The following is a 141,130-nucleotide window of genomic DNA, read 5'->3' as shown; positions in this document are numbered from 1 at the left end:
TATCTTATTATTGTCCAAGTGCTAGAACGCCATTCCAGTCCATAATCCGCAAATCAATAGCATTTATTCATTTGCGGTTACATACAGTGCAGCAAACACAAATCTGGACAACTGGAAATGTTGGGAAAGCTGTTTCAAATTAATTAATCGGAATGATTTTTTCAACTAAATACATGAATCTGTATCTGTATTCCAAAGATTTACGAATCCTTGATCTCTAAGGAACTTTTTCTTTGACTTCTTCTTCTTTACGCAGGACTGACTCTCCGGCTACGGTGAAATAAAGTCACAGAAATCTAGGAATGGCAAGCCCGGACCTCTTGAGGTTGTTGTTGCCAATAAAGAAGAAGAAGAAGTAATTTTTCGGCTGTGACCCCCTCCCTTTGCAAAATCATTATTTCCTTTAGGACCTCCAAAGGGCCCTGCTGCGTCATTGCTCTGAGGATTCATTAATCTTTGGCGAGTCGATTCCTGAGGTGAATGACTCCTCGCTAAACATTTATGCCTTATTTAAAGTGCCTCTTCTCATTAAGCTCAAATCATTAGGCACAATACTAATCAATTGTTGATCGTTGTGGTCTATTCTATACATTTCAATAAAAAAAGTTCAATTTTTATATATATAATTTTATATTTGATTGAGATAATAATCTTCACAAGTTGTTCATAGAATCCAGCAATCTCTTATCTTGCCTAAACTGTCCACTGTGATATTTGTTACCTACACAATTGCTAACTTTTAAAAATATTCTATTGTAGACAGGATCATATACCGGAGCTTTTGAATTAAATTTCTTTGTTTGTCGCGTCCTTTTTTTACATTTTCATAAAGAATCTACTTCCAGTTCTCTTTCGTTTCCATTTCGCAAACATTATTTCAATCATGTAGAAGATTTTCTGCTGTTTGCATAGAAAGATAAGGCAAATTTTTCAATAAGTCATACCATACCAAACAGGGAAATAGTATCTTCTGAGTCATGTTTGGAGAAAAGTACAAACGGTTCACCCTTTTCCTGGCGAAGAACTGATTTTCGAAGCACTTACGTCTGCTTCAATTATTAAACAAAACGAATGTTGATCATGCTTTTTTAGCTTGTTAAAGCATAGTTCTTCTTCTTCTTCTTCTTCTTTGGTCCGTTCTTGGTGTTGAGCACGTCGTGCTGACATGGCCTGGTCACCAATACGTCTCCAGGAGACTCGATCCAGGGCTGCCGCTTTCCATCCTTTGCTGCACCCCATCTCCGACAGGTTCCGACAGGTTAAAGCATAGTTGGAAGATTTAAATAAAATAAATTGTAAACCAAAATCATATGTGAACGAATCCAAGCCCGTAAAAGTCGTTCACCACCACGAGATCGTTTTTGTAGATGTCAAATTCTGGGTATCCAGATTTGCACCCGTAGCACTGTAAAGGCCGGTAGATTGAAACACAACAGTCCGTCACCTGTCGTTAAAAGTGTTTACGACAATGAATAATGCTGTTAGTGTAATGTGCATTTATTTCCGAAAAGAAAACATTACTCGCCCCGCTTAATGGTCGCATAACCGTCCGTGATTGATGGTGCATTACTGTGTTATCTTACCGTCTCTCTTTTTCGTTCCTTGTTTGATGCGTTCGTAACGCCAATTTATTCGTTTCTTTTTTATTGTTAATTGTTCTTAGAGATTGTTTGTTTTGCGTTTCTTATTTTTGGTATTTTTGTTTTGTTGCCTTTGCATTTGCTATTATGATGCCACCAGGTTGTAGTGAGCAAAGGTTTCGCTCATAAATACGCCATTTAAAAAAAATGGTACTACGATGTGCTGAATATCGTATTGAGAAATTCATGGAAAACATGCGCTAGACCACCAGAACCAGGAATCCACTGGTGCTGTCTGGCGGGTCAGGAGAAGGTTTGAATCCGTTAAGCCGATGTCACTGGTTCACGGCTGTTCTTAGCTGATGGGTTGCTCCAGCGAAAGCAGCAGATCCGGGTTCCACAGCAATGCGTCCAGTTCGTTCGGTTGGCTGGAAAACTCCGGCATCATTTCGTCCGACAAACCGTCCGGCGTGGCATCGGCTTGCTGTTCCTCGGCAAGCGTATTGCCCGGTCCGATCAGCAAGTCCTCCGTCAATGGTAGCAGTCTTTTGCCGCGCGACGAAAAGAACGTATCCTTGTGCTCGTTGGCAAGGTTTTCCAGCAAATTTCGCCGCCACCGGCTGGCCAGTGGCTGTTGAAGTTGCTGTAGGTTCGGTACGGTGTTCAGCTGGCCGTCGAACGGTGTAACGGCCCGGGCCGGAACCGATCTTCCGGGCGAGGAGTCGTACGTCAACCAGTACTGCTTTTTGCCCCGGTTCGGAAAGAAGTACTCGTCCGGCGAACCACCCAGCAGTACATCAAACGTGCCCTTCTTGATCGCCTCGCCCGTGGGCGTGGGTGCCTTTTTGCCGCGGTTCGGCACGAAGTAGTCACCCTTCTCCAGCATCTGTTCAATGGTGATCTGTCGCTTTTCGGCTGGTATTTCGAAGCCACCGAAACGGCGACCACGCGCAGGCATAAAGACCAGCGGCGAGGGAAGGCTTCGAATTTTCGGTTCCATCCGACGGCGCCTTATTTGGGTGGCCTTGGTACTGGTGCTGTGGGTTGTGTCACTGGTCGAAGCTGGTCGGGTAAGCTGAATTGTTTCCCTGCACGGCGTATAAACGAGAGAAATGTGTTATTTGACGAATGTCCCTTATGTTCACATAACTAGAATTCTAAAAAACAAATCAATCGACAGCTTGGGACGGCTGTATTACTATTTAATTCTCCAGTACACTAGTACATTCCAAGGGTGCCTGTGTGCCTGTGCGTAACAGTTCGAATCTTATCTGGGAGATTCTCTCATCTGGGCGGTCTCTTTGAGGTTTCATTCAAGCTTAGCAAATCTTTCAGTTTTATTCTTCACTAGTAGTGCAAGTTCATTTTTTTTACTAACAAAAGTCAGGTCAGCTGTTGTGTTGGGTAAAATCCTATTTTCTCCGGAGTACTGCAGTTCTCCGCCACATGCTGGAGTAAGCTCTAGATCAATCCTTTAGAACAAGAACCTTTACAGCAAAAATCCTCTTATACCTTTGAAATCCTACACTTGCAGCCCGTAATAAAACAGTGAAAACACAAGACTTCGCTGACAAAATCATTGCTGGTGGACTGTAACAAACTGCAAGAAAACTGAGGTCAACACCAAATAACAATGCTGAAATATCAATGGAAAGCTTTTAGAATCCTTTGGGGAAGCCAAAAGAGCTCCAAAATGTTAAATTAAAAAAAAAAAACAAAAGGAAATTACTTAACAATTTGTGGAAAATTTGATGGAAAGCACATCTTCAATAGTGCCTCGCGGATTTTCGAACAGCCTTCCTCAGATTGTACCACTTTTTGTTAATTAAGTTTTGTACGTTAATGGCAAAATGCGACACAATGTCCTCACAAATTTTGTTTGAATTCCCGTGGAGCACGGCTGAAGATATCCGGTGATCCGGCGTTGACTTCAGCGTTCATTAATTCGAACACTCCCAAGTTAACCCTCCGGAGTCAGCATTGGAGTTGCCTTCCGGTATTAACTCCGGAGTATTCCGGACTTAGACCTCGGGAGTGCTCTGGAGTCAAATCTGGAGTGTACTCCGGAATAATCCGTAGTCAAATCTGGAGTAAACTCCGGAGTATTCCGGAATTGACTTCAGAGAACCAATTTTTTATCTTCGGAGTCGGAGTTGCCTACATGCATAAAAGATGTTCCAGTTATCAAAATGGTTGTTTCGATTGTTTCACCCACTCTTAGCGCGGGTTTTTGTTTTGCGTTGTTAACCACAAGATAGTAATTGAAACTCAGCACACAAAATGACAACTCATCCCTGATAAAGTCTCATTCGTACGCCGTATCGCTTCGATTAAGTCATCGGTATGATTTCGTACGGGCAAACAACGGCGCAGATCGCTTCCCTACACAGCCAGACATGCCTCTTACCTCGTATTTCGATGCCGTTCATTTGCGATCGCTTTCGGAGCGGGCGTGAGCGGTGTTGTCATGCCTGCCAGACCCAACGTGTCCGGTGCATCGACCGGGGACGAAAAGGTTCCCGGATGCACCGCGACATACTTTCGCGAACCTGCACCGGTCTCACTGTGGGTGGCAGATTCACGCGCCACCACCGATAGGGACAGTACGCCGCAACAAACTGCCATTACGCCCACCGAGATCCGTGGCCGTTTCGGTGCCATTGTACCGTGGGGGCCACTTTAATTTGCCAAAAATGGTTGACGGATTTGCTTGGATGCGTTGGCCGCTTTCTGTTTGTACGCCTGCCAACGACAACACGGTCCAAAGTTACACGCGCGACACTTTTGTTTTTCGGCCCGGGTTTAATTACGCTGACTGTAGTCCTGTCTGTCCGTGTCCAATATTTACACTGCCCTTGCACGAGTCGTCCTTTGGAAGAAAACCTAGCTTTGGAGCTGATTTTCCACCTAACTACCGACAAGGTGCATCTTTGCCGTTGTACTGACGATCGTGTTAGGAAGTGGTGCGACTTAAATAGTTTTGTTCCGTCCTTCCTTAACCTGTGCCAATGCTCGGGAACAGAAAGGTGGGTGACGGCGGTATAAGCCAAGACAAAAAAAATCGTGATCCCATTAAGAAAATATCACCTTAGACCGAAAGCAAACGAGATGCTAAGGAATAAGGACATTTCGGAATGTGTGCGTGGTGTGTTGGTGTTCCTCAGTAGCGTGAGAGTTCCTACGCAAAAGCCGGGGACCATATTATGCCCCAACCAGTACGGTCAAGACGACGGCCCGGTCACCCATGGGGTGTAATCTGTTTTGTCATATTAAATTGTCTTGGGACGCTCGACGTGTCGTGCCGTGCCGGGGAACGAGCTCCGATTATTTGCTTATTTGCCAATGTCCTTATCGTGTTGGTTTATGCCTTTTTTTTCTTTGTTGTTGTACCAGTCGTTCAAAGTCACACAGAGTGGGAATTGAATTGTACATCGCATTGTTACGATGGCGGACTATGCGGTTCGAGATTAATCATGTTTTGATTTGTCCGGTTGCGATTAGAGCGTGTACCTAATTCTGTCCCATTGCTAATCGGAATCGTTTCGGGATTTCTGGGTTTGGGTGTTTTTGTTGTCTTGTTGTTGCTTCCCTAGCGAACCATAGCTCATAGTTTTCTTCTCTACCGAGCAGTTTGATAGAGTTCCAGCTAAGACATAACATTTTGGACCTGAGAATAATTGGAAAAAAACCGTTCCAGATTTCCTAAAGTTGAAATTTAAAAAAGGAATGTATAGAAATATTACTTTTAATATTGAAATTTTTAATCAACTGGTATCTTTATCTTAAATATCCATAAATAATTAATGGCATATTAATATACCCTATTCAAATTAAAGAGAATCGGAGAATCGAGTATCGAGTCGTACATTATTCAAAGAGATCCATTTTCCGACTCATGATTCTCTGTAGTGTTGGGTAAATTTGATTCAGATTCATGAATCAGAATGAATCAGAATCAGAATGACTCTGAATCTTTATCTCAAAGATTCACCTTTCAGAATCCTGGAAGATTCATTTATCATCCAAGATTTATGACTTTCGAGGAACTTGCCCATCAGATCCCCCTTCCACGTTGATTATCTTTCGTCAAAAAGGTACCAACCAAAGGACTTCATCCGCCACTGTTTTCATGAAGTTTTAAAGATTCGACTCATGGTTTGAATGTCTACTCACATGAATTGAAAGGAATGACTCTTCCAAATAGATTCATTAAGCACGACACTAATTCTCTTAACAAATATATCTTTTGTGACACATAAATCCTTGGAGATTCGTCTATCTTTAGAGAAAATTATTGTAGTTTCATCAACCGCTTAAGATACTACTTTTAGTCCTGATTAATTATTTTGTGAGTCGAAAGGTCGAAGGGAGTATTTAATTGCTTCCAAACTTTGAGCCTATAGATCTTCTTCTGCTTGACAGTATAACTTCAGAAGGTCTAAAATTTTACCATTTTTGGAAATTCTAGCATTAGTTTTGATCGTTTAACGGTTATATAATCTAAGAACTATGGCATGGTCCATATGGGATCGGTGTACCAGTCCTGTCGTGTGAAGATCTCCCCGCTTCAGAAGAAACGCTCGGCAGTCGTCCAATTTATGTGCAAAGAAGATTCGTGAAGAATTAAAACCCACAAACGCACAAACGCTTAAACCAATTGCCCAACCTGGAAGCAGTATAGTTCGCTTCCTCTCATTAAACTATCAACATTCTGACATTATCGCATTAAGCAAACATGATTTCATTCTACAGCTCCTAAACACATTCACCCAACATCGTTAGATGCGGCCACTGAATGAGCTCCGTTGTTCTTTTTTTTACCATTGTTATTTACGTTTGCTCTTCTCCGTTTTTTCCTTTCCTGTGTTTTAGGCGGAAATATCGGAAATGTTTGAACAAACCATGCAGAAGGAAAATGTAACCACCGTTGTGACCGGCAGCGGGACAGGAAGCGACAAAAAGCGGAAAAACGACTTGAAGGTAAGCGAATGATTGGCCATTTCCGGTGTGTTTGTGTACGCGGCGTCGTGGCTTTGTTGGGAATAAGTTACCTTTCTTTCCCTCGCCCGTTTTGCTCTTTAATTCACCGCTTCTTTTGGGGCGAAGAAAGCAAAACTCCATCCGAGAAGCTTAGAGCAATCGTTTCCCGTCGGTACGGCGGGCGAAGGTACGATCACGAATTGATACAAATACTGTGTTTTTTTCTATTGTAGGCCAATCATGACGAGAGGTGTGAATATGGAAGCTCAACGAAGGCCGGTCCACATCTACAAAAACATCACCAACAGCAGCAGAACGCTAGTCATCACGTGAAGTATGCCACCATACCGCACGCAACTGTTACCCAGCAGAGAAGTGCCGATCACGGTGCACTTGCAGCGAATTTTGGACGCAACAATCACCCGGCAACGATCGACAGTAACGCAAAACGCACCCGTAATGCGTACGACCATCGGTACCGATCGCATGATCGAATGGAGATGGTTTGCTCGACAACGGTACCGTCGACGTCGGCGACACTACCCAAGCCCAGTACACGATCGCAGTCGGCGGGCGAAACCATGTCCTCGAGCGGATATAGCAGCTACGGGCGGTACACGGAGCGGTCCGACAGTTTGTCCGATGACATGAGCCTGCTGGACGTCGCTGCACCTTCGTGTGACGAAAGCCATGAAGGTGCCGGCGACGATACGACTTCGGACGAGCGAGAAACCATCGTCAGCGGTGGTGTTCGTAAGCGTCATCAGCAAAAGAAATGTTCGGTGCTATCGGGTGCCACCACCACGACGGTACCGGCGGGTAATGGTGGCCATTACTACAACAACATCGATCAACAGCTGCTCTCGAACGATCGGGGGCTTAAAACGAGCACAAACAGTTTACCGTCCGTGGCGGCGTCCGGCGGCCATCGGAATATGGCTCTGCATCTAAAGTTTAAATCGCACCAGAGCACGATCGACGCGAAACGGAAACAGTTTTTCCTCACGCTCGATCAGGAACCGTTTCAACCGCTCAAATCTAACATGGCTGATTTGCCATCGCCGAGCAGCACTTCGCTGCACAGTGGACATAACCATTTGATTGCCGAAGAGCTCGGCTCTAAATCGAGTTCTGCTCCGGTGTTGCTCAAGGACGAAGAGAATGTACTCACGGTGGCAAGGGTAGGTGGACTTTTGTATATGGATTTGTTGGGGATGTTGATTAAGTTTCTAATTGGGTATTTTCATTTCTTGTTAATTTCAGGCAAATCTGCGCTATTCCAGGTCACAAAGTGATCGACATTTGGCGGGTAAGTAGCTCAGATGAAAAGGTGGATTCAGGATTCGAGAGATCTGTCTTCTTCTTTATCGGCACAACATCCTCAAGAGGCCTGGGCCTGCTATTTCTGGCTTTCTTTGACTTTATTTTCCCGTAGCTGGATATTTTTTCCAGCCTCCAGCGTGAATGCTTTAAATTTGTTAAATTCAGAATATGCCAAAAACTGAATCTATGTACCCAAAAAGAGATTCTTTCCACCGTACTATGCAGTTCGTAGTAAAAAAATCCCATCCCATCCACCAGGAATAAAAAAAGTCATTTTTAAGAACACTCTTTATAGCAACTCTTCATACGAATCCTCGCTCTTTCACACTAGTGTCCGTTGAGCAATCAGTGCTGATAACCTTCCGTTCGCGATAATAACGCTTCGTACTTCGGTTGCAAGGGTTCCCGGAGCACCTATTCGAAGCGCACTACAGCGATGCGTGTTGTTTCGCCATTGTTGTCCCGTGGGACTCGACCGCTTCACCGCAAAACGCGAACGAGAATAATTAAAATACGAACAAGTGCTCATATAAATGCCAAACCTCGAACCGTGTTGGGCAGAGATGTGCACTGTAAATTAGAAAAAAAGCGCACTTTAAACGGCATTGCTACACTTGATGTTCAATTAACGTTTGGTTTTTCATTTTAGCATATTGGCATTGCGCTATGCACATGCAGTGTGCGCTTCGGCTGTTAAAGAGCAACAATTGGGTCTGAACGTTCCACCTGCGGACGAACAAACAAACCATCAACAATCCAATCGATGCTGCACGGTTTCAAGTTTTCCGGAAATTAATTGTGGCTCAGAATGACTGGCTGGCTGGCTGGCATCGTCATGCTCAGATCAGTTCGATTTGATAGCTTCACGTTACGGTGTTGCACTAGCCAGCAGGATAGCATTTCCTGTTGGGAACATAATTAGAAAATGGAAACCTCCCTGCTCTGCACTCTACTGCTAGTGATGTGAAGCAATCGATACAGTTTTTCGGTTAAGGATTTGGACACTGTGATGTTAAGCGAAGTTGATTTCAATTTCATTCATAGTATCATTGCTGTACAGTCAACAGTGTTACAGCGTCCCGCTGATTGGTACCAGCATCTTTTGCTTATTTTGCGCCTCAAACATTGACCGCTCGGGGAAACGCAACAAACAGCCGAACATAGGGTAGCACATTTTAACGAGCTTTTTGTTTTGGAGGTTTTTTTTTTTTTCAAAAACGAGGTTAAAGGTTGGATGACATTAAAAACTGTGCGTAGCTCGCGCAGATTGCGTTTCTGCGTTTGTGCTGGCCTGAATTTGTGTGGCTAGTGTGTGTGTTTGTTTTTTTATGTACACGGCACACGGCGATACGCACATAAACACGAGCGAGGCGGAGGGATAGGCTTGCGACGCGCGTACATAACGCACAATCAGAACAAAAAGACCCAGGACCCCACCAGCTTTCGGAACGCCCTTCGGCAGTTCCTGTCCCATCGTGCAGAGCATGTTCACGAAGACAACGGTGAGCAAAAGCTGGAAACACGTTGAGAGTAGGCGAGAAGCGATGCTAGAGCAGTATCCTGTATCCTGTGTGCTTGCGAGAATCTGAGCATGATGGAAAACGTTCTCTTGAATTTCCCAATCTTCCTGCCCCCTCCCTCCCCCCGTCCCCGTCATCCCCGTACGAGGAGATGCCAAAAGGCAATGCCGCGCTCACACAATTTTCCTTGCATCCTTTTGCTGATGCCAGTTCAACTTGTGGCAGGTGCGATATCCTCGCTCGTCGCTCATTGTTAGTTGGTCAGTCCTGCTGGTGGCTGGTGTTTTGTAGTGGCCGGAATTTAATTGTTATTTCTTGCTTCGCTTGCTATTAGCTTGTGCTGCTTGTACTTCTGTGGCTAGTTCGTTTGCTTTACGTTTAGTGGTTTTAGTTGCGTTTCGAAACGCGAGTGCCAGTTGCTCCAATGCCCAACGCATTGAGACACCATTCTTAGCTCTATTTCTTTGTTTCTGTTCCTGCCAAATGTTTTTTTTTCTCCCTTTTTTAAACAATTTGCTAGTGGCGCGTGTGTGAGTGAAAATTGTTTCGCGCAATGTTCAACATTTGTTTTCGCGAAAATCGTTTAAACATTTATTGACGCTTGCAATCGTTTGATTTTCGCATGTAAAAGGTGCTTGTTTTGCTCACAAGTAGCTCACGATCTGCACAAAGCTGTAAGCACCCATCGCACTGTGTGCTGCTCCCTCACAACAACAACCGTCACCGAACAAAAGGGGGAAGCATCGGCCGACGAAAGGACCAAACAATGCACCGCAGGATGTCCAGCATTCGGGAGTACAAGTTTTTTCGCAGCTTTTCCGCCAAGATCGAGAACTGGCACATTCGCAAAGCGGAATCGCTGTGGAAGAAGATGCGGGAAAGGAAAATCGCAGGTAAAACCCCCGTTTCCCGAGGCGGCATCATCAACAGAGCGGTTGAAATGGGTGGAAGAATGTGGACGCATTGTGTGACGGGTCGGGGAAATTGGTTTGGCGCGCGTGGGTGGCACAAACCTCCCTGGTCCTTGGCAGTCCTTCTCCTAGTTGCGGCAGAAGACACTGTGGAAGGATTACTGCGGTGTGTGGCTTCCGAAACCTGGCTAGAACAAAACGAAACGGAAGACAACAAAAAATCATCTGTTGCTCTTCATTGAGTGAGAGCACCGGATGCCGTACGATGCACGCTGCCACTGGCTGGTGTGTGTGTGTCTGTGTATATATACCTTGGTTGGTGAGGCTGTGAGATACTAGAGGGGTGAGCAGAACATTGTAAAGCTTCCACACCACGACGGATGCGAACCATAAGCGAACGAGATAAAGTAGCAAGTGGAATTGAATATCAGTTAATTAGAGTGAGGGAGCACGAGCCGAGACAAAACCAACGAGAGAAAGAGATAAGAAATCACAGCACACACAGAATCACAATTCCGTACATATTACGCTTGGAGCTTGGAGCGTATGCACAGAAGGGTGAGCTTTAGCATGGATGGGAGGACATTGTGTGTTTCCTTCTCCTGTGCGCCAGTGGCTATTTTTAAACTCGTCCTTCGTCCTTGTATATTGATAAATTGATTGATGAATAGGTATGCAAAATTACAGAAAAAAGGCAACAAGCAAGAAAGAAAAAAACGCCACACACAGGGCTCACACATTCCGTGCCTATAACGGGCCTCAATGCTGATGGTGGCAAAATGGGGCCATTTGGATGAGCGTTTGTAGCTGTCGTCTGGTGGATGCTGTTCAGTTGGATGCTCCGCTGTGGCCTAAGCCAAGAAGATGGATGAAGGGGAGTGATGAGAGGGGGCGAAGGGACTATAGGTTAGGCAAGAAGGATGGGTTTAAATATTGACGATCGGTATTCACTAGACGCGAGGAAAAGCTTCCACCCCCCCGCTGCTTGCCTCCGCCAATGTGTGCAAGGGAGTTAGAAGGGATTGTATGCCCTGCACACAACATAAGCATAAAGAGAGAAAAAGAAACTTAAAAACAATACAAAACGAACCTATTTTCCTCAGTAACACACGGTGCTCACGGTAGACATGTTTTACAGGTCGTTTCTTTTTTGCATTCGATACACGAACGTCATTCCGGACAACCACATTGAAGCGCGTTGGGTCTCGTGATCGGCTATGGGCTTCTGTTATCTGGCCTTTGGGTGCCCGATACCAGATAGCTTTGCTAGATAAGTTCATTGAATTTAGGCAAAGTTCATCAATCGCACTTGTTGCAGAGCGTCAATGGGGCGACGAGACTGCCACGGAATGAAATTGAAATGATTGCATTTAGTTGATTGCTATTGAGAGAGTCACATCGAGACAACGCGATAGGCGCTTGGGGTGATTGTGGACACTTCTTTTTTCAAGAATGTTTTTGCTTCCTTAGCTCAGTTTTGCGTACTGGAAAAACCGTTTGGATGAGTTTTAACACCGAGCATGTCATATGAGGACTACCCCGCCATTTCGATTAATGAGAAATTCAAGAACTTGTGACATGTACATTTATGTTATTTGAAGAATTTTAAGTACGTCAACTAAGCGAATTTTTTGTTTATCGCCGCAACAACCTCAAGCAGTCTAGAGGCCTACCATTTCTGGCTTTTTTCGACTTTATTTCCCCGTAGCCGGACAGTCAGTCCTGAGTACGGTGGATTGGTTCGGATGGGATTTTGGACCGGTCCTGCCGCTACTAATACACCACCCGGGCCGCTCCATTAGTCCTTTGCAGTACTAAAACGATAACCAATCAATATGTGAAGGCTAAAAACATGGTCACTTCTGATATTTAATAGTTTGTGGAGTCTCCCTCACTGAAGATCTCTGCGTTGGAAGCTTTTATTCCATGATGGAACCAATCTTACCTACAGAACAGTTAAATCGAAGTTAAAATTCTTTCATTATGGTATTTTTTTTTATATATTCCATGCGTGTACGAAAAGAAGCTAAAAAGAAATAAAATGGTAAAACAACCAAAGATGGTAATTCTCCCGCGATGGATGGCAAGCCACTTAACAGGTTGGCTGATAAGTCCCCCGTCTAACAAAGAAAAACACATTTTTTTTGTCAAAATTCGTTTTTATTATTCAACATAGTTCCCTTCAAGAGCAATACAACGATTATAACGACCTTCCAATTTTTTGATACCATTTTGGTAGTACTCCTTCGGTTTTGCCTCAAAATAGGCCTCAGTTTCGGCGACCACCTCTTCATTGCAGCCAAATTTTTTCCCTGCGAGCATCCTTTTGAGGTCTAAGAACAAGAAAAAGTCGCTGGGGGCCAGATCTGGAGAATACGGTGGGTGGGGAAGCAATTCGAAGCCCAATTCATGAATTTTTGCCATCGTTCTCAGTGACTTGTGGCACGGTGCGTTGTCTTGGTGGAACAACCATTTTTTTCACAATAACAAAAGTTGCTTGACAAAAGACGCTCTGTCTCACAAACTAATTGACATACAGACGTCAAATTTTGACACGAATCATTTGAAGGTTGATACTATATAAAAATAATATGCATTTAATACTAGCGGCGCCATCTATGTGTCAGACCGGGGACTTATCAGCCAACCTGTTAGGACCATGAAGTCTATGTGTTAAAAAGTATTTGTGTTGGGTGAATCTGATTCTATTTGAAACTTCTTGAAACTCTCTATGAAACTCTATTTCGAAGAGCCCCCTCTAGGACTGGATTAACAATAACCCCCAGGTCATCAGTTGGTTAGGTCTCCAAGGGGGCATGATCCGCCACTGCTCTGAGGGATTCATGAATCTTTTGAGCGTCAATTCCTGCTTTGAATGACTCCTCACTAATGATCCTTCTGCAAAGATACATTAACCGCAACACTAAAAAATACAACTGAATTGAATCACAATTACCATTTTATTCTGAAAAGATCAACTAATATAGGCGCCACATCAACCACTTGAATTGGGCTTTACGACAGCTTGTATGTAACAACCCGCACGAAACCTTTTCCATAAACCTATCATTTCACGGCACATGGTTAGTACTGTAAGATATTGTTGATCATCTACGGATACTTGCTGGATATTGACGACTTTGCGAGGCGTTCCTTATCAATTTGGTTGAGCAGGGAATAAAAAGAGAACAACACCGTCACGCTGTTACATGTTCGGTGTATTTTTATTGAAAAACAAAGTTTCGGTTCCCCCGTCCCGTCGTTCGTGACTGCTCAATTCAAACCCCTGCCGGGAAGAACCCGTGGTTAAGCTGATGTCACCTGGTTTGGTTCTCGCCACTAGTGCCATTTGCCGCTGCACGTTCAGTGTCTCAGCAACGCACCGGACGAGAAGTGGTACCCTAGCGCGCAATAGTGGTCCCGTGACCTACCGCAAATCCCGTTGAGGCCGCTTGTCAGACGGTAGTGTGCTTTGGGCGTTGCGTAAAGTGTGTGTGTGTTCCCGGTAGTTGCATCCGACGCACGATGGCGGAAGAACATTACGCATCGAAAAAGTATCCGATTGCAGCGAGAACACGCAAATCGAAGCTCAATTTTCTCGCCGGCATTCGGAGTCACTATGAGAAAAAGCAAAAGGATGCCACGGTCGGCAGGGAACCACGCATCAACCTCTCGGTACCGGGTACGCCGGTTTGTTCGCGCTATCTTGCGCGGAAACATTCTCGCCAACTGACAGGGGCAGGTGATGCGAATGACAACGATGCGAGCCAGAATGGTCCGGCAGTGAACGAGCTCATCATCAGCGGCATTGTGCTGGATAAGTTCCTGAAGGATATGCATACGCTGTCGGTGGATAAGGAAAATTCGGAACCTCCGTCGGAGAAGCCCAAACCGGGCAGCAACCATGCAACACCCGAGGAGTTCTTCGCCAAGTCGGACGAACGGAAGGCCTACCATCGCACATTTTCCGAAGCGGTCGGTACCGTTGGGAACGCACCGGTAATCGAGAAAAACCCGGTGGTGAAGAAGTATTTCGAGGAGTCAGCCAGCCAGCAAACGTATCGGCGAGACTTTTCCGAGGCGTACGGCGAACTGGTCGAGCCGGATCCGATCGTTCCGGATGATAAGAAACCCAAGGCGAAGAAGAAGCCAAAGAAGACCAGCGCAAAGATAACGAAGCCCGGTGATACGCGCCCACCGAAACTCATCAGCGACTCCTCGGACGACGAGCGGTCGGAGGAGGATAGAAGCGCTTTCGTGCAGGAATTGGAACAGCTGAAGGAATCTAAAAAACGCCTCGAGGCAAAGTTACACGCCTTCCAGGCGAAGACGGTGACGGATGTGGCGCAGGAAGCGTTGATTGCTTCGAAACCCAACAGCACCCAACAGTTCTTTGAAGAATCGGAACAGACCAGAACGTACCAGCGGACATTCTCGCAGGCAGTGCAAACACTGCCCACGGCAGCGGATGTGCGCGATCCGGCGTTGCTGCAGTACTTCAACGAATCCGCCTCACGGCAAACATACAAACGAGAATTTTCCGAAGTGTACAACGAGTACGAACCGGTTCCGGTGACATCGCCCATCGTGAAGCTAACGGTTCCGGGCACTCCGATCAGCTCGAGGCAGTTGCACAAATTAAAACCAACCGTCGACACAGCTTCGACCACCGCCGAGCAACAGCAACGCTCGGCGGCTGAAAAATCCTCCGCAGCCCTGGCGGAGCAGTTGGAGGCGTTCAACCGAGAGCTGGAAACCCTGCGGCAAAACAAACCGCCGGCTACCGTACCGCCTGCGGAGAAAACCCTTCCGGTCGCGCCGGAATTCTGCGTGGACAGCTACCTCAACACGTCCAGCCAGAAGCAAACGTACAGCCGGTCCTTCTCCGAGGCGGCCCAATCGTTTGCCCAGTCGGATGTGAAAAGTCCGGCCGTGCGTTCGTTTTTCGAAGACTCTTCCCGCAAGGGCACGCTGCGTCGGGATTTCTCCGAAGCGTACCAGGAGGTGGAGGTGCTGGACGCTTCCGCCCGCGAAGCTGACGTAACAGTGCAAACCCAGCCAACCGATACATCATATGACCGGGATCAAGATAACAGGTCCATTTCACGCCCCGCCGGCGTTGATGATAACCCGCCGAACAGTGCCCCAGCGGGCACCGGTACCATTTCCATCCCGGGCACACCGATCAGCACGAAGCGGTTGGCCGCGTTCCGGCGTAGCGCCAGCGTGGAACCGGCGCGCAAAACAAATGAAGTAACGGCCACGGTAGCGGCGCCCAAGGGAGACGTTCCGGTGCTGGCTAGAGTTCCGCTGACGCCGCAGCTTGATGGTAGGAAAAAATTTAGCACAGAAAAATATTTTGCCACGAAATTCTTCAAACGGGCGCGTAGTTTCAGTGCCCAGCCAGCCGACCACGGCGATGACGACAATCCAGGAAGCGTGATCCGACGGTCTACACCTGTTGCAGCGACGGGTCATGCAAAGGACGAAACGGTTGCCAAGAAGGAGCCGGAAAAGTTGCAGGGTGCAGAGGAATCGGTAGAGCTGGACTGAGAGTTCCGGAAGAGGTTTGGCACCGGACAGGATTAACGGATAAACACACAAACGGCGTCGCAGATAAGCAGATTAACGAACCTAGTTTAGTCTATAGTGCACAAGTATTACAATAAACGAATTATCGCAATCGTTGTTGGGTTAGTTTTGGAGCTTTTCTTTTTAAGAACTGTGTATTCTGTGTATTATAAATATGTTAAGTTTTCACCTTTTTTGACAAAATCAGCAACGAAGGATTAGCTATTTTTCGGTTCAGTTTTGACTTTTATTAACTTTTGCTTCATTTTTTACTTCTTGCGTCTCAACTTTCATATTTTCATCATTTTTTTAGTTTTAAATAATAATTTAAAAAATTCTGCTTTCCCTGGAACGTTTCATTACTGCTGAACAAATAATAATTTAATCTAAAAATAAAATTGCAAATTATAAAATGAGTTACTTTCGTGTATACTTCACGTATAAGTATAGCTTATGAATAAAAAAACTCTTTATATTCCTTGAATTATCTAGATAATAAATACAAATTCAAGCTGTATAAAAACAAAGAGATACGAAAAGAGCTCACCGTAAACAGTAAATAATTTTAATTCCAATTTAACACGTGTTTGTTTTGCTATTTGTTTCCTATCTTTACAGAAATCGAAGCGATTGAAGCATGTCGATGGTTGCGTGCCGCCGGATTCCCACAGTACGCCCAGATGTACGAAGGTACGCATACGTTTAAACAGTCTTCCCGTTCGTTGTTTAAGATGCGTTTGTTTTTCAACCACCACCAATTTTCTTATCCCCTACTGCAGATCACCAGTTTCCCATCATCGTGGAGGATGTAGCGAAGGATCATCCATTCCTGGAACCGGATCCTCTACAGTCGCTGTTTCGGCGACTCCACACACTCAACCGTTGCGCAAACATGCATATCGATGCTCATCAGCATACACCAAAACCTTCGGTAAGACCCCTTTCGGTAAACCCGCTTCCACGAACGTATGGTGCTGGATTGGTCTGACGCATATCTTTGCTTTCATTGTAGCACCGGGATGACTCGGACGACGATAGCTGCGCGCTGAGTGAGGCGTGGACATTCCAACACAACAGCCGACGCTGGTCGCGGGTGGATGATGCGATCGGGTTGGTCAGCGTGATAAACAACAAGCAGCAGCAGCGCAACGCGCAGAAGGACGGTGCCCACACCAAAGGGACCGGTGGCGATTCGGCTGGACACGGTTCGCATCAGCAGCGGCGGCACAACAACACCACGCTGCTCCGTGCGGAAGATCACGAAAAGCTGTGGCTCGAAACGGGCGGTAAAATTACGATCGGCGTACCGTCCGATACGGACTCGCAGGATGACTGCGGTACGGACGGGCGCAGTGGCGTACACCTCAGGCGTACCGGTAGCGAACGGTTGAAGGACGGTGCAAAGGCAATACTGCGCCGCGTAGAATCGATCAAATCAAGGCGCAGGAAAAAACAGAACCGTGACGGTCTGATCATACTAGCGCCACCGGCGGGACACTCGAGCGCACACCTTTCCCCACACCATCGCCCGTCCGGCGACGGCAGCGAGGGGTATGGTGGGTCCGGATACGATATCATGTCCTATTCCAACCCTACCTCACCGAGACCGTCGGCCGAACTGCTCGCATTTGACGATGCGCTCGATGCGGCCGGCAATCGGAAGAAGGATCTGTTTGTGAACGATCTGCTCGGACGCAGGAATCTGCTACTATCGCCCAACGTATCCGCACCGGCAACTGCCTGGTCACCGTTGCTTGGTGGTGAAGGCAAACGTTTCACGGACCGTTCATCCCCCGGCGGCACATTACCGTTTCGGCAGCAGGTACAACTGCAGCAGGAATCTCGATCCGGCGATGATTCATCGTCGCTATGCAGCGAAGACAGTGGAGGTGGCCCGGGGACTGACTTTAGTGCCGGAAATCGGTCAGAAAAATCAACCGCACGCAAATACCCCCGGGCGAAAAAAGCGTTGCGCAGCAAGGTAATATCGAGCACGGTGGCGGATGATCAGTCCGGTGGTGGTGCGCTTTCCGATTCCGAATGTCACGCCAAACAGCGCCGTTCCAAAATTAAGGTAGAGCTCGATTGTGATCTATCCGGGGCGAACGATGCGGTTTCTACGACAACAGCGGACATTAAGGGTAGCGCCGGCGGGAGAACCGGTGGAAATACATTGGCCGCACCGGATGTGAATGCTTCCCCCTCGAAACTGCACCGCGGAGGTTCACTAAACCTTGGCAAAGCTTCCAAACGTTACCGGGACGCGTTTAGCAACCGTTCGGTGCGGCACAGCGCTAAAGTGACGGACGAGAGCGGCGAGGGTGTTGTGCGCTCCACAAGCAAACGATCGACCGTGGCCCGTTGGCACAGCTTCCAGCAGCCGAAGGTATCGCCGATCGATCTGCAGCAAACCGATCAGCTGGCCATCGGGTCGAAAGATGAGCGAAAAATCGGCATTTTGCAGCGCGGTACCACTATCGCGCAACTGGTCAGCAGCACCACCCACAGCAATGTTATGACAATCACCTCCACCACCTCCATTACCACTACCACCAGCACCGCCATACCCGGGAAAGCCCACAAACCGGCCAGTCTTACCGTGGACGGTAGCCAAAGTACGGCGGGAGCGATCACGGACCCGTCCGGTGCGGGATTGCGCATGTCGGAGATGTCTTGCGGACAGTTGCTGGTGGTGCGCAAGCTTGGACTGGCCAACCTGACTGGCTACATGGAGCGGTACTGTCCGACGCACCGGTCCGGATGGAACTGGGAACTGCCAAAGTTTATCAAGCGCATCAAATCGCCCGACTACAAGGATCGCAAGGTGTTCGGGATGCCGCTGGTGTTGAATCTGCAAAAGTACGGCAGCACGGTACCGTATACGATACGGTTAGCGTTCGCCTGGCTCGAAAAGCACGCGCTCGATCAGGTCGGCTTGTTCCGAAAGCCGGGCGTAAAGTCACGCATCGCCAAGCTGAAATCGGTCATCGAGGCGAGCAATGATGTGGGCTGGCGAAGCGAAATGTTCGACGAGTATCACGCGTACGACGTTGCGGATCTGGTGAAGCAATACTTTCGCGAGCTGCCCGATCCACTGCTGACGGTCAAACTGTCCGAGACGTTTATCGCTATATTCCAGTGTGAGTAATCCGTGTTTGCGTCTCGCGGGGCGCACAGTTATGTTGACGCTTTTTTTTTCCTTAATTTGTAGATCTTCCAGCGGAGGTGCGTGCGGAAGCGGTGCAATCGGCTATTCTGCTGCTGCCGGACGAACATCGGGAAGTGCTCCATCTGCTGTTAACATTCCTCGAAAAGGTAGTGCAAAACTCGAGCCTAAATCAAATGACCGCCAACAATCTGGCCGTCTGTTTTGCACCTTCGCTGTTCTATCTGCTGTCCGGGAATAGGTAGGTGTACGAGAGCTTTATTGCTTGTTTGTGCGTATGTATTAAACCATGCACATTTTATGGATGATATCAGGTCTAGTCTTATACTCTCGTGTTTTTGAGGCGATTCTGGAGCGACTGTAGACGAGTGTGGAAGTCAAAGAGATGTCACATTTCTCCCCTTGCAGATACACGGCAGCATCACCAAGAAGGAAGAAAACTGGCACCGGATCCGGACAACCGGATGAGAAGGAACTGTTCGAAGCGAAAGCATCGCACGAATGTTTGGCGTACATGATCGAACGCTTTCAGAGCCTCTGGACGATCAGCAGCGATCAGATGCGCCGCTGTAACTTCAACTACATGGACGAATCGAAACCGGTGCCACTGTCGTCCCTCGGTACGGAAATGCACGTCCAGAACTGGCGCGGCTATCTGTCCGAGTCGATCAACGAGTGTTTACGGGAGGGTCGAGAACGGTAAAGCTACCTGTGGTATGGTGCTCTGACTGTGTATTAACAATTTTCCATTTGTGCCCATTCCTCCCCCTAGACCGCGTGGTTGGGTGTCACTAAGCTCGACCGATCCATCGGTGACCGCATTCTTCAAAAAGGTGGGCGATGGTCATCCGCTACGTTTGTGGAAGTGTGTCACGGAGGTGGAAGCTCCACCGATGGAGGTGATACAGCACATCGTCAAGGAGCGGCCGCTCTGGGATGCGTATCTGCTAAAGTGGCGCACAATCGAGCAGCTCGATCAGGACACGGATGTGTTCCAGTATGCATGCGGCCAACCCGTCACCGAGTATTGTGTCGTGCGGTAAGTTGTGCGTGTACAGGCGATGAGATGCGATGTAATGTAAACGACTGTGATTGTTTTGCTATACACAGACAATGGAAAAACGATCTGTCCCGTGGTGCCTGTGTGATAGTGGAGGTGTCGATTTCGCACGAGAATGCCACATCGCTGCTGGGCGGTGTGAATGGCGTTGTGCTCGCCTCGCGCTATCTAATCGAACCGTGTGGCAGTGGGAAGTGCAAACTGATGCACCTATCGCGCGTCGATATGAAGTAAGTCTCGGTCGCAGTCCGTTCCTTCGCACACGACGCATGTGACTAATCCATTCTTCTTTTCTTCCTTTGTTTTATGGTAGAGGCCGCACACCCGACTGGTACAACAAAAACTATGGACACATTTGTCAGCAATATCTTTCTAAGATCAAAAAATTCTTTGAACACTGCACCGAGGGACCTGAAACTAAAGTATAATAGCATCATCACATTGGTTGGAGTTCGAGGAGTTGTCGAACCCGACAGATATTACACACACCCTTTTAGTCGGGGAACGATTACCCTTACAAAAGTAAATAATGCGACAACAGCAACAACAAAACCAAGGAGAAAGTAATCTCATACGGCCGAGATTGAAGGAAAAACGGAAGTTCAGTTTTATTTACTATAAACTTCACCACTACTTTGTTGATGAAGACAAACCGTATAGAATGTTTTTGCTGCCAAGGATGCCGGCAAAACAAAAGAAAAGCGATAATAGCTTATATCTACAAGCAGAACCAGTTGTTTTCCCTGTAACATTCCAGAATTTCATTACCAAGTGCCTAATGATAAAAAAAAAACAAGCAAACAAACAAAAAGAAACACACACAAAACAGAAATAAGATTTAAGGCGTCGTCTAGCGAGAAAGAGAGGCCAAGAACAAGCAAACGCATGCCACAGCAGCATTAAACGATACCAATTGTTATAGAATGCACATGTTCAGGGCTCGGACATAATGCCAATAGTCTCTGTTTCCTTGTCTTTCCGTTCCCCTTCACTCCGTTACAAATTTTCTTACATAAGGTGCAGTATATATACATATATACTTATAGTAATACAGGATTAAAGGAAGAACGGAAGAAGGATCAAAGATATATCATTATATATCACAAACACACACACACCCATACACCCACGCACACGTACACAAACTAAAACTAGTCCAAACACACACAAAACTTAACCAATATTGTAGCAAAACCTGTTTTTGTTATATAAAAGATAGATTTTTTTTTGTATTAATTAATTTTCTTTTTGTACATTTGCACAATTTCCGCAATCACACGCCCACACACATGCACACTCCACAGCAACTAAGAAGATGATGAAACAGGTGTATAATTGTGTTGAGCATCCAGTAAGGTTTTTTGTTTTATTTTTTTGTTATCGTCTCTAAGTAGCGTTAAGGTTATTAATTTGTAAATAGTATTGTTTTACTAGATTGTTAAGCTGTTTTTGGTGTGGCGGCAGAGAGCATAGTAAATGTATGTGGTATGTGCATGTGAAACATTACATATAGCAGAAGAAGAAACAAGAGTCACTCACAAACACACACCTATTTACCGTGCGGAAGATGAATAACAATAGAGGACGAAAAGAAAAATCATAATAAAGACCAAGAAAAAGGAAAAGACAGCAAATAAGAGATTCGGGCAAGTGAAACATAGCAAACAGACACGCAAGACTATTGTACCGATCACTCCAACAAATTCCACATCGTGGGACCAAGCAGACATGGAATCAAATATTTCGGATTCGGTTCATTCCCAAGGGGAGGAGGGCGACCACCAGACTGTGGTGTCCGCTCTTAGCTTTTGTTACCGTACCAAACGCTCATACTGAAAGATGGTGGCACAAAACCAAGCGGCAAACCCAATAAGGAAAGGAACTAATTAACTACAAAAAAAACCCAGGTCAGTCAGCAAAGATCGTTAATGTTTAGGCAGTAAAACGGTGGGATGCAGTGTAATATTACAAAAACAAGTTGGTGCATTGAAATGTAACGCGAAAGTGCGAAAACGATGCGTAAACGGGCGTCGATGCGCGCGCGCATCGCGATTAATCGAGAGTAAAATAAAAGAAAAGAAAAAGCAAATTTATGCAAAAAAAAAGGAACGCAAACGGACACAAGCATTTCCGTGTGTGTAATACAAAAAAAAAACAAAAAGGTTGTTTTTGTTTTGCTTTACAATCGACACGCTATAAAAGTCATCTTTTTACTTTATTTCCATACTGGTTTTTGCTACCGTGATCTTAGCATATACGTCCGTGTGTGTGTTTTTTGCTGTTTCCCTTATCAATTTGTATCTTTCATTACGCAATCTGTGTTCCTGCTAGTTGTCCTTTTGCTTCTAACTACCCTGAATCTCACTAAACGCTCGCCATTAATTCGCGAACCAAGCACACACACGCGCACACTACCATTCTACCTATGCATTTTCCCGTTTTGGGCGAAGAAAAAAAAAACAGCGCCCCCTCGTGGAAAATATTGGGCTGAGTGTGTGAGTCGACACCTTCCCCTCGAAGAAATGGCACAGTATTTTAAAGACTAATATCATTCACAAATGGGACTGGGCGTGACACCCCCGATGGGTGATGCGTGGAACGATCGTCGGGGATATGGTGTATTCATTGTGGATGTGTTGTTGGATAACACCTGGAATCTCTAGGTGAAACCTTCCACCCGACAATAAACACACTCGACACACACCGCACAAACATCATCAACCATCAGCAGTACGCGTTCCTTTACTATTTACCACGCTTTGGACGTCATGCCGATTGCGCCATCTGTGGGTGGGTGTGCTCAACAGGGGTGCTATTGCTTCGGCTACTGCTATTGCTGCTGCTGTTGCTACGACGCTCGATGCTACCAGCCGCCACCGCTAGGTGGCGCTCGAGCTGTTTGCTCGCACCGCGTCTCTGCTGTTCGCTCCCGGCGGAGCCCTTTTTTACAGCGGTACCGCCAGCGGTTTTTGGGTACGGACGTGATTTTATTGACGGCAGCGGTGGCGCTGGTTGCTGCTGCTCCTGCAAACTTTCCAGCTCGCTTATCCACGGTGATTTGGTTGGCTGTTCCGTGGCGGTTGATTTGGTACCAACGTTCGCGATCCGTCCACCACCGGCTTTGGCAACATCCTTTGGCGTATGGGACGTATGGGAGGTGGAGGAGATGACGGTGGCAGTTGGTACGTCCCCAGTACCGGTGGTAGCACCGACTACTCCTCCACCCGCACTATCCTGCTTTTTCCACTTGGTGCGACGGTTTTGAAACCATATTTTAACCTGCGAACGAAATCAAAAACACAATCCGAGAAAAAAAAACAACGAAACAAATTAGTCTCTCATTAATAAAGTACCGGGGAGGGGTGATGATACAAACAAAAAAAAAAGCAGGAAGCGTGACGCTAAGTAATCACCATGGCGACCCACAGGATCAACACATTCAGGGGGCCCCCACCCCCATTTTTCTTCGACATAAGCTCTTGAGTAAATCTTCCTTTTCCGCCTGCAGCACAGAGCCGTGCTGAGCGATTAATTATCTCGCCCATTTCGTTCGGGGTTGTTGATACTTCATCCAAACGACCAATTCCTCACGCACAAACGTATGACAAACATCCCAGCCATCGAATGCGGCGTACGTGAAGGTGTGTGCGATGGTGATGGTCCGGGGGCAGATTTTGAGAAAATATTGTTGTCAAAATCATTTGAATGACACAAATGAGCCCCTCACGCGACGATGATCGTGTCGTTGGGCGTGTGTGTGTGTGTGTGTGCGGTCTCCGGGTGTCGATCTTCCCCTCCCTCCCGGCATGGTGGTACACAGCGACACTACTTCTTTAAGAGGAGCCGGATGATGGATTGTACTAAAAATAACACATTACACTCAAATTTTCTTTTTATAACTGTCGCGTTTTTATGATTGTTGGAGCCGTTAAAACCATCACGCGGCGAAACATCATCGCCTGCTTCGAAACGTTGATAAAGCGAGACACACACACACACATCACTTTGGAGGGAGTCCATCAAATTCAACGAGCGAAGGGGGCGGGGAGGTGGGGGTGGTTGTTTTGGGGGGAGGTGGAATAGAAAATAAACATTTCATTTTTAATTTTATATCCTGTACGTTCCCGTAATATGTCTTCGTCAGCTGGGGACGCCAGCGCGCGAGGACGTAAACGGTGGTTCATTCTGTGTATAGGTGTACGCGCGGTGTGATCTTCGTGCGCGGTAGCTTAAGGCACTTCGCCGACTGTAACCATATATATGCAGTCCATCAAACACAGTAGCCCATGATATTCTACGACTGACAGCGACGATAATGACAATCGTGTTACCGTCCACTCACTCAACGACCAGCAGCATCAGCCGGATCAAACCATCGTTTTTTGTTTTCCACCACACACACACACCCATCACCAAGGCAACCGGATGCTGAAACGGGGACGCATGGTACTGTGTTCCTATCGGTTCCGTTCGGATACGGCGCGGGATGCGCCAAACAAATGGTGTTTGTCCCGGTAACGGTCGAACGCGCCTGAAGCTAAATCATTCCCCGGGTAGCGTCGGGACCATTTTCCCTGCCAGCACGCGAACGGCGAACGATCATAAATGCGTTCCCCAGGCAGTGTCTCGTTTCATGTTTGCCGACCCATGCGACGCCGACTGCACGGTGTGGATCAGGCGTTAACGGTGATCTCCACGGTGCGATGTGTCCCGTAACCTCAACACACACACACACACCCGAAACAACAACCCCCTTCGCACGCTGCCATCGGGGCAGAAGAAGTTGTCAATCAGTTTTACGAGGCGGAATAGAATAAATAAAACAAATTAAGCCGCCGAGCGTTCGTAGCGTCGGACCGGCGATATTAACTAATGAGCGAAGGGAGGATTAACGCAACCTCAAAGGACCAAAAAAACCCCCACAAGAGACGGAAATATCTTATGGTTTTCCGGATGGTCGGGGCTGTGATTTTGAGTAAATCCTTACTCACCGCGACCAGACGTTGGGGAAAGTGTGTTTATTTGTTGGAATTACTGCTACTTAATGGACTCGTTACATAGGGGTGGATCTCAGCGGTGTGTTTCTGCACAATGTTGTGAATCGATTTTGGGATGCGCCTTGAATTGGTTTGGCAAAATTAATGTCTAAACTAGTTTGGAGTGAATCTGATTCAGAATTCGAATTCTTCTCACTGAATTAATGGAGCTGAATCTCTATTCCAAAGATTTATGAACTCTCTAAGAATTATGAATCACCCAAGATGAATGACCTCCAAGGAGCTTGTCCAAGGAGTTATGGACATCCAGTCATCGGTTTCCAAACTACCATTTTGCTCAGGGCCTCCAAAGAGTTCTGGCACTGCTCAAAGAACTCTTGAATCTTTTAAAAGTCGATTCCAGATTTTACTCTTTTACTCCTCACTAAAGAATGATTCTTCTCAGAGAATTCACCACTAGTCTAAATGCATTGTTTTTTATCTAATTAATATTTCTGATCGAGATTATTGAGAAGAAATGAAAGAATTTACTAATATCTACCAATATCTTTGATCCAATACCCATTCAAAACCTTAAGGAAATCCTGAGAGTATATCCATAATGAAAGATTAGTACTCTGAAGTTCAGACAAAGGGTATAGAGAACTACACCTCATACAATGCACTAGGAGCATCTTTATGAGAAAGAATCGCGTTTTCACTAAGTCTTTCCGTCTTCACTCAGCTCAGACTTTCAAAAATATCTTATCGGGTCGATATCAACTCGATGTCTAGAAAGTCCCCGAGATACACGGTACCTTATGTCTTCTTATGTAAATGTCTTCCTTCAAAGATTCGCCCAAAAAGTTAAACGAATTACGAACATACAAGTGCCAAGACGTTCGTTCGACATATGCGGATCTCCACGGTACCAATGAATACACAGTCGAAAGAGATTGAATCGATTCTTTCAAAAGTTCTTGAAATGATTGAACGATACTATAATATTGAAAGAATCCTCTCCAATATCTAAGGTGAAAATAGACTTGGTCCTCGAACTTCTAAGGAATTCGCATCAATTTGAGGGAATTGTTCGTAATAAGGAGTTAATAATGATTACTTAACAGTACGCGAGACTTAACAGTTCTTTTAACAACTTCCACCCAACATTGTAGTATATATATATTGCATAAAATACCCCATTCGACCCCATTCGACCCCAACAAAGTTACCTGTGTTTCCGTGACGTTCAACAGCTTCGCCATCTCCGTCCGCTCGTTAGACGACAAATACTTCTTAACCTCAAACTGTTTCTCCAGCTCGAAAATCTGACGCCCCGTGAACGTGGTGCGTGCCTTTTTCTTGCGCCTGTGGTGACTAGCGATACTGGCCGATTCCTCCTCGCCCAGTGCCGCCCCCGTTCCACCACCGTTCACGGGGCCGGTTGATCCACCGGCCGGTTTGGGAAGTGAAAAAAGCGTCGACATGGTCATGGTGGCCGAGGCAACAGTATCACTGACCGCGCTAAAGTGACCGTCGGCAGTGGAGGAGTCATCGTTCGACATGCAGATGTCTGAGTCTGCGTCGCTCGAGTGCGCTAACGCTGGCAGGGGTGCAACACTGCGCGGGCGTTGCTGATGGGTGGCGACAGAAAGTGCTGTCGTGTGTCGCTGATGATAATGCACCGAGGAGGACCGTGTTGACTCTTGGGTGGAATCTGCAAATAAATGTAGCAAATGGAGTTGTTCAACTGGAAGTCGCCAACAGCATCTCCTGGCACAGTAATATTACCTTCCTCGGATGTGATTTTCCGCTCGTGCAGTCGATCCAACGAACTGCGACCCACACTGGGCGTGTTCCTTCCCACAGAAATCGCTACGTCCGTTGATGCTAGTGCTGCCACACTGAACTCCACCGGTGGTTTTGATATGCACAGATTGAGCGGTTCATCGTTAGGGCTCATCGGTCGCGAACGATCAACATTCATTCCCTTTCCCTCTATCTCCTCCTCGCTGTCCTCGTCCCGATCCACCGTAATATCCTCGTCCTCTACCACCTGCCGCTTCTCCACATCAGTCGGCCGGTAGTAAAACGAAGAAACGTCATGACCGCCAGCATCATCCTTCGTTGACGCCTCGTCAAAAACACTGCCGTAAGGTTTGGTGTGATTTTCCTGCAGAACACCGCCAGCCTGCGGACTACCCTCGGCACTACACTTCGCCCGCGCCGTCCCTTTCCATCCCAGGATGTCCATTATAGAGTGCGGCGTCGGCGGCTGTTTCGGTGGGTTTGCGTACACGTGCGGGTGCCACTGGGTCTGTTTGGTCGCGTCGCCACTGGCGCGGATGAAAGAGGCACCGTCGGTGGTAACATGGCCGGCCGCATTATCGGCGTGTTCACCGTTTGTTACCGCGATCTTCTCCGATCGTACCGGGTGGTTGTGATTGTTCGACTCGTTGTTGGTCGGTGGCTGATGCTCTTTTTCGCCGTGGTTCGGCGGGTGCTGCTCGTCCGGTACGTTGCTGTGGTAGAGATTCTTCACCTCCAGAACCTCTTCCGCCTGGGTCATTTTTGTACAGCGTATTCTGCAGCCGTACTCAACTTTAAGCTCGTTATACGTTCAAATCACATTAATTCTTTGTGTTGTCCCTTTGCTTTATCATCGGCTTTGGTCGCAATTATGTTGCGTGTTGTTTTCGGCTTTCTGCAATATAAAAAAGAAATACATAAATTAACTACTAATAAGAACCATGATAATAGTTTTACAACACCAACACGCAATACACACTAATTAAACACAACAAAGTCTACGTTTATATCAGTAGATGCATTCCTATAGTTGGTGACTTCAACGGTATCGCAAGATAGGAACCAAGTGGAAAAGAATAAATTAACGAAAATTGTACACTAAAATAGTATTTTCAGATCCTTAAAAATGGAATAACACAAGTATTTTAAAATAAATTACTTAGTTTACATTTGTCTGTTAGCATTTAATCAATTTCGTCTTGATTAATTCCTTGCTCTATTCGTCATTCTACTAAACTAAACTTTAATATGTTGATGGGAAAGCAAATTTCTACACCTTAACACAGCAAACCATTTTCAACTGATATTAATGCTACCAATAACGAGATAAACTCGGCGTGCCGTCCGTAAAACAACCCCTCAGCTGCAGACTCATGTCCACCGAGGCCGGAGTGATGAAATCTGAAATGTTTCTATTAATACCCACTTGATGGCACTATAAATATGACAGGAAAGTCAAATACATGGTGTAAAATTATTCCATCTGCTTCAACTCTTCCCATTCGGCTGAATAAATTTCATGCGGCCAAGGAAAAAAACGTTTTTGCTCGCTTTATTACCCATCAACGCCACGGTGTTATTGCGATTCATTAGGACCATTATGCAACGCGGGACCGCTCAGGTACGGGTGGAAGTATGGACGGTGTGTTTAGTATGCTTAAAAACTGTTATTAATTAATTGTTGTTAATACATTAGCGCACCCTGATGAACTGTCAAACTGCCAACTAAAATGTTTAATATGAGATGCCTTTTTCAACCTGATATTTCATAAATTCTTAGTTAACGACCTTAGTTCTTTTTGGGGTAACGACCTACTAGGTCTTATTTTACTAGACTACTACTAGGTCTAGACTTAGTTTACCACGGGAGCCGGATAATCAAAACCTTGCTGCAGCGGATTGGTCCGGATGGGATTTTGGACCGATCCGTCCGTGTGAAGACTGGCGCAGCTACAAATACACCACCGGACCGCCCCGAAAGCACTTAATTACTCTGCCTTCAGTTTCGGGCATATGAAGACATCAATGGATTGATTCGAGGAGAGCGTCAACAGAAGAAGACTTCGATAGTTTACTCTGCACTAACTACTTTCGTCCCTTACGTCCCTTCCTTGATCTTGATCCTTTTTGGGCTTATCGATCAACTCCTTCCGCCTTTGTTTCCCTGGGTGTCGCGATCCTTGGTGTCTTGATACTCTTAATGAATCAATGATCCATCTGCAATCACCTTTTATTTTCTTATAATAAAGTAAAATTTTCATCAACAAACAGCGAGGAATTAGCAGCAGTAATAGTCCTAATATGTTATAAAAAAAAATCAAATAAATTCATCAAATATTTTGGACGGCTCCATGTGCAGCAACGGAATGAAGCATTTTGTTTCACTTGAGGTCGTTATTTCTGTCATTCCAAGTACTAAAATCCCTCAAAACGTAACTTCCATTTTTGCCATAATTTTTAGAATGATATAATTTTCCGTCGTAATTGAAAAACAGAACAGAAAGATCGATTCTATAATTTTGGTAAACACTTGAAACATAACTTAAGTAAATATTTACGTAACATTTTTAAGTAAAATATTCCGCTTAAACTACTCAATTATTCTCATAACTATTTAAACGCACGAATGCGCCCATAATTATTACTAAATTGAAGCATTCAAAACCAACTTCCAGAAGGTAACTCGCTACACATTCTGCCTTTTAAGTGGCCAATAATTTATGTTTGGCTTTGCACACAACGATTCAAACCGTAAACTACCGCCGTGAAGCATTCATTGACACGCCAAGTTGACAAGTGTCCACACACACACACACAGCGGCTAATAAAGTTGTGTTTGGCGAACATATCATCGGCTCCGGTTTGCTGTGTCTTCCCCCCCCCCCCCCCCCCCCCCCTTTTTGCTAGCTGTTCACTCACCCGGCTCTAACCACCCAAATCGAAAGCCCTCCCCCTTAATGGGGTGATCTTTGAGCTACTCCACCACGGATCAATAATTTCGTCCGGATTTCCAATACCTCCCTGCAGCCGTCTGTAGCACGGCCCAAGTGTCCAGGTTGTATCAAAACAAACCGAACTCCATTTTGCAACCGCCAGCAAAATGGGGTATATGATGGAAGGTACGGTCGTTTGCCGTATCCCGTTTGGCTGGCATGCTTCATCGGAACTTAACATTCCTTCGCTGCGTATCGTTCGCATCGTCCCACACACGATCTCGCTGCTAGAATCGGGGCTAGAAAGTTGCGGGGGCTAATGCACAACATCCCCTTGGGGCGCTTATCGTTCGAACGCAAAATTTATTCAATTATTAATAAACAGAAATGGAGCCGAACGCTCCGGAGCCTATCCGGCCATTCTGGCCATATCAAGCTCCCCGTCCCCTTGCCTTCGTCGTCTCCGAGCCGAGATCGAAATTATCCGTGTGTTGCCGGCCTGCCTGCTCCGTGCTGTGTGTGTGTGTGTGTGTGCGTGCCCCTGGTCAGTGTTAAATTTGCAACAGCAGATTGTTCGCATATCGATTTAATTGTCTTATGTATCTTTTATTCATGCTCATATCTGTCACAATGTCTCACCACATTCTCCGCACACCGTGTGCATGTCACCATCATTGATTATCCCCATCGTCATCACCATCGTTGCCGGAAGAGCGCATCACGGTGCTGCACCCCTTCACCGCGGGGCCGTGCCCCAAACTGCACCCTCATAATCGTCAATAACAATTTCATTAAGCAGCACTCGTCCTATCCTCCGCTGGCATCCTCCGGATGGAACTCTCGAACGCTTCACTCTAAACCCGCGGGCGCCCGTGTAGCCAAGTGGACGGGTGATGCACTCGCTTCCGCGCGTTCTCGTCGTCGTTGCCGAGCAGTTTAAGCATGCTTCCCTTCGAGATGCTTTACTTCCCATTTACTTTCAAGAATGTCAGAAACAAAATGTCCTTCTTCGGCCCGGGGGGGATGATACGGCATACGGTAGGGCTGTATTCTTCTCCCTTTGCTGCAACCGCAATGGAATATAACGAGAAATCATTCCAATCTAGTTGCGCTGCGTGCGAGTGTTCGTGTGAACGAGGGGTCAGCTAGATGTATCTCATCTTCACCACCCATCATCATCATCATCATCAATTTTCTTCGAACATTTGAAACGTACGTTTTCGATTGCGTTTTTGAAATGTCAGTCCCGCTTTGCATGCTGCTTGCCCGAATGCTTCGCCCGGGTTGGGGAAGAGACGAACCATCAACCTCTCCTCCATCTTCACCTTCCTTTCCCACGCTAGTGGACGAGGTGGTGGAGGGATGGGGGGAGGATGCATCACAGCAGGCAAAATTATTCGAATGATTCGGTCGGAATGATATATACGTATATACGCTGTATAAACGCTCTCTTTCACTCTCTCTCTCACTCACCCACACACGTGCACAAGCAATCTGTGGGGTGTGTGCGTGCGTGTTTGCTACGAAATGAGTCAATTACCATTTAACATCGGCGCACCCTATGATGTTAATTGATGGCTTGTGAAGTATCTTTCTTTCCCTTCTACCGCCCCTTTCTCCTGCTCCGCCATTGCCAACCACCTTCCCCCCCCCCCCCCGCCTACCCTACCTTCCCTGTGAGCGGATCCCAAAAACAACAGGACAATATCCGGAAGCAGCATCGTTTATCGTTTCGTACGATGGATGGTTCTCCGTGGTATAGTGAGTGTGTGTGTATGTTTTTTTTTCTCCTCGAGCTGGAACCAGAGGGGGAAAAGGGAACGAGGTGGATGAAGTAGGTGAGGAAGGATGCTGCGCTCGCGTGCATCGCTGCTGCTGCTGTACCACAACTCTACGGCACACACCGAGCTCAGTAAATACAGTCACCTATACAGTGGCCGTACGGGACAAGTGCGCGCACACACGCTCCGCCTGTTGGTGCGACAGAGACGGATGAAATGATAAGTTCGTATCCGCTTCGTTATAAATCATTGATGAGGTACATTTTCGACGAGAGCGTTTAAAAAAATATTTCAAACTCACTTGCTTAGAAAAGTTACTTCATATAACTGATTTTTTTTTTCTACATTTAATGGCAAACTAAAATATGTTCAACCGCTTTATAAAAACTTGCTTGGACAAAGGAGAAAAAAAACGTACACACGTAGAACGTTGTAGTACTCCCCTCCTCGACTAGGCAGGTTATTAAGGAGTGAAATTACAACTCGTCGGCTAGATCTAGTAGGCCTGGAGTCGGAAGCCGATAGGCGCAAGAAAACATAAGCAACTCCAACCCGTCGATGCAGCGAGTTCGTGTCGAACTTACTGAACTTGTTTTGATTTTTATACAGCTCTTGCAGCTACCGAAATCGTTGCACTATCTGAATATATGTAGAGCCAACCAGAATTAGCTGCACTTACGGGTCGACTGAACGAGTTGATTCCAACTCCGGTCGAACGAGTTGGAATCGATTCCGATGGCCTCTATTTAATATTGCCGTGAACGGCCAATAAAACCAATAAACAGATCAATAAAAATAGACTTTTCAGCAGAAAATAGACAATAAACATCATATATCAATTGAAACAAATGAATTGAATTCACTTCCTACAAAAATATGCGTTCAAATGAAATTAGTAAAAGCGATCCTTCGGCATCAAAAAAAGGCTTTGATTTGATTTGAAGCAAAGAATCATATAATTACGCAAACTACGCAAATCGTGCCAGAGAATTTTGCGTAAATTGTTTCAATAATATTATTTTGTAATATTTAGTTTAGTATTCAGTGATCGATTCCATCATTTCACGTTACGAAGAATATTGTTAATTGATATTTTTACTTTTATTTCGATAATAAGAGTAAATTTTTACCAAAACTAATTGTTATAACATTACAAAATAACGAAATTTGACAATTTTGACAATTACAATTTGACGAAATTTGGAAATTTGACGAAAAAAAATTCAATTCCACATTCAAAATTACACGAACTGTCAAAGTTTTTAGATTCGTGTATCTCGAATTACCGTAAATCGAGTGTCGCGTAACTCGGGAAATGACTGTAGATTAGATCTTTGTTCACACATCGCAGTACATACAAAATGCAACAACATAACAACAGCAACAACAGCCAAAGAAAATAATTATTGCACCCTCTGCTGCAGCATCGCCAACGTTTTGGTAAGTAAATATGACACCACATTGGATTTTGCACCGAAAAGGGAACTTATCAATCCGTTCCGCACCTTTATAAACGATGCGCCAGAAAGCCGGAACGGAGGGAGGCAATAATATTTCGATGATAAATCATAGCAGCAAATAAGTTCACCATTAATAGGCTGCCGCGAACGGAAGATGAAACAAGCAAGACAGAGAAAGTGAGAGCGAGAGCGCGAGAGCGCGGAATGAAAGTGAGAGATAAATAGCTGAAGAGTGTGAGTGTGGAGAGAGAGAGAGTGAGAGAGCGAGACAGTGAGAATGATGTACCAAATCCGCTAGCCAAGGGGCGCCGACCGACGGGGGAAACCGATCGGCGGTACGTTAAAACGTTAAATGTGCAATAACGACCATTTGGCTAATTGTTTTAGCAAGCATAATACATTCACTGCGCGGCTCTGGGAGTTAATTAGCGACATGACGCCGGGAACCCTTCCCCTTCCGCCTGGCTGTTGGGGGTAGGGTAGAATGGGAGAACAAACAATCTACCTTGCCTCTCGCGTGCTCTGCCCCACGCTTCGTTGCTGTACTGCTTGCAATCCAGCGTCTGTCGTGGATACATTCCACATTCAAAAGCCGCCTGCGGACGTGTGTGCGTTTTACTGCGCGTCTCCACATGTATCGCGTCATTCGGAAGATGGTTTTCCGATGGGGAGGGTGGGACGGTGGGGGGAGGCGCCGATTTATGCCAATGAAATAAGTCAAGCCCCATCGTCACACTAGCGAGCACCACACCATATTGATTGTTTGGTGGATTGTTTACTAATGGGTTTTGGACACGTTCCAAAAACTGTTATACTCTTTTGCCGATGATAATTGTTCGCCCGAAGTGGGGGGGGGGGGAAGAAAAAAGTGTTTTGTTGACCTGATTAAATCCCTAAATTAGTGCTTTTTCGTGTCGTTCGCTTCGGAGCGGGCCTTTTTAAAATTCTCACCTTTAATAGCCATCACGGGCACACGCGTGACAGGACAATTAAGAACATTTCCTACCGAATCCATCGCCCGAATCGCCCCTGCATTGCTGCACCAAACACCTCGTTTATGTGCGCAGCAAACATTGCAACTATTCGGTCGCAAAACGGTGGCCGAACGTTATTACACAGACGGCAACCCGGAGCCCAACAACATATTCCACCCCGAATGCACACTTTACACGGCGCGGCATACGTTTCGCATCAATTTATCAATCCACACGTTGGTGACGTCGCAGCGCTCATCGCGGAATGCTATTAAAGTGCGCGCGGCAGGTTCGCTGGCGTTTCTGGCCCGGTGTTTCTTCTCCCGTACGGCGACCCACGGGACCGGGCACAAAAGGACGAAATAATTGAGTAATGCTCACACAACAGCGCGTCCTCCACCTTCTTCCCAATCCCTCACCCTTCTACGCCTCCCCCTCCCCCTCCTCCTCCTCCTCCTCCTTACCAAACACAAATATCTACCCCTCCATCGTGTACTATGCACATGCACATGCAATTACATTCGCATTACGCTCGTTCGCATAACACCCCCTCCCCGATCCTCCCCCTTTTGCCCCTTTACACCGCCAGTGAGGGTGACCTGTAAGCATTAAGAAGGGCACAATGAAACCGTTCTCTTCTCGGGCATAAGTGGTTTCTCTCCCCTCTTCCCCCCATTCCCATTCAACCCCGTCCACGACTGGGATCGTCAAAAACTGTTCCACATCCCGGAACAGCATCCCAGCATTTTCCCCCCCATCAACAACGGTCTCTTTCACGGTATCTATGTGGTTGTCGTGGTCTTTCCGTGCTGTTCCCGCAGCGCATATATTTTATGTGTGCCGTTTTGCGCATCTAGCAAAGCAACCCGAGGGAGAGAGCGAACAAAAGAGAGAGCGCGCGCCTGCACACACAGTCGCGGATCTTCATCGTTCGTTGGTAAAATTGTAGATTTATCATTTAAGTGGTGTCTTGTTTTGCTCTCGTCGCACCACCAGAGTTCGTCGAATTACTCCCCCCCACCCACTCCCCACCTCACCCCATCGCAAGATGTGTGTGCCCTCTCCAACCGATTGCTGGCGAAGGTTGCCAATGGCTACCTTACTGCCTTCCGTTGATGGTTTTTGGGTGAATTGCTGTTTCGTTTTTCGATTGCGGTTTAGTTTTGTTTTAGCAGTTGTCGTTTGTTTTTTCGGCTAGAGATACATTGCATATGTTTATTTTAGCATGCCCGAACTCTTTCCCCAACCCAACCTCATCTGTATCTGTTCCTCCATCATATTCGCTCATTCGCTCCGTTAATTGTGGACTTTGCAGGGTTTCACGTTGGATACGATAGAGGAAACTACAGTGGAACGCTCATCGGGACTCGACCCTAACGAGATAAGCGTATAACACGGATAATGGGGAGCATCATACGTATGTTATAAATATTACTGTATAAATGTATGTTCTTACTTATCCTCCGCAAAACGGTCACGGACGAGCCTCGTCGTCTATCAAACTAATATCACTTTCTGGTGGACACATCAATGTCATCACTCCTTCTTAATTAGGACCTACCACGCCTACACTGTTCATGTGGACGATCCAAAAGGACTTTACGGGCTGGGTCGTTCGGTGTTATTCTCATGACGTGATTAGCCCTCCGGAACTTGGCGAGTCTAAGGCGCTGTACAGTAGTGAGTTCATCGAACAGCTCGTAGTCCTTCCACAGATACGAGGTCAACTATGCTTCTTCTTCTCTAAAGTGACTTAGGGTGTTTTGCCTACTTTGGACATGTCCAAGGCTCATGTCTCAGAGACGTATGTGAGTAACTGAGCTATGCCAGTTTCATATAGTTCCAGCTCATAAACGCCTTTTGAGACATGGACTTTGTCCAAAACTGACGAAACCCTCTTAGCCGCGTTCGACAGGAAGTTCGAGTGGAAGGACAATGGAGGAGTCGCTACAATGCATTTCCTGCAACGGTATGCTCCAACCCAACGACACTCTGGACAACTTTGCAAACTCAGGATACTCTCAGGATCTCTACGTGGGGGCGTACTGAGTAGGACGAGGCATGAGCACTCCGTGTGACATTTTGCTGTTTACCAACAAGAATTCCACGTTCCTCCGGCCCGATGATATTTTCTCTTATTGGTCCATCGAGCAGCGGTAGTCCACCACAGTACATTTGCAAAATCCATCACCGACCGGATATCGTGCATATAGCGCCACGAAGCTCGCAAATCATATTGATGACCAGAATCTAGCTCTCGGCTGCATCTAGCTACAACATGATCAAGTTGTTCCTTGAAAGACAGCCTCGAGCCCAGAAGGACGCCTAATGCCTTGACACATTGTTAACATGCAAATTTGGGATTCTTTAAGGAATCTTCCTCAAACATTGCCGATTGAAGACCCTCAATGATTGCCGATTCTCAAAGATTGATGCACGTTCAAATATTTATGAATCTCCAGGGAATTATGTTTTGAATCTATGAGAACTCATAAATCCTTGAATTGTCATCTTTTGCGAGTCGATTCATAATTTAACTCCTCCTCGACTTCTCTTAGAAAATTCATGTTGTTTGCTATTTTTATAGAGACTTCCAGCATGGGTGCTTCGTTCGCCTCCTTCCGAACATTCACGTCGTCGACTCCCTTCCCAAACGATTCATGTAGCACAACGCTGGCTCGCTGCAGCCGATCCACCGCGGAAACCCTGCAACAGTCAATTGCAGTCGCTCGTGTGTAGCAGTCTATTTAACTGTAATTAACATTTGCCTTCGCATCATGACTTTTTCGCATCAGCATTCAATTTTCTGTGACGGGTTTTTAAAATGCATGTTTCGCATCCGTTCGTCTCTCCCGGTCTCGCTCTCTCTCTCGTTCACACCACTTCGTTCCATTTCGATCTGTTCGCTGGCAATCTGTGCGAACGCCAGCACTGCATGGCGATGGATCGGTGGATGTGCCGGATGATGCTTGCAGACGGTTCGAAACCGACACTTACAGCGAGCGCAACACGGCACGCAGATTGCATTGGATGCAATTTGCCAACTCGGCCGCTGCTCTCCCACATTGCCCCACCGTACAGCGTGTGCCGCAGACGACGCGGACCGGGGGGGCAGGCATCTTTCTGTTCGCCAACCGGTCGCCCCATTCGCTGGTCGTTTGATTAGGGCAATGTTGAATTCTACCAGCCACATGCCGGCCACGGCGAACGATTTTCCACCAAGTGCATCTGCGGCGGTAACGTCATCATCATCCACACACTGCCAACGGCTTTCGAATGGGTTTGTCATTTATTTTATTAGCCACCGCCGACACCGTGCCGCAAAGTTGACCGCGCAGGAAATCGTTTGAACATGTGGCAGAAGACATTGGCAGCACAGTTCTACACACTGTACTACGGGCGTCGGCAATCCTTATAAATATCCGACGGTGGGACCGCACTTTTCGGAACTATTAGTGACCGACAGCGATCTTTTAAGTGAAACACCAACAACACGCACCGAATATGTCAATCGCACTTGAGATAAACGTCATAAACTTGGTGCTACTTGGTGCGCACTCGACTGGTTACACGTTTTCTTTCGCTTTCTCGCTCTCTCTCGCTCTCTCTCCCGCTTTTAGAAGCTGGCTCAATTTTAATAGCCCATCACACACGTCAATTAAAATATGGCACCTGATCAACCAACGATATCCCGGGCGAGGGGAAAGGAAGGGCGGATGTCGATAAGCAGGACGACAGGGCGTGCGAAAATAAAACACTCGAGTTGTGTGAAATGTGATGAAAATAACTTAACTTGCAAATAAAAACAACAACAAAAACGAAACCTTCATCAAATGCACTTACCCGTCGCCGTGTGGATGTGGTAAGAAACGTTTAATATTTTAACGACCGAACACGCTAAACGCCATCTTCCATATCTCTACACGCACACACGCACACACACACGCATACAGTGATGTTGTTATACTGATGCTTTACTTCTTTTGCTGTTGCTGCCTATTTAGTCACTCAGATTGACACTTTATTCTGTAACGCTTCTTCTTCGCTTTCTTCTTCACCGGTAGCACTACACTGCGCCCGCCATGCGTTAGCCACTGGTGAGCAATAAAACTTCTTCGCCGTATTGTTGACTGGAATGTTGCGCGTGTTTTTTTTTTGCAAGAAAAAAAAATAAAAACAAATCGTTAGCAATAATCTATAATGCACACTTAAACGACTTGATGGTGTGGGTCCCTGGTCCGAAAGTGCGAAACGAAAGCGAAGAAACGGCGGGAAGGATGCTATTGATACAGCAGCCACTTGAAAAACTCAACACACCATCGCACTGATTCAAATTGCCCAATAACTGTCACTCGCAGCAGGCGCGCACGGGCGTGAGGGATTCAATCGCCGTTGGCCCGAAACCCGAAAACGGTGGATTGCGCCACGATTGCCCGTCCGCTTCCAACTGCAACCGCGGGACCGCGGGTAAATTGGTTCATTCATCTTCCGCACACACTTTTCTTCCAGGAAAACAGCGAACCACGCGCGATGAGCCGGTGTATCTTCACCGCACAAAGAGCCAACACATACAAACACACGCACACGGAGCGTTCGGAGCGCGGGTAACTATTTCGTGGCCGTGTAACGACACGACGGATCAAAAACGCAACCCGCGTGAGGTGTGTGTTTTTTTTGTTGTTGTATTCGTCAGAGGAATTATTATTCAATTTACTCCACGCGTACGGCCGCAACTGGAGTGAACGAAACGGAATCCGTTTACCGTTTAGCAAGCGAACACACACACCCCGAACGCCCGGTCGCTCACGCTCGCTCTCTCTTTCTCTTGCTGCGCGTTGCGTTTTGCAGCGGCTCACACTGCGTCGTAGCAGCTAACGGGGGTTGCTGTCGTTATTCCTAGAATAAACTCGGTCGCCTTCCACGGGGCTGTCTGGCCTTCTCCTTCGCCTAAAGACTTACCGTCCCATTCGGTGCGATTAGTTGGGAACTTGCGGTGCAAGTAGGCTTTCCCGAATGTGAACCTGCGGTTTTCCTGCCAGGGGAGTTTTTCTTCCATTCCCCCACACACGTGAAGGATTTTTGTGTAGGTTATGGATGAAGAAATGTGGCCAGATCTAATTTGATGTAATGTGGCACACACGGTGGACACGAAATGGTGAAGGCGAAGGTAGATTCCAAGAAGAGTTCTGGAAGAACCTTCTCCACTAGCGTTGGGTGGGTGCTGATTCAGCTTGATGAATCTGATTGAATCATGGAACTGAACCAATAAATCTGATTCTCTGTTCCAAAGAGTGAATCTTCTAAGAATCTTGAGTCATCCAAGATGAATGACCACCGTCACTGCTCTGAGGATTCCTGAATGTTTTGAGAGTCGATTCCTCTTCATGACTCCACGCAAACGATTCATATAAATGGCGCTTCTGAAAAGATGCATCGAGTACAACACTATTCACCACCCTCAAGAAAACCAATGCCCTTGAAAGAGTGGAAGTTTAACATGGACATCGATTGACAAACAATAAATCACATTAGCAACACGTTTCTATGGTATCTTACGTTCAAACCGATCCCCAACTCAGTAAGCCGTGACTGTCGAAACAATTATGCTGAACAAATAACAAAACGACGAACGAATTTGACGTGCGAAAATCTAACACAAAGACATTAATTACACCGCGTAATTATTGCAGAATGCGAAGTTCGGGAAAAAAAATTCAACCGAAAGCAACAACTGACAACAAGCGCGCGCGGGAAATGCGACCACAGCGACTGCTGCTGCTCACTAAATGGAGCAGATAAATACTGAAGTGCCGCGCAAAGGAACCCGAAAACCAGACCCCCGGGAACACGGGATACAATCCATCACGAACGCAAAACCAAACGGATTTCAATAATTAGGATGACAAAAGGAAAATATCAGATGAAGCGGATGATGCTGATGATGACAAACGCGTCGCGCTGCTTTCTCGCTTGCACGCACGGGCAAAGTGAGATGGGTGGTGAGATGGTACTCGGGTTGATGGGGTTTTCGGGGGGGGAGAGTGGAGCGAGGGACGTGGAGGAAGCTGGAGCGGTTACTTCATTATTGCTACCCACGTTACCAAGTCAAAAAGATGTGAGCGAGGGTGGGCGATGCGAGCAGCGGAGGCAAGCAGGCGAGAACCTCTTGGAAAAACGCTTAAACGGTGCCCTTAATTGAAACAAACAGTGACACAAGCGCGAAACGATCCAGAACACCGCCCGAGCGGGACAGAGATGAACGACACGATGGCAATAATAACAAGCGGAGTACTAATGGCAGTAGCAGCAGCAGCAGCAACACGCCATCAAACAACGGCAGCAAAACAGTAAAGCGCGCCTCGTAACCGACACCCGAAAAAAAAACGAACCTTTCTGTTTCCTTCTTTTGCTCCTGCTGTCCCCTCCCTTAACCGCGTTTAGCTTATTTTCCCTGCTCCGGCGGAAGCCCACCACTGCCACCACTACGTTCTGGGAAAATTCAACCCGTAATGTGCACACAAACCGAACGCCGAATACACTGCGTACGAGCCGACCAACCGAATAGCCGCTGCAAAACGCTTGCACCCGCACTGCTCCGTGTCAATTTATCGACTATTAACACACAAAAACTCCGAATGTCAATTTACAACTGAAACCATTTGTCTGATTTGTGAAACAAACACATCAGGAAAGCAGTAAAAGATAATCGACTCCCCGCGCGCACTAATGGAGCATAGAATTACATTCATATTCATCGCACACAACACCATCATCATTCCCGTATATTATTACTGCTGCGCCACCCGTCGCATCCGGCCGGCCGTCTCCTTTCCCACCGTGCGCTTGTTCGGCACGGTTGTGTATTTCACGTCACAGACACTCGGCCGGCTCGGGTCGTTCCGAGAGAGCGAGAGAGCGCGGGCTGTGGTTGTGTGAGTTGTTGCCGGTGCGAGCGTGTGTATGGGAGCGCGCGAGAGCAGGTTGGTTGTGCAAGTTGAAGCGGGATGGCACGAACGGTAGCTGTAGCACACAAGCAAACACAACCCGTGCCTGCATGTGGCTGTGGTAGTAGTTAGTGCTTTATTGCGCTTGTTAAACGATACGAAACGTTGGTACGCTCGCGCGGGGAACGGGTCGCACAAGTGGTGCCGGGGTGGGGGAGAGAAATTGGAAAAACGATTCTGATTTGAATGTCCCTACTCATATGTATATAATTTTCGCTTTATTCTCTTGTGCCTTCTCTTTCTGCCCGCCCGTACCCGCTTCCTGCACCAACACCACGCTGTCATCGTTTAACAAGAAGGATGTGTGCGAGTGCCGGTAGGAGAAAGGCAGGGAGGAACGATACAAGTGTATCATCTTCGTTATCTTGGAGCGGTGAGTGCGAGTAAGTGCGCCCTCGCGTGCCTATCGCATCGAAACTGTACGCACCGCTGCAACATGTGAAACACAGCGGCACAGCATCCGTAGCAGATCGCAAGTAGGCAGGAAAAGTAATGCGTCGCCTTCGTTTAAGCTGCTCGTTCGACGCTTTAATTCGCACTTGTCCGCAGGTCGCTCTATCTCTACCACCTCGCGAGAAAGCATGAGAACAACAGTCCGTGCACTTGATTGATGTACTGCGAACGTTTTATTAGCTGCGACGATGAGAAACGATATTAGATCAACTTACCGGTTGGACAATTGGTGTTGCCACGGTACTTGACCGCACTGCAGGGAGGCGGTTTGCGATGAAATATTGCCGAGTCCTGGTTCGCATTCATTCCGCCCATCTCACACAACCATCGTTAATCGATTGAAGATATTTAGTCTATTGGATACACTTATCTAAACAACGAAAGGGAATTAGCATGAGTTATGTATTGTGTGTAACTAATTCTTTCGAATAATTGTATAAAATACTGTAAATGGTTAATACAAGCGTCGATTCATACTTGCTTTCATTCAATTCCACATGTTTAGTGACAAATTCAGGATGTAAATCGTTGTTTTGATACTAAAGAATGAAAGAACGATAAGCAATTAGATGCTCGTTGTAAACCCGCTACACCGTTATTAAGGCTATGAACGTTATTAAGGCTGATTGCCGCTTGGGAACATCAAACGACTGTTCATGCTTGTTGGACACTATTAAAAAAACATGATGACGAATGTAGACTTTCGATGCGCGTTAGTTTTGTTGTCTTATTTGGTATATTGAGGAGGTTTTTTTTATTTTAACTATTTTTTTGTGTTTGTTAACTTGAGTGAAAATTTTGATAATGTTTCGCTTTGGGGACGTCTGAACGGCGCTTAACATTACGGCTGCGATGTTTTCCGTTGTGTTGCGCTCATCTGTCAGTGCTTTGTTTATGTGCCATCCTGCTGTCAGTGGAGTCAACCCTTGGTTCAGCAGCCAAATTATTCGCATATCTCGAACCGAATATCGCCTGTATTCCATTTAGATAAACATTCCTGTGTAGTTTTCAACTCGGAACTGAAATACATTAATCGAAATGTACGAATCATGGCACGTTTGCAAAATTTCCAAACTTTCAACGAGCTTGTATGGTTTCGGCCACCAACATCAGGGTTAATAAAACCGGTGTTATCAAATTGAAAAAAAGTAAACAACTGTTTAATCAGCGTATGAAACACGTTCCTTCCGGCAATTTGGTATGAACAGTGCAACTGAACGGTAGTATTAACACGTAGCGCAAACACCATGAAGCAGGTTTTTATTGGTCAGATAGTTCACTCCAAATCGCTGGATGAGCTGGAGATTTTGGAGGACGGATTCGTAGCTGTGAACGATGGCAAGGTAAGTTAACTGCTGTGAGAAATTTAGCACACTTTCCGCAAAGTAAGCTGGTTTGTTTAATTAATCCACTTTTAGATAGAAGCCGTAGGCAAACACTCTCAGCTAGATGCTCTGCCAGCATCACGGTACGAACGAACTGTGTTATCTCCGTCGCAATTCCTTCTTCCTGGACTCATTGATTGTCACATCCACGCACCGCAAGTTCCGAACATTGGCCTGGGGTTAGATAAGCCTCTGCTCGAGTGGCTGGAGTCGTACACTTTCCCATTGGAAGCGAACTACCGTGATGCCGATTTTGCTTCCCGAGTGTACAAGTATGTGGTGGTAAGATTTCGTAGCCGTAACGCAGTTTAAGGTTTTTGTGCAAAAAAAGAAATGTTTAACTGTGTATCGATCCTATTCACGCAGAACACTACCATCAATCATGGCACGACAACAGCATGCTATTTTGCTTCCATTTTTACGGAAACGAACAAGATACTGGTTGATGAAATGTTACGCCAAGGGCAGCGCGGCTTTGTTGGAAAAGTGTCATCCAATAGAATGTGTCCGGATTTCTACGTGTAAGTACATCGCTAGTTCGCAGTCGATCAAATGAAGTGGTGTAAATTCTACGTTCATTTCAGCGAGTGCAATACGGAAACATCCGTAAAGGACAACGTAGATTTCATACGCTACGTAATCGAGCGCAAAAGCGAACTGGTGAGCCCCATAGTGACGCCTCGATTCGCAATTACCTGCGATGAGGAGCTGCTGCGTGAACTTGGCAGCTTGGCCAAACAGTATCGCCTCAACATCCAGACGCATGTGTCGGAAAATCTGGGCGAAATTGAAACGGTAAAGCAACAATTTCCAACTGCTCCACACTATTCCGGTGTGTACGATGAAGTTGGTCTGCTAACGGACAGGACAGTTCTAGCCCACGGTGTCCATCTGGAGGACGCAGAGCTGAGCGTGCTTTCCGCACGCGGCACATCCATAGCACACTGTCCGAGCTCGAACACGAACCTCGGGTCCGGATTTTGCGATGTACGCCGTTTGTTGAAGGCTCGCGTTAAAGTTGGCCTCGGTACGGACGTAGCCGGTGGCAGCGAAATGAGCATACTGGCCGCAATGCGTGCCGCACTTGGTGTATCGCAGCATCTAAACTTCATGAAAACGCAGGACGTGAAAGGGACGGGAAAAGTTGAGCCCAGTTCGGCCGGAAAGGAAGACGAATACGTTCCACTCACTTACAAGCAGGCCCTCTTTCTGGGCACTCTGGGTGGAGCTCAAGGTAAGATGTGGTTGCGTTTTTTTTTGCATTGCACAATTTACTCATTTGCATTCGTTCCATTCAGCATTGGCGCTCGACAAGCAGGTGGGAAATTTTGAGCAAGGTAAACAATTCGATGCTCTGCTGATCGATACGGACCCTCAGCCGATCGGAGGCTATAAACTACCGGAAAGCCTAACGAAGGATAAAACCAAAGCGCAATTACTGCTGGAACTTGTCCAAAAGTTCGTCTACGTCGGTGATGATAGAAATATTGTGCGTGTATATGTTGCGGGAAAACAAATTAAGGCCTGACGTGCTTCTTCAATAAAACGAACGAGTAAACTCATTCAAGTGACAATTACCAGAGCCGTGGTGTTGCTTACAAAAAGCAAGTTAGGCTTTTTGATTGTTTGCACGTTATCAAAAATTTTAATTCCCACTGTCCGTTCAAAGGTTATCACCGTTCGATGAGATTGAATATTTTCGTGATGCTGTGTTTGATGTTTTGTGCATGTAACGATCGTAGACCATCGTGGCTTATCGTATAGGTGCTACTAGAGCATTCTTTTATTTTCTATTGTTAAGGGCTATCCTTCCGTGTGCTCACTAGGCACTTGCTGCAACGTGACAAGCTTCAATTTCCATTTATACATAAATGTGCATTCATATGGTTACTTATAGAACAACAAAAAAACACATTTATCCTTTTTACGGTGAAACATTACTACGGCATTCAATCATGCATGGTTCTTTAATGAACACAGCGTACAATTGGCATATGCGGCCAGTAGAAAATATGGCGCTCATCAATAATTTAGCACTAATCTCTATTTGTCTGGCACAAAAATGCCAATCACCTCGTTACGGTTTATTCATTACAGTTCGGCAACCAGTGGGCCAGTCATACAAACAGTTGGACACTGGGACCGCTAATGCCCATTGCCGTGATGTACGTCGCGCTAGTAACTACATGTATGGTGCTGTGCACCACCGGATGTCAGGGCATGGCGCTGTCCAGGGCGAAAGCGTACGAAGAACTTCGTGCGGCCATTGTGGACGCCGAAGCTAGCTATCGGTTGGGTGGCAAGGTGTTTCTCAACACGGACGAATTGCGCGCTGACGTGAAGCTGAGAGCGATGAAAAGGAACGAACTGCAACCGTCAGACCGGGGCCAACCGGTACCGGCGGAAATGCATTTCTTTGACGCAAAACCATCCATCGAAAACAGTAGCATGTTTGGTGCGCTAAAGCTAATGCCCAAGGGTGCTATATTGCATCTTCACAGCACGGCAGCAGTCTCGTCTAGGTGGGTTATTCGCAACCTAACATATCGCCACGAAGCGAAGCTATGCAGTGTGGAAGACCGCTACTATTTCACTGTGAGGTGGGTATATAGCGGCGCCGTTTAACGTTTACAACAGTTATGCCCACTGCCGCACACATTTCGTACAGGACGCCCATCAACTGTCCCGCGAATCGAACTCGTCTGATAAGCGATATGAGAAAGGAACGCCACCAGGACGTAGCTGCGTTTGACGAATGGTTGGAACAGCTGATCAATATGAAGCTGAAACCGTCGCGTAACGGGCACGCCACCATCGACGTGCTGTGGATGGAGTTTGAGAGCTGTTTCGACGCGTTGAGGGGCTTTCTGCAGTACAAACCGTTCTTTGAAGCCTACCACGCGCAGCTGCTGAAGGAATTTCACGACGACAATGTGTACTACATGGAGCTGCGCACATCGCTGTTTAAGCTGTACGATGCGGACGGGAAGGAGTACGGTTCGCCGGAGGTGGCATACATTCTGCACCGGCTGGTGGAGGATTTTCGTCGCCATAACCCAACATTTCACGGTGTCAAGTTAATACTAGCCAAGCACAAGAACATGAGCGATGCGGAGCTCGCGAGTGCGCTGAAGCTGTACGAGAGCTTAAGGTTTGTAGTTAGTTGGCACATGCTCTGAGGACCGAATGTTCGGCATACTCTCGTCCATTTGTAGCAACACGTTTCCCGGGTTTGTGATTGGTTTCGATTTGGTTGGACAGGAAGATGTGAATCGATCGTTGCGAAGCTTTGCCTCATTGCTGCAGCAACCACCCATAACATCGGGGCCACCGACTTATTTTTTCCATGCCGGTGAAACAGGTAAACGCTTTCCGGAATTAATTTCAAATGATGATCAGTTGGCGAAGATGATCAGTAACAGGTTGGCTGATAAGTCCCCGGTCTAACAAAGAAAAACACATTTTTTTGTTTTTTCACAAAATTCGTTTTTATTATTCAACATAGTTCCCTTCAAGAGCGATACAACGATTATAACGACCTTCCAATTTTTTGATACCATTTTGGTAGTACTCCTTCGGTTTTGCCTCAAAATAGGTCTCAGTTTCGGCGACCACCTCTTGATTGCAGCCAAATTTTTTCCCTGCGAGCATCCTTTTGAGGTCTGAGAACAAGAAAAAGTCGCTGGGGGCCAGATCGGGAGAATACGGCGGGTGGGGAAGCAATTCGAAGCCCAATTCATGAATTTTTGCCATCGTTCTCAGTGACTTGTGGCACGGTGCGTTGTCTTAGTGGAACAACCATTTTTTCACAATAACAAAAGTTGCTTGACAGAAGACGCTCTGTCTCACAAACTAATTGACATACAGACGTCAAATTTTGACACGAATCATTTGAAGGTTGGTACTATATAAAAATAATATGCATTTAATACTAGCGGCGCCATCTATGTGTCAGACCGGGGACTTATCAGCCAACCTGTTATGCTAGAAGTACGCGGGTGCTTTCATAACATTCGAAACATTCCGAATCTTTGCAGTTGGATACATCGCCGAAGCCGATCAGAACGTCATCGATGCCGTGCTGCTCGACACCAAACGCATCGGCCATGGTTATGCGCTGCTCAAGCATCCCATCCTGTGGCACGCAGTACGGCGAAAGCAGCTCGTGCTTGAAGTTTGTCCGATCTCCAACCAGGTGCTGGGACTGGTGCGTGATCTGCGCAACCATCCGGCCAGCTTTTACGTTGCGCAAAACATACCCATCGCCATCACGAGCGATGATCCTGGATTTTGGGATGCGGTTGGCGTCACCTTCGACTACTACTATGCCTTTATGGCCATCGCACCGCAAGCGGGGCTCGGGTTCCTGAAGCAGCTCGTGTGGGACTCTATCAGGTATGACGGTTTTTGGATGATTTTGATGTACCGCTAACGGGTCATATTTTCACGTGTAGATACAGTGCGCTTAGTGACGAGGAGCGTCAAAATATCACGAGAACTATGGAAAGGCAATGGGCCCTATTTGTGCGGGAGATCGCAAGAGATGATGGTGCGGGGAACTAAAGCCAGCTTTACTCCACTAACAAAACTGTTGAAAATGTCTGCATTTGAAGATCAAATAAAAGCAAAATGGAAGTGAACACATAGTACATGATCTATCAGATGATCTAAGTCTAAGTTTTCGAAAGATACGCAGTTTTTCTTCCTGCTCCAGCCGCATTTACATAAAACTGAGATATTAAAAGGAACTACGTGGATTTTAAGTGTAGTATTGTGCGCTGTTCTCTACCCCAAATACCTGTGGCGACGAAAGAAGTAGGGACTTGCATAGAACTTGCTTAGCTCTGGTACTCACATACTCCTTTGAGAACTGGACCTTGGGCATATCGAAAGTTGACAGAGGAGCTGTTGGAGAGGAAGATGCTCAGAAGTATGTTTGGCCTCGTATGTGTGGAAAGACTACGAACTGTACGATGAACTCACTATTGTACAGCGCCTTAGACTCGCCAAGTTCCGGAGGGCTAGTCACGTCATTAGAATGACACCGAACGACCTAGCTCATAAAGTCCTTTTAGATCGTTCGCATGGACAGAGGAGGTGTGGAAGGCCCAAATTTAGATGGAGTGATGGCGTTATTGGGGAGAGGGGAGAGGGGGGGGGGGTTGGTCTTCACACGACAGGACCAGTCCAAATCCCTTCTGGATCAATCCTCCGGACGCAGGGCTGACTACCCGGCTACAGCCAAATCAAGTCAAAGAAAGTCAGAAATCCAGGCCCGTTCAATGTGATGAGGACAACATGGAGGCTCTGGCCGTGCTGGAGCCGGCCAGGAGAGCAGAGTATCAGTTGACGGCAACGATCTAGAGGTAGTAGAGGTATTTTGCATCATTGGTACGAAGGTAACTTTGAAGAACAACCAAATCCGGACGCACATTGTTATGAGAAATCGTACGCTACGGCTGAAGGACGGCAATAAGGTCTATTCATCGCCATATTTGTCGTCAGGGTGTAGTAGGAAAATTAACCACGAATTAGTTAGGCTGTTTGGCAGGGGAGACAAAATCAAGTTCATTCGGTTCTTCAAACTTTCTCATAGGTCAAGATCAATGAATATGTCAAGCCCTCTATGAAAACTCTGCAAAATTGAAAACCCTGCAAAAAGTCCGATAAAGGCTACTAGAATGAAAAACATCTAATTTAATCCCATTATTAACGTCCTTTTCCCTTAAAACAATGAAGAAAATAATTTAAATAAAAATGATTACGAAATGTATGTCCAACTACGTTTGCAGTAAGAAGCCAGTGTGCAACAAAAAGCAATATGTAGCCGTCTCTGTTCCGCACTTTGAACACGATCGGTAAAGACACCTGCCTGGGTGTGCGTGAGCGGCGTCCAGCACACAGTGTGCCAGGCAAACGCACCCCAAGTGATCGTTGCTGTTGTTGATGATGCTGTTGCCGCTGGAAACGAAGGAAACGGGCGAAAGAAAAGCGGGAGAAACATGAACTGAAAAGGAAAACATAGAAAACACACCGTACACACTGGAAGTGGCGGCACAACATACACGGGCGAGCGCCCGTTGTGCTTTTAACCCTTCGAGTATAATGTGTGGCTAATGCTCCCGGAGAAACGGGCGATGATGACGACGACGACGACATGTATGATGCTGCCTGGAGGATGGGCAGACAGCTGGTGGATCAAGGTGTAGAAAGGCGGGGTTGTGTTGCGGGACACCCTCGTCAACCCTCGGCGTGCAGGGCAACGCGCTCCTGTCTGAGCTACGGATTTGTGTGCGTAGAAAGAGGTAGACGAAGAGAGAGAGAGAGAGAGCGAGAAAAGGAGAGTGAATGGATGAAAGAGTGGGTGCGAAGGGTAGCTGTGCGGGACACACACACTTGCGCACGGAGTTTGTTGGGATCGGCTCTTGCAAGCGTTTTGTGCCACTCGCTGTCGCACACCACCGTCACACTGCTCCGATCTGGATGTGGTGCGGTGTAGTGATATTACCTGTTTGGAGCGGAAGGCAAGTGTGTGACACGTTTATAAAAATTTTCCCGAGAAAGTGGCCGTTGCGCGCACACAGTGCCAACCGAGCCCGCATTGTACAGCCGACGACCGTCCGCGTAACTACACGCAAAATCACGCGCGCTGCTCCGGCGATTCCTTCGGGGGGAGCGCTTTTTTTCAGGGTATTTCTTGCGGTGCTCTGTAGCTTCGTTGGTGCCCTGGCTCGGTGTCACGGGGCAGCAACATAAAGGTGAGATTCGTAAACGGGTTGTGCGTTCCGGAAAAAAAAGAATATGGCGCTTGATTGATGCGTGTGGTTGCTGTGCAGTTCATCGAAGCTAGCGACCCAACCTGCTGATCGTTCCTTCGGAGGTTGAGAAAGTGAGTTGAGCCAACAGTTGAATCATAGGAGGTGTTCGTTTTCCAAAGTGCCTACGATTTGTTAGTTTTTGCACGCTTTTACCTCCAAGTGCGGGCTCGAAAGGAGTGGCCCACAAGTGGTTTCGTTTTTTTTGGAGGAAATATTGAGTGGCTTTGAGTGTGTGAAAATATCCCTCTCGCGTGTGTGTGTGTGTCGGGAATGCTTGGTGGCATTGTGTATCCGGGATCTGCACGGAATACGAAATGAGGTGCCGTGGCGGTGTAATGCGTTGATGCGTGTCCGTGTCCCGTGGTGCTTTCACGATCTCGCCCAGTGAGGAAGATCTTTCCCGTTTCGGGGTGGTTGTCAACGTTCGCTGACTTTCCTTTGACTTCGGTTCGGTTAAGGGGATCCAGGTTGGTGGCGCAGGTAGCAAAAGGAAGTAACCCGAACCACCCGTGCCCAAGCATAGGCAGCGTAAAGAGCCACAGCGGCACACATACACACGCACAGCGCGCGTCATCCAAAGGAAAGGAATGTTGACTTAATGCTGTCGCATCAGGTAAGCCATGAAGGGTAGAGCGAGAGCTTTGCGCTAAGAGGTCGAGCGAGATCGAAAGGGATCGTTGATCGTACCGTGGCGGGTAGGTTCGGAAGAAAGATGTGGCCGCGTAAAAGAAAGGCAAAGAAGAGAACGGCAGCTTCGTAGCGGGAAAACCACTACCATCACCACCACCACCATCACATTGATCGTCATAGCAACCAACTCTATGCTGCCTGGGCGAACCAGCAGTGGAGGGAAACGGTGATCGTTTCGGTGATCTCTGGGCTCGAAGGAACCTGTTGTTGGTAGGAAACACGGAGGGTACAACGGTACAGCATAAAAATTGTAGCCTGTTTTGCATACAGTCGCAAAAAAGAGCGAGCTCCCCGGAGGGAAAAGGGTTGAAAAAGAAGAGGGAAAATTGTGCAAATGACCAGTCGCTCGCTCTCGATCCCCGTTGTAAGTGAGCTGCTGCTGTTAAGAAGTTGCACAAATGCGGGGTAGTTTATGAGGGAACCAAGGAGCCATTTATGTTTGTACATGGGTATGTGTGTGTGTGAGTATGTGTCACGGCTAAAGTAACGGCGCGCGCAGTTTTATAGAGAGAATTATGTGTTTTTTTTTATTCCTCCCCCTTTTAGTGGGATGGATTTGTCCCTTTTATTGTGCTGTGCGCCTTTTTTAATTCATGGTCACGGGTTTATGTTTTGTGTTTTCTTCGCTTGATTGTGTGTATGGTAAGCAGCAGTGTTTGTTGTTTCCTTCCAAGGTGTGCAGGTGCAAGGTGTGTGACATTGATGCGTCAATGCATGCGAAAATAACAGCAGCAACAACAAAAAGTGCTGTCTAGAATGAATCTCCCGCACATAAACGCACACAGCCATGCGTACACTGCACCCTTCACGCCAAGGAATGTCAAGGTGGTGGGGGGAAATGCATCACGGGTAGTGCGTGCGGAACAAGAATGAAAAGTCATCAAAAGGCGTGTACAGGGTATACCACACCACATTTTCATCATTAAGTATGCATCGCTGGAAATGCGCCATGTACTTATTGTATGCAGATAGTGATGTCAGTTTCTACTACACAATTAGAGGGGAAGATGCTCCGTAGAAGTTTTGGAACCGTAGATGTTTAAGGACAAATGGAGGAGCTGCTGTACAGGGGTTTACAACAGATAGGATATGGCGAGCCAACCTTGCTGAATCGAGCACGCGAATAAGATAAACGGGGAGATTGATAGTGAAACACAAAATACTTTACGGAACTGTATTGAAATTGATGATGTAGATTTATGACCTCCGCCTATGAGCTCCGTGCAGGTCATACATCTTGGATAATTCATGAGCCTTTGAGTAATTTTCGAATAGAGATTCAGATTCATTCATTCCGATGCATGAATCTGAATCAAATCAACCCAACACTCGGCCGCATGCTGATCTAACCTCGAAGAAGATAATGAAGATTTTGAAGAAGATTTGATGAAGAGAAGATTTTTGCGATAATTTCCAAAAAAATAAATCGATCAAAATTAATTAAGATTTAACTCTTCACGATGAACTTCAACTCGTGAATTAGTTCTTGTGGGAGTTAATTCGTGATTTGATTTTCGACATCGACTTTCAATTCACGATTTAAAACGCGAGTTAACTCCCACAAGAGTTCTTCACGAAGACCTTTAACTCACGATTTAAATCATGAGATGAAGGCTGCAGCAAAGCCTCCGTTGCTTATTAGCAATTATTGAAATCTTGAAGAGTGAGTATAAGAGTTAAATCTTCATTCTGACTCTTTAACTCGGATTTAAATCTTAAAAGAATTTAAAGAATTAAATTTCCCATCTCCGATTTGGTCTATTCAATTTAGCAAACAACTTATGGCAAATTTGGTCGCAACTTGGTGTCGGAGCGATTAAATCTATTTCCTGGACAAAACTTGGTGAACTCTCTATTCTCCGGATAGAGTCCAACTATCGACTTTTGACGTTTCTCCCATATAATGTCGATGCTCAACGAGTGCCAGGTCATCACATTGGACCTGCTCCAGACAGTAATTTTCTCAATCTCGGACGTAATTCCCATGCAGATATATTTTCTATTTCTATTGATTAGTCTGTCTATTTATCTATTTTTTTTTAACAAACCATAGTTTGAAATTCTATTCAAACTTATTGAACACCCTGTGCGCATGTAAAACGCAACCGGATAATAATAAAAAACCAACCAACAGTCAAATGTTTCACGTCTCCAAAAGCCGTTCGCTGTGTCTCTCCCCCCCCCCCCCCCCCCCCCCCCCCCCCCATCGGTGTGACGATAATGGCCGTGTTTTGTGTACGTGATCAATCTGCGTATGGCTTTTTTCTTCTGCTTCTCATGCTTAAACGTTTCGCGTATGCGTAATGCGATTGGTATGTCGTTGGATATTTGTTCTTCCCAAGCAGCTGTGTGTGTTTCTAGTGTCTTTTTTTTTTGCGCGCGACTGGTGGGGATGAAAGAATCGCGAAAAAAGCGTCAAGGGACAGCGGGACACGACTCTATCCCCCTTCTACCATCTTACATTGGTCGAAGCGGAATGTATTATTGATGATTTCCTTTCCCTCCAACACGGTTCTCGCTTTTTCTTTATAAATAAACGTTGTTTGACGTTAGTTTTTTGAAATATTTGCGAAATGTCAAAGCGGACGATTGAATACGGGGGAGTGCGCCCCCCCCCCCCCCCCCCCCCCGTGTCTTGGCGCACGCACACATTTGATCCTGCTTCATTAATGATGCAAATTCGGGTCGGGCCTCAATGTTCTGCGTGGACAGAAAAGGATGGAGAGCAAAATGCTCCGAAAACGGCTGCGCACTGACTCGATTCGGAGCAAATACCCAAGGAGTAAACGCAGCCCAATTTGGTATGGATTCCGAATTCTCATTTTGAGCTCATTTATTCACTAGCTAGCAGGATTATTGAGCTTTTGGAAGGGGTATGAATGGAAGGAGGAAGAAAGGACGAAGTGGCCGTTCGGGTACTTATTCCCCCAATGTTTATTCTCTCGCGACAGCAGTGATGGAAGCGCTCTCGCACAACGGGAATGCGGCACCATCACAACTGTTTTCGGAACAGAAATGCACTAAACAACAATTTTTTGTGTTACTTGATACACATTTTCTAGTGAACTTTATTTCATTTAACATTAAAAAATAGATAACACGGTTTACCGCATACACATACACACTTTTCACGGCACTTTTTTACTGTTCTAAGCGGCTATCGGGTGCCACAGGCGAATGGTTTTTGCGTTCTGGCACTGGCCACGCGTAGCATTTCTGCTTACTGCACCGGGAGAACATTTGGAAATGCAAAAGCTAGCAACATTTTGCACCACTTGCCTGCTTTAAGCACTTTTACAGCAAAACACCAAGCAAATCCTCGCAACACTTCAGGCACTGACACACACAGCCAACTGTGGCGGTGCGTGCAGGTGTAAATCTCTCCCGCAATTTGCTTAGAAACACTCTCGCGATTCCTCTCTCTCTCTCGCGCGCCAACACACACATCAGCACGAGGGAATAAAAATCTCATTCAAGGAGGTACCGTGTTGGTGTGTTGATGATGATGGACTGGAAAGGACCTCTTCGTACAGTTCGCCTGTCCGACGGTGGCAGGTTTTCGCAATCGTAGCTTGTTGGGTGAACGTTTACCAGTGTGTTTTGTGCAGTGGAATGTGAAAAATGTTGTGCATAATTTGCATCTACCAACAGCACCCGTAATCGAATTGCAGAACAGTGGATGGTTTCGATGTTTTTTCTTACCTTGTACGAACCAATGGTGAAACAAGAATCTGTAAGCGGTGGCGTTCCGTGTGGAAAAGTGGGAAAAAGCCCACCAGGGGAGACAGTTTAACTGCCCGTATTTCCCGGACGCATCTTCATTTGTTTATCCGTAGTAACTTCATTCATCCGCTGTTCAAGGAAGGCATTGAACGATTGAAGGGGGACGGTGGTGTTCGGGATCGGCAGGGGTTTTGAGAAAAAGTGAGGTCAATGCGTGCGTGGTAGTATTTCCCTCCCCCTCTCCCTTTCCGTATTTGGTGCCGTCCGGAACCAAACGCTCCGTCACATTTCGGCTGTGGTAAAATCTTCATAATTAGTATCGATTACGGTGCAGTGAAAGGTACGCGCTGAAAACTGTCGACCCGGGATAGAGGGCGTGTGTGTACTGGCGTAGCGACGCTTGGAAGCATGTCTACTACGAGAACGTTTTGAAGTAAACCACTCTTCGCGACATTAGTGCACTTGTGTGAGTGCGTGTATGCGTGTGTGTGTGTGTGTTGATGCGCATCATTCGGGTCACGTTTTTCGTACAAACTGCGCCCGTCAGCTTCCCTTTCCATCTCCGCTGTCGTAATCTCATCATCCGGCGCAAAACACGGGGAAAAGTGTTAAAAATGGGTCACGAAATTAGTCGCCAGCGTGTGACGGGTCGGTCGCGAAACGTACGCACAGTGGCAGCATCATTACGCACTGTAATATGCTGCTTAACGGTTTAAAACACAATCCATCCGGCGTGCCGAGTAGTGTTGCAAAGAATCGTCAAATTTTTGAGCATCCAAACCTACTCCAAGTCCAGGCGGATGCATTTAGTACACACGCTGGACCTAACCCTGCATACGACGCGGATCATGTTCAATGATGATGGGAGCGCTACGATGAGCATGTGTGTGTGTGTGTGTGTAATTTGTAGAGAAATTGTGAGAGCAGCCATGGGCAGTAAATTCGACGGAGTAGCGTAAACAGAAATACGCGCTTGACAAGGCAATTTTGTTGGTAAACCACAGCCAGAGAAAAAAAAAACGGGCTACTATGATCTGCCAGGCGAATTAGATTTATGTGTATGTGCGTGTGTGTGTGCGCGAAGAAATAAGTAGAAAAAGAGAAGGAATAAATATTGAATCATGTTTAGCTGTCTTTGGCAATTATGGGATTGGTAAGCTTGTATTAAATGTGCTTATTAAATGTGTTAATCGCATAATTTGGTTTTACGATCATTATTTGTTTACACATCGCGTGAGTACGCATGCGGCTTTTGTAATTTTGTGTTTATCGTTAGCACAATTATGACCCAATCGAACCCTGCTAACTCCTTTCCTTTCTTTCTCTTCTCTACCCCTAACCTAGGATTGATCCACCCACGTTTACGACGATGGAGAGCAAAAAGCTGCAGCAGTTGCAACAGGCCAATTCCCATCTGGCACCGATGCCACAAATGAAACCACCGCAAGGTGGTGGTTTTCAGCATCCACCACCGGGCGGGTATGACTACGGTGCGACCGCGGCGGCCCCGGGTCGATCGACCATGTATCCACCGAATGCCGCCCAGTACCAGGGCTACGGACAGCACGGTCAGCATCCTGCGTCGCTGCGATCACCCTATTCGACCGGGAGCCCAAAGTCGTCGCTCAGCACGAACAGTGGCGCTCTCTACGGTGCGACCGACGTCGGAGAGATGTCGTCCACCAGCGGTGGACCATCCTATCACATACCTCCTGGACAGCAAGGACTGCTGCACCCACATCAGCAGCAGTTCCGCAGCAATACGCTCGGTCCCGGTGGTGGCGGTTACGGGTACGATCATCAGCAGCAGCTCTATCGCGTCAGCTCACCATCGAGCGGGAGTGGTGGCGGGGCGAGCGGAGAACGGGAACGCTTGTACCAAACAGCGCCCTTGGTGCGGTCCGGCGTACCTGGCACGCCCCACTCGGTCACGAGTGCGATGAGCTCGAATGCCCCGATGTCGAAGCTGGAGCTACAGTTCCAACAACTGCAGCGTGAAAAAATTCAGCAACAGATAAAAACTGCCACCGAAGCCATAGCCCATCAGCAGCAAACGTTTGCCTTACGGCAACAGCTAAATCCACCCGTTCCAAACTATCACCTAAAGCAAAACCTGCTGCAGAACCTGTCCCAGCATCATCAGCAGCAAATTCAACAGCAGCAGCAACAGCAACAACAGCCACAGCCTCAAAATCAGCTGCAAGTGCATAAACATCCACAATACCCTGCACAGCAACAGAAGCAGTTAGCTCAGCAGCATCAACAACAGCAGAAACAACAACAGCAACAGCAGCAAAAACAACAACAACAACAGATGCAACATGCTATGAAGCAACAGCAGCAGCAACAGCAGCAGCAGGCACGATATGCGTCAGGTGCATCGGCGAACCGTAACGCACCACCATCAAGTCTGAATCTGTTGAACCACTGTCAACCGGCAGCTAGCGAAACGGATAAAATAATGCGATCGCACGTGCCATCCTACCATGGAACAGTCGATACGACGGGAGGAGCTGTTATCGGTCTATACGGCGAGGAAGACTCGCTCTACCACCAAAAGGGTGGTTACCCGCAGGGAATAACTTCACCAGGTGCGAATAGCGAAATCATTATTCAGCAAAACATTCCCGGACAGGTTGTGAATCAAGCGTGCCAAACGCAAATCAGCTCGATGGTGTTAGCTGGTAACAGTGGTGTTGCCCAACAACCGCAACAGGTGAAATCATCACCATCAGACACACTCTCAAGCCCATCGCATGATTCCAGCGAGCGACGACGTGGCGGAAGCGGACAACAGCACACACTGAAATCTCCCGTCACCAAGCGACCAGCCAATGCGCCAGTAGCATTGTCCGGCTGGCTGTACAAACAGGGTTCGGACGGGCTGAAAGTGTGGCGGCGACGATGGTTTGTGCTGTCGGAGTACGTGCTGTACTACTACAAAGGTCAGGAGGAGGAAAAACTGCTGGGAACTGTGCTGCTACCATCGTACAAAGTGTCTGCCTGCTTTCCGGAGGATAAGATCTACCGTAAGTTTGCGTTCAAATGTGAACATGCGAACATGCGCACGTTTGTGTTTGCGGCAGAGAACGGTGAATCCATGAGCCAGTGGGTCCGTGCGCTGACATTGGCCACGATGATGATACAGCATGTCGGTACCGAACAGGAGGGAAATTCTAACCAGCACCAGTACGGCACTAAGGGCAGCGGTGCTGGCAGCAGTGAACTTTTGTCCAGTGATTCGAGCGGTACCGGTGGCCCGCAGTCACAGGGTTCGAACGATACTATGAAGTTGATACAGCAGGCGGGTGGTAATGGCAGCAGTAGCAGTAGTGGTGCCGGTGCATCTGGGCTAAATGACAGCATGTCTCTACCGCAGCCACTGTACGCCAATGCTCCCCCAAAGCCGAGACGCGTTAATGATGCAGGTTATTCTTCGCCCAGCCCCGAACATACGATGCTGCACGAGCGCTACGACCAAATGGTGCAACATCAGCAGATGCTGTTCCCAGGGGTAGCCTCCGGTGCGCAGGTTGGTGGAGGGGGGTTGGTACTAGGCAACAACCGAACCCCGGCGGCATTAACAGCTCAGGCGATCTACGGTGATCCGAAACGGATCGAGCGAGACTTGTACATCCAGAAGCTTATAGAGCAGCAGCAACAACAGCAGCAATTGAATGCCGCCAAACAGCAGCAGCAGCAACAACAGCAGCAACATCTTGGAATACAGTCATCTCCCCTGCATGGTCAGGTACTGCGTAGCACGCCCGGTGCTGGAACGAATCCATTTCTCTACCCGAGTAATGATCGCCGGACGCCGGATACCTACGGGCCACCGAATGCAGCGATCGATCCCAAGCATATGTCTGATTATGAGGACATCTATAATTTAACCATGCTGTCGAAATCGCTACCATCAAACGCTGCTGGACCGATAGAAGGGATGGCCGGAGAGGGAGGTGGTGCGGTACCGGGTGGGACAAGTTACAAACGACCATCCAGTCCGCTGCGCTACGAAAGCAATGGCGCATTCCCGCCGTATATGGGAAATTCGGCATTGTACAATGCCGGTCAATTTGAGGTAAGTGTTGAACAGAATAACCGTTTATAATTGGAATTAGATCTGGATCGTGCGGTCCCCATGTGTCTAATAGACACTTCAATAAATAGAGCGAGCGTGTGACCCATTTGTGGACCCCGCTTCGGTAGTTTAGATGTGACTGTAGACGGTCGCACTATTAGCAATTGTATGCCGGAATTTTAGTTGAAATCAGACATGTATACGTTAATCGTGCCGGATTGTAGTATGATCAATGGTAATTTCGTCAAGAAAGTGGAAGAATAGCTGGTTTGAGCGAAGGTTGAGCATCGAACTCTTTCGATTTAAATTTTATAGCATGCTAACTTCCCATTTATAGCAAAGCGGTTTAGCTGCGCTATACAGGCAGTCACCGAGATATGCTATTATAACAGATCGCTGACTCGGGAAAAATCCGCGTATCGCGAATTACCGCGTAAGTCGAATCCGAGAGTAAAATCGTTTGTACTTCAAAGTTCGATAGTTGACTTCCTTCTCTGCGCTTAACTTATTCGGCAAATCAGGTGATTGTTTCAAAAAATACATTAATACAAATTGAAAACAAATGTTTTATATGACAAAGGAAGCTGGTTTAGACCAATTTTACACCTTTTTGTTTAGATTTTGGGCTATAACCTAACTCAGCTGTCAATTTTCCAAAAATTACAACTCTTTACATTATTTTTTCAGCATCAACTAACAGCAGGTACTGCACCGTTACCACAGCATGTTCAGATGCGAGCACGTCCTATTCCACCGAACATTCCACGACCGCACTCGGCCGACTTCTTGGATTATGAGGCAAGGCACCCCTTAAACCAAACGGTCGGCGGGGGTAACGACGAGCCCAGCCCTGTACATCGTACTCCGAGGCCAAAATCTAGCCTGGATATTAATCGCACGCCTGACCACTATTACTATTCTGAGGCCAGCTATGCGGAGAAGATGCGCCTGCAAAGCGCATCGTATTTGCAACGGACCAATAATTCAGCCAACGGTGCATCGCGCAAACAACAACGATCCGATGAACTACAAGGTAAGGGAATTGAATTACCGTGGAATATGAAACGAACCTAGTCTATAAACCGTCTGTTTACTTGTATGTTCTTCTCCCGTAGGATTGTTCTCCAGCGGCACGATGCCCCGAGAAGGATTGTACCGAAGCGGAAGTGGCAAGTTAATACAATCGCATCAACAGCAACAGATGGAAGATTACCCGATTGGCTCGCAAAGTATGCCACGACCATCAGCAACGGATCGTGCTGCGACAGGCACCCGCCCGACAGTGAGCAGCCTCAAGAAACAGGGCAGTGGTACGTCCCAGCAACAGCAACAGGAGCAATTCGCACGTTCAGCGAGCGCACGGTTACCGCGCAAGGAAGAGGATTCTTCCCTGCGGGACGGTGAACGCAAACGGGAAGAATCGATGAAGCGACTGCTCGAGTGGAAGCAGCGAATGTTGCAATCACCGCTGACAAAGAAAATTGCTAGCCAGCATTCGGCCACAATGGCGTCGGCTGAATCGCTCAATCCCGGCTCAAGCACAAACGTGGCCGGTGATCGACGGCATGAGGATATCTACGGCATGAAGTCGGAAGATTCGCTGCTGCGCGGTGATTACTATTCGTCGACATACGAGCGGCAATCAATCGGTGATTTGACGACGATCGGTTCGGCGGTAGCCGCTAGAAAGCATGGTGGCAGTGTGGCCAACATTGCCCAAACATCGGCGTACGGTAGTGAGATGAAGCTGAACGGAGATTACAACAGTTACTCGTCGGATGATGAAGGTAGGTGGACAGCGTCCATGGCGAACTTGATAACGATGATTCTAAGAACTGACTCATGTAATGGTCTAACAATGCCCAGCTTCCAGAAGCGCACTAGTTTTTCTCCCTTTTGGTCACTGTTTCTCTCTTTCTTTTACTCTTTATGTCGTCTGTATTTTTGAGCTTATTGAGACTGTTTACAGTAATCAACCTCTCATATGTGAAGCTTATTCGATCGTATCCTTCCAAACATATCTTGATTTAGCTTCTGTTCGGATAAAGCTTTAATTTCTGGGTTCCTGTTATTATATGTACGATCCCCCTTATGCATGTTTTGTCGTTGGTAGGTTCAGTATTGGATTAGAATAAATTAGAAATCTATGAAAACAACATAATACGATACATTGAAGATTTAACAGACATTACGTCAGTTGAATGCTTCTATGATCGTATTGTTCAGTCGATTGAGTTTAGTTAAAAATTTCTGTACCACGAGCGACTTCTTCTACCACTATCTTTCCTTCTCTTACCTTCGCTTACTTTACAAATTTCCGGATTTGCTTCGAAAACTGTACTTTAGCACACCGTTATCTGTTCGTTGTGTTTTGATCGTTCAATTTTTGTATCCCTTTTAGACCATAAAACAAAACGTTGGCTTTCCATTTGCGTTACATTTCACTTCCATCCTGCCAATGGGAGGGAAAAACACAATACGTGCGTTGTATCATTTCATGCTCGAAGATGCTTGTTGTACTGTACATTATGTAACTTCTGGTTGGTGTAATATATAATCATCTTTTTTTCCGCGAGACCTTCCTGCCTGCAACGTAAAATACAAAAACCTATGGTACACTCGAAAGGTATGGAAATATGATGAAAAGTGTTGTCTCTTTATTTTCTAGCAAAAGCCCCTCAATATTGATCTCATGCCAGTGTGTATAGTTGTGTCAGGAATTTAGTTTCCGTTGTTGTAATTTCCCCATGCCAAAATTTCTGCTGCCACCGACAAATGTCTACAGTCTGAAAAGCAAATCCTGAATCCCTAGGTACGGTGAACGAAACCATTTAGTTTGCAACTCTATGTGATAGCCGATTGTTTTTACTACTGTAATTTAGTACTAATATTATACCTTACCCTTCCACAATGACCACTAGTTCTAATACTAGCCATTAAATCCCTGTTCTCTCTAACGTGCAATGTTTCCGCTGTCTCTGGCTAATACTTCGTAATCAACATAAAACATTGAGGTTAGCTCCGTACCGGCCTGTCCTCTATTAAGTATGCGACATATACCTCCTAATGTTAACCACGGTTTTGGTGAATAGTCTTTCGAGGGGCTTTTCTTTCTATCCGGTCACATCTAAACCAAACACATATCTGTTTCTGAACACCCTGTCGCCCAGTATCGTAGCGGTAATGCATTGGGTCCTTCTGAAACACCGGGCCGGCTTATTGCAGTGCAAAGAGAGTAAACTCCCAAGATATGTGTGTTACTAAAACCCCGACTAAGAGACAACAATCTGACAACACTTATCTCATACCATACATTTCTTGTTGTATGTGTGTTTTCATGTATTATATTAGATGGAAGAAAATTTACGCCGGCAGGAAGGTCATCCCCACTCGTTAGTACCGTTGCCACGAAAGAGGTAGCAGAAGCACCACCACCATCACACAATTTAACACAACACAACCACAGCCACCAATTTTCCGATTTCGCCGCTGGCACTGGCAGCACTGATAATACGATGCACGCATTAACGCAATCTTTTTACGCCGACACGACCGGCAGTGGCGGTGATGGTAAAGACAGGATTATCAAACCAGTCACTAATGCGGATATGGACAGACACTATAGCATGGAACGGGAGCAGGATAGCAAGCCGACAGCACTTGCGATGATCGTGCAGCGGGATGAGGAAGAGGATGGGTTGTATGAGGATAGTTTAGTGAATCACGCAAGTGCCAGCGCTAGTCCCAATTTGAGTGTAGATGTGAATGTATATGAAAATAGTTTTATGAAGGCGCCAAACGAACGTAAGAATTCGGAAAGTGATGCGGATAAGGGTCAAGAAACTGATGGTAGGAATCGGCGCGTACCAAAGGATGACATTGCAACCGGGCTAGTTGAGCATCTTGTGAATAGCAAGGCCCATGTCAATGACTGCTTGCGTAGCGATAGAAATAGTGGTAGGATAAATGGTAATGGGAACCGTAACAACTCATCGTTTGATGTTAAACCTTTGCTAATAACGGACCTGGTTGACCCTAAACAACAAGCGTATGTGCCAGTTTATAAGCACAGTCTCTCGTCATTGAGTGTCACAGCGTTGCATTCTCCCTCGGCGACTGTGTTAAGCGCAATGGGCAAAGAGTCACCCAAAGAAGCAGCAGCAAATAAGCTGCGAGAGTCGATGAATGATCAGGAAGTGACTGAAGCAATCGACGAGAAGGGCGCGGATGATGGTGAAGATATCTTCGAATATACCGACGAAGATCTAGATGAAGCGTTGCAACATGCTGAGGAACAGCAGGACATTAACACAAGCAAAGAACAGGCTGCCACGCTGGAGCTGCCGAACTACGGAATGTCGATAGACGATGAGCTTTCAATGCAGATAATGGAAGGACACTATATGCCGATGACACCGCGAAAGAACTTGATCGGCTCACCTAGCAGCTGTACGACGCTGTCGCTATTGAACCGCCACAATAGTATAAATCAACCGGGACAACTGATGGCATCATCGGCATCCTCGACCGGCAAGTTGAGACCGTGCGAAAGTTTAACAGCAATGGACATACTGGATTCGATACAAAAAAGCAACGAAATGCAAATGTGCAACGCTTACGACGAAAGTACCTACATTGAGATGACTAAGGGAGCACTGGGCAAGAGCGTGTTTGCCACAGCGGACGAGCTGAGGGGGACGACGTACGAGATGATAATGATGCCAGAACCGTCCCGATCCCTTTCCAGCGCGGCCGTGAATGGCGGTGAGTTAGGACTGAACCGAACCACAGCAGATTCGGAACCATTGTACATGGAGTTGTCGCAATTGCATAGCAACATTAATACGCTCACCAAAAAGGATTCTACCCTTGGTCGCACGGATAGAAGCGCCAAAAGGGATGAAAAACTCGATGCGAAGGTAGTTGATGGTGAGTATCAGAAGAAATCGCAAAACATGGAAGGTACGGCTGAACTTGCGGGAGAAAAAACCAGCACGATGGTGCGCATGAAAAATGCAGTGACTGGCGGTACTATGAGTAAGAAGAAGAAGAAGGATAAAAACTGGCCAGATATAGTGATGCAATCCAGCAAAACCGACGACAGTGACAGCGAATCGGACGCGGCGGATAAAATCAATGATGATTGCAAACGAATCAAAAAGAAAACCAGTGCCAAAGAGAAACCGCTGTCCGCAATGAATTCGGAGCTGCAGAGCAAGATCATGGCCCGTACACGGTTCAGTCTGTCCGATACCTTTCGACCAGCGTCGTATTATTTGGGAGCAAGCGGTAGTAACACTCAGTTCGGTCACGGTAGCAATGGCGGGGAAAGTTCGTTCGATATTTTGCTGGACAGCTCGGACAGTGACATTGTATCACCGCCTCCAATACCGATCACTTCACTGCCACTCGATGAACCGGACGGTGGTAGCTGCGGCGATGAAGCGAGAATGCTACTGGGTACCGTGGACATAGCAAGGTACGGCGATCGGGAGAAATTTCGTTCTAGCGAAGCGATCGATCTGATAAAGAGTCATCACGCGCAGGAGAAAAGACAATCGGTTCAAAGTTTGGTTACCGGCACATCCAGCGGTGGTCAATCGTTGGCCGGCTCGATGAATCTATCGTACGGTATGCGTCGTGAAAGTGGCAGCATTTCGTCAAATCGTTCAAGCCTTCGCAGCAGTTCCCAAGGACTGTTTGGTGTTGGCAACACGGGTGCAGTTGGTAAGCAAACTCGCGATTCACTTAGCGGCCAGGAACGTGGCTATGACGGTGTGTCCCATGCGTCATCGGAATACGAACTACTGGTGCGGGACGCATGCGCCAATTCGGTCCGGTTAGGATCGGCGATGGGCGCACGGAGGGATGATTCGTCTGCACGAAGTTCGATCACGCTTTCCGAGACGAGCGGTTCCATCGAGTGGAGGAGTCGCTCATGCATGGATGTGTCGATAAGAAACAAAAGACGTCCCATATCGGGAAGCTCAATCAATTGCCCCATTGAGTTGGCGCTGGATGGTCTTGAGGCCACGGCAGAGATTGTCGGTGGCGAGTTAGACAGTAGTCGGAGTAATCACTTTTTGAGTAATATTGAAGGTGGAACGGGAGGTATTGTGGAAGGTAACACAGAGGAATTGAACAGCAATTCGTCCAATTTTTCCCAAAATGGCCATGATAACAGTATCTACTACGAGAACGTGGATGTTACTGGATCGAATGTTGCCGAGTTGACATCACGCAATCTACCCGTACCGATACTGAGTCCGCTGAGGGAGAAAAATCTTTCCCTGCACGATGCACGCTGCCAGTCTGAATATCTCAGCACGGTTCTCGAGGGACACAGTCTTGATGTGGAGAATGCTTCGCTCCTGTCGGCGATGGATCCCGACCAGCAAAGCTCGTGCACGATTCGCTATGATTATGATCGCTCGAACCAGTGCAACCGGACGATCACGCCAGTTGATGGCGGCTCGCAGTCAGTGGCGACCGACGCAATACACAGTCGTAACAACAGTACGCTCTCGTCGGAGGGTGCTCCCTACTACTATTCCGATCTGCAGGCGGCTCGATCACGCGACGAGGATAGATTCCAGCACCAGCGGCAACTGAGCAATGATCGGTGTGGTACCAGCAATGGGAGTTCCCACACGTCACCATCCGCACTCTTTGCAGCTGGCGATACGCTAAACAATCAACGTGATCCGGGAGGGCTGCGTAAGCATACGTCCGGCAGCATATTCCACATTCACAACCCATTAAACACACTCAAGACGGCGAATTTGTTGCTGCATGCATCCGCCAGCGAGAAGCATGCGGATATCGATCGCAAAAACCTTTACGAGTCGGATCGGATTGGACAGAAGGAGGTTAACAAAACGATTGCTGCATCGTTAGCGGGTGGTGTAGGTAAGGTTGCTGGAATGCCGGCAGGTAGATCATCCTCTTCCTTATCGGTAAATGCGTTCAAAGATGGTAGCGGTACGATAAGCCGCCTCTCCACGGGGTCGTTCTGTAGCTCTGCCTTCCAGCATCCATCGAGCACATACGGCGCACAATCGAGCGCAAGTGGTGATCCTATGCCGGGATGTAGTAGTAGCAGCAGGGATGGATTTCACCACCTGCTCGACACTTCTGCTGGTAATATTTCGTCCGGCGATCAACTCTGGGAGGAAGACACGCTGTGGCGCGATAACTTACGGCGCGTGTCCCATATACACGCGAAATCAATGGATAATCTTGACCACCTGGGCACGATCAGATCACCTTCGGCGGCGTTGCTAGCTAAAACGATCAACCACCAGCAGCAGGAAGCACAGCGCGAAACGCAGGAAAGATACCGCGATGGACAACCGGCGGACCCGAACAGTGAAGAATTGAGCATCAAACCAATTGTCAAAATAAATCGCAAGGATGTGACCTACGTCAATGAGCATCTAACCAATCTTCCGGTATCGAAGACAGCGGTATTCGGTGAGCAAGCCACTGTACCTACCGCGATGGTAAACTCTTCAAACAACGCACACTCCACCCGGGCAGGAAATACGCTGGTCAGCGAAGCCAATGCCGGTGGTGATGGTGACGACGATGACGTGTATGTGCAGCTCGCTAGTAACGTATCCTCGTCGGGTACGATTGTGCGTGGTGATGGCCGCTGGTCATCATCGAGCGGACGAGAGTCAGATGCGGTGTACGAGGTGCTGCGTGATGAGATAAACCGATACGACATCAATCGTGAAACAATTCGACAATGGGATCTCATGTCCAGTGGGCTGGTAAACAGCAGCACGACAACATCCAGCACCCCGAAGACGAACGGGAGCAACCTTAACGCCGGTAGAAAATCGCACGCCAGTAACTGTACAACCTCCATCGCTGGCAAGACAAACGCGACGGACGGTGGCGTGGATAATGGGGCCGGGGTGCATTTGCATGCATTTGCCAAAACGGGAACTAGAGCAATACTAGCCACGGCATCTTTATCTGAGCCCGGTGATAACGCGAACGATGCAATGTCGGTGGGTAGTGTGAATAGTAGCAAATATAACATCCCAGACAGTGAACGCAACGTGGAATCGTTGAGGGATAAGTATAGCATGGATAATAACAAACATATAAACATTCGGAAACATGATCGAAGAGAAACTGGACTGGATGATTGTAGGGCAACAAAAAAATGAGGATACAGTAGGTGAAGATAAAAAAAAGCGTAAGCAGCAGCGACAAGAAGGGTAAACAAATGTAAATATAGTTGATAGCGCTAACATTCCATAACAGAAAACGTAGAAGAATGAAGTAAATATTTCCAAGACGGTACTCGAAGCAGTTTTATATAAAGTACGTTGTAAAGACGTTGTATATTACACCATGTACAGCAACAGTGTACAGTCGGCGTCATCTAAGAGAGACGTCTCTGTGCATAATAGCACAAGAGTTTGATACGAAACCGGATTGGCATGGAATATATTCCGCATAACACGTTTGAAAAAGTATTAAATAGGCTGTTATCAGTGTATAATTTGTGACAAACATCGAAAATACTGTAAATATAACCGATTACCTACACGAAACGAAGCGAGCAAACATTAAATCGTGTGTAAAAATATGTTCATGGTTTGCATTTTGTACAGAGGCGTGGTGGAGTAGGATGAGGTATGGTAAACATTAATATACTGTGCCTGATGCAAGGACAGCAAACTTGTGCAAGCAAAACCTGCCCAAATCGTTAAACTTTCGCGTGTTTATTATTTGCTTTCAGCCTCGATATCGGTGAGAAATGTTTTCAACCTTCCCAAGGTAGCGCTAACGGTCAAACCGGACCCCTCGGATCCCAGCTATCTGCAGCTGTCGAAGGGTGGAGGCGTCACACCGAGCAGCTTCTACGACGGCATGATGTTGGCCGGTGCGGCCGATTACTATGGCAGCGAGAAGTACATACGTCCCGACATTAGCTTCGAATCGACACACGATCTGTACACGCAGGCCCAGCTGCAGCGTGCACAGGAACTGAACCTACAGCAGCACTATCAGCTGCAAAACATCGATCGTAGTTTAGCCACGATGCAGGACCAGCAACCGCAGGATGCTTCGCCCCAATCGCCCATGAACGGCAGGGGAGGAATTGAGACGAAGTGGGCAACGACGCCAACGGCAGGTGGTAATGATACGGCGGGATACATGAATGGGCGTCTGAAGAGCGAGGGCTCGAGCGAGCGGTTGGATGCGAAGGTAAGACACTGCATGCATGTAACAGTGACGTGGTAAAGGATGCACAGATACTACAAGTTAATACGACCAATGTGTTCACAGCATGATCTTCGATCTACATCTTCTTAAAGCCTGTTCCTCAATAGTAATTGGAACTTTATTGTATTAGAAATCCTTAAGTAAATCCTCAAAAGTGTTCTAAAGAGCTCTTGTGTTACATTTTAATTCTGAGATCTTCCAGTTGATCTGAAATTCTGGAATTCTATTGTACTATTGGAAAAGCCAAACTGACTTGTTGAGTCAAACTTGTTCAAAACTGACGAAAACCCTCTTCGCGAGGAAGATGCTCGGATGTATTTTTGGATGGAATCAGGAATCGTTGTTGAAACTGCTCAAGGTGGTTGTTTCTACTTTCGTAACAGTTAGGGCCACGAATGGGTTAAAGACCCAGGACATATGACCCAATTGCCAGAGTCGAATACTTTGAGGTATTGTAGCGTAAGCCCAATACAGTCGATTAGTAATGGAAGTCCCAGAAAACTGAACTCCTATACTACACCCCCAAAGTGCCTCACAGGGGGAAGAAAAAGAAATGAAAAACCCAACAGACAGTGAAACCTTACAAACGCTATAATGAGCCATTGTTCGTGCCTTCATATTTTCATACAGCCATTGGATGTATCCGCTGGGGACTTGCTAAATCGAACGCACGAAGAGTTGATTCTTCTGCTAATTCAGCTGAGACGTCAAAATAGTCAAACGGCGCGATCCATTGAACAATGCTGCACAAACATTCACGAATTACAGGTTTTTGTCTTTATGTTTTATATTATTTTTCTTTCGTTGTGTTTAACATTCGGCAGTTGTGTTGGTGTTGGGCTTGAGGCTAACTTTGCACTACTTTTTAAATAATTTTGCACATGGTACTAACATTGTTTGCAATACGTTAATAATGATAAAAAAAAACATTTCTAAATAAACCAAACATTTCTAGGGAATATTATTTTATGGGTTGTTGATGTTTTGAACTGAATACTATACTGGTGATGGGACATGAGATAATTTACGTTGACTAATGGATTTTCTTTTAAAAACGGAAAAAATGTAACACTCTGTAACGCTTGTTAGAAGTGAAAGTAATATTAAATCGTACATTTTAGAATCTGATCCGAACGGCCGAAGGAAACCGGAAAGCGGACAGTTTGGCTAGACTGGATGCACTCAAGCAGCAGTTGACGGAGCTGGAAAAACAATACGAAAAGGAAAAACCTCTGATCAATTTGGTCGACAATATGGTTAAGCTGGGCAGCTTATACCGTGGACCGATCGGTGGTAAGAAGCAGCTACAGTCTCCCGAGTCTGCCACCCTGGATCGGTTGGAATTCAACCAAAGGATGCAGGAGCGACGATTGCTGCAGGAAGAGCAGCGTCAATGGGACCGAACCAGTCCGAACCACGTCGAGTTACAGGTATTGTGTAACGAGTTGGATCGGACACATGCAAATTAACACAAATTAACACATGCTTCTTTATTCTGCAGTCGAAAGTGCAACAGCTGTATCAGATTGATAAACTGATGCAGGAAGAATCGGGCACCCTGCAGGCCTTGCAAAGGGACAAAGAGAATTTGGAGAAAGCGCTTGCTATGTTGAAAACAAAGGTTTTAAATCGCGAAAGTGGAAACATGCCGATGGCCATGGACACAGCCAGACAGCAGCAGCATACGCTGGAGCGTGAATTAACACGAGTGCATCAGTTGCTGGCAGCGAATTCGAAGGTAGGATAAAAATTTGTATATTTTTTTTTTCTAAAAACTAAATGGTGCGTTTTTGTGCATACTTTAGAAACTGGAGAAAACGGTATCAACAAACGCACGGTTGGAACAGGAACTTCTGGTCTTACGTCAAAAGCTTCAAGCGACCCGAGAACATCGTTCAATGCATTCCGTGTTTGATTCAGCGTCAGCGATCGATCACCAATACATGCCCGGCTCTGTGACTGCCGTGCTGGAGTCAGAATTGAAGCGCGCCAAGCTGTTGGTAGGCGATATGCAACGTCAGCGCCAGGAGCTTGGGCAAGCCGTACGTCAGCTAACGTCGTACAGCGCTACCGATAACAATGGCTCTCACATGATGGACCACCTTCACGCCGACGAGCAACATTTGCAACTGCCAGCGGAACAGCGAGAGCAGCAATCGATGGGATCAAAGCATAAGCGAAGTTACTCGTCCTCCTGGGTAGAGACGGATCTGGATTCTATGACCGGAAAGGAATCGTCTGCACCCACCAACAGCCATCGGGCACTATCCTCTTCGTCATCGAGTGTTCTGACGATTGACGATGAGATGCAAAATCTATTCCTTCCCAGCAGTCGCAGCAAAGACCCAATGGAAGGGATGGAATCGATGGATGAACTGTACGCAGCTGGATCTGCGTACAGCTATGGTGCCGGAACGATGAATGCTGCCGACAAGCAGGAAATTAAAACTGTTCGCATCGTAAAACGCGAATCCGAGCGCCGGACGCGAGATAAGGAGAAGAATGATCGTAATCTTGCGCTGAGCCTTGACCAGGTGCTCGAAGAGGAGGCACAACTGATGGAAGATTACCAGCGATCCAAATCGTTACCAAGAGGATACGAAACGCATGAGTTGTTTGTGCAGAACCATGAGGCCCTCGGTGGTGAAGGTGTAATGGGCGGTACAGCAACCTCGATGGATGGAAGCAGGCTGATGAACGATTACTATAGCAGCGTGGTGGCATCGGCGAACGGGAACAGTTATCCCGTGTCGTTGATCGATCGTCAGGCCGATCTTTACACCGGTCACTTTGAGACAGGGTTGCAATCGAAGTACATCACCAACGAGATGAACAGCAGCGGTGGCGTTGGTAGATCATCGGGATTGAGCAATTCGTATCAGGCTAATTCCTATCTCACTAGCGGAAATGCGGGAATTTCGGCAAGCGCTGTCGGAGGCTTGAAACGAAAAACGGAATCCATACAAAGTCTCACTAATACCGATGCAGAATTAGATCCAGTTTTTCAGAGTGAGGCCGCAAAGCAAATTATCAACGAGATGGCGACTGGAACGAATATGGCTGTGGGTGAAAATAGTGGCGATTCGTCGGGCAGTGGGGAAACTAAACCGCCCGCAAGCAAAGACGAGCAGCAGTATCTGCAGCAGGCACGCCAGCAGGCACAGCAAAATCGCCAGCGCAGAGCCGTCCCGAAGGAGAAACGTCGGCATCATACAGCTCCGCATCACGTGAACGCAAAATCGATCGAACTGATGCACAGCGAAAACGATATGAACAAAAATGTACGTATGTTTGCCAGGCGACAGGAATTTCGATGAGCTAACACTTTTCTAAATAATACCACTTTCAGAACGTTAATTGGAGAGCGCGTGACGATGTTGATCTGGAGGTGACGATACGGCCACGCTCTAACGCACCGGACGTGGTGCGATCGGCGCTTGGACCGCGGGAAAAAATTTCCGAACACACCATCGACAAATTGCTGGCCGCGCCGAGTAAGATTCTCATACCCGAACGCTACGTTCCGGAACAGACGCCCGAACTGTCGCCGGAGGAGAAGCGACGCCGGCAGGAAAAGGTGGAAGCAATTAAAAAAATGCTATCAGACACTCCGATCGGAGGTGGTGCTGGCAGTAATGTAAGTTGCAAGACATTTTGCAATATGTGCCCCCATGACGCAATGGTTTTGTATTATTTTTGTTCTATCAGGAAACCGGACCTAATCCTGTGCCGAACGCGGAAAAGAAGCAACGTGAACATCTGATTCAACTCAATCAAATTCTCGCACAGCAGGTGATGCAAATGAGCAAGATTGTGGCAGGTGAGAATGTTTACAGTGAACATTAAATTCATTTGATAATTACTATGCTTCACTAGTCACAAATATTGTTCATAGTTTTAATCTGTTTTTTTTTATCATCGAGAGTTTGCTGTTGTGTTTGTACGGTATTGTTAGGGTTTGAATTTGTGTCACAACCGCAACGCACTTTTTTCTTATCGTTCTTCTTGTTCTTTTTTGTTATGTTACGTACCGTTTTAAGCACTGTTGAAGCACTTCTCTCTATGTATCTCTATGCAATCATTGTTGTGCTTATCATTTTTATGTCCAATACCATGAAATAAATAGTAAATTGTCTTGTAAAACTTGTTTTCACCCACTTTCGAATCGCGTGCCGTTTGCAATGAATCTCGTGCCGCTTGCTTCGAATCGCGTGCCAGTACGATAGAATAATGTGCACGATTCGAAGCAAGCGGTTCGAGGATCACTACAAACGGCAAGAGATTCGAACTTAGGTAAAGGCAGGTGTAAATTTGTTTATGTTATTATTTGTAAATTAAATTATTTCCAGTCGTAAGCATTATGCTACGATCGCAAAAGAAGCAAACGAATTAATTTACTGTAAATCATAAGTAAAAATTTAATTTAAACAGTCGTTGCACTAAATGTGTATTAAACGCTGGAACGTAAAATACTAGTACTAACGAAATTATGAAATCAGGCATCAGTGTACAGAAGAGAAAACAGAACCGAAAAATGATCCAATATTTTCGAAATTTGATTTAAAGCTTCCAAATCCGTGTATGTTCTATGTTGCTTAGCATGTGTTGTTTTTTTTTATTGTTCAGCGTTACGCTTGTTTTGCAATGTATGGGATTGAGAGCACTTCGATATATAGCTCCATGTTACGAAATATCTTATCATTTCATTTCTTTTCTGTTCCTATTCTAAGTATTATTTTTTTATGGTTTTCATTTAAAACATACAATGTTTTTAAGTTATCAAACATCGTTTGAATTATTATGTTTTCATATAATTTTGATATGTATAATTTATATGTTTATTTTGTTTCATTTTCTTCATATCAGGCAACCCAAACCATCATTCAGCCACTAATGCACAAAAGTAGTTAGGATGTGTTTGCCTTTGCATGTGCATTGAACGATGCAGCAGTAGCGTGTTGCGTGTGAATGTGTGTCTGCATGTAAGAGCTTGAAACACCTCTATACACAGATTGATGTGTGCACGTATACATCACCGTGCGTGCAACCTCGGCTCTTGTGCTAAACGTTTAAAAACGCGCCCAAAACCTTCACTGCATCGCCATCTTTCATCCAAACATGTGCTATGAAACACTCTCCTCGTCTATCTGTCGCCACTCATAACAAACTTGACGAAACACTTTTAATTTATTTCCTGCCACAAAATCATTTGCGCGTTTGTGTGTGTCTTTTCCGACACAAACCCCTTAACACCACCACCAATATTACGCAGAGGATAAACCGGCGAGTTACGGCATAAGCGACATGCGGAAAGGTTTGTATACTGCCAACAATTTGCTATTAAATTAATGAAAAGAGGAACACAGGTTGAAGACAAGTTAAAATTAAAACACATTCCTTAATAGGTTTCTGCAAAACAATATGCAAAACGACAGTTAAAATCGTTTCTTAGCTTGTGTTCACACAAAGTTTTCTTTTGTTAACAGTCGAATTAATCAAACGCAATTTGAAACGAAACCAGATACAAATTCACTCATCAATTACACAACTGTGCTTTACACGATCATATCATTCACATGGTTCCGTAACTGTACCGTCTGTACCGATTTATGCGAACAATAATAATCGTTTAAAAAAGCAAAGCAAAACAAAAATGCATGTCGTTTGTTACAGTTGTTAATTAAGAAAGTGAATGTTTGGCCATTGCATATTTTGCGTGCATGCAGTTCCTACTATGTACCATGAGTTTATTTATATTTGTTTTTTTTTTTAATTCTTTCTGCCTTCTATATCAATTCTATTATTTCTTCCTTAATCTGTCGGGGTCAAAACCAAAAAAAAACAGAGAACTCGTCGGCCGTACTTCCGTCGAAGATAAAGCGGAAAAGCAATGCACAGTTCGGTGCAAACCCATCGGCAGGCAAAGCAAACGACGACAAAGATCACTACGAATCGGATTTGGAAGACTACGATACGGATTCACCGGCCGAGCCGCTCCCGTTGTATCAGCAGCGTGAAAACTACTTTACCTAAAACAGCAAAGATGAGTTTTACCAGTTAGTTTGATTTCCGTCCGTGTCTTATCGCGTCATTGGTAGGGTGCAGATATGCGACATTTAGCGGGAGACAGTTTGAAAAGAGAGGGAGAAAATAAACCCCGGACATTGAAAATGCATTAAAATATGAAAATATGAACGAATAATTAGGATAATTGAAGGCGGGAGAAACAAGCACAGTTACAAAGGTATAAAACAATTGAATTCGAAATGCTGAATGTCGAGAATTGATAGTAGCGGTTCTTCCAAACATTATCATCAACATCATCATCGTGCAATTGCATCATTCGCGTGCTGCTATTGGCAATTAAAGCTAGATTGTTTTAGATAGGAGAACAAATGGATCCGTGCTATGCAATCAATACTCAACTGCCAATGGTTTAAAGTTATTGAAATAGAAACTGTCAACATCATATTGGACCCGTCGCCGTACCCTTATGCAGTCTAGCTCACCAATCATGTTTCGTTCCTTATTAAGCACGTTCGAACAAGCAAAGTGCTTAACTGACATCCTACAAACCTACCTTGCTGAAGTAGGAGTTATTGCAACAATAATAGAAGCGTACAGTATACATCAGAACAACAACGGTCCCAGTGTATTAACCTTAAGCAACTTCTACCGCATTTATTCTGTGCGCCATTATGGATGAGTATCAGTTTTTCGACTAGCATGAGAGTCGCCTATTTCTACACAAGTATTACTAGAATGGAAAAAAAAAGAATAGATTAGGCAACAACTACTAGCATCTTTCACAGGTTTCCTATCCAAATCAAGAGAAAACAAAGACTTCTGGTTAGTGAATAGCAAAACAAAAACACACACACAAAAAGGCTATGGTTTTTGTTTCGGAATTTGAGATGTGCATGCAATATGTTTAAAAAAACGGTCGGAACATGTACACTGGAACTTCCTTCTTAACTTTTGTTTTGGGGCTAATCGTTGAAGATACTAACATGTTTGCAAACAATCTTATCTCCATGGTTATTTGCTAAAGACCAAAGGAAATAAATTTCTCCCGAGATTATGAAAAAAATAACCCTTCCGTAAGTTTAGAAACATGGACTAATACATACAATGTCTTAAAATTCTTACTCAATGGAAATTTGTGAAGCGTTCTAGGACGCCCTTATCCGTGGTACAAACAAAGTATAAAAGCTTTACGATAATACACTATAATAGCCGTAAGGCTATCGTTTGTAGAAACTCAGCCAGATACGCCTAAAGATGATATGAATAATTATGGCAAATCTGTGGCAGTTTGGCTACAAATTGCGGCTGCGTATTGCTATCGTTACACCAACACAACATAACATTGATGTAGCGTTTTACAAATTTCATTTTAAATCATGACGCCAACGAATTGAAACGCAAAGATAGTAAAATTCCTTAACATATATAAACACAGGGTGGTGCGAACAAAAAGCTAATCCGGCATGCCGTTACGAATATTATGCCAATAGTGGACGAATCTATACTTAAAGTGTTGTTGTACATATTTTAAATAGTAATACTCGAGGCAGAGACAAAGCTGCATAAAGCAACATACCCTGTATCCTGAATCGCAAACGACACACAGAGCTTTTACGGATAGTTTGCTGCTGCACGGAACAGCCCATACTCCTAGCATTAAAAGGGCACCTAATACGGATGTATGCACATCATACGGTTAATGGCATCATTTAGCACCACACACCATATCAATACACGTGATCGAATCGAATTTTCCGATCTTCTGAGCCATTCGCTGCACATTCATATCATTCGTCCTCATGCGAAGAAATCATCGTTTAGCGTGGGTTTTTTTTTTTTTGGGTGGGTAAATTGCCCTCGCACACTAGAATTGCTCAAACAACTAGATAAGGATGCTGGTGACACTGGGTGACAAATGGTCATACATTCGGTCGCGGTCAATTAAGCGGTGCACACTGGCAGATTGAGTTACGCTTTAAAGCATAAATAAATACTATAAATCACGAACCTCTAGAGGATCGCAAGGATCGTACAGGGTGTCTCGAGTGCATCACATCTGTGCAAGATTCGATTTCCTAATAAGTCAAAAGGAAAAATGGTATAAAGGCGAGAGCCATGACACAATTGTGGTGCAAAGAAGTAGATCAATGGAAGCTCCAACATACACAACCACAAAAGATTAGGAAAACGCATATATTCTTATCCGCAAAAGCTCAGACTATGCAAAAAAAAATCAGAATAGCACATTAATAATATCCTGATAGTAACCCGATGTTTTATTCCATAGTAAGGCCATTAACACATATTACACACAATAACGCTCACACGAGAATGAGAAGTGGACACGATGTATGGCAATGATGAAATTAGGAGAAACGTACCACAACATTGTATTGCGTTAAAAAATCGCTGCAATATGCTAAAAAGAACATTTCTCAATTATTTGCTCAGTCAATTTCCCGGCAAATCGTATCCGAAATGGAACGATTAGCATTAAGACAAACGAAAAACAGGAAAACAGATAAAAGACACTGAAATTACCAGTATTCAATTACGAAAATAACAATTAATCCTACAATTAATGCCTTCCAAGCATATTCGTTCAGGAGTATTGGGGCGTGACATTTGATTCGTTCATAAGTATTCGTTATTTGTTATTTGTAAGAATGTACTTTTTACTTTATAAATACCCCATCACCCTATCGGGCCAAGAGAGTAGAGAGTTTGCGTTACGGTTAAGTGAATTCCTTGTTCTAAACCACAACAAAACAAAAACACCAATCAGTAACCTTTTTTATTCGGATGATAACTGTTGCTGCCATAAGAGTAAACTGTGAATGTTATCTACTTGTATTAGGTGGTTTGTTTTTAAATTGTTTTAATACGTCAATTTCATTATCCAAAAAAAAAATCTCTCCAGCAGCAAAAAAAGGATGAAAATTCAACTCAATTTAGCTTAGCGATCTGTTAATAAATTAAAAAAAAACTATAATTAGTCGAGATAAACCTTTTTTTTTTTAAAGACAATTCGCCATATAAATAAAGCTAAATTTTGGCGACCGAGCTTCAGACAAAATTGGTTCTGTTGTTATTGGTTATTGGAACGCTTAATTTATTGTATTGCCATGTGTTGACAAAAAAAAACATTAGATCGCCCGGTCGGAAATACACGTTTAAGTTGAAGGGAATCATTATCTGAAAGATAAGCTTTGCATGCGGTTCGCGGTACCGACCATTCGAAGCGTTTCCGTTTCTTACGCGATTTTGCCATATTAGGATGTGTTGTGGAATGAGCAGTTTACCTCCCGTTTTTACCAGGCTCACACACAAACCCCAACCATGAATCCGATCCGTCTTCAATTTACCTCAATCAGTAAAGGAAAAGCGTGAATATAGGCGTGACAGTTGGATAGAGCGTGTGGGAAATCGAAGTACAATTTGAACCCCCTCCGGGTTGGTTGGTTAACCCTTGTGTGTACGGTTTTTTGCTCAGCGTATTTAGAGAGAATAAATTACAGGAAATATTTTAGTACGATTAGTTTGTTTGTTTTTTTAACCTTTCCTTTTTGTTGTTGTTAATGTTTCGGAAACAAAGCGCGTCGAAACACTTTTGAAAGCTAGCAATTACTCTATATTAGTGGGTTCTAAATGGAAATCCATCGGAAGGCGTATATTATATATGTATATCAACAAAACGAGTATCGATTGCATCATTATATAAAGCTAAATTCAACATAAACTATACAACTATAAACCACAAAACATTAAAGCGGCATTCACAGTAGCGAATGAATTTCATGTAGAGATAGTTACAAAGCTCCATTTACTAGCGAGCTTTAATGCCATTGTGTTTGTTACTATATTTTCTCAACCACACACGAACGATACGGTAAATCGGGACAAAAAAAAACAATTATGCTGAACAATAACTACAACAAACAAACAAACAAAACAAATATACGAAACAATGTTGAAACACACAACAAGACACGTAAGCATATTAGTGCGTAAGATGTTAAATTATTCTTATCATGAAATACCAATACATATAAGCCCCAGCTATCATTGTTGAAGAAATGAGCAAACTGTACAATAAATCCCCCATCTACGCAATAGATATACAAAAAACTCACCCCCCCAACCCGTTGTAGTAAAACACACCGAACGTATTGTAACGGATAACAGAATAAAGTGCAAATAAATAAAAGTAAAATCACCAAAGTGTGCTTGTAGTGCTTTTTTGTTCAATAGCTTTTGTTTCCATTTGACCCGAGTCTGTGATCGTTTTTTTTTGTCTTTAGTTCAGTATAATAAACTCAACCTCGTTTGACTCTCAGTGCCATTGTTTACTAGACGCTGCTTGTCCATTGTTCACCACAATGGAGCTTTTCATATTCCGACGTACAGTGAGGTGATTTGTGTTGTGGTGCAACAACTTCTTCTCACTTTACCATTTTTTAATCGTTTCATTTATATTATTAGTAAAATTAATTAGTTTTAGTAACATTTTAATGCGGCCACCTTTGGAAGTGAAATTATTGAACTCGGAGCTCAACAAACTTAACATTATTACCGATTGTTTTCAATTTCTTCATGTGAAAGTTTCTCACGTGAGGTGTGATAGCAATGGCAAATAGGTTGTTTCTTCATGTGTGTTGTGCACCCAGTATAAACCCCCGTTTAACTTTTCCCAACCGCCTTATGGGAAAATGGAGATTGCACTATCGTCAAAATCGAAGTGTTATACTGAGTGGGTGGGAGAGCAAGATCATAATGAAGATCATTGGATCGACTAGATGGTTTTAGAGCAAGATCAACCTCCGTCGTAACCAGAACGATAGTGTGCAGTACCGCGAAAACAGTACAACCCGGTGGCCATGTCGCTTCAAACTAGACTGGCGTTCGTGCACTGCGCATTACTCCTGCTGCTGTTGGCAGGACTAGCAATTTCGGTAACGGACGCATCGCCGTTAAAATTGCGCCGACAAAAGCTGGTGAGTATGAACAATAGTTTGAACCAATGCGTTCTCCTTTTACTGCAGACTAACTTCTACCCCGTAATCGAAATCTGATGCTACTTTCACAGAAGTTTGGACGCATGATCACACGCACGCTTAACAACGCGATGTACGGGTTTTTTGACATTTTTGCTGGCTAGTGTCCCTGAAACGGTGTGGATAGCAATAGCAACTGTTAATTGTTGAGAGCTAGAGCTTGACGAACGTTCCCGGTCTCTATTTTGTAAGCGTATCACAATCGCGATAGAAAAGAATCAAATAAATTGCGAAAATAGTATTATTTAACATTAGCTCACAAGTTTCGAATTTTTCTCTATGTTCTTAAATGCTTTAGTCGAATGAAACTTGTTAATAAATTCAGCTGATTGTATTATAAACCCATCAAACAAATTCGTCTAATTTGTACTGTTTCAACAAGGTCGATCTAATTATTTATGAAAATCATGATATGAAAATGATCTTTTTTTGTTTTCTGCTTTCAAGTTCAACTAGAATGTGTCGAATTAGATCTGGAATCTGTCGCATTAATCTTGATTTTGTTGGAAAAAGAAAGTTGATTCGTTTCAAAGCTTTGTCGGTCTGCTAAACTGAAGCTTTCTGTGTGTTATTAGAGCAAGCTTTCAAAAGAAAAGACTTCAGTTCATCGAATCGATTCAGTTACAGAAAGAGAAGAGAATTGCAGATTCATCCCGGTAAATTCTAGTTCAAATTGAAAAGAATCCAACAATTGGACCAGCTTTGCTTACTGACACTAATTTACACCATAAGATAATGCGTTCTCAGTGTTTCCTATTGAAGTGATGGACGCTACACGCAATGCGGGTTACGGAGTACAGACTATTTAAATATGAAAATATCATTTTTATTATCATGTTACGCAAAAGTTTCACACTTACATTTACCATTTAATGTTATGCTACGTGTGTATTTGTTCCGGTAGAGTACTTAGCAGTCGAAGTATAGAATGGGGACATAAGAATTAAACTAAACACAGATCGTGCGGCCATCGCGGCAGTGAAAACAAAAACCGACAGCAGCCTATAATGCATAATGACTTGAAAGAAAAGTTGGGCGGGGTGTATATTGTGATGCACGTTCATATTGCGAATGTCGAAGAGAAGAATGCCAAACATTGATTGATTAGTGGGAACGCGTTTAAGCACGATGGTGGTGATATAGTCCTGCCGGGGGACTGCTTTTCTGGCCAACATTTCCAGCATTTTTTGTCGAAGACACTGTCACAAAGAGAGAAGAGCGTTGAAGATCGGGGATAAGTTTAAATGAAATGATTTAAGCATGATGTTTGCTTAAAGCCGCTTTCGCTTTCTAATTAAATTTTGTTTGCCAGGTTTCGTTAACTAACTTATAGGCAGTTATGCACCTACTGTCTTAAAGTAAAACGCGTCTGCTGCTATCTCTCACTATCCCCACATTATTACATTAAATACAAATAAATCATAAAGCAGTGACTTACCATATTTTTCCCTAATTATGAAGCACCGCTGTGTCGTTCGCGACCCTCCGTCCATTCGGTATCCATTAATCACTCTCGATACCACATTCGGCAACTTTCGAAACACTGTTATGTCCGTTGGCGGTAGAATCACACGAGCTCAGCACGTGTGTGGGAGTGTCGTTCGGAACAGCGCCCGACGATAGCAGCTGGCGTGTGCTGGAACTAGACGAGTAACTATCGCTCGAACTGCGAGTTGAAGTTTGCGAGTTGCCACTGATCGGACTGTCCGGCAGCGAACCCTGCGAGAACTCTTCCTTCAGCACCGACAGTGCAGCAGGTGGTGCCGAAACCGGTGCTGCTGTTACCGAACCTACCAGCAACTTCCGCCCCGTATCAATTTCCGCCAGCTTCGGCAATTCATCATCATCGTCGATCGATTTCAGCGGGCTCGTTGCCGGAGGATCTTCGGGCGTATAATAATCCTCCGAGTCATCCGTAACGATCGATATAATAGCACCACCCGCACCGACCCCTCCACCGATACCGGTGCCCCTTGTTCCCCCGACCAGGGCCACCTCCGTGTTGCCATCTCCCCCGATATCATCGCTCCCAATAATGGCGCCCTTCAGCAGCTCCGTTATCACAGCGGAGGGTGAGGTTTTTTCGTTCAGCTCCACACCGACCGTTCCGGTTCCGCCAATCAGCAGCTTCTTCATTGCACTGTCCCCGTGTGTGGAAAGCTTTTTCCCCGCATCGTAACTGTCCGATTTCCGTAGCAAAGGCGACAGCTTCTCCGCCTCACTATCGTCATCGTTTTCCGCCAGCTCGGTCAGTTTGGCATCTGCCATCTTTCCGCCGGGCACACCGACCGCAATCGGGGCCGGTTTTTCGTGCACCAGATGGAAACCAATCGACCGATCGGATGGCGATTTTGTTTTCCCCAAAACCAAACAGCTGTTCCCATTGCTAGCGTTGCCAGTGCTGTTTCCAGTACGGTGAAGGCTACCTTTTTCACGCGGGTTCTTATCCTTGCTTACCGGGGCACGCTGCATCAGGGGCGAATGTTTGGAAAGCAGCTCCTTCTTAGTACAAACGGTAGCTGGATTTGCAATGCCACCAGCGATAGATCCGCCCGTGCCAGCTTCGGCAATGGCGTTCGTTTCATCCGAAGCTAATAAATGCATCCTAATGTCGGACGATGATTTTTCCGAAACTATACTTCCATTAGCGAGCTCACCATTGCTGCTATGGTCCGTACCTGACTTGGTCATTTTGTTGCGGAACGCGTACCCATTCTCGGTATTCTGTAAAAGCATGAAAGGAATAAAAGTGAATATTTTTTGGTTTTTAGTCTATTTCACTGTCCGCTAGAAAACAGAAATCTCCAAGAAATCTAAATCTAAAGAAGTAGTGGGAAGTAGTAGGGATTCCATATCAATCTCAACACAATCAAGTTTAACTTAAAAAAGAATCTAAAAATGTTTCCATCTTTGTTACTTGGACTGGCAAACCCTGTAATAAATTCCTAAAAACTACCATTTAAATTAACTAAAATCGTTATTCTACAAAATCTTGCTGACATAGAATCCACGTACCCGATTATTCTCGCTACCATTTTCTGTTCCAGCGGTTGAGTCGTTACTACCGTTTATCGCTTTCACAGAAACTGTAGGCCCGTTTAGTGCCTCAATCAGTGATATGGTCTTGTAACCGGCAGGAATGTTATCAGCGCTCTGTGGAAGTGAGGCAAAACACAAAACAAATAACAGTCGAATTATCTACCACCGTCACACTAAATCCGGCCTTGCACGGATGCAAACCGTGCCCAACAGTGAAGCAGATACTCACATCGGCCGAATTTTGAGCCGTCGGTGCACTACCGCCACACGCTGGACCACCGCCACCACCGTCCTTCTGTACGGCCCGTATCTGCAACAGCGCACGGAACGGAGCCCTACAGATCGGGCAATTGTTAGCCTGGTAGCGCAGCGAGTCCGCACACGAGTTGCACAGGCACAGATGCCGACAGGGCAGTATGAGTGTGTCGCGTGTATCGCACATGCAGATGACACACTCGCTGCCATTATCTTCCGTCTCCTCGTCCGTGACCGATTTGTTCGCGAGCTTGTTCTCAATGCCGTAGATCTCCTGCAGCAAATAGTACAATCCATCGACGAATATCTTTTGCTTCAGTGCCCGCAGCGCATACGTTCCGTCGGAATGGTGATCGATGACACAGATCGTAGCATGCGACTGGCGGCTACCGTTCCCATCGGCACCATCTCCACCGGTGCCTACGCTGGAAGAGATGGTCGTGTTGGCTCCGTTGGTCGCATTGTTGCCGACGTTATTCAGGGTGGTACTGTTTCCCTCACCGACCACACAGTGAATGACGACCGGAAACGTTTCCTTTTCGGGACTGTACGACAGATCGTCCTCCGCATACATTGCCGGATAGATGATGTGATGGGGTGCAGAGAACAGTTGGTTCACACCGCGCTGGAAGTGAAAAGTTTCCGACGTCATGGAGGAATCGCGCGAGATGTAATTCAGTCCACCCGGTCCGATGTCTTCGATACAAAAATAGTAGATGGTAATTTGGCAAGCGGAGTCAGCATCGAAGATAAACTCAATGTTGTAACCGTTGGTGATACTGCCGTTGTTCGTTGGATTAGTCTTTCCAGTTCCATCGGAGCCCGCCGTACAACCAATCGGCTTGGCACTGTTACCACCGTCAAGTACCTTCACGAACCGAACCGATTCTTTGCGAATGTTTACAAGACTCTTCAATGTTTTCGTTGGTTCCGTCGCTTGTGGCGGTGGGTAGGGAAACTGGAATGCGTGTGTGTGTGTGAGAGGGAGAGTGCGTGTAATAAAAATATTAGTTCAACGATGACAATGACACGATACGATGCAATTGTGCAATGCGCGTGCGAAATAACTTACGGGTGTAGGTTTGGATCCTAAAAAGTTCAAATCCGCATTCTCACCAAACAGATACGCTTCTGGCTGCGGTGTATCGAACCTTTCGCCGCCCATTATGAAATGCGTTCCAAAGTAGTTGCCTGTGGAAGAAAGGCAGCAACAAAAATAGGTGAACCAGAACCAGCACAATCTGGGCTGAAAGTATCCAAATCTGGAGCAATAGGGCTATAGCTATAGCGCTGCACAACTTACCCGACCGTGGCGGATACTTGTACAGATGGTTGAGGCTCACATCGGTCTCCTCGACGGTGGCATTTTGTCTGCTAGCAAATAGCCCCATTTTAATGCTTGCAAAAGGAGAACTGCGAGGGCACTATTGTCGTCACACGTACAACCCGACCACCAACCCAGCAGCAAAGCAGGTTTGGTTTGTTTTGGTTTTAGAAAGTATTCCACATGCTTACAGCGTTAACACTTTCCTGCCAGCAGGCAGCAGACAACATGCACAAATTATCGACTTACGGAACTACGAACACGCACAGACGACGACGGAAAATGGGACAGTTGGTTAAACGTTTGTTACGGCAATTTTAGCAGAAAACGGGACAGTTGGTGAATTTTCTTTCTTTAGCTGAGTAAAAAAACATCAACGATAGAGTTGGACCAATCGAACAATTTGACGTTTGGGTGCAGTGACTCGAAAAGGCCTTTTTGACAGCTGGTGGAAAAAATTGAAATGAGAAAGAGCCAATACGGTTATAACACTTTGGGGATCGTACGGACTGAAACACTGGAAATGTTTGTTGAATTAACTTTTAGTTAAGGTTGACTTTGTGAATTGAAGATTGACGATATTTTTTTTAAATTTTAAGATTCAATTGAAAGACTGGAACATGAGTAGATGGTTAATTTCATCGTGCATGTATGCGATATAAAGTGTGTTCTGTAAAGTTCCGGTCGGTAAATTTGAACCCTGATGACCGTGATGGGGTTGATCTTTCGGGGGGGCTCATTTTCTATCTCACCATGAAATATACATGACACTCTGCTGACTCTCTAACTTTCTTCGAGGCCCTAAGCGGCCCTACTCCGCCAATCACCAGTTTAGCCTGATTCTTCCGGCAACTTTTGTGGCGCTCTCGGAAAGATCCATCTATACCTTTATAAACCTATACTAAGAAGGTTTATTGAATCTCATCTTGGACGACACGCTGCATCAAGCCGTCCCAGTAACCCAAACTTTGTAAGAGGTGCGGCATAGTAGATCAATACTAAACCGAGAGGATTATTGTCAAAAATTTCAGAATTTAAACATGTACAGTCATCTCCCGAGTCACTCTAATAATGCCTGGTAGAGAAATTCGCACAACTCGAATTGTTGCGTAAATCGACAATAAAATCATTTACATATAGTATTCAGGGATCGAATACTTCCTTTCACGTAACGAAGCATATTCATAATTGATATTTCTACGTTTATTTCGACAATTGGAGTAAAATTTTACCAGAAGTATCTTTTATAATAGTAAAATGTAACGTGTTTTAGGTAAAAATTGAATTTGGCAAATAAATATAGAAATTCACGTACAAAATTACACGAATGTGTAAACTGTGAGATTCGCGTATCTCGAATTCGCGTAACACGAGTGTCGGGTAACTCGTGAAATGACTGTAATTACAATTTTAAACCTTTTCTAAACGATCAAAATCGCAACCTGAATAACCCTGCATTCTAGTAATTCCACACGAATTCAACTGAGATTCAACTGAGCAACTATACTCCTGTTGGAAATTAAATTAAAAAAAACCAAAACAATGCGTCCCACTATTTTTCAAAAACCACCCGCTTAAAGATGTAACACTTCCGGTTTACGAACGGGGGCAAAGTACCGTCCCCGCGTACGATCCTTTGCTATCCTGTTGCGCGTAGAAAATGGCACGAGCTTTTCACCCGTCACAAGGATATTTCGGAAATCTCCAAAGCGCTTTTGGTTGCCCCGCTTGCCATCTGAGCGGATGAAAATGTGTGTTTGTGTGTGTGTTACCTTCCCGAACATTACCGATGGGAGGCCTCGCACAAAATTGCACGACGACGACGACTCCCCTGCCTGGAAGCGGAGAACCTCGAACCAACGAATCGCCAGCACTGGTGCGCCTCCACCGTACGCATGTACACACCGGAGCGCCGTGGATTTTAATGGTGGGGATAGGGAAGAATGAAATATTCAACTGGTCGCTCGATGTGGCATGGTGTTGGTGAGTCCTGCACGGCCAGGACACAGGCTGCGTGCACTGTGGTGGCTACGTTTTGCAAAGTTCGGAAGCACTTTTTTGTTAGTTGGTTGGTTGGTTGGTTGATTTATTCAAGGCGAGCGCGGCTGAAGTGATTTATATGAAGCGTTTTGTGTAGAGAAGGTTGCGGTTTTTGTGTTGCGTTCTGTTTGTGCTCGGCTAGTCGCTAGTAGTTAAATTAGGCCCATCATGTGAAGCTGTGCTAGTGTGTTTTTTTGTTGTGTATATTTATCACACCCGCACTCCATCGCCCTTGTCGTCGTCGTCATTTCGTCGCTGTTGTCCGTCGTTAATTGTAGCCTCGTCCGAGCTGGCACGGGAAAGTACGATTTTAATTGTATCATCCCCAGCACCCAACTGCTGCCTACCCAAAAAACAGCCCTCTCACCTGTTTGCAGGCCCAACCATTGATTCGATCGTGTGTGCCCAACAGCGCCTACTTGCATTTGTGTGTGTGTGTGTAAGTGTATGTGTGTGTGTGTGTGTGTTGGGCCAGAAGAATTGGCCGCGGGTTTTTTCGGTGGGTTCGGTGTCGCGTGCGAATCCTTTCGCTTTGCTCAATTTCAACCAACGGCCAGCCCCAATCCCAGCAGAATAATCAATCATACAACGTCTGGGTATGGTGCGTATACACACGACAATAAGCGAACCAAGGGAAGCAACAAATAGGTAGCCAAAAACACAACCACCACACAACAACAGCAACAAAAATCGAAATCCCATCTCATCAGCGCTGGGGAAAGCTGGAGGCTAACCCTGTATCCTTCATGCCCGTGTGGTGTTCTATTGCTCTTGACAAAACAGCAATCGTAAAATAAGGGAGCAGCAAATAAGATCCCAATTTTCGGTTTTGCAACTTTATTGGTGTTTCGGTGTGTGTGTAAGTGTGCGTGTGTGTGTGTGCGCGCGGTCCGGAATTGGTGCTTACGTGCGTGAAAACGTTCATTTCCCTCCCCCGCCAACACACGGTGTGTGTGTGTGCACAACCTGTGTTCGCAATGGATTAAATGCGGGTTTGGTGTGAAGGAAAAGCCGCGCACAGTGGAATTCGTTGGAGGGACAATATACTTTTCCAAAACACCGGGCCGCTAATTAACACCCGAACGTGCAGCATTCCCAGCATTGCGGCAGGTTCCGCCGGTCATCGTACAGAAAAGCAGCGGTTTTGAGAGAAGGTATATATAGCGATAAAGTGCTGAAAAATTCCATAAATTCTACCATGCCCTCGTAACCGTTGCCAAGTTTGTGGCCGTTAGAAATATTCCGATTATGCGATGCTTGCACGAAAGAAGGCATAAACGCTGTCACGTGTGTTGAGGCACGCTTGTTATTTGCCGCAGACAACCTACTCTCTGCACACGTTACAGAGACATCTTTAAAATGGAGGAATTAATTCATCTCAGCAGCACTGTACTACAGCTACAGTACCGGACAAAACAAGTGCAACTGGTGAAACAGCACGGAAACAAGTGATCATAGCAATTGCTATACGAAAACATGGGTAATAGAATATCAAGATGCACGAATTAAGGATATGAATATGACAAAAAGTTTTCAGAGAAACACTGAAATACTACAAAATATTTGTTAGCAACGTGAGCAACTAATAAGTAAAATTAGTTTATTTTGAATTTGAAGTTGCTTAAACATTCCTTTTTTGACAACTTCCATACAGCGCTGTGACATGTACACTATTAGTTTATAAATTCAGTGGAGTACGGATTATCGGGGAGCCATTTAACCGGGTGTCCGGATTACCCGGACAGCTCGGAATGGACAGTTCCTAAGAAAATTTGAACGGAAGAATTGAAAGACCCTATTTCATAAGATAAAAGAGTTCTAACTCCTAAAAACGCTCCTGACAATTAAAGATATTTGGACAGCACGTTGTTGTATTTGGTAGTGGAGCAGGTTTTCATACGACGCTTCACCGCACGCTTGACTGATAAGCTACGGGTGAATTAAGTTAAAGAAACCCAGAAATGGTACGTTGTGATTTCTTGAGGTTGTTGTGGGCTGTATATTTCTTACAAGAATTTCTAATGCATCAGGCGCCATTTCGACTATAACTCGTTCGACTAGACTAAAACAGTAGAACGTCGATTATCCGGGACCCGATTAACCGGTGGGCGAGTTATGTGTGAGCTACAAAATGACAGCTAGTAGAATGATATTGAATGTTTAACCATTTAACCTGGTTGCTGCGAGAGGAACTTGGTTTTCTTTGAAGAGTTTATCTAGTTAAACTCGCCGGGAAAAAAATATTAAAATTCTACGGGTACTTTTTACGTTTACTTATAACCTTATAATTCACATACAAAAATGTTATTCGTGGCAATCGTGGATTGCCCGGCTTGCGGCCGGCCCGCAGTTGCCCGAATAATCGACGTTCTACTGTAATATTAAATATGAAATAACTTTTAAACAATGCACGAAATGAAAATGCGAAACATTGTAGAAACGGCTTTAAGCATATTCTTTAAAGGTTTAGATAAACATATTTTGTATTTGATCTGAATTAATGCGGTTTCAATAGTACGTGCAAGTAAACTGTTTCAGTTGTACTTGTTTTGTCCAGCACTCAATCGTTCTTCATTCTCGTTTCCCGAAAAATCGTTTTAACAATGATCCAATCTTTTAGGCATTTAAACCAGGATTATTAACGTTCAAAATGAAGTTTTCTTTTAGTAAATAAGAAATAAATTGTTAACATTATCAAAAGCGTCTTTTCGCGGTTTCTTACGAGCTGCACTTGTTTTGTCCGTCACTGTACAGGCGAGTCCTCACTAGTCAACCTGTGGGTAGGCTTGGATACAGCAACAGCAAGGTGCAATCAAACAAGCAACAAGTTAAAGCCCCGAGGGAAGACACTGTTGCTGTCACATAGCCCTAGTGGCAGGGCTCCGGAAAGAAATGCAGGACTTTTCTCAATGTTTTTAAAAAAACAAAAACCCACTGCTGTGACGGTGACGGAGAGGGCTGGATCTTAGTAGACCGTCGTTGTGGGCGAGCGTTTGAAACATTTCAAAGGCTCGTTTTTGACGTTTCATGATGAAATGATTGATTCGCTTTTAAGTAGATTTTCGTAGTACATCGGTATTCAACCGTTGGAAAGGCTTCCATTTTTCACGTGCCGGGAAGAATTAAAACCGATTGCATAAGCTCTAACGCCAACCATTAACCCGGATGGCGTTCGCTGTTGCGCGTAGGTCGTTAACAGCGCTCGTCAATTAATGTTACAACACTTACAAGAATCCAGTCGTTCGGAGGTTCTTCCAGTGGCCGGTGGCCATACCGCCGCACATCTGCCTTGCCGTAGGTCGTAACATTTATTGAATCCTGCCCCTCCCTGTTTGCTCTCCGCTCTACGTTTCCCTTCATCGCAGTCTATTTCTCCTGTAGCACTCTCGTTGAGAATGGGACACTAGAAATATCCTGGACGAACCGGACGAAACATGGGACGGAGGGGGCGGCATATTTCGGAGGGCTTTTATTAGTTTGGCGTGCTGCAAACTAACGAGATGAAAGATATCACCCAAAATAATCAATATCACCCGTGTGTGTGTGTGTGTGTGTGTGTTTTTTTTTGTATTACTGCGTACGGACGGCGCGTTTTTAGTGTCCGCAACAGGGTTACCCCCGGGCGTACATCAGGGACGAAGTTGCGGAGCGATGGGTTTTTGTCGTTGGGACGAATGTGAAAATGTGTTACATAAAAGCATGTAACATGTAAAAAGGAAACAGACCGCGCGCACCGCCAGCCCGTTCGCATGACACGGGCGGTCACAAACATCTTGAGCGCGCCCGGTTGAGGCATCGCTGCTAATGAAAGAAGGAAATTGACCGCTTCCTACTCCGTAACGGAGCTCGTAAGAATGCGGCAGAAGGAGAACCGATTCTCGGTAGTTCGGATGATATACGCTTCGGCTATCATTGACGTCTTTCCCCGCACTTTATTGTTTATTAAGCAACGCACGATTCGATGTAACCAGGTGGTTGGGGGGAGGGGGGCGTTTTGCCCTTTTGCAACTTGCGTACAATTTAATTATGCGTTAGTGACCGACCCAGACACCTGCACAAACACGCCGTTTGAAGCGCACGTTTAGAAAACGCAACGGAGAAAGCAACAAATGAACAAACATTTACACAAATATGTATGACAAAGCCCTCCCCCGTCTTGCGCACATTCACCCCTAGCAGCACCCCTTGGTTGGACAGTATACATCCTCATCTAATCGTTCGCTCTTTCCACAGCCGACGAGCACACCGCGGCAGACACGATGGCTAGCGGGCGGGCCAGATTGCCCCCAACGCCCGGGTCGGTTGCTTCTTCCGTGTCGACGGCTTCCTGTGCACGTCCCACACTAACCGAGCTGCACACCAACAACAACCTGTATCACGCCACCGCCGTCGCGCAGGTGGATGGAGCCGCACCGGCCGTCGAGTACCAGCAGCAGCATCCGATGCATCACCCCTCCCACCCATCCCAGCAGCCGCATCTGGGCGGGGGGCCCGGTGGTGCGTCCCACCATCACCACCCGCTACACCACCAGGAAGGTGGGATGGCGGCGACGGGCGCCACTACCTCACAAATGCACCCGGACGGTGCGCTGCTAGGACATGGCGTGACGCAATCACTGCGCAAACCGTTCGATGCCCCCCGGCACATGTAAGTTTCGCGTAGAACTCGGTTGTATTTTTATCAACAGGCTGCGGCTCGTTCGCACCATGTTTGGGAGCTGCACGAATGGACGAACGTGATTGTCGGGAGGTTTTTGACGAAGGTTCCTACTATAGCTCTGCAAGTGAGCGGTTGCGCTATTGGCGTCTCGCTGTAAAGCAACATTTGTTGCTATTGTATTTCCATTTCAAGATGCTAAGAGTCAGGAATATACAGCGAATTCTGTGTGTGATTTGGAGGTGTTACATATTCGGCGAGTACGCGTCAACACAAATTGGAAGCTCAAGTTCTCCAAGTCCCAATATCTGATAAGATCTTCATATCAATTTACTGAGTTACAGCTGGTATTGGTATTCTATCTGAAAGCCTCTCTCGTAACTAGACGCCACAAGACGTCTTACAGTATCTTATTTCTTATCTTCTTCATCGGCAACAACAACCTCAAGAGGTCTAGGTCTGCCATTTCAAGCTTTCTGTTACTTTATTTACCTGTAGCTGGATAGGTACTGGTACTGCTCACGGTATCTTATTTCTTAGTATCTTAAATATCAGGAGCATTTTGATCCAGTTTTTTTTTTTTTTTAATTTCGATACCCAGTTCCGAAGAAAATACTAATGAAAAACTTCAATTTGTACTCACTTACACCTGAATTTTCTCGGGTATTCTGAATTCTTGAGAATTCTCTGAGCTTCTGAGTTCTGGAAATTATGTTTGTTCAATATAATAAAACATTTGGGGAATTTTGAACATTTGGATACGAAAATTTATTTGTGCTAAGCTCAAAATTACCTCAGTTAACAGATTTTCCTCCAGGAGCGGAATTTTACAGGGCAGAAATGTTAGATTCATGAAAGAGCAACTGTTGTGAAGTGAATCTGAATTCGAATGAATCTTTGGGCTGATTCTCTATTTCAAAGATTCATGAATTCCTCTCTGGATAACTCCCCTCTTCCCCTCCCCCTTTTTTCCTCCAATCATCAGTTGGTAAAAAAGGGCCCAACTACCATACCACTTTAGGTCTCCACGGGGCATGATCCGCTACTGCTACGAGGATTCATGAATCTTTTGAAAGTGACTCCTCACTAATGGTTCATACGAATGACTCTTCGCGAAAGATTAATTAAGCACAACACAGAGAACAACATCAGAGAACAACAGCTTTTTTTAACATCCTAATTATTGGTGGACAAAATTAAAGGTTTTTACGGATATTTATACCTAAAATATGCAACATTTAAATTGGCTATAATTAAGAAGGTCAGTCAAACGCACACAATAAAGGGAACTAAAAATGTCAGGAAAAGCACAACTTCCGTTTGGCGTTGTTTCAAGTCTCAAACGTTCATTTAGAAACGAACAGCTTCCCCATCAGCGTGGGTAGAAATGATTACATTATACAATAATAACCAGATTGCTCCCGAACGGACCGGACTTGGCAAACATGCGAGCTGAAGGGTTTACGCTAGGTGCTGAAAACGGAGAACGGGACGGAAGCTGCATTGAGTATGATTGATAGAGTTAGAGCACGGCTAAAAAAGGCATCATACATCAAGCAGAAAGACCTCACGGTTTAAAAGTGGTACAGAATATCCGCCCGCAGCAGCAGCTGGAATACCGTCGTACGTACGACGGTCTTCTCACTGTCCGGGCGAGCCGAAAGCGGGCTGGTAAAACGGCGCTCCCAGTTAAAACACCACACGCCAACCGGAATCTTAAAGATTGCTGGATGGGAGTTGAAGGGTTTCGATCGCTCTCCACGGAGCCCCCGTGTCATAGTATGGGACAGAGCATACAAAAGATGCACACTACACGCGCGTAGTACGGGAGGGCAGAGGAAACACAGCCGGGTGGGGTGAAAAATCTGTTGCACCGCTTCCTAGAAGTTGCCCCCCACACATACACACAATCAAACACGAACCATCGTACGAAGGAGGGAGAAGAATGCGAAGAGCCAAAAACAAAAAAACGTAGTACAAGTAGCGGCCAACACACAAAGTACAATTAGCAACAGGCGCCTGTCAGATGAAGCAACACATGTCCATCGTGGTGTGGTGGGCACTGTTGCTTTTGTTTCCCCACAAACACACACCTGTACGCGCGTCAAAACAAATGAAAACGCTCATCATCGTACGATAAATGCCCGCCCGATCCTGTTTCCCGGGATACATTTCCCTTTCTTCGGCGTTTGTGCTTTCCCGAAAAATTCCCCTCATCTCGCTCTTTCGCGCTCTCTCGCGCTCTTTCCCGTTGCACTGCGAGGCTGCGCTGCTCCATTCGCACCTGTCATCCGTCGTGTGTGCGTGCGCGTGCAAAGGAGAGCACCATCGTCGGGGTGAAGCTTTCCCAGCTCACGAAAGCTCCTGGTCCGGCACGCTGTCAACACAACAATTCGGGACATCTGGGTTCGCTTTACTCGGCCGCAGTATAACAGCGTATACACGCCACGGTTCCTTGTGTGCGGTCAGAACTTTAGCGCACCCACACCGTCACGCAGCACATCGGAACCGCACACAAAGGCAAACGTTAGCTGGTGTGCGTGTGTGCAGGTGTTTGCGAGTGGTGCGTGCAAAGTGAGCTGTGGCTGGTGGTGTAGATGTAAAGAACGCAAGCAACAGTTGAGCAAGAAAGACACGGTTTTTGTTGAATGGTCCCGGAGATCTTTGCAGCCCCATTGAATCGAGTTGACCAGCGGTCGTCGTGGTTTTTTGTTGTTGTTGTTGCTGCTTTCGCTCTGTGCCGCAGCAAGCGGAAGACAATCATTTTTGGTGGTGACCAGCAAAACGCGAAAGATTCCCAACGGTGCTGGGTTATTTAGTGTGGTCGCTGCTGGTGCAGGGATCAAGCAGGGTTTTCGCGAGTGTGGAATAAAGCGCGCAGGTGAGTTTGACCCGATGTGTGTTTAAAAATAGCTGAGCTTTACCACGGTCCATCATCTCCTCGGAAGTGACCGGCCAGAGTAAAAAAAAAACCAAGGGGCAAAAACAATCATTGCTTACTACCATCGGAGCCGCAGACATGTGTCGAATGATTAATTATGTTCTTTGCTCACGCATCGTCCCAAAAAAGGGGTAAAAGCAACGGCCGCGTAGTGTATGTGTGTTCGTCTACGCCTCCCATTTCCCTTTCTTTCCACGATGCACACTTCCGATCGAAGCAAAGAAATCCATCGAAAACTGCACGCTGTACGGTATTTCCTCATGCGACGAGTTATCGAAAGGGGCGTCAAACACACACAGAGACGCTTTCGCTGCAGTTTCACAACTCTGCCCCTTTCGTTAGTGCCGTTGCCATGCCGATGCAGGATACCAATCAAATCGAACTCAAGTGTCACTTGGTCGACCCGTTTTGTTTGGTGCGATGCGCACCGGATTAACCGTCGGACCCTCACACATACAGGCGCGCGCTGTTACAAACATCCCTCAAGTGGGGGGGATGCCCATGCGTGTTTGCATTGAGAGGGTGTATATCAAAGTTGAGCAGTGTTTTGGCGAGGCGCGCAAAGGGAGGTGCGCGCACCACGCAGGGCGAATGGTCGGCTCATTTTTATGCATATGAGTCCGCATCAGCAGTAGCCGAACGGCAACGTCCCCGACGACGACCAGTTTGTAAACTCTGTGTGGTGATTTTCTTTCAACCGTGCCAAGGTACTAATTGCACACATTCTTTCCTGCTGATTAATATGATTTTGTTCCATCCGATTCGTTTCGTCGATGAAACGGTTTGTTTCGAGCAATAGGCTGTCGCCAATGTCTCCAAAGTGGAACGCGAAAGTCCAAAAGGAACATTTCCGCAGAAAAGGAACACGCGCATTGTGGGTAATGCGGTACCGCACTCGTGTATATCCGCACTGGGAGTATTAATTTACGTGACTTATCATTCTTCAAATAGGCTAGGGCACTTTAATATCCACACCAGCAGTGTGCGCTACGTCAGAATGGCGGGTAAATGTGGCATTGCAGTGCACGCGGGTATTGTGTGTGTGAGTGTTTTTTTTTTTACTTGCTACCCACCTATTTCACACCCTGAAATGATTCTTCGCATTTCTGTTAATCAGGGGTTGGGCTGAAGGGAGTGTGTTTGGGAGTTGCTTTTCCGGGGTTGGCCATCTTTGGACGATGAAATAGTTCCATCCTAACCATCGTTCTTACGCTGTTGCTTGCTTCTCTTTTAACTTTGCAGACCCGAACGACCGAGCCAGCTGGCCGACGAAAGCGATTGGATGAGCGATTATGCGGATAGCAATCTGAAGCGTCGTAGCTCGATCTCGAAAGACTACCTACCGGCCGGAGCCGCGACGACGACGACGGACTGGCTGAAGAAGAGCATTCGTCGCTCGTGGACAATATCCAGTAAGTCAAGTCGCCCGGCGAAATCATCAATTCATCATCGCCGTCGTCATCATCATCATCATCATCATGAAGGTCCAGCAGAGAGGGGCCATTCGGGCACGATCAGCTAAAACTGCAATCTTTCATCTTAAAAAGTTCATCGTAGCAAAAGGGGGGATAGGATGAACAAACCGGAAGAACAAAGCGTTTCTTAGTCGTAGTCGTACCAATGCGTAGTTCTGTAGCCGTAGATTGTTTGTTTATATCTATTTTTTTCATAGCCCTCATCCCATCATCTGCTTTCGCATTTAATGCGCCCAAAGAGAGAAAGAATGTATAGTGTAGTATCATTGAAACTTCGCTCATCTTCGGTAGTGACATACTGGTTTTTTGCTAAAAGGACTGAGCAACAATGCGAAAAAAATGGAAGATTCGTAGCGCAGTCCTTGCAGGTATCGGAATGCGACTGTTGTGAACACCCGCATTAATTATGATTCGTTTGTTTGTAGATGCAGAAGATGATAACGGCTCCACGCGGGACCCAGACGTACAACCATACCCCAATCCGCACCTTCCCCGCAAGCAGTCGCAAAGCAGTTACCCGTCGCTGGTGAAACATCCCTACTTTAATCCGCTCTCGATGGCGGACGAAGACGAGTACGGGGAGGAGGAGGAGGAGCGACATGGGAGTCTGGAGGTGGCCGGCGGTAATCACCGACCGTCGGCTTTGCGGCGTGCCATGCCACCGAGACAATCGACCCTGCCGAACCCGGAGGGTATTTACTATGGCAGCAATAACAACCTGATGCCGCCGGTATCGGTATCGCCTAAGCAGCAGCTTAGTCCAAGCCCGCAGTACAACACCAGCCCGTATCACACCGACAATGAAGCGGACAATGAGACCGGTTCAGATCACCGTTCACCCTTGGCGGCACGGTACAAAATACGCAGACAATCAACGCTACCCTGCAAACCGAACGAGATGCTAATTGACGGTGGTACGGGTGCTGGACCGGCGCACGGAAGCGGTCCAAAAATTATGATGTCCTCATCGCCGAACAGCAGGACGAACCTGTATTCCAAATCGCCGGAACGCGATGGCATTGATACAGCGTCCAGCAAACAGCAGCAGCAGCAGCAGCGTTTTCCACCCTTTGTACGTCAGTCCACCTTTCCCTCGAACACGAACGACCCGTTCCTATTACAGATCCAATCCCATTCTTCACCTTCTTCTTCGTCCCTGTCAACGCAGCCTTTGCAGTCTCAGCAGCAGCAGCAGCAACAGCAGCAATCGGTTCTACCGACCGTTGGGCAGCAGCGTCAACTGCCCACCTCGCCGAACCGGTTAGTGTTTAACAAATCTCCCGACAGCGGTACCGAGTCGGGACCGGGGGCGAGTGAAAGCAGCGGCACTAGCCCGCACCAGGTTGGCAGTCGGGCGGGTGCACGCAATTACACAATGACCCGGCAGGCGACACTACCCAATCCTGAGCAGCACATGAAACTGCTTCCCACATCCCCTCCCAAAAAGCAACTGTCACCGCACAGCATCAAACGATCTCCCGACTTTGCACGCCAAAACACGCTTCCAGCCTCGCAGCAGCAGCCGCCACCGCAGCAGCCGGTTGCGGGGCCACAATCGGCACCCGTGCTCATGCCCATGCCGTTGGCCGCCTCGTCCTGCTCCTCGCTCGTCGGTTCAGACGGCACGGGGACGGCACCGGCGGTCGCGATGAACTCACTGTCGGTGCACCAGCACGGACCTAAATTTATGCCCATCTCGCCGCGTCAGAAGGCATCCTTTCTTTTTCCCCAACCTGCCGCACCTACACCACGTCCCTTTCACTCACAGCAGCACTTCCCGACGCACTTGAACACCTCGCCCTCGGCATCGGCCGTCAGTAGCGGTGTGCCCGGTACGGGTACGGTACCCGGTATAGGCGTTAGCCATTCGTCCTCGACCACCCTCTCGTCGGCGGTCACGTCGAAGATGATTAAGGTACGGAGCCACAGCAACGAGGAGTACACCATGACACCGGCCACCCGGGCCGGTCTGGGGATGGGCACGGTAAGCGAAGGGCGCCGTATGCTACCAGAGATACCGACCGGTGGTGGCACCGGCCCGGGCGGTAGCCGTTCCCCGAGACTGGTACGTCAAGAGCACGTCAGAGACGAGCTGCTAATCGGTGGCGTTAATAGCGTTGCTGGTCAGGGCCCGTGTTCAGACAAACGAACCACCACCTCATCATCCTCATCTCCCAAACAGAAAACGTTTGCCGAAGCGAAACAAACGATGGCGGAGGACATGATGGGCTACGAGCTGTACGGCAGCGGTGGACAACACTCGGCTGCGATCGGTTACGACGAGTTTTACGACGAGGATCAAGAGTTTTCGCTGGACCCAACTGAGACCGGTGTACGATATCAGGATGGTGATCAGGATGCGCGAGGAAATGAACAGTTCAACCTACATCAGATACAACAGCAGCAGCAGCAGCAACAGCAACAAAGGCTACCATGCGTGCCGAACGATTCCAGTCCGGATTCGGGTGGTGGAACACAGCAAGGCGTTGGCTATGGACTTGCCAACCGGAAGGATCGGTTGCGATCGCGTCGAAAATCGCGCGATATATACGACCAGCAGGACGAGATGAGCGGCACCGGCATGGTCGATATGTCCGAGGGTGTCAGTGGCACTGTTGTAGCTACCACTGAACCAGTCAAGCGAAAACCGGAAACGATGCGCTCAATCTCGGAAGAAGCTCCCGCTGCAAAACCACCGAAACCGGTCACCAGACGTTCGCTGTCCCATCCAGAAAAGGATACGCAGGTTAGTAGAATTGTATACTACGGGGGTTGTTGTAGGTCGAGTGAGATGGTATGGACCGTTTCTAGATGCTCATCAAGTTTTACTGGAATGTTTCGATCACCACTTTTTGTACCTTATTCAAAATGAAATTAAGTCTGCACTGGGTAGATTTGCGGTCACCAGGCCACGAGATAGAGTATGAGAGGACAAAAGAACGAAAGATCGATGTACCGTTCGTTCAGTTCTTCACAAACAACGAACCAGTTTGCTCAATTTCATACAAAATTAATGGTTTACCCAACGCTAGTCCAGAGCTTTTTCAGCATTCACATGGATTTTGTCGGCTTTGCTTTGCACAAGTATGTTGGAGTTGAGAAATCTTTGCACAGAACTCTTTTTTATTTTACAAAAGTTCGAGGAAAGTGGAATAAAAACTCCTCGGTTACATGTAGAGGTTCCAATTTAACTTGAAAAGAATTTCAGAAATTGTCCATACTCGACCCAAGAACCCGAACTCACTTCAATTCAGTGCAAGAAATCATCTTGTGATTACAAAATGAATTTCTTAACGCAAATGAAACATTTGTATGTTGCTAATATGTCTCGTTATTTCTATTCTTCCAGGTGTATAGTTCGAAAAAATTAGATTCGACCAAAATACCTTCACCCAAACCGTTAACGGAACTGCAAGATCGCCAGCATAAACCATCCACCGCGATCGGATCGTCAACATCGCCGCGCAGTAGAAAGAATATAAAGTCATTCGACTGTGGCACAGTTGGTATGAAATCATCTAACCTTCAACCGGGCGGTTACACGCAGTACCACACACCGTCAGACGGAAGCGGAGGACCATCTTCGGTCTCACCGGGGATCGTGACGGAATCGAGCATCAGTAGCAATACGCGTACCAGCGGTTACGGTGGATCAGCTACAACGCTCGCTGGAAACATCCCCGGTGCACCCACCAGTACCGGTGGTGGTGGAGCGATTGGTGGCTTCCAGTCATTCGGCCAACGGAAGATATCGGCTTTTCAACAAATTCTCCAGCGCCAACGCTTGCAGAAACGTGACTCGAAGAGCCTTGACATTGTGGCCTCCAAGCTGATGGAGGAAAAGTATGGAAGCCATGGGCATGATGTGGACGTATCGAAATCTTTGGACGACGGTATCTTCTCGGAAAGTGCCGGTCACCAATCGGACGATAATAGCAGCGATGAACATATCAATCTCACGTATAAACCATCATCGGTAAGCAAGTCATGTTTGCGCAATTGTTGCTTTAGACAAGCGTATTAAGCAATGCACGTTTTCTTATTATCTAATCCCCCCCCCCCCCTCCCCCTTATCATCATCGGGCTGCACAGAAGGATAACAAAACCACACTGGGCGAGGCGGAAATTCAGAATGCTGTTGAGGCGGCGGCCGTGATCTTTAAGAAGGTAGTGCTGCAGCGCCGCGAGGAGAACAAATGCAAATCATCCAATGCCAACCGTAAGTGTTGCAATGAGAGATATTACTTTACGCGTGTGGTATGCTTTGGCATCGATTCTGGGGGTTATGCGTGGTGTGTGGTGTATTAACAAGCCGCTTGCAAGTGTTGTAATGTAGTGGGACGTTGATCCGTGGGTGGTTTATTTTTAAGAGAAGCAACTAATGCATCGTAGGTGTTTGCATACGTGCAGCTAACCTTTGTTTGTACCTCGAGACACTAACATATGTTTGGGTAGCTTTGGCTCTGGTTCGCCCCGTACGCTGTCTAGTTTGGGAGGTTTTGGTGCACAATACTGCTAGGTTCTAGCTTCGTGATTATTTCTTTGGTTCTTACGCAAAATTTATCTTTTGTTCAAATCAACCAACGTTCCACACACACATTCGTGTGCGCGTGTGGTGGACCAAATGGTTTGGTTCTTTCTGCACCCGCGATCGTGGGTGATTTCTGTAGATGAGTGTCACAGCAGTGCGGATGGATTGACGGACGAATCGGCCACCCTTGGAGGATATTCGTCGTCGGAAACGGAAGCAGCGGCAGGACGGATGCAATCCTTCGGTCAGGGTCAAGTCCGCTCCAGGGTAATGCCATCGGATTACGAAGAGTACCGGTTGGTGTTCTTCAGTTCCGACTCATCGAGCAAGGAGGAAGAATATGACAGCAGCTCTACCTCGTCCTCGACCGCGGTGCGGCACGCAAAGCGCCACCGCTACAGCACAAATGCCGCTTCGCTCGACGAGTGCGATTGGGATTACTTCGAGCCGGACATGATGCCGGGAGCGGATGAAACGAAGAGTGCCTTTTTCTACGAAATGCTTGCAATGGCAACGGCAACCGCGAAATGTGTTGGTTCCGCTCACAGCCAGTGCAAAAACACAACCAGTGCGTCGAAGGTGAACAGTGCTAGTGGTGGCCGGAAGCTGGACAATCGTGCAGAACCATCGTTCTGTCACTGTGAGTGTTGCAATCGTCGACAGATGCAGTACGTACCGATACCGGTCCCGGTGCCCGTGCCCGTGCCAATTGCGGCCTTCCAAAGCTGGCTGTACGAACAGCAGCAGCAGCTGTTGCTCATGCACGGTACAACCGATACGGCAGAGGGCACCGGTACGAACACATCGGACTATGCACTGCGATCGGATTTGGTGCAGCAACTGTGGAAAAAGTTTGCGGACAGTAGTGAAACAAGTGTACGGTGCGGTGCAACAGAACCGGAAACGACGGCACCGCCCGGTGGTAACAGGAAGGTTCCGACCCATCCGAAATGTGCGTGCCGGTTTGGTGGTAGTGCGCGCCGTGATTTGGGGGAGACCTGTGCAACATCCGAAAGCCACGACAGCAGCGATAACGAGCGTAACGCCACGAAGGTCCGCACGTGCAAACAGCTGAACGTACGGCAACGGAGTGGCGTGGAATCGGACCGTGCATTCGGTACCGTGCGCATTAGTGGTGGTTCCAGTGGTGCTGAAGCGACAACTACTGCACCGAGCGGCAGAGTGCATCATGTGCAAAAAGCAGCACCATCGGCTACAACGCCACCACCGTACGGTGTAATGCGTCGCGCTAGTGTTGGTGATGGTGGTGTAAGTGATAGCTGTTGTTCGTTGACTTCATCCGATCGTGACGAGGTCGGTTCGTCGTCTGCGGTCGCGCTAGCCACTGCACTACAACTGGTACAGCGCGGCGATGGTGTTGTACCACCACTACGCACAGGTGAGTTCCCGCTGGCCGTTCCGGTTACGACGAACGCAGCCAACGATAGCGTTACAACGGCAGCAACGTTGGCGAAGCCCATTCAAGCGCAAGATAATATCGTCACTGGCGAGCAGACGAAGACGGCAAATGGTCGTGCACGCGAGATTACGCCGGACAGTAATGTACGTGCGAGTGTTGCGGCAACATCGCCATTGTTGGTTGCCACCGACCAGGCAGGGCTAGATACGGTGACGATGGACGGTCAGCGGTTGTTGTGCAGTGGCACCAACGACGACGGTACTGGCACAGCAGGATCGTCGCAAAATAACAACGATATCGATTTACGAGCATCAACGCAACAACCACAGCAACAGCAACGACAAGAAGCTTTACCGAGCGATACGGATGGTAATGGTAACAGTGATAATAAGGGCACCGATGTCGATAACAAAACCGCGAACGACCACGCCATTACGTATCCGGTTGGTGGAACTGTGGTGAAAGCAATGGAGCCAAACCAACAGCCTCCCGGTGGTGGGCGGGCAGCATCTGGTTCCCAACAGGGCCCAGGTGGCAGTGGTGAAATGCGGAATAGTTCTAAAATTAGGCCGGACAGTGTAGACGAACAGGATGGTTACCTGCAGTACGAGTTGCTGTACCACCTGGCACAGACGGGTGGCCGATCGTCCCCGTCATCGTCGAGTGCATCGTCGAGTGAGGCGGAAAATGCTGCCCCAGTCGATCAACAGCAGCAGGGCCGGAAACCCAAGGTTGGAAAGTATTCGTTCCATTTGACCGGGAGCAGCGGTGGCAATAGCTCGTACAGTTCGTCCCACTCGTCCGCATCGTCGCTGCAGGAAAAGTGCAGTTCTGACTCGGATAGCGATGGCGAGGTGGAAGACTATTTCGATCGTGATCGAGAACAGGACGATGATGATGATGGTTGTTGCTTTGATGGTGAGGATGATGATGACGATGAGGAGGAGGGGGATGAAAGGTGTCCCCACGGTGCGAGAAGCAACCGTAAGCGGTTCAATGCTGTGATGGTGATCAATCCCGGACCTGGTAGCGATGGCGAAGGGCCAAGCGACAGTGACAGTAGCGACAATCAATCGATAAGAACCGAGGGAGAGCATAGTTGCTACGGTGAGGTAGCAGGTTTGGATCCCCCCATCGGTGGATACGGCGACGACGGTGACGGTGCTGATGGTGAGGGTGGCGTTGTGGTGCTAAAGCGAGTGAAAAACATATCCGATTGCGAGGAGACAGAGGGAGGCAACGTACAGCGGCCCAGCCCGTTGGACGATAAATTGGTTCGGAATTGTGCGGAGGTGTCAATCGAACAGCAGGCACACAATAGCGGTTCGATCGTAGGTAGTAGCCGACCACCGTTGGATGTGCGGGTGCAGCAGACGGATGTAACGGCGACGGTGGTAGATCACCAGCGCAGTGTGCAATGCACGGCATCGACGGGGGGAAGCCGCAAAAGCGGTGAAACTGACAGCAGCAGCCCACTGCCGTACGGCGAACCAGCCTGTTGTGCGAATGTTGGTGAATCGAACACATACCAGCAGCGGCCGCAGCTAGAAGAGAAAGGTACCGTTTCTTGTCCTGCACCCGAAGCGAGTGGCTGTGCGCTCGATGCAGACTGCCAGCCGCAGGCGCACCGTCTGCAGCGGTACGGCAGCATAAAAGTGGAGGAGAAACCACAACACGACGACGGCGAACACCACCACCAGCAAACCGTGCTGCTGCCGTACGCAGGTAATAGCATTAACAGCCGCGTTACAGGTGTGTATCGCGTGCGTACACCAACACCAGCAGAGGGCGCGAATGCGGCCACTTGCGTCAGTAGCGCGACGGGCGTGTGTGTTAGTGGCGCCACGGCTACGCACACGGAATCGGTAGCTTTGGGCGACATAAGATCGCCCCATACGGTGGAGACAGTGCCCAGCAGCAGTTCGACAGCCACTATTGGTGGTAGCAGCAGGTACAAGAGCCTTGTTATGATCACGGATGACACTTCCGAGACGAGGGACGATACGAGCAGCAGCGAAAGCAAAAGCAACAGCGAACAACCAAACGGTTCGTGCATTCCCAGTGACGGTGTTGTGTCGAACGAAGTTCAGGTAAACGTTGCAAGTTCCTCCCCCACAACAACCACGGCTACGAGGTCGAAAACGGTACCCAGCGGTGTAGACGATATTGTTTGTGTTTCGTCCGATCACGACGACGATGAGATCACGGTGAGAGCACATATCCAGCATTCTGCTTTGGCAAGTGAGGATCGTTATGCTGTAGCAGAAACACTTTGCTCATTACAAAGTCTGCCAGAATGTCTGCCAGGGCAGAGTCAAACGGGTAGTGCCAGTGGTGTTGGGTCGCACCATCACGAACACACGGGCAGCGTAACACCACCGACGACTGTTGAGTTGGTGCGTAGTGATGCTGGTGCTGACGGTGATCGAAAGAGTTCAACGGAGGTGTACGAAAAAAACCCGCCACTGGACGGGGTGGGAACGCTGACGGAACACGCTTGTAATTCCCGGTCGCCCTTGGTGCACTGTGCAGCACCCGTCATGGATGAGGAACGTTACCGTGGTGAGAACGTGCGAGTGAACAGTGGCGATCGTAGCGGCAGTGATTGTGATGCTTTTGGCCAGCAAATGTCGAACGCTGCACGGCTGGTTGGTGTGTCCGATGGTGGCAGTGCTGATGGGGTCGGTGAAACTCAGCCACAGCAGTGTGATCATGTTCCCAAGCGGGCCGATGGCAATTCGGTGCAACGCGCGCGACTCGATTCAGCGGACGAGACGAATCTGGTGTACGGCAGCGAAATGGAACGTTACGTCGATGATGCCCATGGGGATGGTGACGGAGGTGTTGATGGTGATGGTGGTGGCATGCAAACCCGAAACGGTAACGTGACGGCGAACGAAAATGTTACGGTGTCGACCGGATCGAGCACACTGTCGGCGGTAATTTGTTTGGAGGATGGTCTGGCCGATGACGATTCGTGGGTGGAAGAAATCAGCCAGGACGAGGAAGAGTTCGCAACGACCACGGCGACCGATTCGGATTTGGAAGATTCCAGCGAGGAAATGTCATTTTCGAACGATCGCGAGGAAGAACTGCGCGGTTACAATCGGACGGCGATCGACTTTACGCTCCACACGATCGTGGAGGAAAGCTGTGAGGATAGTGAAATAGAGTCGCGCGGATCGGACGTGCTGGGACGCAGGCGGGGTCGCCGTGGTGGACGCGGTGATCATGGGTCTGAAGTTGGTCACGATGGGGACGATGAGCCACGGGACGGTGCCCATCGGCTGTCAGCGTCCGAGTTGGAGAAGTATTTCTTCTACGGTCTCGGTGGAGAGATCGGAACCAGCAGCAAAGTCGGTGGAACGTTCGGTGATTCGGAAGGTTTTGGCGGCTCGAGATATGGAGGCGGCATGCATGATGGGGAGAGTGAACTGTCGGAAGAAAGCAGCTCGCTCTGTAGCGATGGGCACGATTCGCTCGGCAGCGGTACCGCCTCGGGCAGTGCTTCGGCGGCACGTTTGTCCGGTGCCTCGATGGAGAGCCACGATCGAGACCACGAGGACAATGGGACGGATTCGGTGGCGGATTTGGCTTCGTCGCGATTGGAAAAATATTTCCTCACCGGCTTCCTTGGATACAACAGCACGGATCGGGGGAGCGCTGGAGGTGGAAATGGCGGTGCTGGTGGTGGGAACGTATCGGACGGTAGTGGTGGTAGTGTTGGAAGCGACAGTGAGGGTCACGCGAGTCCGGAACAGCGTCGGAAGCGGCTTGTACGGGCACGAGGAGCCACAAGATCCCACAGTTCGCTGGATAATTTGCTGTTGGCCGGAAAGGATGCGGAACATAATCACGAGTCGATCGGATCGAACGTTAGCCAATCGGCAGGCTCATCGTACGATACGGCCGGTATGATTGGCGGCGGTTCTGGTTCCGGAGGTGGTCCCGTAGGAGGAGGTAGTGCCGATGTGGATCATTCTTCCGAAACGGATACCTGCGACGAATCATCCGCGTTGTATTCGCACCAAGATCGACCGGAATCATCGCCGTACGATACGATGGGAAAGCGAAAAAAGAAGTTTATGACCAAAAAAATGGATGTTGCACTAGCTCGTGCCGAGCAGCAGCAACACCACGGCGTGATGGGTGACACTGGTCCCGGTGGGGTTTGCTCCGAGTCGGAAGACAGTCGAAATACACCGTTGCACTCAACTCCGCTCGATGTGGCCAGTGGACGAGAGGCGGGAGTTGTGCATAGTGCGATCAGTCCTTCGCTCCATTCCGTAGGGATAGAGAATTCGCGAAAGCAAACCAGTCGAGATAGTGGATTTATTGGCAGTAATGATGATCTGCTGAAGGAGGATCAAACGGTAGCCTCCTCATCGAAAGCAATTCCCGCCTCAAAGGTGGAAGCAATACTGGAAGAAAACAAGAACGATGTGAAGGAGGGTGGTGACGCGGGGTTCTCGGCAGAGGTACAACAGCTCCCTTCCCACAACGCATACCGATTGCCGATTTCGCCCGGTTCCTCTAGCAGCATGCCAAAAAGCAGCACACAAGGCACGAGCATGGTAAACTTGGTGCGAAAGGATAGTTTCAACAACTGGAGCTCCGACGAGGAAACCAACCTGATGATGTCCAAGATGCGACAGTTCTTCAAATCGCTTGTGGCCGCCTCGGCCAACACGAGAAAGTTACCGAACTCGAGCAGTTCTACGCCGGGCGTCAGTGGGTCGAACACACCGCAGCAGGGTGGCAGTACGCCGGTTGCACGCCCGAGAGGGATGCGCACGAAACCGCCCCAGCTTGTGTACTTCGAGAATGAGCTGACGCGTCTGATGAAAACCGTACCGGGCATCAGGGACGAGCAGGTGCGCGAAATCGTCGAGTACCTGAGCAGCGAAGACACGTGGTCGGATTCGTACGATTCTTCCGATTACACCAGCTCCGATCTGGAGGGCACCGCAGCGGCCGTTGCGGATGGAAATCCGTTTGGGTTGCAGGAAGAAATTTCGGCCAGCTGTCGACAGATCATCAACAAGTTCGATAGCAGCGTTAGGAAGGATGAGGAAGGTGATATCGGCGACGGTGGCTTGGTGGCTTTGGCCATGTCGGAGAAGGAAGAATCACCGCTGGTGGCACATCATCGCCAGCATCATCCGCAGCAGCAACAGCAGCCACCTTATCACCAGACGCCACTGAGCAAAGAAACAGCGTTCGTGTACCAGCGTTTGGTAGCGTCTCTGTCGAAGGTCGTCGTTTCGAACGAGCCGCCAAGTAAGGAAAGCAAGAAGGATCCACCGGCAGATGCGCAATCAAATGGTTCGGGCAATGGTGTAACATCGAGTGCGAATAGTTCTTCGTCGCCACCACTGATAGCAAAGGTAATGCACCATATCGGTAGCCGGTTGGTGGCACTGATGCACGAGGTAAGCAGTGGGGAATCGCACGCGAGCGTATCTCCCAAGCAGCATCGCATAGGTATCCACCGGAAGTCTGGACAAACGATGGCGAGTAACGTCGGTGGTGGTGTTGGGATCGGTGCAGGCATCGGTAATACGTCGGCAGGCATTGGCAGTATGGCAGGACATCATCACCATCATCATCACCATCACCATCATCAGATTATTTCCGCAACTACAACGGAGGACGATGAGGATAGCAGTACGTCGGAGAGTAATGATCGGCAGCTACCACACCACTATCACCATCATAGAACGAGGATAGGAGTTGGTGGACCAACAGCACCCGGCGCTACAGCTGCAGGCGGACAACAGGAGGAGGAAGAGGAGATAGGAACGATCGAGGGAGGCGCATCGGTATCGTCGTCTTCCTACGCTATGCTACTGCCTCGAAGTAAAAGTCACGACCTTTTGCTAAGCGATCAGCGATCGCAAGGAAACTATCAATATCATTCCGGGACCGGGAGCGATATGGTGGGTGAGGAACGCGGAGAGGCCAGTGACTACGAGCGGTTCTCCTGGCGCGGAAGTTTCGAATCGGCTCTCCTTGCCAACGGAGACTCTCGCACGAAGCTCTCCATGTTGGACAATTCTTCGTCTTCCAAATCGATTCTGGTGGCAAAGCGCAGATCGGCTGGTGATCTACTGTTTAACAATCAAAACTTAAGCCAGGAACAGCTGGATCGTGTACGCAGCTGTGGCAGCATCGGTGGTGATAGGGAAGAGTTCGAATCGTCCAAGCTGTGGGAAGCGAAACAGCAGCAACCGCACCAGTACCAGCAAAATCAACCGTACCATACGTCACAGCAACCGCACCAGCAGTTGCTGCAACACCACCAACATTATGCGCCAAGCTCGACGGCAGGCAGTCGGCGCCGGTTATCCAGCGTGGCGGCTGACGAGGAGGATACAGATTCGGACGAAGGGGTACTGAAGGGAGGTGGCAATCGTTTGGTCCTAGCTTCGCGATCTACGCTTCCGCGCAGCTTGCAGAACACGATGACCAGCGGTACGACTAACTCACTGCCCCGGCTACCGACATCGAACCTGCAGACCATCATGCAATCGGTAGCATCATCGTCTTCCGTCTCCTCCTCCTCGGGAACGTCCGGTTCGCTAGCGGTCAGTTCTTCGACGAAACCTTCGTCAGGGGCAGTAGTGGCAAGCGGGGGCATGGGCCAGAAGTCGCAAAGTGTGTACCATTTCTTGCAGAACAATGTGAAAAGTGCGCGCTATCGTGCGCCGGGCTTCAATCGCCCACCGTCAGCACCTAAGCGGGCCATGTCTGCACCCGGCCTACAGCCACCGTATCCGCGACGCGAGCGTCGCAATCGCTTGCAACAGTTGTCGAACGGTAAGTTTGGGTAGATACTTTCTGGGACAGGCGGTAAAGAGTGATAACAAACGTACCAAAACATGTTTTGTTTGCGGCCAGTGCTTCGATAAGGTGTGCCAGTGCTAAACGTGCACGTGATACTGGTCAAAAAACGGCGGTTTTATGCAAAAGCAGTGCAGAACAGTGCGAAAACTTTAGATAATTTGTGTGTTAGATAGTTTAGTGTTATTTTCGCTGGCGCTATGTTTCTTTGATCTCACAAGCTCTTATATTATTAAACGTGAGCTTTAGACTAGGTATTTAATGAAGCATGATAACAGAACAAGATAAATGTTTAAATAATGTTGTATGGAAATGGAATTCAGGAGCTATTGGCTTTACATTTTTTCCTGGTTTCTTTATTTTTTTATCGACAGCTGGACACTAGTGTTATGCTTAGTGAAAGCTTTTGTAAGGAGCCATGCATATGAATCTGTAGCGACTCGAGCCTGGTCGACTTTCAAAAGATCCTCAAGAATCGGGAATCCTCGAGATTCCATCACGAACCTTCAAAAATCCTAAAAAGATTCCTCCTTAATCCTCAAAGATTCATAAATCCTTCTAGATTCATGAGTACTCTGAAGTTCTTGGGTCCGAGTCAATGATTCAAGAATCCTCAAAGAATAATAAACCCTTACGATTAATTAATTCTCAAATATTCATCAGATTCAAATTCACCTCACAGAATCGTTGCGAACTCATGAATCTTGAAGTTTAAAGATTTATTCAGATTAATGAATTTGATTTCCCCAACACTCATAGGGAGGTTCGATCCGGATGGGATTTGGCGCACCTCTCGTGTGAAATGAATTCTAAACTTTTCAACAATATCAACAACATGATAGTTTTGGGCTTAGCAATGGAACTTTTGTATCAGTTTCGGTCGATTAGTGCACTGTGTGTAACTCGTTGGATAGTGTATTGGGTTATTAGGTCTTGGCCAATTAAGAGCAATTGACCCCTGGTGTCAATTACATTTGTGGTGTTTGGTGATTCTTCTTCAGAGCACCGTCCCCGACTAGCAGTGTATAGGTGTGGCATGCACTTGGACACCGTTTGCTAACGTTGGCGGTAATTCGTATTGGATGTTCATCTTCGATATGCTTTCTTCATGTGTACGTCAATCAGTGACTGACAGTGGCAGTTAATGGTGGAATGGGCGAAGTTTGGTCCTCCTTCCGAAGGGAGGGGAAGAATGTAAACGAATCTTGAGCAAGTCACCGTAGAATCGTCAATTGGTAAGTGTAAGTCGCCGACGACGTTCGCTTATTGCTGGGAAGTCACCTGCGCGCCACACAGCGAATTCTGCTCAATTGCACGATGAACAACCGCTTACGGGATCAGTGATGTGAAAGTGATGTACTCTGATGATCAGCCGTTTTGAAAGCTACGGAAGAATGCTCAGTGGAAACATTCCCTACAGATCCTGGCAGGAAAGATAATGGGCAAATCGAAATGGTGGAAAAAGAAAAAAAGAAACACTGTGAATAGTTATACACATTTTAAAACGCAAGAGAAAGATGCCGCCAGCGCATCGAACGGCGCTAGTGCAAGCGTATCCAAGAGTGTCCTAGTGCAACAGAAACCCTCGAGGGAAATTACACCGGTGCATAGCAGTAACGTGCGGGGGGAAAGTAAACGCACCAAAAAGAAGTGGAAGCTTCGCTTGAGATGTTGTTGCGGCAAGAGGAAAGGTTCGAAAGGCAACGGTTTCAATTCTACACCGCACGATCGAAGATGTACCTCCAGTGTCCTGTCACGTTGGATCGGTTTAGTATGCTGTTGTTCGTGGTTGCGTTGCTGTCGGTGCTGTAGCCGTCATCCGGCAGCTGCATGGAGTCGGAAAGCGAACGATGATGAAGATGTGGATGCAGCGTTCGAAGCTTACAAACTACAGCTCGGTACGGTTCTGGACGGTGCGCACGGTTCGAATAATATCTCGGAGTATGATGCTTTATCGCCGTCGCAGAAAAGTACCATACGGAAGTTGAACAAGAACGCTAGCTGGGGCTGGAACGATAGTTTTCGGTCGGTGTCGGACCGGTTTCTTGAATCACTCGAGCTGGATGATGTTAGTAGTGGTGATAGTAGTCTACGGAAAAAGTTTAGCGTCTGCTGTCGGAAGCGCTTGTCTTCGCCATTCCGCGACAGTAGAGCAATATTGGGAGAAATAGAATTAGGTTAGCTCTACCTTGCACCGTGTCATTTATGCGACTTTCTCATGTTTGGTATGAATATTGGGCCGATAGTTTAAATTCGATACGGCTTACGGTCACCGCCACCGATAGAACTGTGGTTGGCATTTTCGCTCGATTTCGATTCTCGCATGTGATTGTACGAATGGAAAAATTGGAAACTTAAAGCGAATGATATGAATTTTCGTTCCATACTATTATTCTGCATTTCTAACATTTCGTAATGGTTTTGTTTTTTTTAGAGGAAAGCAACAGTCCGGATTTGACGGGATCAACAAGCGCACTCGGTGGGGAAGATGATCCAAATGGAAGCAGCACACGGGCGGCCCCGAGCGACACGTACGATCGGCAAACGGATGGCGCAGCTTCCAACGGTATGCAGCATAAGGGCGGCAGTATGGTATCGTCGCCCGTCGGTTCGGCCGGCGGTACCAGCGACAATTGGCCATCGCAATCCGATGAAGATATCGACCGTTTGGTGGCACTGCATCAAAACCGTGCCAGCCTCAGCTCTCTAGGTGTGCGATCGGACTCGATGGCGAGTGTTTACTCGGGCGCCGGTGAAGGTCGCTACGGTACTGTTACGGTTCGCGGACAGATCGAATTCGGTATGCAGTACAATTATAAGCAGGGCGCACTAGAGATACACGTGAAGCAGTGCAAAGATTTGGCGGCAGTCGATACGAAACGGAATCGGAGCGATCCGTACGTAAAGGTAATGGCTTACACGACGTGTACAATAGTTTGCTGGTACGGAACACACTCGGCTCACCAGGAAATGTTTCGCCCTTTTAGGTATATCTTCTACCGGACAAATCGAAGAGTGGCAAGCGAAAGACAAAGGTAAAGAAGCACACGCTGAATCCGGTATTCGACGAGGTGCTTCGGTTTCACATGAGCTTGAACAGCCTGCAAACACGCACGATCTGGATAACCGTTTGGCATTCCGATATGTTTGGAAGGAATGATTTTCTCGGCGAAGTCATGATGGGTCTGCAGGATAAAGTGTTTGACAATCCCCAACCTCAGTGGTATCAGCTTCAGGAACGGGTAAGCGTTAGACATTCTAGCGTATTGTTGATGATACATAATGTTTGCTTTGTTTGTCTTTCATCCGTTACCATGCTATTGTGCAGAGCGAACCATTTGAAGATTTATCAGCGTATAAAGGCGATATCATTGTCGGTCTAAAATATGTCTCGGCTGATGCAGACAGTGGTGGTATCATTGGCGGTGGCAGCGGTGTTATTGGCGGTAGTGGTGGATCATCGGGCAGCGGGTTTGGAACGCTTAATCTGAGAAAGTTCAGTACTCGCTCGCTAACGTCCACCACATCGTCCACCTTTTCCGGGCATAGCAAGGGCGCCTTGCACGTATTGGTAAAGGAAGCGAAACACTTGCAACCGATTAAGTCCAACGGTACCTGTGACGCTTTCTGCAAAAGGTATGTAATGGCAAGACCGGACAGCAGTAGCTATTGCGTTTAACTGATACGACTTCTTATCTCACAGTTATTTACTACCGGATAAGAATCGAAGCTCAAAACAAAAAACGCCTGTTATAAAACGAACCAACTCTCCGGTGTGGAATTACACGTTCGTGTACGAAGATGTCTCACTGGCAGAGTTGTCCGAACGCGCACTGGAGCTAACAATATGGGATCACGATCGACTGGCTAGTAACGAATTTTTGGGTGGTGTTCGTTTTTCGCTCGGAAACGGTAAGTTTGCGAATGTGTACGCGGAACTTCACATTTTATTTTCTTTGTGTTAACGTCGTTCTTCGATGTACCAATTTACGTGCCCAATTTTAATGCGATTCCGTTTATACAGGCAAACACAATGGCAGGGCTGTCGAGTGGATGGATTCTACCGGCAAAGAGCTTTCGCTGTGGCAGAATATGATCAATCGGCCCAACTTTTGGGTCGAAGGGGCCCTGGTTTTGCGGCCGTCCCTGGAAAATGCAAAATTTTCCACATAATTTTCAGAACCCCCCGTAGAAAGCCGAGGAATCTTATAGTAGAGCAGATTCCTTCCCAAACCTCCATAACACTTGTTCCCATTCCTATTTGCATCCAACTAGTGCTAATTATTGTAACTTACAACACAAAACCCTTAATAGGCAAAAATGTAGACAATGAGCAAATGTAATAATAAGCAGGGGAAGAAACATTTATAAACGAGAGGGCAAGTTGCTCATTAACAAACACTCAAACACACACACACACAAAACTAATTAAAGTAAAAAAAAAAGGTGTGAAGCGAATGAAATGTGGAAATAGAATTGTGATGTTGCTTTGCAATCAACCTATACAATATAAAAGAAAATATTGTGGTTTATAAGAAAAGTTTAATAGTTTAAGCGATTGTGTGAAGGATCTTTTTTCTGGCCCTATTGTGAGTGTGCTAATACAAACGTGAACCATGGATCTACCATGGAGGGAAAGGAGAGAAAAAAATCACATTAGTAAAACATGTTTGCAAAACAACCCCAAAGTAGAGCGGAATGAGTGAGAAACAATGAAGAGAAATAAAATCATTAGCGAAGTGCGAAGGGAACAGGGAAAGTGTGACGGAACAGTAGCAGTATCGTACATGATCTATCACCTCATGTTAATGGAATGAAATTTTTCTGTGTTCATCTTTACCATGTTCAATCATATCGAGGCGTGTGTCGGGCACGGGTAGTATGTGCAAGCAGGGATAAAAGTAAAAGTGTTCGTTTTCCTATTCGCCCATTACTAGCTACTTATCAACGTTATGCTCCAGATTAGACTTGCCAGACTGTGGAGCGCTCAAGCTCGCCCAATGTTGCGTCTCGATACGATACGTTCGTCCATCGCGTTATCAGCACCTGCAGGATAGTGATTGCAGCATTCCGTTGTCGAACGGACGATAGTGAAGGTAGCGGAACGAAAAGTTTGCCTTTTGGAAAGCAAATTAGCAAATTATAAGCGATTGAATTGAACAAGCGCAGGACAAGGACGGTTAGTTTAGTCACCAAGCGGCAATGCTTAGTAGTGAAAAAAGGGGAACAGGTAGATTATTGGGACCGGTAGAACAGCGTTTCGCATAGAGAAGTTTTTGGACATCGACAATTGATCTTGGACACATATCATACGCTCTCCACATCGTACACCGTATGCGTGATAAATTCCTTCCCTTCTACATACTTTGCCAAGCAATAGCAGTGGACGGCTTCGTTTATCGGGCGCGTATATGCGAGCAACAACCTTTTTCTTGTTATAGCCTTTTTCATACCATATTAACGCTGATTGTTATACAACTTGATTCCTCTTGAGTCTGAATCTGATGTGTATGTATATGCAGATATATGGTAGGTGTGTGAATTGTGAGGGGGCGCGCGCGTGCCGTAGTGTATAGTGCCACAAACCCACAAGGGGGGCACAGACGTATAAATGCATGCACACAAACAAATTTAGCGACATATTTACAATTCTTACAACAAAGAAAAACAAAAAAAACCAATCAAACGACTGACCATGTTTATATGATAATTATAATAATGATACGATTTATCACCATATTCGTTTATTCGTAATATGGCCGATATGAAAGTAAGAGTTGTACGAGCCTGAACAAAATGTGTAGTCTTGCGAGTCGACCTTGATCAATTTATTGAACTGCTCTAAGAAAAAAAAAGAAACAAAAGAATCACGGAACGATCGAACGAACGAAGGATGGCGAAGGAAATCCGGTAGGATGTAGGAAAGTTTGAAATGCATCATGATACGTGGATATCGATATCGAAGAACATAAGTCACTTAGCCGAGGATGGATCATCTCGAAACAAACAGGTAGCCACGAGCGTTACGAGCGGTTTTGACTGGTGATTTGTGTGTGCGTGTGTGCATACGCATACGTACAGTATACACACGTATTTTGTAAAACGAACAATTGTAAACATAATTCTACTGATAACAGATAATGATTATATTGTACCGACACCGACACACAAACACACAACCACGCATGGAAGCATGCAAGGTAGAGAAAGCATAACATGAATCACGCAAAAAATCTTATGAACTTCGCGATTAGAATGTACTACTCCATATATACATACAACCCCTCACCGGACATTTTGGAGAGAATCCATTCATCCACACACACACACACACAAACAAACTCTGTGCACTTCCGCAATGAGCGCAATGTGTGCAGTAACTAGTAAGTTAATCTAGCCCGTAAAGACTATTAGCAGAATTCAACCGAAACGGTTTATATCGATTCTATATTTCACAATAATTCGTTGTTTTTTTTTCTTCTTCTTTTGGTAGTGTTTGTAGCGCATTTGTGCAGGCCATACAATTGTTGTGCGCCCTTGTTATAACACAGGAAAACAATAGATGAACGTAGAACGTAGGTCACACACACCGATCAGGGTTAGTCACTTAATGTTTTGTTTCCCAGGATGGTTCGACGATCGAGTGGTATACGAAAAGGATTTCGGTTGTACATTCCATTCGTTTACGTGCTATTGAAACAACTCGAAGTTGAAGTGCAATCAATGTAAACGACACAAAAAAAAAGAAGCAAATATTTATTAGTTTTGTTAAACAACCAAATTAATGGTGTTGTGCAGCAACGAGTTGTCGTGCATTATGACTGAGCGAAAAATGCATAACCTCTCATGTTTTGCTGATAGATGCTGTAGTAGAAACCTTCTCATCCTGTTCATTCCGCACTTTTATTTCGTCTATAAGCACACCCCTTCTTGTAGTGCTTTGAATATTTTACAAAAAAAAAAAAACATGTGTAGCGAAAACAAACAAAAAACGCAAATGTAGTATTATACAAAAACCATCCAATAATTATGAATACGTAAAAAAAACAACATGATTATAGCGTAAAGGGATATGAATTCCGGCGAAATGCAAGCTTATATACTCGCAATACCTTACTATTGATTCGTTCCGTTTGATCCGTTTGTTCTCGTAGGCGTAAAGCGATAGTGTCGTTAGATGTTCCCGTGTACCGAAAGCGCTGTATTTACCTGGCTTGTGTGACAAAACTCCTCCTGGTTTGCAAACCCTGCTACCAACCACCCCCGGCCAAACCCAAACAAATCTGCTGCTTGTACAGCTTGCACAATGCTTGCTTTATCAATAGCGTCTTTCCTTATTATGCCGGGCGGGGGGAGTATCAGTGCGAAATGTTAGTAATTTATTGTTGCGTACTGCACGGCGCACCGCTTACATCATCTAATCACCGCACACGCATAGAGCAATCCGTATCTGTTTACGCAAACGTATGGGTGCGGGTCCCTTGGGTTAGACCCGGTGGTGTGGAGCATTGATCAGCCGCGGCATCGCATTGATCGCATTGATCGGGTGTGGAAAAGGGAGACGAACGTTAATTGAAAGTGCACCACAATAACCCAACAAACCTTTAATTAATAAGCTGTAGTACAATCATTCGACATTCATACATTACACCATCGCGGTTAAGTATTCGTAAGCGTCCGGGTCGTGTGAGACTTGTCTGGGGGTATTATAAAATGGTGGCTCCCTTTGAATCAGTAACAGTAAGGGGGCAAAAAAAAAAGGATACAAGATCACACTTTGCCAAAGCGAGGGATTTCAAACTTTTCATTAGGCATGTGTGCGTGTAGGCGCGCGTGTTGTGCAGGTGGGATGAGATTATTTCAATGTAGAAACATTTGTTACGCGTATAGTAGATATAGGCACTGATTAGTGTTATCTTTTTCGATTACCAGACAGCAAGGCAATGTGTTCTCTCAAGGCAAAGCAATGCATAATCCTTCTCGAAAGCAAAAACAAAATAACACTCACACACACACACATCTGTGCCGTGCGGTGGAACTAGTGGAACTAGGAAGGTGTAACAAACTATTGTACTAAAAAAGCACACATTTAGTATCCCGGGGTCAATTCCTATCGTTTGTGAGCGGCTTGCAATTTTTCCATCCTTATGACTGCTGTGGGGCGTAATACGCAGGGACAAGTTTAATGTCCAATTATGAACAAGTGTAGATAATAATCAGCACCCGGGTAGCATCGAGGGCTAACACTAGCGGGTGCAAACCAAGCAAACACAATGGAGGAAAGTTTGTATCTTAAAGATACTATTATAAAAAAAAAGAGAAAACCATTCGTTCTATGGTAGTAGGATGCTTTTTTGCGCGCTTTTACACGGCACTTCTTTCATTTCTCGTTCTCGTTGTTGGTGTTCTATAGTAGTGATTGACTGTGGCGGTGGCCTAGCCTAGCCCGCGTTAATGCCGCGATCTTTTGCGACGTAGATTGGTAGATTCGTAGTGTTTTGCAAGCTTTCAGGGGGGGGGGGGGGGGGGGGGGGAAAGAGCGGGGGAAAGAAAACAAAAAAAGAAAACGTTAGAATTGTAGTGTCTCACCCGCTAAAATTGGCATAGCGCCCTCCGGGTAGTTATCAGCATGATGCGTATGTTGCATCTTTGTTTGCGTTCACTCCCATGCATCCCGTCGCCCACCCCACATCAATTGGACTCTTATGATGATTGAGTAGGATAATGTGTGACCCCGTTTGACACGAAACCTTTTCGAACCAATGATCTTTATCTCTAGAACGGGGGCATCTTTAGAAGATCAGCTAAATAAACGAGAGATGGGTGTGAGTGTGTGTGAGAGATCACGCCTGCTAGGATCGGTACGTTACACATTTCATACACTTAGTTTCCTTCAGCCTTTCTCAACCTCAATGAAAAGGAACAAATCATATTCGGATGCTCATTATATACACTTGAAACAAATATATTATATATATACACACATTAAATATATTTATAGCATGTATAAATGCATGATGATGATGGTAGCAAATTATGAATTATATTCTAAGTAGCTGCCGCCAAGACGAGGATCAAAACAAAAGAAGAAAAGACACACAGGAAGAGTGTATAAGCAAAGATACTTCGAGAAGATGTGTAGAACAGTGTCAGCACCAAGACCCTATGTTTCCTTTGGTTCCCGTGTCGATATTTAGCTTGAATTCGTATGGCATTACCCCACGTTTTGGCGAACGGAGCTGCGGGGGAACCATGTTTTTTTGCGGGAGGCTCAATAATGGGACGTTAGGAAGAGGGGATAACAGAAGAAGAATTTAATAAATGCACACCGGTTTAGATGAAAAAACGGTTAAAAGCGAGAGAAAGAGAGAGATGCGATGCTCCACCGAGGAGTTCTTCTGCCGAGCGGCCAACGAAATGGGAGAAGAGTACAGAGCGTAGAGTGAACAAAATGGAAATTCACAGACACACACACACACACATAAAGAAGGACACGTTTGAATAATGGCAGAATTGTGTGCAATGCAAAACAAGTGCAATAGTATAAGCTCTTTCTTCCTTTCTCGAAGTAGATAATATCATCATTTTCCAAATCTTTCTTCCAAATTGTTGTGTTGCGCGGATGTGTTGCAGTGACAAACTTTACTAATAAAACAAAACAACAACAACAACAACTACAACCTTAACAAATCTATTGCACTCTAGTGTAGCGGTATTTGATGAAATTAATTGCAACTTTGCTTTATGCTTTTGGAATTCTTTCGGTTTTGTGGCTCAAGTCTCTGGAGTTGGGAATCAATTTTCAATGCATCTAGCAGGCTGTGACACTTCTTCTGAAGGATTTTCACATCATATCATAGCAACACTCTTATATCACATCGAAATTTCAGAGTTAAAGGCTGTGTTTGGCATGTAGTTCGTGTTTCCTGGCACCATAGCCGTATATGGCAAACGATTTCCTACCCCGAATTGAGAAAATATTGAGAAATAAGTTCTTCATTGAGTCCCTCAAGCATGTTCAATACTCTTGTTGGACCTGGGTTAACAACTTAGTTTTGCCCAAATAGTTAAGTAAATAGTGGTTGGTTGTAGGCACAGTAGTGAAGGCAAAACCAAACCAAACATCAGTGGAAGATCACGATCTCCACAAATTGACCACAAGATCTTTTCGACAGTTTATACTTCGTTTAGAAATCCTCTCGGACGGACCCAAGCTATCGCTTTTGCGCAAGGAACCAATCAACCTGGAAGTAATTGGTGTCTGCCTCATTCCAGCACACAATAATCACCTCTTTTGCTCACTGTCGCTATGAGGAGTATATGCGAAGAAATTCCCACTACGCTCTGACATTTGATCAGAGTCGACGAACTCACTGTCGTACAGCGGATTAGACCCGCCAGGTTCCGATGGATTTGTCACGTTATGAGAATGACGACAGATTACCCAACCCGTAAAGTGTTTTTAAATCATCCTCATGGACAGAGGACAGATCAAACTGGAGATGGAGTAACTGGACCAAACTGAACATGGATAATGGATTGGCTGACGACGGCTCTCGATCTGCTGGTCGAAGTATTGACAATGATAATGACTAAATGTGAGTTTGTGGTTGATCAAGATCATACTGGAACAAATTCTTCAAATTCAAATTCAAGAGGTCTAGAGGCCTCCCATTTATGGCTTTCTTTGACTTAAATTACCCGTAGCTGAGGTCTGGATTAGTCCGGATGGGATTTTGGACCGGTCCTGTCGTGTTAAGACAGGCGCCTATACGAAATACACCACTGGACCGCCAAAAAAAAGAATTAAATTAAAGATATTGGTATTCGAGGCTTCCTTCCTACCTTCGCATCGAAGTCACACAGGTTAATTGTGATACATTGCCTGGAACATTGCTTGGGTGTAAATTCTCTGTTATAGAGAAGTCTAATCCCGTCAGCGCAATTTGTTAGTATATTTTGAACCCAAACCGTTTACAGCCTTGAAGTTGACGTGGATCTTACATTTTACATGCCGTTGCTACCCATCGGGCTAGACTTCTAGAAAAGAAGTATTTTTCGGGTTAGAGTTAGTCAAACAAATGGGATGCTGCCTCATGTTTCAGCCGAGTTCTTCTCCGATAGCGAGTCACCCGTCGTTCAATTAATTTCAATTGACCGGCCAGTGTCAATTAAATTGGCGCCACTTGCAGAATGGCAGAAGTGGCACAAACACACCAGCGTTCCGCAGGCAGATTGGCAGCAAACCAATACTGCTTTGCAGTTGCTGATTGCGTTAAATTCCGTGGAAAGTATGTGTAACCCGTATAAATGATCGGTCCCCGGAGATGTGGCGTGCTTAATCGTTGGGTGTTGTCTTGACGAAGCGGATCTCTTCTCGGGGGAGCGAATAGTTCTTCGTAGTGGGGGTTTTTTACTGCGGCTGCAAGTGGATCAATTTTGAAAAAAAGGAACAGACGCTTCCAATTTGTCAAACTATTTTGTACAAATATTGTGCCGTGAAAGGGGCTAACGCTTACTTTTCTAGGTTATGTTCACATGCTGTGTTCGTGGAGCAATTAAACTTTGGTGACCCTTGTTACATTTAGTGCTCATGTATAAATCGCCATCTTAAATCTGGCAGCAACAACATCGTACAAAGGATTTCGTATGTATGGTATTGTAACGATAAGCTCTTCTTAATGAAGTTCGTGACGGTAATTGTTTTCACTTTAGATGACATATTATATACGCAATGGGTGCCCTTAACTCTCTTATATTCTAGCCACATTCCACCAAATTGCCCACCCAACAGCAAAGACCAACAATCAATCCAACCATCGAAACTCTCCGTTGCCATCCATGAGCACTGTTGTTTCCATCTCTCTATATTTTGTTAACAAACAAACCCTTCGAACCCCGTCTAATCGTTTGTTGCCCTGTTCTTTAACCATTCCGCCATGCCGTTCACCACCGCTAGACACCGTACATCGAGATCATGTTCCGCGATGCACCGAAGAAGCGCATCAAGCGCAACCTGTCGCTGAACTGTGACGAGAATACGAACGAGACGCGGTGCTGCCGGTACCCGCTGAAGGTGGACTTTGAAAAGTTCGGCTGGGACTGGATCATCGCACCGAAGAGCTACGATGCGTGGTACTGTGCCGGTGAGTGCATGATCAGCTTCCTGCCGAAGTACGAGCACACGCACGTGATGCAGCTCAGCACGTCCGCCATACCGTGCTGTTCGCCGAAGAAGATGAGCTCGATCCAGCTGCTGTACTTCGACATGAGCTTCAACGTGATCTACAGCACCATCCCGAACATGGTGGTGGAAAAGTGCAGCTGCTCCTGAGATTGCGATCGTGAGCCGGTACGGTAAGTGGGAGTGTCGAGAGGGAATACTGCCCGGAGCGGGGAAAAGGATTTTCCCACACCGGTTCCATCGTAAAGGCAGAGGACACATTGGGTTGGGTTAACATCGAACACGAACGAAACAATAAACGCCGCGCGGCAGAGGAAAGGCAATTTGATAGAAAACAGGTCGTTAAAACTATTTACAATTCCACTGGTATCTGGTTAGCCTGGGCAGGGTGTTGTATTCCTTTCCGTTTTGGTCTTTCAAACAAAAATCAACTTCTACAAACGAGTCTGAAGATCGGTAACATTTTGGAGCTTAACTAAAAATTAGATCTAGATCGCTAAGCCTGTAGTAGATAGTCGTAGTAGGTAACGAATTGTACAAGGGCAAATATACATACACAAGCACATACACTTTAGGCAGTGGAGTATCAAAATTCTTAAAGTCATTATCGAGCAAAAACGAACGATTCGCTTGGAAGGTAGAGACTAATACAGGAAGACGACTGTTTGAGGCCAGACACTAGCAAGGAAACGAACGAACGAGAAAAAATAAGACACTAACTAGCTGTTTATGGAACGGAGACGGGTCGGTTCCTTATCTGTTTGGCTGCAATTGAACGGTACCAAAAACAAGAAGAAAAAAAAAAAACAAAAACCGAACGGTATACGATGAGCTTCAAACTGTTATAATACGTAGCAAAAAAACAAAATCCAAAAATTTACAATATAATACAATATGTGATAAACTAGCAAGGGGACAATCAATATATGCTGTATGGTTTGGAATTTGGCGAAGCAAAACTGCGAAAGAATTGAGATAATGGTTCATGTATTATTGTGCCTGACAGAGAACATAAAAGAAAGATAGAGTAAGAGAGAGAGAGAGAAAGAGATGGTAAAATGTTTTCCGGTAATCGCTACAGATATTTTTTTAGATGATCGCTCCAATTACATTAGCGATATCACACATACAACTTAATAAATAATCCCCCCCCCTTTCCCCCAACACTAATTGGTGTGTACGCGTTTTCCGCAATGTTGGCTTGTAGCTTTTGGTTTTATTTTACAACAATGTTGCTTTACAACGGTATTCACTAACAACGCTGCGAGTTGATGCTATGGTTAAATAAGCTCATTTGATGCGAGTATAATATACAAAACAGTAACTATATTTCGAAATAGTTTAATACTTGTCCAAAAATAACACTCTTCTTCACAGGCGATCGTTTATCTGATGACAGTTTCACTACAAATTGTGTTTAGTGTAAAAAGGATCGATTCCCGATAAAAGGCGAACATTCGTAACTGATACAGGGGCGACCATTACCCAAACTGTTGTTAAATACAAAGGGTCCCCCTGTTAGGTTAACGAGCTACAATGTTAGTGTGTTTCTGTTGTCTTATTACGTTTCCTACTATATGTGGTAAATATCACTTTGTTTACTGTTGCCCTATGACGCATTCTCCGGATGGTTTAGGCGCGCCTCGCACAACCGCTTCACATGCATCTGGCCGAGCAGTTCCGCCTGGCGCAAAATTTTCCGTATGTCACCCGCGCGCTGATGCCGGTTCGCCAGCAAATAAGCCGCCTTCAGCTGGCCGGACGCGATGTAACAATGTATGCGTACCGCGACGGAGCTGGCACGGTTGATCAACGCTTCCAGTGCGACCTTCGTATGTACGCCCGTGCCGTGCCGGCTGATCGCAACGTCGACCGCGACGCGCACAATCTCGTCGCAGATCGTTGCTACCGTCGGTTCGTTCGCGCCCGTGCTGCCCTCGTTCCCGACGATCACGTCCAGCAGTTTGCTGACGTCCTCAATTTTGCCATGGTTGATAAAATACTTTGCCGTCAGCGCATACACACGCTGCACGTCGAGATTGTAGTCCTGGATGATTCTGTTGGGGAAAGGAACGGTAACAGTTTAATGCCAAACGAATGTCCAACAAGAAGTTTACTGCGTACCGAAAGGACAGACCGAAGGCTTCCTCCACATTTTGACCACAGACTAAGGTGAGAATGGCTAGCTGCAGCTTTTCATGGCTGGAACCAAACAGGGTTGGCAGTTGGGATGCTTCACGAAAAATCTGTAACAAAGTACAAATAGCAACAGCGTTACACACAGCTCCATTTAAATCAATACGTAAACACATCGATCTACGCAAACACAAAACACGACGCGCAAGCAAGCCCTTTCCGTGTGTGCAGATTTTTTTTCCATTCCATTAGAATCGTGGCATTCGAATGGTTGGTAACGAAGTACAAAATCTCACACCCCGGTGCTCTCGACGAGCAGAATAACGCTTCCTGGTGCGTCGTAGTGCAGTCGAAACACGTCAAACCTTCGGTAGCAATGTGACCGTTTGGCGCCCTTTCGCTTCGCAAGTGGCCAAAAATTTGGTAACATCGAGCTGCAGCAGTATCGTGTTGATGTGATTGTTCAGCTCTTTCGGGTCCAGCTTCATCAGCAGCGAATGGTGCGTATCGATGGTGCTGTTAAGCCGCACCTCTTGCCAGTTGCATAGTTCCAGTTCATTCTAAAACAACAAGTGAAAACACAGTGAAGTGTATTAGACGCGGTGGTAGTGATAGTGTTAACGGTTCCTCCCAGTCGTGAAGGATTAGTGTAATCAGTTGGGCAAACAGAACCCCCGCAGCACCTACCTGCAGATGCGAGACACTCGTTTTGAGGTGATGTTCGGATGCGTGCAAATCGCCAAACGTTCGACAGCCCATCGTGTAGAAGCGCACGCAGGTCATGCTCGCACGGATCGGATCCTTCAGCAGCAGCTGCAAGCTGTACAAGCTGTTCAGCATGTCGTTCGTCTCGAGATAGCGACACGCGTACCGGATGTGTTCGCGCCACTCGAGCAACGTATCGTCGATGTCGGACAGCCGCTGTACGACCGTTTCCAACCCGCCACGTTGCAGATAGGGCAGCAGCACCGCGTGCAGAAACACGTCCGGGTCGACCCGCTGGGCCAGTATGTACCGCAGCGCGGCCACTTCCGTTTGCTGGTAGCGCATCAGGAACTGCACCATGGTTTGGTGCGATCCGTACGCCAGCAGGTAGTGCATGGATTCCTCAAACAGTCGGCTACACAGGAGGGACGCATTGTCGGTGCGTGCGAGCCGTTCCGCATTCGGGCCCGGTATATCACCCTCGAACTCACCCTGACAGATGTGGCGCAGGTTCGCCAGCGTGCCGAGAATGTTTAATGCCGGTTCGTGCGAACCACCACCGACACCGCTGCCCACCGCTGCCTGCCTTGCCGCATTGACACGCGCGATAACACGCTCCGAGGGCGTACCGAGCCGCGCTGTGTACGTTAGCGCGTACAGGATTTCGTTCAGCAGCGGTGGACATCTGGTCGGCCGCTTGACGATCGGAACTTTGCTGACGCTGCCGTTGATCGACGGTGGCTGCTCGATCAAGCGCAGCACCGCTTCGCTCTCGGCTTCGGTTGCCACGCGCGGCAAGCAGTGGGAGAACTTTTCCCTTGCCGTTTCGTAGCAGCCTGCCCGCAGGCACGCCATTCCCCAAGCGGCCATTACACCGTTCAGCGAGAATCCGCACTTGAGCGACAGTTCCAACGCTAGCGTCCACTTTTCCGCCTTTACGAGCGCATCGCGCAGCTTGCGCAAACTGCCGTGATTCGTCATCGAGGGTGTGTGCAGCAGCAGCGATTCACAGTTGTCGTGCACGATCGATAGTATGATCTCCGCGTGTTCCTTCATCTTTTCCACCTCCGCACCGCCACCGCGCACCTTTACGCCCAGCGTCAGGTTGAGCAGCATCCGTGCGACAAGGGCGTAGTCGATCTCGGGATTCGGTACGCCCGGGTGGAGCGGACGCAACAGCGCTTCCAGCTTGGCACAGTGGTACAGCAGAAAGCTGGCCATCTCCTCGTTAGCGGTGTGCAAATTGCAGATCGCCAAACATTGGTTCGTGGACGGTGCGTACTCGTAGCTGTACTCATCGCGTATCACATTATCGTACCGCTCGTTGCCCGTCAGCTGCCATTCGTACTGGCCGCCGGACTGATCGGACAGGCGGGACTGGGTACCGCCCGGTAGCGCCGCCGTCCCCATCTCCGTCTGCGCATCCTTCGGTTGGGCCGCGGCCCGATTGCGCCAGCAGTCGTCACACACCCGCACAGCCACATCTTCGTAGTAGCTTGGCAGCCGTAGCTTTTTCTTCGAGCAAGCGTGGCACACGACACGGCCACACCGGCGGCAGTGATGCCGGCGGTTAAGCATCGAAAACGTCCTCCGGCAGCACATACAGTGGAGGGCCTCCTCATCCTTTACCCAACGATCGCGCGTAGGTATTTCCTTTGGCGTTACAAACGGTCGATCGATTTCGCTGAGCGAATCGTAGCTCGACACACGGCTCACTGCCCCCAGCGTCTGGGCCGGTTCTTCATGGTACGCTTCGGAGGAGGGCATGTCCGGGAACACCTTGTACTCGAGCGCTTTGCCAGCATACACGCGCAGCAAACAGTCGACACATTCGTGGCTGATGAAGAGTCCATCGTGGACGGGATAGTGGCGCAATCCCGCCGTGAGCGGTTGCTGATCCTCCGGGCCACTCTGTACGGCATCGTGCAGATCGCGGATGTACTCCCGGTGTTCGTAGCAGTGCGCACAAACATCCGCGACGAGCAGTCCTCTGATCGACCGCATCACCGCTGCCAGTAACTCCAGGCGCGAGTTCATCAAACACTGCTCGACGATTAGTAACGGTCGGCTAGCGAGATTCCACAGTCCGTCATACTCTTCGCGCGCCAGGTGTTCAAAAATTTTCAAAGACAGCTGATACTTCTGGTACAGCGGTTTCGCGGTGGTGTAGCGCTGCAAATATTCCAGCATGTAGCGAACGACGGCAACGCTCCGAATGTTGAGCATGATCGTTTCGTACAGCTTCACAACCGCCTCTAGCGGCATTGTCTCGATGATGCGGAACAGCCACACTATCGGCACGTCAGTGTCCTGCGGATCTGTTGGGATCATTGCTATGCTGGACGCTGCCGACACCTTATGCACCGCGTATATGAACCTTTCCAACTCCGCTTCCGCATCAATCGGGTGCAGCTTAATCCAGTCGGCACACACCCGATACTCGCCCTGCTCGAGCAGCTGATGCAGTACGGTGCTCCTATTTTCGGTGGAAAATCTTTGCACCCTCCGCCAACCATCGCCGTCGCTGCTGGGGTCTGTACCATCGGTTGAAAGCTGAAGGATGGTTCCGACCCTCAAGTACGTTCGAAGCTCGTTTGCCTTCTGCTGCAGCTGTTGGCATGTCGCTGGCATTATGCCGGGCTGCTCCTCTGGTTCAAGGTTTTTGCGAATCGCTGCTAACAGATGCTCGGATGCGCTTATCCATTCGTTGGCCACCGCAAACCCATCAACGTTCGCGAGCAACGCGAGTGCCTTCTGTTCCATTGAAGCTTTCTCCATTTGCAGCATGACAGATTCTACCTTCGTGTAGTATGTTCCTTTCTTTTGCTGTAACATACAGCAAGGTCGGTTAGCCGCCAGTGGGAACAGTTCCGTCTGAGGGCCAAGTGGAGTGGAAGCCCGAACATAGCTACATCCGTTTGGCAAATCTTTTAGATCACCACCGACCCGCAACAGTGCGCTGTAGCTACCGATCAGAGAGTGAGAGTTGGTAATCGGCTTGAAACAGTCTGCTTCAGCCGCACACAACTGGCACAAAAGGTCACTTTTGCTTGCAATAAATTCCCACATGCCGTCCATGTTTTCAAACGTGCCAGCAGCTTCAACTCTCGGTGCGAGAATCCTTTTTCCTATCGTTTGGACCAGATTGATTCCCAGCATACTGCCGAGCGTGTCGAGGGCGGCAAATGAGGTGCGCTTTTCAGCCGTTCGTTCCAACATCAGCCTCTGCACGTCTGTTTGAATGAGATTGTTCACTTTGGTAAGATCGCGATCACCGGCGTCTTCATTGGCGGTGGATAGCAGCAGCGATTGCAGTAACTTTGTCAGATGTTCCAAATACAGCTTCACTTTAGCCAACGAGGCAGACCCACTGTCCGTGAGCAGTGCGAAAGTTCGTTCCCGATTTTCCGCATCCTCCAACTCGTCACACCGCTCAACCATGCTGTAGAACCGTGCCCGTCTCTTCAACACTATTCCATTTTCCACCGTGTCCAGCGGGCACACTTCACGCGATAGCAGCTCACCAATGGTAAGCTTAAAGTCCGCCGAGTTCAATCTTGCCCGCGCTGTCTTGTGCGCGATCTGGAGCGTGTCCATGATTGTGCCGAAAAAGGAAACGTAATTACCAATCCACTGTGACGCCTCACCGCCATGGCCCGCAATGCTGGCGGACATCATACCCGCGCCCACGTTCGGCATGTGGTGTGAGTTTTTCAGCAAAAAGTTGTAAATGGCGAGATTCAGCTCGTAGTTGAACGGTAAATTAAGGATGATGTCTACGACCTGGCTGAGCTGTAAATTTTTCCCGGTAAGAATACCTAGAAAGGGGTACCGGGATACGAATCGATCCATCGGCGCAAGAACATCCTCGGTGCGGACGGGTTGAGACTTTAGAAATGTTTCGAGCGTGCTTAATACTTTGGAAATCTCAAACCCCATTGCCGTTTTGAGCCGTATATCGTCCAACAGCACGTCACTATTGCTGTCGCTCGATTGAGTACCACCGAATGCCATTGCCATTTCTTGCTTCTGCTCGCTCTTTCTGATTAGCGTCGTCAAATCATTCTTGAGCGTTTGCATCTGTTCAATGCGTTCCACGAGCTTGCCGACGGGCTGATCCTGCAGGTTGTGCGTTTCGATAATTTGTTTCGCAAAGTTCATCTTGCTATTGGTAAGGCAAACGATGGCCAGTGTTTCGGGCGTTGCAAACAGCTTCGTGAAGTTTGTCTTGTTCAATGAAATGCTGCGCATGCTGCCACCAGCAAGATCGCCCTCCGCTGCGTGACGATTATTATACGCGATCGATTCGGTTTTCGTATCGACTGACAACGATCCTTGCCTTTGCAGATCCTTATTGCTACCTCCCGAATTGCTCGATACGGTTGCTGCCTGGGATTGACGGGTTTGGCGGCGAGAAGATTTATGTCTCGGTAGCGTTCCGTAGTACCCATATCGATGCCGTTGACCACTGGCAACGTCAATGGCAGCGATCGATTCAACGCTGCGGAACAACTTTCCACTGCCTGCCGAAGATGATTCACAGTAGTTTTCGGTAATGTGCGTCAGCGTTGTCGGTACTGGTGGCATATCGATAAGATGCAGCGGACGGGCACATTTCGGGTCAAGTGAGGTCCCTTCGGAAGGTGCGGCCTGCTCTTCTAGCAGTGATAAGCGCCAGCACACATCGGCGACAAGATCAAAGAGCGTTTGAAAGCGTTGCTTCAACGTTTCGCTTGCCTCATGATAGGTGGCCGAATGTTTCCTGGCTATCATGATCGATTTCATGCTGGCCGTTAAGGTTGCTAGCAGCGGGACGCTGCACAGGAAATTTTTCCGCTCAGTCGCACTTGCTTCGGTGGAAGTCAGTTCGCCCCGCACAAAGAGCATCGTAAAGATCGATTCCATCGTGTTCATGAACGTTTCCATGTCCATTTCTTTGAGATGACACTTTAGCTGTGTGTCGAGATTGGTCGTAGCGATAAGCGCACTTTCCGGTGACGCAGCGACCGTCTCTATTGCTTTGTAGAGCATAAATATTGACTGCATTTGCAACAACGCCATCACCTCAGAACTTTCCATGGCAGAAGCTTCGCCGGTCAGGCCCATTATCTGTTCGTTTAATGTCCGATTCGTTCTTATCACAGCAGCTAGCTTTGCAAAATCGGCCTCATTTAGATCCACTTTGGCACGCAGCATCATACTCATCACGGTTGCATGTTGGGAAAGGTCTTTCGGTGGTAGTAGGGCTTCATCAAAATTTAGCACACTGTGTATCAAATAGCAACGCTGCATTTCCAGCAGATAGGCAGTAAGATACGATTGATCAATCGGCAAGGGAGCGATCTGTTCCACAGCGGATGAAAACTTACCAACACCTCTGTTTGCCATCCATACCTGTTCAATGAACTGTATGTAGTTTGTGTGGTGCACATAGAACGAGATCGCGTTTCTGTCAAGCAACCCATTGAAAAAGTGTCGCTTTCCTTCGAATGCATCCCACGCTTGTTGCTGTTGCAGCGGTACCACTAACTCGGGAAGCAGGTGCACCATGAATTTGACACTTTTCCTTGAAAAAATCGCTAGCATCACCATTTCAAGATCCAACGTTTTGCGCTCCAACGCTTTCAGCACGCACATTTTTAAGCTGCTTGTAGCTTTAGCAGATATCAAACTATTGGCCAGGATGTTGTAGCACTTGCTGCGATCGACTTGCTGATCTTGCTGCTCCAAAGCTTCCAACACTGCTGCCGTTGCAATCTCGTAGATAATGCTATTTTTGGTCGATATTTTCGACATAGCCAGCAGCTTTAGAAGTTGGCATGTTGGGTACGGCGTTTGGATCATGTTTTTGCGCAAAAATTTGCGACATTGCTCGGAAAGCTCCGTACCATCTTCGTGATCGTCCAGAGTTTTGTAGTACGCTATTATTTCCTGATAAAGACGTGCAAGCACAAAGTTCAATTCTTCAGTATTCGTATAAATGAATGCAATTGCATGCAAAATATAGCTATGCAAATATGTTTCACATACCTTTGCTATTGAATCTTTCCTATCTACAAACAGCTCCCAGTATTCATTAAAGTTTTCCATCCTGCCAAACTATTGCGCACATAATTCTTCACACAGTAAATCACTTGCGTACAATTGCTCGCGTATGATGTGCCGGACTAGCTTGAGATCGCGATCGCAACGCGCACTGTTCTTGGCTTTCGGATTGAAAACAGCTGATATCACTATTGTTGAGACAGTGTTCTTCTTGTTCTTCTTTTTGGCACTTTAACCCATCGATGGACTTCCTTTCTTTGGTGCCTTCACAATCGTTTAGGACTATAATAATGCAGATGAGTGGTGTTCGCTATTTTGAGGCTCTGTTCGTTTGTATTATTGCGTACTGTGACGTACGAAGAAATTATTATTCACAGTCTTTTTACTAAAAGAAAGTAGTTCGTACTTCCACTGGTGATAACGTTTGTTTATATTTCCATCGCACGTCAAACAAAGTTGAGATAGTGTGTGTGAATAGGTACATCTGTCGGTTGAAAACTTGAACGAGATCTAAAGCACTTCACTAAAACGACCTTTTTATTTTTCAAATCAGGATGAAAAGGAAACGAAAGGCTTCCTGAAGGAAATTTGAAGCTAAAATATCAAACTCATCTCATCGATCAATTCAGATGACTTAAGGCATATTTTTCTGTGTCTCAAGAAGTAGAAATTGAATTAGTTTCGGTATTCTCGGCCTTTCACCACAAAACCTATCCCTATTGTACGGCACAACAAACGTTTTCCAATGGCCTTGAAAATTTGGCTATTTTATGTTCGACAATGGAAGGCTGGCGGAAGTTGTCGGACTTTGTGGTGGTTGTCAAACCTCGGAAAAAACTTGCATCTCCGACACGGTTCGGAGAAAACACACGCACTTCGGCCGCTATCACCAAACTTCAAACGGACACCCGAACCGTGGCATGTAAACTGCCGCGTTCGTGTTCACATTGACAGCTGACGTTAACCTTAAAAAAATCATTGGGATCTGCTCCGCACGAAAACGTGGTTTCGTGAAAGAAACAAAATATTTATCCGTGAATAAAATCGTGTTCGCTTTTGCACTGTTTCGCCGCGTGGCACGCAGTTTGACGAACGTTAGCGCAAAACTGCGACCGAACATGGAATACATCGCGTTAGCCTAGCCCGGCTCGGTTAGTACGGAACGTTCGAAACGGTACGGGGACTTCTGAGCCCCGCAGAGACATCTATACCACACATTGTGCGGTGTCTGCCAGGTCTAGAGGGATGGCACATGCGGTGCACCTTTTGGGGTAGTGCAATCACGGTACTGAATCGTAGCAAGGACATTGCTTGAGATACGCGTGTGTATGCGTGTATGTGTGTGTGTGTACAACTGTAAGGTGACGTTGGTGTATTTGAGAGGAGACCAAGGTGCAAGCTGTAGTTCGGTTCCCAGCTCAGCTACGAGCACATGATAGGAAGAAGTGTCTTCCTGATAGAACCACCACGCACCAGGAGCAGCACGCTAGAGAGCAAGTGTGTCCATAGGTGTATGCTCACGCGTGGCTGGCGGTGGTGTTTCGAACTTTGCAATCGGGGTGACCCGTGGTGTGTAGCAAACGTATCGTCGTATCGCATATTCCGGAACTGTGCACACACACATGCACACACGCGAATAAGCGGCGGCGCCGTACCGGCAGAGAGAGGACGTCGTCGAAATTTCGGAAAATTGAACGGTCGAGAAAAAATGGGCCTGAGACCTGGTCCAAACCCTCCCCCACCCAGTCATCCCTCACGAGGGTTGCGCGCTTAGTCTAGACGGTGGTCGCGAGACCGACTCTGTATGGTAGCATATATTATGTCATCAGGTTACACAGCCAATACAGGCAGTGTTCTCTCGGTCCTCGCTTCACGGTGTTAAATATATATACCAGTGTTGAGTTGGGCATTCCGTGCCGGATATTGTGCGTACGACAGTACGGTGTGCATTCCGAGTGTAGTGGCCAAACATCAAATAAGAAGTGGTCGTCCGAAGAACGTCCTATACACACGTCGGCGTTGAAGCCATTTTTGATTTCATCAGTTTTCGACTCTCCGTTTTCCCCCGGTACCGTTGGATGTATGTTGATTTGGTGCTCCCGAAATAAAGTAAAAAATGTGTGCTTTCGAATTTTGATATACGTGTGTATGGTGCTGCTGCTGCCACACGGTATTACACGAGGTAAATCGAGAACGTCACCCGTTCTCGCTCTGGCACGCATTTTCGCTCTCTCTTTCGCTCGCACCTGCTGAACCAAGCCCGCCATCTCTTTCATACAACAGCAGTAGTATCAGTTCCTTCGTTCTTTCTCTCTCTCTTTCTTTCGACCGCACGGTGTCCCACAGTGTGGGAAAAGGGCTCGCCATAATCAGGAACTGTTGTGCGAGGTAGTATCGTTGGTGTGTGTAGGGAACGATCCTTCTCCAACCAGTAGCCTACCTTTTCGTTGCATCCTTGCGGTGTTGCCTGCACTGGCCAGGGGCCGGCATTGTAAACCCGCAACGTGTTCAACGAAGTGTGGTGCGTATATGGAATGTAATTTACGTTTTTTTGTTTGCTCTTCGACAGTGACGGCGAAGGAGAGCACACGAAGGTGTCGACGTTGACCGGCGAGATCATTTTCTTTGTGAACATTTTGTTTTTAATATTTTGGTTGTGACTCGAGAGTGTGTGCGAGTGCAAAGTGTTACTGAGGGCAGGAAGCTGAGCTTTGCGGGGGGCAAGATATTACCAGTGCGGTTTGTTGTGGGGTTTTGGGATTGGAGCGCGTACAGTGTAGTGTGTTTTAGTGTGTCATTGCTCTATTGTTACTTGTTTATAAAGTACTTGTGCGTGAACGGTATCAGCGGAGAGCATCCGCAATTGAATATAAAACAGCTATCAGCAGTCGCTTCTACTACGCTTGATCTGTCCGGAGCGCCATTCCGCCGTTTCCGGAACTCACCGTGTCGCAGCGTGCGAAAGAATGGCTTCTACACAGGTATCACATGGATCCAGTGTTAGCAGCAATACGGTGAACAATAACAATAACAACACCTCCAGCTCGTCTTACGCCAACGTGTTGTTGAATTTGAAGGAACAGGGCAAAGACTCATCGAACCAGACCGACAATAACAAGGAAAACATTGCCAGCGAGCGAGCAGCAAGTGGCACCCAGAACACCGGCAAAGGCAAACCAATAGTCGGCCCGACACCAGTAAGGGAAGCTATGATGCCTGGATCCGCGACATCGTCCACCACCGCTACAAGTACTTCATCGTTTGGCAATCCGACCGCGTCCACGGTGGATGACGGAGCAAAAGATGCGCTCAATAACGAGCTTGACGCAAAAGGTGCACCCGAGGAAATGGAAGACGATGCCAACTTTGTTCCGGTCGTGTCGCATCACAAGCGCGATCGAAAAGCTAAGGCAGCTGCTGCTGCTGCCGCGGCCGCCGCTGCCGCTGCTTCCGTAGCAAGCATACCGGGCGCTAGTTCGAAATCGGTTGGAGAAAAAGCATCAGGAGCTGGAGCTGCAAGAGGGCCTGGCAGGCGCTCTGCGGCTCCAGGGACGCAAACGCACGGCAAACAAACCAAGGTCACAAACGAGCGTGGACCAGACGAGCGGGGTTCTTACAGGAAAGACTTCGGAAAGAGGAAATCAAGTGATCGAAGCCGTAACCATGCCAACAGCACGGTCGCCGGTGAAGCTGTGAAGGATGAGAAGGCACATGATTCATCGCTGGAAGGTGGCGCTGGCAACGTCGCCGGTGGTGGCGGTGGCGGATCTGCTAACAAACAGCAACAACAACCGGTTGTTGCCGGCGGTGGTGCAGCGTCCGGCACACCGGGAACACCCTCGGATGAGGAAGATCGTGGCAAAGAAGATGGGAAGAAGTTTGTTGAGGCGCCGCTTCCAAAGGTGAACGCATGGAAGGTAAGTTGCAGTTTTGCAATCCTCCCTCAAGGTATTGTAATTCCTCAACAATAAGTTCGCATTCTAATGGATTAACGGTTTGTTTTGGTTTTTTTTCGCGCTAGGTCACTCCGTCCGTCGAACCGGCACCGATTCCCACAAATGAAACACGTGTGCAAAGCAAATCGAATGCTAACACCGTGCGTGGAGCATCAGCAGCAGCAGCGCCTACCTCGTTAGTTACAGCACCAACTGCCACCATGAGCACAACTAGCACGGCTACGGCTACTGAGAAACCGGAGCTTTTAAGTGGATCCAACGAAAAGCGCGTTGCACAGACCAAACAGCCAACCAAAGCCCAAGGTAAATATTTTCCTATAGCAAAAGAGCAGAATGAAGGGATGGTGTAGCTTTTTTATTCTTCAACTCACTGTTGAATTGTGTAATTTAATCGCAAATTTGGCTTGGAAGCTTTTACTAAAGGTTGTGAAAACGTGTAATGCAAAAGTTGTTACTGTTATCATCACTCAGGAAATGGCAACAACAAAGCAACGTCCAATGATCCAAACGGTAGCAAATCGTCGGCACCGACCGGAAAGTCTGATAAAAAGCGCAACAACTCCAAGGTAGGTTATGTTATTACATGGAAGTTTGTCCATATGGCTTGTGAAGATAGATAGGAATTTTTCATTACTTTTTTTAACCTTTCCCAGGCTGCTGACTTCACGGCTAACAGTGGCGATTGGCCTACATTGGGTGAGAAAAAGGCAACCACTACTGATGGGTCGAAAAAAGCCGGGCCTAGCGATACGGTCGTAGAAAAACAAAATGCGGGCTCGAAGGTACCGGGAACAGTGTCATCGGCCGGTGGTGCGCAGCACAAACCAACCGACACGCCAAGTAATGCCACAGCATCGCAATCGCCGAAAAAGCATCAGTCCTTAGATAATGCCTGTGTTGAAAGTGTTGCAAGCACTTCAAAGAACTCCTCGACGGGCAGCAGCAACGTCGTTAAAGATAGTACTACCAAAACTGCAGACCCGATCCCGTCTCGTTCCACTGCCAAGTCTCAAAATCAACCCGGTTCGAAAGCATCGGTTGAAGCGGATTCAATTACTGCCGGTGGTAAGAAAGTAGCGGCCACCAGCGGTGGTGATACTGCCCAAATGCCACCCCCATCGTCAAATTCAGTTGCGAAGACACCAAACGATGCTGGTACTGCTACTGAGCTGGAGCAAGTATCGGCCAGTTCACAAAGTCGGCCCCATAGTCGTGCCCGAGGAGCTGCAACTGAAACAGAAGCGAATGGAACGACTGCAACCACTACCACCAACAATAATAACAACAACAATACCCGTAAAGGTCCGAAACCGAAATGGGTACCGTTAGAAATTGAGCTGCCAAAAACGAGAGAAAGACGGGCCCGTACACCCCGGCACAGACGGTATGACGACTACGATGAAGGAAGTTGGCATCAGCAGGATTCCGCCGGCCCGCAGCAAACACAATCGCAACAGACTCAGCAACAGCAGCAACAGCAGCAACCACAGCAACAACCGCAACAACCACAACAACAATCACAACAGTCACAACATCAGCAACAACAACACCGGGGCAACGCTGTCTCATCGGGCCGTATAAACAGAGGGCGAAGTTCTCGCGGTGGTGGTCCACCTGCCTATCGCGGAGGAAGAGGCAGTGGTCGCTTATCTACCGGGCGTGGTGGTATCAATTTCGGCTATCGGAGAGGTGGTGCTCCCATACGGCCGAGTGGAAGTAATCGCCATATCAATGATAGGAATGTTGCAGCATCTGCAGCAGGAGCTGGCGGTGCCGAAAATGGTGTTGGTGTGATGCCAACTGGCACCGGAGGGCAGGATTTCCAAGACTTTGCTGCGATGAACAACAAAATCGGCTCTGACCAAGCAGCGTTCATCATGCCTTACCTGAGCACGTTTTATTACAACGGTGCACCACTGATAGGAATGGACCAGCTGAGCATTAAAGAGTGTATCAAGAAGCAAATGTAAGTAGAATTATTCGCAGTTTAATACTCAACGTTAGCTATTTGGTAGAATGGTAGTTCCTGTAGATAATGATGCTAACACTGATCTGTGGCGTGATTGTAAATCATATTGCATTAATGTAACTTTCCATTTCTCGTTTTTCATTCTACGTAGTGAATATTATTTCAGCGAGGAAAATTTAAATCGTGATTTTTACCTGCGACGAAAAATGGACTCGGAAGGGTTCCTTCCGGTGACATTAATTGCATCGTTTCATCGTGTACAAGCGCTTACCGACGATATTGATATGATAATCGAAGCAATCAAGGATTCCGACAAGCTAGAACTGATAGAAGACTATAAGGTACGCACGCGGGTTAATCCTACGATGTGGCCGATAGCGATGGGTAGCGATTCGATAGCGACATTTGTCAATGGTGCGATGAGTTTCCGTACTGCTTTGACCGAGCAGCAGCTTCAGGAGCAGCACCACACGGTGCAAACTAGAACGAGTCTGGGAGAGCAAAAATCGTCCGAAGAGAAACCAGCTGCGGAAGAACAACAACAACAGTCAATCGTGGTTGCACCGACATCGGTTTCCGTCGCTGGCGATAGTGCCGATGTAGCTGCCGTGCCGCAACTGCAGGTGGCTTCGAAAATTCTTTCTAGTATTCCGCCACCTCCGTTACCTAGAAATATTCGCAATCCCGTGAGTAAAGCAAGCAAAACGGTACCGCTATTGATTCCTTCGGTGAATGTGGCGCCGATGGTAAAACCCTGCTCCGTTAAAGCAGTTACACCGAAGGCGGCGAATGCGGCAGCTAGTTTGGCTAGTGCACCCAACCCAGCACCGTCCACTGAAAGTGGGAAAATAGCAGAGGAAAACTTAAATCCCGACGTGCCGGAGTTCATTCCGGGCGCACTAATAGTGGATAAATCGCAACGAAGTAAAGCAATTGAGAAAAAGCATCCAAACCCACCCGGCACTGGTGGTGGAAAGAAGGGCACCGGCAAAGCAGGAGCAACCGGCCCTGTTGGTACTGGTAATGAGGGTAAAGATGATAAAAATGTTGTTGCAGTCGACGATAACGTCGTGGTAACAACGCAAACTGAGGAGGAAAACAGTGAACAGCAACAGCAACCAGAGGCCACGCTGTGGAAGGAGGTAAAGAGAAGATCTCGATCGAGTCAATCTCACACTCAGCAAGCATCGACTCAGCAGCAACCACAAAATCAATCGGCACCGACAAAAAACAGTAGCGCTACCAGCAGTGTTAGTGGGCCTTCGGCAAACGACATTGCTGGTAGCAAGAGGGCTGGATCGGTGGAACAGCTCATAAAACAATCTTCGCCGCAAGTTATGCCCCATGAAGGTAGCCCAGCGCAACAGTTGAGCCAGGACAAAGTGAGTAGTGGTACGCCAAACGCGTTAACATCGACAGTAGCGAGCGCGTCCGCCACGGAAGAACGCGAGGAGCTGGACTTCCAGTTTGACGAAGAGTTGGATATTCCCCGAAGCTGTGGTGGTCGTGTAAATCACTTCACCGACAATTGGTCTGAGGATGACGATGAGTCGGATTACGAGATACCCGACAATGAGATAAATAAGCTACTGATCGTAACGCAAGTTACCCATCGATTACCGAAGCACGATGGCTACGATCGTACGGGAGACTTTACGACCCGTACGAAAATCACACAGGACCTAGAGCGTATCATCAACGATGGGTTATTCAACTACGAGGAGGATCTGTTGACGAATAAAAGTGATGGAAGGCGCACTGGGGGATTTCATAATTACCGCACGGTAAACCTTATTACACAGGAGGAGTACGATAAGCTAGTGACGAAGCCACCGAAGCTGGCAAACCAGGAAACACCGGCACCATCGTTGCCGGTTGCACCAAATGTGACCGTTGTATCACCTCCAACTTCGACGCCATCAACTTCGGAGCTGCTGGATGAGTCCGGCATGCTCGACGAGCACTCGTTGCTGGTGGACGTGAGTGGGCTTAATGTGAGTAGCGCTTCAACGGCAACCGGCAACCGTCACAAGGCCCGATTCTATGCCGTGAATAAGGATGAGTTTGTGGATCCGATAACGCCGCGCAAGCGTAAGACTCGCCATCTCACCAACCCGCCCGTGGAAAGTCACGTCGGTTGGGTGCTGGATGCGGTTGAGCATCGGCCTCGCACGACCAGCATTGGCAGCTCGGCCGGTACAAGCCCGACGGCCTCTAGCTACGGCTCACTGCCGCACAGTTTACCAGTCTTTCAGCATCCGTCCCATGCGCTGCTGAAGGAAAATGGCTTCACACAGCAGGTGTACCACAAGTACCACAGCCGGTGTCTGAAAGAGCGCAAGCGAATGGGTCCCGGCCAATCGCAGGAGATGAACACACTGTTCCGGTTCTGGTCGTTCTTTTTGCGTGAGAACTTCAACAAGAACATGTATAACGAGTTCCGGCAGCTAGCCATTGAGGATGCGGCGGAAGGTTTCCGGTACGGACTAGAGTGTTTGTTTAGATTTTATTCGTACGGTTTGGAGAAGAAATTCCGAACCCAACTGTACGAAGATTTCCAGCAGGAAACAGTATCAGACTACGAGAATGGTAAGGGCACTTGGCTTGTAGATTAATTATGTGTGTGTGTGTGTGCGCGCTGTAAAACATATATATCTTTCATTCGCAGGTCAGTTATATGGACTGGAGAAATTTTGGGCCTTCCAGAAGTACTATAAGAACGCTTCCAAGCTTTCGATAAATCCTAAACTAAAGGAATATTTGGACAAGTTCAAATCGATCGAAGATTTCCGCGTGCTGGAACCGCAGATTAATGAAATGCTTGAAGGCGTTGGTAATTTGAAACCATGTCAAGCGAAACGTCGCCCGCGCAGTGTATCGGAAAGCGAGGGCGTAGCAGTGGTGGTCGGTTCAGCACCGGGACCGTCTCATGCTGGTGGTGGTCATCCGTATCAGGCCGGTGGAAGTCGTCGTGGTGGTAGCAGCGGCGGCGGAGCGAGTTCGTCGAGTCACAGTAATACTGGTCACTACGCGAGTCGAAATCGGTGAGTAACAGTACAGAATCATAACGTTCCAGTGTGCATGCGAATCAAATTAGAAAACCGATAACAAAACATACTTGCTTATCGAAACAACATTGACGATTACGCAAGGGTTTACAAATCGATAATTTTGATATGAGATCGAACACGCTGTTGTAAATAAGTGAGTTTCTTATTGAGTGGGAACAGCTATTTGGTCACACCTACCTGATATTGTACTGTAATGCCTTACGACAGACTTACGTATGGCACGCAAGCAAATTTTGTGGTACATGGGATGAAGGAGGGGGGGGGGGGGGGGAGGGGGGCGGGGGGGTTGATGGGCGGTTGTAAAACACGTCTCCATTGTTTCTTTTATACGAACTGAATCTTGGAGTATGTGGGAACAGGTTTTATGAATGTTTTCTATAGCTTCAGATTTGATCCCATGTATTCGGAGAATCTCTTTTAACCTGATTCTTATTTGAGTCCAATCATTACGCAGCTAGGCGGATTATCGTCCCATATGTTCTTGCGATCTATAATGTTATAGTACGCCATCATGATAATATAAAAAAAATCAAAATACAGTTTCCTTCCGTATTACTTTGTTTTGGATAAGCTTTTATCATTGCTTTTTATTACTACAACCTCAAGAGGCATTGGCCTACCATTTCTGGCGTTCTACCAATACACCACCGGGCAGCCCCAGAAACATAGTCTCTAGTGATGGGATAAGTTGGAAAAAAGTATATAAAACTGGTTTATAACAGAACGGAATGGAAACTGGAGCCCTTTTTTAACAATTTTTTTTTTCGAATCGTCCCTTTTTTCCTGTTAGTTCATTCGTAGTCTCTTTATTTCGTTCGTTTTCATTTGTCTTCGTTTCAATTCGCTATTTTCGCAACTTTGTTTGCACATCGGAATGATTGTTAATATGTCTCAGATGAACTGTTTTCGGTTTGTTTTATAGCTAAAAAGTGTCATATTACATATATTGTATATAGGAAAGCTATGGAGGCGCCTGGTATTTTGTTCCTCGAATAAGATGTGCAATTTTTTGTTTGGCACAATGATCGAATGAATGGTTTTTCGAATGATCAACCATACGAGTAGACCAGCAACTTGTTTACCTCGTAATATTTGATGTCAGATTGTAAATACTGGATATTTTAACTATATTCATATTTTTAATCATAGGAGACCATAAAGTATGTGAAAATTTGTACGTTTTGTATCGAAAATGTTGGAGAACAGGGTGAAACTTAGTTAAGCAAATATCGTAAAGGATTGTTGTGTATTAACTGATGAGATTTCTTGTTTTCACAATTATTGCAGATGCGATTCAACCGGAAATAAAACGGTGGAGGTGTCAAATAGACTTCGCACCCGTGCCGGTTCCTTCGGTGATTCAACGCAAGTCATGCGTCGCAGGAGTGGTTCGGCTGGCAATCGTGTAGTCCGTACGTTTAACAACCCAGGTAGCAGCCATCGTTCTCTTGCCTTTCTCACCCGTAGCTCGATGCAACCTTCCACGTCAAGTGGTGCAGGTGGTAGTAACAGTAACGTCAGTAAACATCAGCAGCAACAACCACAGTATGCTGCCGGTGCCAACAAAATGAAACCGTATAAATCAGTTCAAATCAATTACAACGTGAATAGTGGAAGTAGTGGTGGTGACAATACTGCAGGACCGTCGACAGAATCCGCCAGCAGCAGTAACAGTAAATCTAATGACAGCAATATTCATAACTAAAGCTGGGCAAAGAATTTAATCGGGGATAACAATCGTTAGTCGATCGGCAAAGTCACGGTGTGTGGATGTGTCTGTATTCTCAACACATGTGCGAGGAATGCTCTCGTACACTATGCTCTGATGGGAACAGAATCGTAACACAATTAGAGGAAGAGCTGCGATTTTGCTTTCTCATCCTTACTCTGCCACTAACTGTTCAGTTTGTATGGGGAATTGTATGGGTTTTATTTCCTATTGTGTGCTTTTTCAAACTAATCTTTAAATTAGTTTGCGATGAGTTCAAACTGTAACGGTTATTCTTGGTTGCTGTTTCCAGCGTTTACACCATTTTGCGATTTAAATGGTCAATTGATTAATGTTCCTAAAAAAATCATAACACACCGTAACGAGAGGAAGCGAATGAAGCAAAACGAAGGTTGCAGGCAAATGTGAGCAATGCGATATTTTGCCACATAGCGAAAAAGCAACCCCCGACACGACACTACATAAGCATCTGTTCGAAGTCAGCATCTACGTGTAAAGTACTTTATATTCGCAGTGTAGCTTGCGTTCTGCGTAATTGTTGGTATGTATGGACACGATGTAGTAAATCTTCGCAAAGTAGAAAACGCCTACCGGTCAGACTGACCGACGTGAGAGGTACGAAGCAGAGAAGATTCGAGCATCTGGGTGGCTATACAGAAGCTTGTATTATATTATGCATTACACTAGCGTAAATGCACTTTTCAATCAGTGTTTTTGCACTAAACTAAGCGTGCAAGTCGGTGCAAAATGAGGGTGGGGGCGCTTAAATCCGAACACGATTACCAGTTTAAACGTATGGTAATTTGTACAGTTGGCCGTCGTCTTTATTTGTTTATGGGTTTATGTATTTTCAAGTGCATGTTGCCTAGCATGCATTCATCGTGCGTACGAAAAAGGCATTAAAAAAGGGGAAAAATTAAGTAAAATTTCATAACGTAAATCTGTCCCGCAAAGCGATTTTCCAGCAAGAAGCGGTTAAATTGTTGTTCTGCAGTCCGTGGAACCGGCCACTTTGTTGCTGATCGATTTGTTTGAGTTGTGGAAAACGTCAGTAGAGCTGTGCGCGCTTAGATGTTCATGGGTCTTAAAATCGTGCGTAATCCGCTTTATTAATTCGTGTAAGAATGAAACGTCGATTTCCGTACATAATGTTACTGGACGTGTAAAACTGTTTTTGTTGCTGAGTGAACTAACAGAGCCGTTACTAATGCGACTGGTGTGAAAATATGTCCTGTTTTCGTATCGGCTTATAATGGTACATCAATTTTGCTATGTTTGTTTTCTTCACCACTTTCGTTCACACCATTGTGCCCCATGCTTGACCGTACAGATTTGATTGATCACTTGTGTTAAGCACTATTTGCGTACGATACGAATAGTTTTCTATTACTGATGTAATTGGTGTTATTTCTTTTTTTTCAAGCGGACCTATCTTTTTGAAAAAAACCTTAAAAGTCCCTTTTCTTTAATTTACATTTATTTCTTTTCTCTGTGGGATTATTGAGTTCAATATTCGATGAACGAAGTTACTAGAAGTGTAAGTGGAATGACTAAGAGAGATACAAAATACACACACACACACATCTTCTTAGTACGTAGGCGCAAAGTAAAATAGGTAAAAAACACAGAAAAAACAAAAAAAAAACTAAATAAAACATGATGGAAAGCGAAATTAACAAAAAAAATTGTCGAAAACTCGTTGCTAGCTACAAATAGATTCGGATTATGAACGGTAAAACAAACAAATTGCTGAAACGCAATTCATTAAACTTATAAATATATATATAAACCAATAATTGTAAATATTATACTTTATATCAGTCAGTTTACATAAAACATAATTTGTAAGATGATTTTGAAACGTGTTTTTGTTGCTACATAATTACTTAAGCCACGCTGATGACTAAAAAAAACTAAACATCTTCAGTCTCTTATTCACGTAATGTTTGCGTTTTGCGTAAAACTTTCCGAAAGAGCATTTGAGATTTCAAACTATTCTTTTTACGTTCGACAAGATAATCAGATATCCTCCTGCAAAAAAGGTACGTCTTTATTTACCGCTTGTTACACAATCGCAAGACTAGCGAAATACATTATTTATACAAATGTTTGCTAAGTTTTTCATGTCATCTTGACTTACAGATAACGTAAGATGACGTAAATGACTATATAGAGAGTTTATATATAGGTCAATAGATTATATATGATGTTTTTATTGAGCTCCATCAGACATTACTTGCAGAAACCATTATTTGATTAGCTTAATAAAACTGCGAAATCTCACA

At 46.7% G+C, this 141,130-nt stretch overlaps 13 protein-coding genes across 13 annotated transcripts in view; 9 read left to right on the top strand and 4 right to left on the bottom strand.

Moving 5' to 3' along the window:
- The window catches only part of LOC128715981 (uncharacterized), a 23,605-nt gene extending 3,066 nt beyond the window's left edge, over positions 1-20,539 (top strand). The window contains exons 2-12 of the mRNA XM_053810902.1: positions 6,453-6,560; positions 6,794-7,741; positions 7,824-7,869; positions 16,504-16,575; positions 16,665-16,816; positions 16,898-19,025; positions 19,097-19,292; positions 19,460-19,750; positions 19,824-20,090; positions 20,162-20,341; positions 20,425-20,539. Of these exons, the coding sequence (XP_053666877.1) occupies positions 6,453-6,560; positions 6,794-7,741; positions 7,824-7,869; positions 16,504-16,575; positions 16,665-16,816; positions 16,898-19,025; positions 19,097-19,292; positions 19,460-19,750; positions 19,824-20,090; positions 20,162-20,341; positions 20,425-20,539 (4,503 nt within the window). The remainder of the gene's footprint in view (positions 1-6,452; positions 6,561-6,793; positions 7,742-7,823; positions 7,870-16,503; positions 16,576-16,664; positions 16,817-16,897; positions 19,026-19,096; positions 19,293-19,459; positions 19,751-19,823; positions 20,091-20,161; positions 20,342-20,424) is intronic.
- On the bottom strand, positions 1,936-4,241 carry LOC128715983 (uncharacterized). Its single transcript, XM_053810904.1, has 2 exons — positions 3,988-4,241; positions 1,936-2,668 (listed from the first exon to the last, which is right to left on the bottom strand). The coding sequence occupies exons 1-2, from the start codon at positions 4,239-4,241 to the stop codon at positions 1,936-1,938; spliced, it is 987 nt and encodes a 328-aa protein (XP_053666879.1).
- LOC128715982 (uncharacterized) lies at positions 13,840-15,757 on the top strand. The gene is made up of 2 exons (XM_053810903.1): positions 13,840-15,643; positions 15,705-15,757. Exons 1-2 carry the CDS (start codon positions 13,840-13,842, stop codon positions 15,755-15,757), a joined length of 1,857 nt encoding a protein of 618 aa, XP_053666878.1.
- A 2,338-nt stretch (positions 20,540-22,877) lies between the features above and the next one.
- On the bottom strand, positions 22,878-27,656 carry LOC128714448 (homeobox protein XHOX-3). The gene is made up of 3 exons (XM_053809323.1): positions 26,879-27,656; positions 26,320-26,804; positions 22,878-23,390 (listed from the first exon to the last, which is right to left on the bottom strand). Exons 1-3 carry the CDS (start codon positions 27,654-27,656, stop codon positions 22,878-22,880), a joined length of 1,776 nt encoding a protein of 591 aa, XP_053665298.1.
- Positions 27,657-42,748: 15,092 nt separating this feature from the next.
- LOC128714139 (guanine deaminase) lies at positions 42,749-44,414 on the top strand. The gene is made up of 5 exons (XM_053809014.1): positions 42,749-42,844; positions 42,920-43,168; positions 43,253-43,407; positions 43,471-44,120; positions 44,185-44,414. The coding sequence occupies exons 1-5, from the start codon at positions 42,749-42,751 to the stop codon at positions 44,412-44,414; spliced, it is 1,380 nt and encodes a 459-aa protein (XP_053664989.1).
- A 635-nt stretch (positions 44,415-45,049) lies between these two features.
- On the top strand, positions 45,050-47,449 carry LOC128711697 (adenosine deaminase 2-like). The gene is made up of 5 exons (XM_053806580.1): positions 45,050-45,486; positions 45,555-46,037; positions 46,102-46,277; positions 46,900-47,281; positions 47,341-47,449. Exons 1-5 carry the CDS (start codon positions 45,050-45,052, stop codon positions 47,447-47,449), a joined length of 1,587 nt encoding a protein of 528 aa, XP_053662555.1.
- A 7,789-nt stretch (positions 47,450-55,238) lies between these two features.
- LOC128715324 (uncharacterized) lies at positions 55,239-66,378 on the top strand. The gene is made up of 5 exons (XM_053810206.1): positions 55,239-55,270; positions 55,462-58,198; positions 58,886-59,231; positions 59,314-59,985; positions 61,550-66,378. The coding sequence occupies exons 1-5, from the start codon at positions 55,239-55,241 to the stop codon at positions 66,376-66,378; spliced, it is 8,616 nt and encodes a 2,871-aa protein (XP_053666181.1).
- Positions 66,379-66,845: 467 nt separating this feature from the next.
- Positions 66,846-73,477, top strand: LOC128713032 (uncharacterized). The gene is made up of 8 exons (XM_053807894.1): positions 66,846-66,855; positions 66,957-67,426; positions 68,566-68,874; positions 68,946-69,182; positions 69,250-70,725; positions 70,794-71,081; positions 71,153-71,264; positions 73,290-73,477. Exons 1-8 carry the CDS (start codon positions 66,846-66,848, stop codon positions 73,475-73,477), a joined length of 3,090 nt encoding a protein of 1,029 aa, XP_053663869.1.
- Positions 73,478-80,028: 6,551 nt separating this feature from the next.
- LOC128713698 (E3 ubiquitin ligase RNF157) lies at positions 80,029-83,210 on the bottom strand. Its single transcript, XM_053808561.1, has 5 exons — positions 83,123-83,210; positions 82,892-83,010; positions 81,794-82,777; positions 81,541-81,678; positions 80,029-81,249 (listed from the first exon to the last, which is right to left on the bottom strand). Exons 1-5 carry the CDS (start codon positions 83,208-83,210, stop codon positions 80,029-80,031), a joined length of 2,550 nt encoding a protein of 849 aa, XP_053664536.1.
- Positions 83,211-89,442: 6,232 nt separating this feature from the next.
- On the top strand, positions 89,443-111,244 carry LOC128715721 (uncharacterized). The gene is made up of 12 exons (XM_053810633.1): positions 89,443-89,831; positions 94,024-94,193; positions 94,682-96,321; positions 96,439-97,002; positions 97,606-98,232; positions 98,349-98,475; positions 98,927-107,036; positions 109,492-109,957; positions 110,038-110,292; positions 110,379-110,686; positions 110,754-110,962; positions 111,075-111,244. Exons 1-12 carry the CDS (start codon positions 89,443-89,445, stop codon positions 111,221-111,223), a joined length of 13,014 nt encoding a protein of 4,337 aa, XP_053666608.1. The 3' UTR covers positions 111,224-111,244.
- A 6,340-nt stretch (positions 111,245-117,584) lies between these two features.
- On the top strand, positions 117,585-119,384 carry LOC128713031 (growth/differentiation factor 8-like). The gene is made up of 2 exons (XM_053807893.1): positions 117,585-117,623; positions 119,010-119,384. The coding sequence occupies exons 1-2, from the start codon at positions 117,585-117,587 to the stop codon at positions 119,382-119,384; spliced, it is 414 nt and encodes a 137-aa protein (XP_053663868.1).
- A 1,459-nt stretch (positions 119,385-120,843) lies between these two features.
- Positions 120,844-128,165, bottom strand: LOC128713431 (zinc finger FYVE domain-containing protein 26 homolog). The gene is made up of 5 exons (XM_053808291.1): positions 128,106-128,165; positions 122,058-128,006; positions 121,736-121,930; positions 121,359-121,480; positions 120,844-121,291 (listed from the first exon to the last, which is right to left on the bottom strand). The coding sequence occupies exons 1-5, from the start codon at positions 128,163-128,165 to the stop codon at positions 120,844-120,846; spliced, it is 6,774 nt and encodes a 2,257-aa protein (XP_053664266.1).
- A 2,921-nt stretch (positions 128,166-131,086) lies between these two features.
- LOC128716011 (la-related protein 1-like) lies at positions 131,087-138,821 on the top strand. Its single transcript, XM_053810933.1, has 7 exons — positions 131,087-132,037; positions 132,142-132,379; positions 132,548-132,642; positions 132,730-134,042; positions 134,197-136,634; positions 136,714-137,089; positions 138,404-138,821. Exons 1-7 carry the CDS (start codon positions 131,087-131,089, stop codon positions 138,819-138,821), a joined length of 5,829 nt encoding a protein of 1,942 aa, XP_053666908.1.
- Positions 138,822-141,130: the final 2,309 nt, after the last annotated feature.

The sequence above is a fragment of the Anopheles marshallii genome, chromosome 3 (assembly GCF_943734725.1).
Source record: "Anopheles marshallii chromosome 3, idAnoMarsDA_429_01, whole genome shotgun sequence".
In the NCBI taxonomy this organism is placed as follows: domain Eukaryota; kingdom Metazoa; phylum Arthropoda; class Insecta; order Diptera; family Culicidae; genus Anopheles; species Anopheles marshallii.
The sequence above is the reverse complement of the archived record's forward strand: the minus strand, read 5'-3'. Positions and strand labels throughout refer to the sequence as shown.

Bases quoted from the DNA above. Each gene is read 5' to 3' on its own strand.
- LOC128715983 (XM_053810904.1), bottom strand. From the start codon at position 4,241: ATGGCACCGAAACGGCCACGGATCTCGGTGGGCGTAATGGCAGTTTGT. The intron at 2,669-3,987 runs GTAAGAGGCATG...TACGCCGTGCAG, and splicing joins GAACGGCATCGAAATACGAG to GGAAACAATTCAGCTTACCC.
- LOC128715982 (XM_053810903.1), top strand. From the start codon at position 13,840: ATGGCGGAAGAACATTACGCATCGAAAAAGTATCCGATTGCAGCGAGA. The intron at 15,644-15,704 runs GTAGGAAAAAAT...ACGGGCGCGTAG, and splicing joins GCTGACGCCGCAGCTTGATG to TTTCAGTGCCCAGCCAGCCG.
- LOC128714448 (XM_053809323.1), bottom strand. From the start codon at position 27,656: ATGACCCAGGCGGAAGAGGTTCTGGAGGTGAAGAATCTCTACCACAGC. The intron at 26,805-26,878 runs GTAATATTACTG...ATTTATTTGCAG, and splicing joins GAAAATCACATCCGAGGAAG to ATTCCACCCAAGAGTCAACA. The intron at 23,391-26,319 runs GTAACTTTGTTG...TTTCGTTCGCAG, and splicing joins TGAACGTCACGGAAACACAG to GTTAAAATATGGTTTCAAAA.
- LOC128714139 (XM_053809014.1), top strand. From the start codon at position 42,749: ATGAAGCAGGTTTTTATTGGTCAGATAGTTCACTCCAAATCGCTGGAT. The intron at 42,845-42,919 runs GTAAGTTAACTG...ATCCACTTTTAG, and splicing joins TAGCTGTGAACGATGGCAAG to ATAGAAGCCGTAGGCAAACA. The intron at 44,121-44,184 runs GTAAGATGTGGT...CGTTCCATTCAG, and splicing joins CACTCTGGGTGGAGCTCAAG to CATTGGCGCTCGACAAGCAG.
- LOC128711697 (XM_053806580.1), top strand. From the start codon at position 45,050: ATGTACGTCGCGCTAGTAACTACATGTATGGTGCTGTGCACCACCGGA. The intron at 45,487-45,554 runs GTGGGTATATAG...CATTTCGTACAG, and splicing joins CGCTACTATTTCACTGTGAG to GACGCCCATCAACTGTCCCG. The intron at 47,282-47,340 runs GTATGACGGTTT...TTTCACGTGTAG, and splicing joins CTCGTGTGGGACTCTATCAG to ATACAGTGCGCTTAGTGACG.
- LOC128715324 (XM_053810206.1), top strand. From the start codon at position 55,239: ATGTTTAGCTGTCTTTGGCAATTATGGGATTG. The intron at 58,199-58,885 runs GTAAGTGTTGAA...TTATTTTTTCAG, and splicing joins ACAATGCCGGTCAATTTGAG to CATCAACTAACAGCAGGTAC. The intron at 59,232-59,313 runs GTAAGGGAATTG...CTTCTCCCGTAG, and splicing joins ACGATCCGATGAACTACAAG to GATTGTTCTCCAGCGGCACG.
- LOC128713032 (XM_053807894.1), top strand. The intron at 71,082-71,152 runs GTAAGTTGCAAG...TTGTTCTATCAG, and splicing joins GAGGTGGTGCTGGCAGTAAT to GAAACCGGACCTAATCCTGT. The intron at 71,265-73,289 runs GTGAGAATGTTT...AAAAAAAAACAG, and splicing joins AATGAGCAAGATTGTGGCAG to AGAACTCGTCGGCCGTACTT.
- LOC128713698 (XM_053808561.1), bottom strand. From the start codon at position 83,210: ATGGGGCTATTTGCTAGCAGACAAAATGCCACCGTCGAGGAGACCGAT. The intron at 83,011-83,122 runs GTAAGTTGTGCA...TTTCTTCCACAG, and splicing joins CAAGTATCCGCCACGGTCGG to GCAACTACTTTGGAACGCAT. The intron at 81,679-81,793 runs GTGAGTATCTGC...TCACTTCCACAG, and splicing joins CGGCTCAAAATTCGGCCGAT to AGCGCTGATAACATTCCTGC.
- LOC128715721 (XM_053810633.1), top strand. From the start codon at position 89,443: ATGGCTAGCGGGCGGGCCAGATTGCCCCCAACGCCCGGGTCGGTTGCT. The intron at 89,832-94,023 runs GTAAGTTTCGCG...TTAACTTTGCAG, and splicing joins TTCGATGCCCCCCGGCACAT to ACCCGAACGACCGAGCCAGC. The intron at 96,322-96,438 runs GTACGTCAAGAG...TCTCCCAAACAG, and splicing joins GTAGCCGTTCCCCGAGACTG to AAAACGTTTGCCGAAGCGAA.
- LOC128713031 (XM_053807893.1), top strand. From the start codon at position 117,585: ATGGATTGGCTGACGACGGCTCTCGATCTGCTGGTCGAA. The intron at 117,624-119,009 runs GTATTGACAATG...CACCACCGCTAG, and splicing joins CTCTCGATCTGCTGGTCGAA to ACACCGTACATCGAGATCAT.
- LOC128713431 (XM_053808291.1), bottom strand. From the start codon at position 128,165: ATGGAAAACTTTAATGAATACTGGGAGCTGTTTGTAGATAGGAAAGAT. The intron at 128,007-128,105 runs GTATGTGAAACA...CGTCTTTATCAG, and splicing joins GGAAAGATTCAATAGCAAAG to GAAATAATAGCGTACTACAA. The intron at 121,292-121,358 runs GTACGCAGTAAA...TTTCCCCAACAG, and splicing joins GCCTTCGGTCTGTCCTTTCG to AATCATCCAGGACTACAATC.
- LOC128716011 (XM_053810933.1), top strand. From the start codon at position 131,087: ATGGCTTCTACACAGGTATCACATGGATCCAGTGTTAGCAGCAATACG. The intron at 132,038-132,141 runs GTAAGTTGCAGT...TTTTCGCGCTAG, and splicing joins CAAAGGTGAACGCATGGAAG to GTCACTCCGTCCGTCGAACC. The intron at 136,635-136,713 runs GTAAGGGCACTT...TTTCATTCGCAG, and splicing joins AGTATCAGACTACGAGAATG to GTCAGTTATATGGACTGGAG.